Below are 126,992 nucleotides of genomic sequence, written 5' to 3'. Positions count from 1 at the left end.
CTGCAGCTGGTTTTAGTTTGCTATGATCTGTGATGTGCTACGTGAAAACTTGTCACGTATTTCCTCGGAGGGAATTATTATTCACTTAATGTATGCAACATGCAACGTCCGACGAAATTCCTAGCTTTTCGACGAATTCTTGACCGAAACGAAACTTCGACGACATTTCTGCGAATTTTCGAGGCATGTATTGTTTTGAACGGCTCGGCAACATATTCCTTGATGGCGTTATTGCGACTCGAAATTTCGAGCGAAAATTCGTTCTATGCGGCGAATATTCGGGGCGATAATTCGTTGCAATTGTTCATTATTTCAAAAAGATTTGGCTGCATTTGTGGTTCGGTACTGCTCTATGTAAAACTCCCATGGAATTTGAGTCCTCCGCGTGACCTGTGTTGTTTGCAACCATGGCAACACTGAGTGTATCAATTGTGTCGATGCGTTTGGGATCATTTACGTACTCTACTTTTGGTAGTCATCGTGGCCAAAGTTTCCAATTATTCTACAAAAAAACAAAAAAGCCCCTCCACAAGCAAGGCCTCCACCCAGCTGAAATACCGAAAGCGATGAAACGCGACGAGTTACTGGGTTTTACTACGCGCATCAATTGAAAGTTGCGTCTCACCAGTTTCGTGGTAAATTTACCTCGATCGGGAAGACCTCAAAAAGAATTGCGGTGATTTAGCCAACGAGTGATTTCGCCAACGTCACGTTCGCCAACGTCTTTGGTCGCTTCGCCAACGCGATGAGTCGCTTTGCCAACGTCCTACTGGTCGCTTCGCCAACGCCAAATATCTAGTAATAACTTAGTAATAACTTAGTAAAAAGGGTGCTTACTGATGCTTCGGAAGCGAACAGTGTATGTAGAAACTGTGCAAAATAAGCATTGGCAAAAGATGCCAGAATTTACTCAAAAATAGGGCAACGTGACCTAAATAATAGTTGTTTCAGCTGTCACTCACTAATATTCAGTATTTTGTTGCGAAATGTAAAGTATTTCACACTTTTATTAGCGTCTGATTGTGTAGGATCAAATCGAACAAAGAACGCTTAAATGCTAAAATACTGCACGCGCTCTGAAGCTCGCGTTATATATATATATATATATATATATATATATATAATTTGCACAATGGAGAATGTGCTTCCGTTTTCAACGCTTTATTCAAGACCCCTATATATTTATATATATATATATATATATATAAATTGTGAAGAATAAATATTTCCAAACAAACATGGGTATAATGATATCTGGAAAGCAATTAGCGATATGGATGCTGTCTATTTGCGTAGCGATTGAGAATGAATAAACAAGGAACACATTTCTCGATTGACAACGTTTGAAAACACTCAAAACACGTTCTCTGCTCTGTCTGGTTTAAAAGCGGAGTACTGAAGTTAATGTTTAAAACTATTCCAATCATTTGAGAGTTTATTTCCACCAAACACATGTCTCTTGGTCGCAATTGCTGTGTTTAGTTTCAAGTGTTAAGTGTCTCTGTCGTGGTGAAAAAGGTTGGAAATACGTTTGATAACATTTCGTGTTGCTTACATGAATAGTAAACAAACTTGATCACTCGCAGACAGCTACTGTCAGTTCGAAGCGAAATTTCGAACACTAATTATCGAAATGAGACACTTTCCGCCATGAATTTCCGCTTCGTGGCGGAAATTCATCGAAAAAGCCTCCTTTGTTCAGACGAAATGTCGCTTAACAGGCCTTGAACTTTCGATCGAATTTTCGTTCGAACTTTCGACGAAAGATCTTTAGAACAAATAACGAAATTCGCCGAATTCCGCTTGCATTACTTTTGCACAATACTGTAACGTTCACTATCTTGTTATAATTTGCATTTGATAGTGGTGACATGTCGTCGCCGAAACGTCATGTTTTAATATCGCTACTCTTTATTCTAAAATTTCCTAGCTAAAAGAGATATTTCACCGAACGAAAAAAACGATTAAACAGGAAGATTTCGATTATTCTGTTTAAACCATGAAATGCAACGCACTTTCGAGGAACAGCTTTTAATTGTCCAAGAAACGCTTACCTGATCGGCCTTCCATGCATCCTCATTTACTCGCGTCAGGGTGTTACAGATGAAATACCGGTAAAAGCAGAACAAAGGAATCAGGATAAGGCTGAGATAAAGCAAAATGTGCCATAACCATTCCATCTTAATTCTTAAGACAAATTGTTGTTGTGTGCATTCGAGCGAGAAGTGCAATGTCTACTGAGCAACATAATCAGACACAGGCTAGTTCTTAGCCCCTTCCGCTGAGCTCATTTGTTTCGTTTCCATAGTGAAATGCAGATTTAGTGTGTACCATTTTAAATTTCATAATTCGCTGGCTACTTGACTGCCTCTCCGAACAACTAATTAGCTTTTAAATTTGTCATATTTGAATCAATTACAGTCTTTCCTTTGTTTGCCTCTCGTTTTCAATTACGATGCCGTGCTATTTTAAATGTTGTTTTCATACATAATTCGTCGTTATTTCGATGATTACTCTTTTAGAGATCATAATACATAAAACTTGAATTACAAACGCATTCGCTGGTTAAGAATTTACCTGCAATTTTTTTCAATATACAGGTAGTTAGGGGTACATTTACGCAGCTTTTCAGTTTTGCTACAGATACTTCACCCATAGACCGCCAGCCGGTAGATATAGGCATTTCTTAATAAAATGAGATATGAACGTACAGTCATTCACCATTTCTATTAATATCTTCATTTCCCGAGTCAATGACTTAAAATGATAATCACTGTTCCCCAAGGGAATCCTTCCTCACCAACCGAACAAATTTAGTCAAAGATGTTCATGTCTGGAGCATAAACTTACAAATTCGGCTCTTGAGAGGCGGTAACCCATATCGTAATCGCAGCTCCAATTCAAGTACTGGTATGGACGAAAGTGATGTTTCTTAGTGGTTATCCCGTTTTCACGGCGACGTTAAATGTTGGGAAAAGCGATGGGAAACTCGATTACTTCAAAGTGTTGTATTTTTCCGACTGAAGCGTAGGTAGATTTTTTAACTATTACTACCCACGTGACTGCACCTTAAACCAAAGGTACAAACGACATCATTTTTCCGTTATTTTTTGCGTTCCACAAAGGAGATCACAGTCCTAATGCAGAGTTGAGCGTAATTTCATGGGACTTACGGCGGATACCAAGAGATTTTGAATTGTATAATCTCTGACGGATACAAGCAGCGTCGAAAACGAACGAAAGGCCGAGTGCCCTCTGGCGAAAGGGAGAGAGTCTTGGATTTCGATACGAACTCGATAAGTTACAAAGTGCAGCGATAAGTGTTAAATTTTGTCAATATGTTGACTTATAAATAATGAAATTATGGATCTCCTACGGAAGTATACTTGACTCTTGTCGTAAAAAACACCCAGTGAGTGCTTTATTGATGAAGAAAAGTGGATTTGAATTACATAATCTCAATATAATCAATTTTGATAGTATTGGTTATCCTGACCTTGCCAGAAAGTCCACAGTTAAAAGTTTTAGCAAGCAACAATTTGAAAAGTCTATTTTTAAAAGACTGACAGTTCCAATCCCCACAATATTAAGCTAAGCATTATTTCCCTCAGGAGGGAGCTGACCATCAATCATGGATCAAACTGCGGTGCATTTCTTTATATTCCGACAGAAGCTGTGGGAAGATGTTATTATCGGAAATGTGGTATGAAGAAGCCTCGCGGATTTTAAGTCAAAAAACGCGGAAATTTTAGCTAACCAGAAATTAAACCCTTTTATTTCTCATCATTGAATGAAAATCATTACACGAGTAATGGCATCCTACACTGTTACACTCTGTTTTAACCTAATCAACTTTGTTAGTCATTAATGAGATCTTTATTCAATGAGTTAAACTTTAGGGTGAGCTAGAGTAATTGAGCTAGAGAATACTTGCGATCTTAAGAAACAGCGCTGTACCTACTGCGTATCATTTCGACAAAGCTTCTCTATGCAGCATTCAAAAAGGTTAGATAAATTTTCAGTCGATAATGTAAAGGTGAAGGATATACGTCATTCAAACATTCCTGATATTGGTTAGGTTTTTGATTTTGAAGAAATAGGAAAACTTTTATTTTCGTGTAATCTGCTGATCGATATAAATTCCTCTGACAACCACACGACGAGCACTTAGCAGAAACAGGCACTCAGTTCGTCACCTCTATGTGTTGATGTTTTGGTTAAAAAATGTTGCAAAATTCAATGCGTTAAGGAGAATTTCTACGGAGCGCTGGTTCGACAATCAATAGGAATGTATCTTTCCGATTTCCTGCGTTTATTTACGATCCATACAATATTGGAACTTTCTACATTCAATCGTCTCGACGTTCAGCGAAAAGACAGTGACTCTATTTATATGCTTTTACAACGGAAATGCACGCCTACACTACGTAAAACAAAGACTGATATTACTTACTCATGATTTACTCAAAAATCCCAAGCTATTACCTTTGTGCGCGCACGCACTATTTGCGGCACGAATGACACATCACCAAAGTAACAAGATGTTCCAACCCAAACGCACACGCACAATTTCCCTTGACAATTCCTTACCTAACTGTTTCAGACCATTATTGATTTTCTATATCACTCCTGCCGTGCGCAATCTTAACATTCTTGCTACAAGTCTGTCATTATCGTGCTACGCTTAATTAATTATACACCAAAATTTTAAGTAACTCAACTGTCATCAGACCCTTAGCTTAATTTCTAAATCAGGAAAAAAAGTATCACGCGATACGCTTGCAAGATTATCGCGACAAAAAATTAACATTTTTAAAATCAGTAAGTGAGCTCTTTGTTTGTATAGAGTGTCACACAACGGGATGTCATGGATCATGTCTTGGATATTATAACTTGCTTTTATAAAGCCTGTAAACTTTGCTCCATGAAATTTCTGTTAAATCCAGGAATAGAAAATTGAAAAGGAGCCAGTGTAGACTACTATACTTTTTAGTCGGGCGACCAAGTATAGGTTTACCCTCGGGTTTCTCCACAAAGCTCAGTCACGTGCAGTGAGGAATACCGCAGACACGTAATAGGTCTCACTAGTATCTATAAATGCGGAAATCTTCAAAAGCGGGGAATCTTTAAAAGCGAGAATCTTTAAAACGGAAAATCTTTAAAAGCGGGAATCTTTAAAACGGGGAATCTCTAAAAGCGGGAATCTTCAAAATGGGGAATCTTTGAAAGCGGGAATCTTTAAAGACGTAATAATTGTTTTGGCAGATGGCAGTGTCACTCAATCATCATTTCTTTTATCAGCCTGAAAGATAAGTCTGTTATCAGCCTTGTAAGTAATCATGATTGAATACTCTGATCTTGATCGTTTTCCGGTATTATCTTCAGGGTTCAAAATAACAGCCGACTGCCGTTTTAAAAGTTTTCTGGAAACGTAAACAAGTAAAAAGTTTCGAAATTTGAAACGTGCTACAGGGAGTATTTTTGTTCAAGCGTGAAACATGCAATTTTGTGTCCATACCGTCAATTTACCGTGTTTATGTTTCTGCACGTACGTACTATTTTAATCAAGATTTATTTTCCACCAAACCCTGTTTAATGTCGTTTGTATAGCCTTCTCACGCGTTCAAATTAAAGTCGGTGCTTGACAGTACGGATTTTCCATAACTCTAAATGATGAAGCGCGACAGTTTGTTTAGACAAAGTTGAATATTTCACGCTTGAACAAACACCGAAAAATTGACCCGTTTTGACTACGCTTTGTTAGAAAGGGACTTAGGTGCTCATCATAGCTTTTAGAGGTTAAAAAGGGCGGGTTTAGTACCTCTTGGGCTGTTCAGCCTCAAAAGGTCCACAGCAGCAGCCTCTGTGATACCTGTCAGGGTATTGCACCAAAAATATGTGACAGTGTGTTGTTGTAGAATAGGTGCCTCTCAGGGGTGAAAAAATTTTACGCCACGCCCACAAACCAGGACCATGGTACCTCTGTATTTCTTTTAGAACCACTGCGCATCGTGAGTGGTCAGCACTTATAACAGCGCGTTTACCTGTAACCCGACTTACGATCTTAGATTGTCTTTTCCGTAATAATCTTGTGGCCATGTAAATGAACTAAAAAGATGAAATGAACTAGGCACTAGATCAAAACACTTAACTTTTTAATTGAACGAGTGCACAATGAGGTTCTAAAGAGGTTGCTGTTGATGGCCTATAAACATTAAGTATTTGGCCATTATCTAATATTCACGCTTCTTGTCTGTGGTCGGGTGCTCCTTCCTGCATCTTTCTAGAGGTAAACTCCAACATTTTGGGGGAATTTTGAAGCTCTGTAACTCCTTTGGATAGTGCCTATCACCTATAGGACTATCATGCTCTCCATAGATTGTGAGCGCATGTCACCGAAGGCTAATCGCCAATACCAGACTTATCATGAAATGCCTGCGATCCCGTCGTCTAATTTCGACTGAAATACCTCCGGTGACATGTAGACAAGGATCCCCGAGAGTTTTGAAACATCGACATCAATATTTTTTTCTTGAGTTCTCCTCTGATAACTGCAATACGAGCAACAAAAACACGGGTAACTCCTTGTCGAGAAAAATGCTTCAGATGGTGGACTTGTTCTCGAAGGTAAATAATTTTATCAGAATGTACATATCACTTTTTTTAAATCAGGAGGGATATCCGATACAAAATGTTACATTTAGATTTAGGAGAGCCGAATAAGACAGCGCCGACTATTTCTTTACAAACAAAGTTATATGCATACATACAACAGGACAATTTATATCTGAATCAAGCCTTGGGAAGGCTTTTACTCCACAAAAAATTGGTATACATATACTTGAGGTACGTACATTCTAAAACAAAATCTATGTTCAAGTTAAAGCAATGAAAAAAAGATAGCAGCCCGTAAAAGCAAACCCTCGAGCTGGAGCTGACACTTCTGCCTTAGAATAATGAACTTACAAACATGTAAGTCAAACTGCATTTACATGTTATTTTTCTAGAATCGCTCCGAACAAATTAATAAGGCATAGAAAACTTTCGATAGCAATTTTTCACGCAGATTAACTTTCCAAAGGTTTCGTTTTCCCGCTCTGGTGTTTACTTTCAGCATTGTAACAGTACTATTGTGATTCGATTTAAGGAAGCTCCATAGAGTTTTTGACCGCGCAAGATTCGGAAGTATACCCATGCTCAGATACCGATCGATCTTGGCTAAGTTCTATTCGATAACGAAATATTTTGGGATTAAAAAGAAAAGAAATCTTCCGAATAAGATTTATCGCGTTTCTTATGATTGAATTACCGAAAATTTGGCAGAACGTTTAACATATTTATGCCCTTTATGTTGCCAATTAATTAGAAAAATGTCATGAACAAGTTAGAATGGGAAAACGAAAAATGAAAAAAAGCGAAGAATCTGCCCGTTTAACCTCTCCTATTTCAATTTCACAATTATTAACGGGAAAAAGTGTCACTTACTGTGAAAATTGTGGAAAATGTCACCGACGTAATTGGAGCCGAGCGCCTTCATTTATTTTGTTTTAGCTCAAGAACGAAAACCTGTTTATGTTCATGTTGATATCAACTACAGAAAATAACAGTCTGAATCTTGTGATCTTGAAGGCAGAAAGCACATAATAATTATCTATGAAAAGAACGCCAGTGCATATGTCATAATCAAACCAACAACGCTATGGAGCCACTTTAAATTGATGACAGATTTCCATGTAACGTGTAGGGAAGAAACAAAGTCAATAATACAACATATCAATCTGCATGACGATGGCGTGAGTCACGTTTACTCGCGAATTTGAAATTTATCCGAATTAAAATCTCACCATTCAAAACTAAATCCAAATGAAATGAAATGCAGTTTAATTGTTGCTTCCCTGAGTAAAACTACCATGGTTCCATGGTTGTACAAAGAAATTACCTGGTACCATTAAGATGATTGAAACTCATCTTAAACTGTAAAATCATTAATTCACTAGTCATTTCGCTTCTTTCCACAAACACCTGCTTATATCTCCAAGGAAGAACTGTTTACTCTTTCCAAATACTTGGCCAAAGACATACCAAGCTGTTGTGTAATGTTCAGCCATGCCACAGCCTTCTTTTTATTGATTCGGCAACGAGGAACAAAACGTAATCTTAGTTAAGCGGGCGGTCGAGGTAAAAATTAATTTGTAGGCCAAAAATGGTAACAAAATTGTGTTATAACAATATTGTTTTGTGTTAGTGATACGAATGGTCCTAGCCATTGGCACCCTTTGATGTGAAATTAAAAAAAGACAGATGTTCGAAAATGCTAATTAAACTTGTCTGCTTGCTTGTGATATAAGCAAAGTATATGTGCAATTATTGACGGTAGCCTTTATGTATAATTTGGAACATGGTTCTTCCTAATGACCAGTCCATCCACTGCAGATTTCAGTCATTTCTCGCTCACAATTGTCAGCTGTGGGACGTTTTTCTGGGTCTCTATCCCAGCATCTTTCCATAAGTTCTTTCCAGCGGCGTGGAGGCTTTTTCAATTCCATGATATCTTTCGGACGACGCCCATGATCCACCAAGCTAAAGAAATGTTGATTGTTTAACGCTTCAACTTCAGCAAATGCTCGTCGTCCAAACCACATCTCCCAAAGCACTATTCCAAAACTGTAGATGTCTGCTTTGAAATCATATAGTTTAGAATGGAACACCTCAGGTGCCATGTACGAAAAAGATCCCTTAACAGTACCGCTGACTTTACTTGCTTCCTTAGAAACGCCGACATCACCTATTCTCACGGAATCCTCTTCCGACAGCTTAAATAAAAACAAAGACAAATAGAGAATAATACACGGGCGCGCGTAGATATAGAATTTCTCTTCGAGTGTTTAACTCGATAGCTCACGAGTGAGTGCAGCGAACGAGTGAGATGTCGAGTTGGACACGAGAAGAGAAATTGCATATATACAAGCAGCCATGTATTATTTTGTTTACCATATAAACACAATAGCCCTTTACTAACAAGAAAAGCCGACTTCATTAATGAATGAAAATAAACGAATCAACAATCCCCGAATAAAAAACCGTTCAGTGCGTTGGCGCTAACTCGTAAGACGGAAAAATCGTCGAATCATGATTACAAAAACAGAAATAGTCGTAATTTTCAATTACAAAATTCTCATTTGTTGACTTCTTCCTTACCGAAAGAAGAAGTCTTTAAGGTAAACGGCCAAGATCGGCCAGTGGCAAAGCTTCCAGTTGTCAATTTTCATTCTCAGCCGCGAGAAATGCCAACATCAAAGCCACTGAATACGTAACTTTCGGTTTTTCTTTTCGTATATTGGTTTTTTTCCCCTTCTAGGAAAGTTTGAACCTCATTGTCTGTCAGCGATACGGATTTTTTAGAGTTAGCCGTCAAAATCCGAGGAAGTTCCTACAAACTACCTTGTATTGAGAGTCGTGAAGGCTTTGCTGTTCATTTATCAACCTGACCGGGTGGCGCCAAAGCCGAGTGATGTGTCAGCAGCTGATTGGCTATATTAAAACACGTGAAAAAATAGATATTTTTTCACGTGTGCTGTTACGGCTTTTCTTAGGGCCGGAAACCCTTGTATAACACCGCAGTTTATGTGATAAGTATATTTATTATTGGATTGGAAATCACTAAATGTTTTCCCGCATTCGTAATTGAGAGAAGTTTCGGTTCGTAATTTTGTGAAGACGAAAACTCAATGTACGGTAAAATGGCTTGTATCTCGCTTATCAATTGTTTGACAATCACATTTCATAATACTTCAGTCACTACCATTCTCTATTATTTGTTCGGGAAATGAACTTTACGGGTTAAGTGCAGTGTCACCCAAGAAGCGACATTTTCCGCTGTGATTCAGTTGGTTTTGAGATTTTGTGCAGAAATTCTAGAAGTTTGGATGCCCATGATTGAAAAGTAAAACTATAATTTTAAATGACTAATCAATTCCATTGACTTGCAAGGACTGGCAAGATGCGATAAAAATATCAAGATCGCTGTAAGTACCTACCAAGATGTTTTCTAGCTTGAGGTCTCTGTGGATAATGCCTACTTCGTGCATAAAGTGAAGACCAGCGGTGATTTCTTTCGCCCAACGACAAACTCTAAGGTCCGCTGTTTTTCCGGATAGACCCGGAACAGATTCTCGGTGCTTGAAGATGTGATCTTTGAGGCTTTCTGTGCACCTTTCCATCACAAAGATCAACCTTAAACCGTCCTCTTTTTTCAAGAGTGCAGTCCCAAAAAACTTGACAATATGAGGGTGATCTAATTTTCTGTCAAAGGAAAATATCACGCATGAACTATGGTGCCGGGCGAAAATGCTTTGTTGGCCGTGCGAAACAACATACAGTAGAGTATGTACATTGAGAGAGAGTTAACTAGTCGACAGCAGTTTAGCTTGGTCTGCACTCTTATCAACAACAACAAACTGGCCTATCAGATTGCGACATTACTGCCAATTACGGTAAAAAAATGGTATCGACGAAAAGCAGCAAGTCAAGCTCCCAAAAAGTTAATTTATGCTTAAAAAGTTAATTTATAATTTAAAAATTCTGACACGCCTAATGTAAAGAGTAGACCTTTAGAAGTAATCCACCAAACAAGGGTTCTTTTCAAAAGTAAGCATAACAGTTCACTATATGAATGAACGTCAACAGCACTTATCGCAATTCCTTTGATTCAAACTTTCTGTTTCTACAAATACATTGGAAAGTCTCCGAAATCATGGCGCGCTTGCTGCGTAAGATTTCAATCAATTGTCTCAATTATAGGATTAAAAAAGAGCCGAACGGTTGATGCTCAATTTTTCCTCAAGTCCCACTCCAGATACGCGGCATTATAATTTGGGGGAAAATTAGAATATTGAGATGGAAATGGGGGAATTTTTTCTCACCTCAAAAGGGTCATTTCTTCAACTACGAGACTTGCATTTTCGACGTCTAGAGGTTTGCGGCAAACCTTCACAGCTACTTTTTGCTCGAATCCATGTCTTCTCATCTTCCCTTTGTACACAGAGGCAAACATACCACACCCAAGAAAGGCAGATGCATCATCCTTCCACTGCAACTCCTCGTTGCAGTGAGCACAGGCCTCTCTCAGCCCAAATGCAGCTAGGTGTCCTCTTATGGCAGAAGCAGAGTTCCTAATTGGTTCGTACAGTTCTATAATCTTTTGGTGTGATTGCTTGTTGTCACGGAGTTCTTCACATAACTTTTTGTTGGCCTGAATCATCTGTGGAACTTGATTTCCAATTTGTTCCAAACGTTTCAGATGCTTTTTAAGCATTTTATTTACCATAGACTTAGCTGCATCTCCATTTAGAACACACTGAAGAAAGCTCTTTCTCATCCAAACAGAAGAAGTAAAATTCTTCATCATAGGCATAATGGTGTCGAGTCCACCCAAGGATCCGGAGATACTCCTGAATATTCCAAGCCTCTCAGCAAAGAGATCAAAAATGAAGACCACGGAAGCGCTAAACTTACAGTGTGGGTAAATTGGTGTGGCCATTGAGACTTCGCCTTCCGAGATGTCACGTTGAAGATTCAGGATTTGCATTTTTGCTAAATTGTGTTGCTCCAAAAATCGTTGAAGAGGCAAGCTAAAAGCATTTGCAAATACGTGATTTTTATCTTCCCACTGTTGCAAAATTACTTGCAGTTCTTCGTCCAGCTCACTTACGGATGGAGCAGATCCGTAAAATCGATAGATGAATTGTGTTCCCAAATCCTCTGAATTGAGAAATTCGCAGAGCTTTGTTTCGACCTCGTTGGCTTGGGCTGTCATATCTATGCGAATCCTATCAATAAGTTGGGTTTGTTGTCTCTCAAGCACTTCCAGACGATAAAGTATGGTGGTCATGTTCTTGTTGACTTTCTTATGATCTCTAGTGGCGTTCATCGTAACCATCTTTGTTTGACAAATTAGTTGGTAAAATACAAAATCAAGCCATCTGTAAGGAAATAAGGAAATGAAAAGAGAATTATAACTCTGATTGTATTTTTATAACTCGTAGTTTTAGAACGAACTAGGTACATACAAAGCAATAATCAGCAAATCACTAAATAAGCAACGTAATGATCATTTCCCATTGTAAATGACCTGGCTCGTTTTAATCCTTTAAGTTACTTAACATATACGATTTAAAACTCGGACCGCGAAAAGAGTTTGCCCATTAGTGTTGGAGTTTGGATGACCGTGATATAAAAAATTAATTCAAAGTTCTTCTTATGTTACTAATCTAAAGTTTCTGTCTCTTTTTTAATCATTTGACTTTGTTTAACAGTTATAACCACAATAAAACTATAACACCTAATTCCATAATCAAAAGTAGGCATGAACTTACCTCCAGTGAATTCCCAACCTTTGCTCAATGCATTTTAGAACAACAATACGGATCCCATTCATCAGGGTGATGAAGTCGGTTTTAATCTTTCCACGGCTCTGAGCACCGAGAGCATTTTTCACAGATATGTAGGTGATCTGGGATTCAGGAATAAGATCAGGCCACCACTCTTTTAACTTGGTCTTTATGTGTGCCTTAACATCGTCGGCTTCGTCCTCTGGAATCTGGTCCCATTTGTTGCATACGAACAAAGCACATTTGGAGGGAAACTCTTCTTGTCTTTCACGCGATATCTTGCCCAGTTCGCTCAGCAAAGATACAAGCTTTGTATTAATCAAAAAGTTGTCAATTAACACAAAATGGCTACAAAGTACTTAAAAAAATAGTCAACTTTAAAAGTTTAATCATCACTTTGATTCGTCCTTTGTAATACTATTTTTTCTTTTCTAAAATTTTAATTTCACTGCTATCCACATTGCACTAGCTACTTACCCTGTCTTTCTGAACCCCTCCAGCGTTTGCGCTGTTGATGACATAAATAAATCCAAAGGCTTGAGGAAGATACTCTGTCACTACTTCGTCCATGACTTCCGATTCTCCAACACCAGGACTATCAATGATAGTGACACCTTTCTAAAACACAGAAATTAACGCTGAATAATTATCTACAATAGACAATCATCTAGATTGTTCGAATTGTTCTCTTTGGTATAATCTAGGTCTAGAAAACTATCAACTGCTATTGGAGATTGAACCTATTTTTTTATTCACTCAAAATGGTTGACATTTACAGTAGGACTGGATATGGATCCATGGCATTTTCATTTTTGTTGAGTTTATTAGTTTTAATCCTGCAGTGAATGTCAGCCCGTTCATGTATGCCAGTTCATCTCATCTAACGAGGTTGTCAATCAACAACCTCCAAGTTTGGTCTCGATGTTCATGATAGCTGATTGGAGAAACCAAAATCTTGATTACTGATGGGGGTTCAACTTTCCATATCAACCTATGGAATACTTTATACGGGAAAGAACTGTGAGACAACACTAGTGGCTAGCTCAGTTGACGTTCCTAGGCAAAGGAGGGTATTACATACTTTCAAGTATTTCCCTAATGTTTCGATTTACAGAAGACATTTAACGGTTAACTGAATACTTACCTTCAACAATTGATGAGGCCAGAAGATTTCAACCTTTTTGTAAATTGTACCTTTCCCACGGTCTGCACCCTTCACGTGGACAAAAGGTGAGATCTGCTGGAGATAGCTTTTCCCTGAAGATTCTGTTGGATTCTCAAGAAATATGGTCGATGTTAGGCCTGTTTTCGAATCTGTGTCTTTGAGGTGCGCCACAATTTTTCTTTCCTCGCCGTACTTCAATTCACATAGCGTGGAAGTTGTGCTCAGTGAGGAAGATGGAAGAAGCCTCTCTCCCAGAATGAGATTTATCAGGCTGCTTTTTCCAGCACTTGCCTCGCCTAAAACAACAAGACAAAAACAAAAACAAAAATAAACAAAAAACACTTTCATCCAGATGTACTTTCTAAAACTGTTTGTGTGACTGGAAGCATGAGTTACAGTTTTGTTTATTCGAGAGAGTCTCGTGAAAGTGCTTTTTAATATCCTTCAAGGTCAGTTGGCCGGCACCTCCACTCATGCCTATCGATAGTTAATATTAAAGAAAGTACTATAGAAATAGCAGTTGGTAGATCAGAGTTAGAGAATCAGAGTTAATAAGAGTCAGTTAGAGAGAGTGGTCAAAGAAAACTGAGAGAAGAATATTTGCTTTTAGTGGAACTTTTCTCTTTGACCACTCTCGGACTGATTCTAGCTGACTCTAGCAATGTCCTGTCAGAGTCTGTTATATTAAAGAAGAAAGAAACAGGACAAGCTTAATATCCTTGTGCCTTCCGCCAAGCGTGGTATGCTAGTTTCCTTCTGACCAAGATGAAACAATACTATAAACCTCTCTGAAATGGGCCAATCCTCTGTCAGTTGCGGAATTTCATAAGCCTGGAGGCCAGGAAAAAAATCTAATGTGGTTGTTTTGAGTAAATTCTCCATCATCACTTACCTGCAACAAGAATATAGTATTCCTTCTGTTCGAGTTGGCTGATATGTTGCTTCATTTCCTCTAAAATTTCGGTTATATTCACCTGCAGCAAAGGCAATGAGCGATTCTCATTCAGTTGACTCAAAAAATCTTGGGCTTTGCGAAATTCATCCAGCAGCAGGCTTCTTTTGCGTTCGTCTTCGATTTTTGCCTCTGACAGAGTAGAAAGAACCTAGAAGAACACATAAGAATTATTTGTAGGCATCTTTTGACAATGCCTGCCGTATTCCCCCTCCACTCCCACCGGACTGTTCCTGTTCATGTAATAAAGAGCTAGTCAAACTGAAAATACTTATTCTTGGAAATAGGTTAATAAGGCTGATGATCGTTTAAAATAACTTTAATGTTTACGCAAGTTTCATATCGCCAATCAGCTCCTGACATGTCACTCGCCTTTCACGTTACTCTGTCAGGTTGATAAATGAATGGCAAAGCGTTCACCGTTCTCAATCCAAGATCGTTTGGAGAGACTTTTGTCGGATTATGGCTTCTAAAAACACTTAAAAACTCGTATCGCTGACAGACACTGACGATCAAGATTTCCTAGAGGCGGAAGAAAACCAAAATACTAAAAGAAAAACCCAAGTTACGTGCTTGGACCTTGAGCCTTACTGCCGACGCACTTTACGTCGCGGGTTGCAAGTCCTAATTTGTCTCATTCATTTAAAATAATGTCGGCTTTTCTGGGTAGTAAGTAATAAGTGATTGTAGTGAGTAATAAGTGATTGTAGTAAGTAATAACTAATCGTAATCAAACCGATACGTCACTCGTTCGCTGCGCTAACTCGTGAGCTATCGAGTTGAGCACTCGAAGAGAAATCCAATATGTACGCGTGCCCAAGTCTTTCAGAATGTATTATTCTTTATTTATCACATAAAGCGAATCGGCCTGTTGATCCTTAGTCACAAATTAGTCAGACATGCATCACAAATGTAACACATGGAGCTGTCTGCACTTTATAGTCGACTCTCTCAAAAACATGCGGTTTCAGATGCCACCGAAAACTTCACTTTCCTACAGATGGCAGTCCTGCAGTTGGTTTTAGTTTGCTTTGTTAATTATATAACCAGCAGTTAGACGCAATTTGTGATATGGCACGTGAAAATGTGTCACGTATTTCCCTGGAGGGGAATATTGAATCTTAACCGCTCAAGTTTAGTCGTGCAGACTGATAAGATAAAATGTACGCTTTACTTCCGTTGGCCTGACCCGACTTGATGCAAAAGAGATTCGGAGTGGCAATTGCCGCACAGCATGCAACTGAATACCTTTGTGTTATCCGTCACTTCACAAATTCGCTCTTGTCTAAACCCCGCCACGCGTTGAAGTGTATGAAATCTTCTTCGAGTACAGTTCGGGTATTAAACATCAATTTAAACATAGGATCGCTTGGTTAGCTGGTGGCAATAACTTTTCCGGGTCTCCAGAGGCATTTTCAAGTACATCTACGGCGTCAACTTTTCCGGGTCTCCAGAGGCATTTTCAAGTACATCTACGGCGTCAAGAGGGTTAATTTTGGCAAAGGCACCCAGCCCGCATGAAAATTTAAAAGGAATACTACTTGTCCTTTCTTGATATCGTCGAAGCACAATGATCGGCTCTGATTACCAAGGCAATAAAACAACATTACAGTTTACCACGTTAAATGTCACAGGCGCTCTATCTGATCCAGCTTTGAAGTACATTTACATAAGAAATTTATCAAAGGAAATGTTAGTCACGCTCACTGAATACATTTTACAATGGTATGTAGCTCCGTGTTACTAAGAAACATATTATTTTAGTAAGCCCCATTTTATTCAAAGGTTGAACATAAAATATAATATCTTTTTGCCAAAGGTGCATTTCAACTGACAAAAAACGATCTGACAGGAAGATCAACAAGATTTTACTGAGGCGAGGTCTACGTTCGTTACAATTACGATAGCCTTGCACACACACATATCCGCACGATTTCTGCTTTCATTCACAAACTAACCACAACTAAATCAAATGTTTTGTGTTGCCTTCAAAGTTTACCCGTTTAATAATGTCAATGTACACGTGATATAGTGACTGCGATACAATCCATCATTGACAGAGGTGAAACGTATAATGAATCAGTAAAGCATTGTTTGATATATTCACTGCAAAAACTTCTCTGATGCATACGCTTTTCGGTAAGTTTGCCAAAATTATCCTAATAACACATTTCGAATTTTTTATTCTTTACTTTTTCGCCACGGTAGCAAAATTCAGTTCATCTGATTAGTCGTGTGTTTGAGTTACTTATTTAAATCTGGCTTCCTCAGTTTGGCTCGATTTCAATTACTTTGTTTAAATAATGAATAAGTGCACTACAGTTTCAAGGAACGGCCTTCAATTGTCTAAGAGACGCTTACCTGATCGGCCTTCCGTCTGGTATTGTTAATAGATGTCTTCGAAGCAGCTTCTACGCCTGTTTTCGTTTCATCCAACGTTTTTAATCCTTTGCACAAAATACCAGGCGCCTTTTTACCTCGAATCTCATCTTTAGTGCTGTTGTCGATTTTGTCGACAACATTTACTGCCAATGCATCCCCATTTACTCGCGTAAGGGTGTTGCAGATAAAATACCCGTTATACCAAAGGTAGAACAAAGGAATCAGGATAAAGCTGAGATAAAGCAAAACGAACCATAACCATTCCATCTTAATTCTTAAGACAAATTGTTGTTGTGCGCATTCGAGCGAGAAGTGCAAAGTCTACTATGCAACATAATCAGACACAGGCTAATCCTTAGTCCCCTTCCGCTGAGCTCATTTGCTTCGTTTCCATGGTGATTTAGTGTGTACCGTACTAAATTTCATAATTCGCTAGCTACTGGAAACGAAAAAGCTCACTGCAGTATCGTGTGATCAAAGATGACTGCCTTTCCTAACAACTAATCATTAAAATTTGTCATATTTGAATCAATTACAGTCTTTCCTTTGTTTGCCTCTTGTTTTCAATTAAGTTGCCGCGCCATTTTAAATGATGTTTTAATAAAAAATTCGGTGATCCCTCTCTTAACTTGAAACGTTGAGTTATGGCTCTTAAATGCTGATTACAAACGCATTCGCTGGATTAAAAATTTACTTGCAATATGTAGGTAGTGAGGAGTACATTTACGCAGCTTCTAGGTTTTTCTACAGATACTTCACGCATAAATATCCTGTAGATATAGGCATTTATTCGTTAAATAATATATAAATGTACAGTTTTTCCCCATTTCTATTAATATCTTCACTTCTCGAGTCAATGACTTTAAATGGTAATTACTGGTCACCAATGGAATCCTTCCTCACTCCCTGACCAAGAAAATTTAGTGAACGATGTTCACGTCCAGAGCTTAATCTCAGGAATTCGACTCTTGAGACGCGGGAACCCATATCGTAGTTGCAGCTCCAGTTCAAGTACTGGTTTAGACAAAAGCGACGTTTCCGAGTAGTCACTCCGTTTTCAAGGCGACGTTAAAATGTAGGGAAAAGTGATGGGAAACTCGATTACTTCAATGTGTTGTATTTTTTCGACTAATGGTAGGACACCTGAAGCTTAAGTAGATTTTGAACTATTACCACTCACGTGTCTGCACCTTAAACCAAAGGTGCAAACGACATCAATTTTTCCGTCTTCTTTTTGCGTTCGACAAAGGAGATATAATATAGACTTAAATGCGTAATTTCATGGGACTTACGGAGGATACCAAGAGGGTATGAATTGTTTAATCTCTGACGAATACTAGCAGCGTCAAAAACGAATGACATCATCACAAAGCCAAGTGCGGTCTGGCGAAAGGGAGAGAGTGTTTGAATTCGATACGAACTCGATAAGTGACACAGTGCAGTGATAAGTGGTAAATTTTGCCTTTTAATATGTTGACTTATAAAAAATGGAGTTATCTCCTACAGAAGTATGTTCGACTCCCGTTGTTAAACTGCAGTTTGGGGCTTTGATCTTCGACAAAAAACTATAGCTGTGTCATCAAAACGGATGAATGTGAACTCCTACGAAATAATTTTACTCTCATGTCCATATTTTTACTTAGCCCATTAAGTTGCACAGTTTGATTTGTGTTCAGAAAACTAGGTCATCGAGATCACCTTGCTGTGTAACTCGGAAATTGGCCCTGACTCGTCCTCAGAAAACTAACACGCGGAGTCATGTAAGTGGCAGATTTTTTTGGAAGACAACTGCATCAAATTGCCTTCACTTCACCCTGGTCTTGTCAAACATGGTTCAAATTTATTGTTCCACTGATACTATTGCAAGATTTCTATGTACTTCACTAGAAATAGCAGATTGTTTTAGAGTACAAATGTATTAATTTACCTCCATTTCCCTTTTCTCTTTTGTTCCGGTACTCCCGGCCTTCTCACTAAAAATATCTCATCGAACGTGTTTACTATTCTTTGATTGCCATTGGCTTTTAGCCTGTTTATATTTTTCTTTGCCTAGGAACTACATCTGTGTTAAGGTTCGTTAGATTTAGCTCAATCGCTATGCCGAACACTCCTCTGTAAAACTTGTTGGTTGCACATTTTCATACAACAGCCCTTCCAAGTTGACGTAGTCCTAAGAAGAATAGAAAGCGACCATTTAAAACAAATACAAGAAAAATAACTAGATGAGAAGCCACGATATTGTCAAATTATAATGGCTTTGAGAGAGCAGAAAATTGATTTTAATTTAAACGTACAGATCTGACGAGATATCTCACACATCAATGGACCAAGGCTCTTTAATCAAATATTTCAGTCCTGACCTGTTCTTCATCCCTGGTCATGCTGTGTATTCGTGACCGTAGACACTCAAAGTCTGGTCTCTTTAAGGGATCAGTCTTCCAGCATTCCATCATGATTTTGAACCTGTTTGAAAGAAAAATAATAATAATGATGATGATAATAATAATAATAATAATAATAATAATAATAATAAGAGTTTATTGTGAATATACACTTAGCTAACTTAACTTATGACGTCCTTTCGATCTTCCGCATATTTTTCATGTAAAGATTTTCCTTAATGGATTTGTTTCAACGTGTAGTACACATGTGCAATATATAGGCCTACATCTTGTTACAGCGTGGCTTAATAAGACTTAAGCCCCCAAACTATTCACAAACCAGCACAAGGCGGGTATATAATAGATACAGCGAGGCAGGTATATACTTCCATTTACTTTAGGTTCTTTTTGGTTTCTGGCCCCATCAGCCGAGCTTCCTTAAACGTGCTTTCATAGACAGGTACTTAAAAATGAGCACGAAACAGGGAAAGGTAGTCATATAACATGCTAAAACTAGACATAATATCAATGTTGTCTCTCACTACATAACAACATTAGATGGCAAAACTGCCGATAATCTCGAATCAAGGAGTAACATTTCCCTTTTAAACCAGGGTTTGTCACAACTTTTCTATCCGCTGTCCCAGCTTTCAAATGTCAAAGTGTATCGATCGATCGTGTCTCGCTCGGCTCGTTCTTGACTTAAATAATAATCTCTGTATAAGCACTCGGCTATAGTGTATTAGAGAAAAAAGCAAAGGAAATTTGAGCATCATTGCTTTTGTTGCCTAAAAATAGTGACTGTCTACTTTACGATAATAATTACTTACAGTTTTGCACTGACAAATTTTGGGCGCGGCATCCTGTACTCGTTCTTCAACATGGCTGGGATATCTCTCATATACACCCCTGGAAACGGGTCACCACCGATTAAGTGTTTACAGAAAATTTAAAAAGTAATCCTTATTAGAAAAAGAGTACCTAAAACATCATAGTGAATCTTAAGAAGCGTTATTCGACTGACGACATGCACAGGCAATAGTATGTGAAAACCCCATGACAGAAACAAGCGTTGTTTACTGAATACGGAATGTCAGGAAAGAGTTTCCTTTGAGAGCGATTTTGGGATCCCAGGACCTTATCGCTGTATTCCTTTTTTTTTTTTGTTTTTTTTTTTCTGTTATTATCTCTTCTGTTATTTTTTGCCTGATCGCTAACAACTTCACATAACGAGTACGTCCTAAGGAAATACTTGAAAATCACAGAGCCGCTTGCATCTATGCATTTAGCAAGCTCAAATTTTAACTCACCGACAGTGAAGATCTCGTACATGACCACACCAAAGCTCCACCTAAATTTATATAATAATAGAAACGCGAGCCTATTCAAATGTTTTGCTTCATTTGAATGATAAAAACACTTTGTTTGCTGAAGTTAACACTAATCAGTTAAAAACTGATAAAATTATGGCCTTCCAGTTTAAACAAATTGAAAATAAACATTAATCAGATAAAAGTTCGGAAAAATTGAAGATGGCTTAGAACGCAATTTTGTGAAAGAACGGCTCTGGTTTAAATTACCGGCCCATAATGTTTAAGAGCCCCAACTGACAGGAGGCCAATTTAACTGGAGGGGGGGCAACAAAGACGAAATCCAGTGAGAAGCAGGATGGAGAGCTTGAACCTGGGAACAGTGCCTTAGCTTTACCCTTTAACTTTCATGAGTGATCGAGACACAATTTCTCCTTACAATATCGCAATACTAGCAGACAAGTCACGAGAATAAAGAAAATTATCAATAAAGGGATTTTTATTTGATCCAATGCCAGATTCTCCAAAGTAACATCATAAGAATTGAATTACAAAGAGTAAGGGGAATTTCTGATGAGATCTTGGGAGTAAGGGGGTTAACGAAGCTTAGCCAGTCAGTTAAATGACAATATCAAGTCCTTTCGGTTGTCCATTCTTGTCTTGGAAAAGTATATTTCCGGAGCTGAACATCAGAAGCTGATAAAAGCGGTTTGAAAGAGAACTAAGAGAAAATTGCATTGAATATAATTTCGTTGATCTCAATGAATCGTGCCAAAACTAGTCAACCAAAATTATTTGATAACACAAAATGTAAAACAGTAACAAAAAAAGGGGTTGATTCTCTTATCGTTTTACTTCTTAACTGAGATTCCCACAATCCAGACCATCGTCATGTGTTCAAACGCAAAATATGAAAGAATTGGTCCATGCTTAACGTGCGTATATCGAGTTCTGGATGCACGCTGGAAGTTTGGAGCGTACGAGAGAAGCGTAATTCTAACTTCCCGCGTGCAACCGTAACTCGATATACGCAAAGCTGAAGCATGAACCAATTCTTTCATAAAATGGTATGCAAACACAAATCGCACTCGAAATAAAAGAGACCTCACTACAACTGTATTAGGTCCACTAGGTAACTGTCAGCTGTTCTACCCAAAAACTATGGATACATTACCCGGCAAAAACGACCGAGAAATATTTACTCAAATAATTGTAAATTTTCTGCTCAGAAGGCGAAAAACGAACGAAATTCTTACAAGCGCGATATCGCGCAGAAGATTCAGCATGCTTGAATTGTTGTTTACCAGAACTCACGGCCATAAAATTGTATAGGTTTGTGTTGAAAATTTTGAAAATTTTAAAATTGCACGGTTCTAAAAATTAAATATTCTATTGGAAAATACTTTTAAGAAATATCGACACATATAAATATATCAATCGTTCAAAATTCGAAACGAAAAACTTTCAAAACTTTTTGCATTTACGAGACCCGGGTGGAAGATTTTCCTGCTTTAATGGTTGTTTACCTGAATTTAGGATCAGAAAATTGCGTAGCTTTGTGTGGAAAATTCTGAACTCCTTCAAAACAAAATCTTCTTTTAAACAACACTTTTGGGACACATCAAAACTTCAAAATAATATTTACCGTTCTAATGCAGAGTCCCTAACGTCGCAAAGGTTCAGTTTAAGTCACAAAACCCAATTTTATTTTCGGTCATAATTCCCATCGCGTTTAAGAATTAAGTTTCGTCAACTCAGAAACTAATTTCGTCGCTTGAAACATTTTGAGCTTCCTAAGGTCTATCTCAATCGGGATAGAACAGAAAAAAAGTCTTGAAAATTTGGAACTTCGCTGCTAAACTGAACGGGAAGTTTCAGCCGAAGTAAAACCGAACATGTCATCTTATGGATGCATAGCCATTGCGAAATTAAGAGTTTTTACCACGGTGGCTTTTTAGCAATTTGATAGGACTTGCACGCACGCTGCTATGATTTTGATTATTTCAGGGAATTTCACAATATGTTCTCGTGATATTTGGGCGAATGATTATGTACAAAACAAACTCACACGTCACTCCGTGTCGTATATGCACCACTTCCAAATAGAGCCTCGGGAGCCGTCCATTTAATTGGAAGACGGCCCTAAAACCAAAGATCACAATAATATAATCATGAGTGAGTTTAAACACTTTCTCTCCATATTGTATTTCGAAACTGAAAGTTATCGTTTATGTTATATTAAATTGCCCTATCGCAAACGTTCACACTTTGCAGTTGCGTGGTTTTCGAAAAAATGATGAGCAGGTTAATTTCACGTGGGCTGTTTAGTAACTTCTAACAACTGTGCTTTTTTTTTTACAAGTACACTCTTTTAAATAAAACGGCTCAGATACAAGTTATTTCCAAATATGATGTGAAGAATTACCTCGTGGGTTCGAACATATATATCCTCTGCCCAAACATCTCTGGCCATTCCAAAATCTGTGATTTTGCAAACGTCTTCGTCACCAACCAAAACATTTCTCGCGGCTAAGTCGCGATGAATGATCTAGTGACGAAATATAGCTATAAATTGACTTTCGAACTACTTGGGTTAACATAGATATTCATATCTATACTTCTGTCCTGATACTTAAGAAAATCAACATTAGAATAGTAATAATTATAACGTATTTATCAGAAGGGCCTTAATGTCCCAGAGTTAGCAAGATTGGTGAGGGTAATGAAATCTTGGAACACACAAACTTCTCCAACACATCCTGTGAGCAAAGTAGCAGCGAGTTAGTCGCAGATTAAATTTTTGAATTGTTGTAACAATGCTCTCCTGCTTTCGTATAGAAACACAACAGGTGACTTTGTAACCTTTTTCTTCGACAAGTAGTCCATTCCATCACTGATCTGCCAAGCAAACCGAAGTAGTTGCTTGGAAGTGAGGCTGGTGCGGGGCTCTACCGAGGGATCACTGTAGTAGTTATCTCGAACTCCTCGGCTCTTCCTCAGGTACCCAAGCAAGTCACCATACTGTGCATACTCGACAACTACGAGTGGCCGGGCTGAAATACGAGAAATTTCATCTTTAACTATAAGTGGCCTTCAATTAACAATATATTCTGGTTATCAGCTATTTCTCGATTTATTCACTAGACACTTGAGTTAGCTGATCATGTTCATGACTGACTGGATTTCCTTTAGAAGTCTTTAACAAGTGTCGCAAAGTAAACTAATTATGAAGATGATGTTGATTATATAGTCCATTTGTCCAAATAAATTTTCTCCTATGCGTTTACAACACTCTTCAGAGGACTTTGGTTAGACTCAGGAGCTTCTTTATCAGCTGTGCGAGCTGTAAGCAACTTTGCAGACCCCCTTATCTAAGAATATTTGGAAACAAGGCCTTTCCACTATGTAATTTACACACAGTAGTTCAAGGCGTGCTGAGATCATTGCATAATCTCAGCACACCTAGTTACAAACTGTAACTGACGCATATACATGCAAGGACGACGTAACGATGAAGCAAGACTCGTGCACCCCGGCAACACTTCCACAGATGACATTGACAGCAAAGATGCCACTACCTCAAGCTCACCTTCAGTAGTAACACAACCGTAAAGGCGGATGACGTGAGGATGAGGATCTAGGTGTTTAAGGAGTGACATCTCTGACAACAGGTCTGCCTTCTCTTTTTCTGAAGCATCATCTTTGTAAATACCAACAAACCAAAATTCCATTTAAATCAGAATTTAATCAACATTAAAATGACCAATTCTATAAAATCTAACTTCTCTCCAGCGCCACACTGATCATTTCATCAAATGTTTACGACATTGCTCGGATCAAAGCTTGATGGTTTTAAGTGTACATGTATTTCTTGTATTAGAGTCTTTTTTTATTAGTTCCCAAGTGTACAAAAGGTCTTTTTTAGTGGAAAATAAGGTGAAATGTAACCTTGAACGCTCTTCACTGCTACCACGGTCCATCCTGGTTTTCCCGGCAAATCAAACGCTAAGCCTCGTGACACCACGCCAAATGCGCCACGCCCAATAACCTTCTCCACATTCAGCCTTGCTCACGGTATTTCCCATTCAGGGTCACCCGATGAGGATACGTTGCAAGCTCCATTTGGAAAAAACTCGTTGCATGTGACTTGCGATCTCAAGGACACCCTGGTAATAGATAACGTCAGAGCTTAGGCTATACTCAGCCATATTGGTGGGGGAAGGGGGAGAGTGAGGAGTGGCAGAGATGACGGGAAAAATAACTGGAGTTAGACACAAACGGCACTAGAAAAACATTCGACTAAAGAGAATTAGGTCGGTTTGCTTTTTAGTCTATGTTGTTAGTCATTATTTTTAAAAGTATTCATTCTGCGAAAACCTCTTGCCTCCTGTTTGATAGGGAGTGATAATTCATTCAGGAATTAATAAATACATACATTTGGAGCTCATCGGCTTCTTCACCTGAAATGGCAAAATTAATTCACGTTACTCACAGCATCATTAATTAACAGCGTATAAACCTATAAGACAATGTATGTCAAAATCATTTATAAGGTTAGTTTTTAACCAGATATTTACTCACGTGTTCGCTGATTTGTCTGTCCTCTGGATCTCTTAGCCATATATCGTTTGATGAAGAGAGCAAAGATCGCGATCACCGCTAAGCCCGCTGTTATAGACAGGTACTTGGTGAGTGACTCTCTGCCATCTGTTTTCGAGAGAATAGTTCTTCTAAATCACTCATAATCTAATTTAATCGGCAATTAAGGACATTGAAAATACAGGTTCTAACAAAACCCAAGGAAACTTAGAAAACTGAAATATTTCTTTACTCCCTAAAATTTGGAATTTTCTCTCAGTTAGCACAGTCTGCCCTATGAAATGGCCCCAAAGTTGATCCAATGCGTCTTCCCGCCAGAAAAAAACTGGAATTTTTCATCACAAGGCATATCTCCTTGATGTAAAACGATGTTATGTATTGCTATGTCGTGCATAATATAACGACGGAAAATTCCAAATTATAATTTCTGAAGGGCTCAACGATATAATCTAAATAACGTTCAAGCTCGTGCGAAAATGTTCACATATAGGCGGTCAAATTGAGCGCGCAGTATGCAGAATTTAAGCTAAGTAACTGTTTTCAAAAGAATTCCGAATACAAGAGAGTAATATTCATGAACTTTTCTCCTGAGGAACTAACCTGCATTGACATTTTTGGAGGCACTTGTTTCAGGTTCTTCGTGTAACTCTGGGTGTTTTCTGATACCTGTGGGATATTTCACGATTTATCATAGTTTTGACCAGTAAAAGACATGATTATCAACTAGGCTCAGTCATAATAATTACAGTCCACTTTCTAAGCGTTAATTCCGTGCGCATGCATTCTATGTTCCTCGTTATTTGTGGATTCGTGTAACTAACCGAGTTTCTATCCGCATAATGATCTTTGAGGTCTCCTGGGTTGCAAGGCTTTGGTAACTGCTCTAACTCAAAATAGATATCGTGACCAGGCTGTTATTACACTTACCCTTTTCGTGCAACGTGAACGTCACCGAGTCAATCGCTATCTTATTGCTTGCTAAACATATGTAACTTGTAAAGTCCCTATCATTTATGGGAGTGACTATCAAGGAACTTGAGTTTGAGGTATGTGAAAAGCCTTGCGTAATCTCTCCATCGTGCGTGTGCCAAGTGAAAGTCGGGGAAGGATTTGCATCGGCTGTACATTTAAGCCTGGTTGAATTTCCTCTTGTTAGCTCCAAAGCCACTTTTTTATTAGGGTTGATTATTTTCGGTGCATCTGAAAGAAGGAAAACTGTTTGGACAAAAATTTACACAAGGGTAAACACTCCTCGGGCTTAATCGGTTCTTCTATGGCCTAGTGTGAAATTTTTACATCAAATAGTTCCTGGTATGTTTCAAAAGTGCATTAATTTTATGGGAAAATCTATGGATGGATAGCGGGATTCTCTTGTTAGAAAATAGAGGCTTCACTTTAAACTAGCAACCGATGAGTTGGGCACACTTCAAAATACTCACATAGAACATCAACAGCAGTAAAAGACGGGCTGTGATCTCCGAATTGGGACATTGAAACACACATATAGCTTCCAGCTTGTGATTTATTTATACTTTGAATGAAGAGGAATCTGTTTCGTCCTTTCTCGATGAGTCGGTTGTCTTTCAGCCACATGACAGATGTACTTTCCGTCCTCATTCTGGCACGGCAAGTGATGTTCAGTGGTTCTCCTTCCTTAATCTCGAGGGTTATATTTTCAGGTTCTGCATGACAAAGAATGTTTATGACCTCAAGCGTCTGCATCAGACACGGTTGCACCGTTTCTATCATTAGGAACATCTATAACCCCTTCTAAACTTATGTCAGGCTAACTCCTCACAAAAAGGCTCGCTAACTCATTCTGCGCGTCAATCAACTGACTCCATCACTAACATTTACGGTCGTGATTTGAGCATATGGAGTTGTACATTTTCAGGATAGCCTGTCTAATAACAAAAAAAATTATAAGCGTTGAACATCGATCGGTTAACGGTTAACGGTTATCTATGTATTCTAAGGAAGGGGAGAAAAGAGAGGGATTACCTGGTGGTCTCGTTGGTGATGGAGGTGGATCCTGTGAGGGCAGAAATGTTGTTCTTAAGTCTAATTACAAGACTTCACAAAGTGGCTATCCGCCTGTGAAAACTCTAAAAAACATAGCATTGAAGCAAACCTGGGAAAACTCGTATACTTCACAACCATTCACCACTGCCAGTGGTGGAAATTAACCTTGCCGCTTTGCAGCTCGGTAAATATCCATCGCAAGCCACCGACACTGAGGTGAGTATTTGCTTTAGTATGTACTAAAACATTGAGACAGTATGGCACAGAAAAAGTTCTTAATCGATTATTCCTACAACGATTCCTGCTGCAATTCCTGCGCGCGTTGCTTGGAGGTAAACGTTATCAATAATCACGATAGAGGAGATGAAAAGTGGTGGATATTTACCGAGCCACGAAGCAGTGAGGTAAATATTCACTTCTTTTACCGACTCTGAGGTAAATTTATTATTCACTTCCGAAACAGCCAATCAGCTCGATTCACTCGATTAGCAATTTTTCCACGAGCGCGCGCTGGATATGAGACGATAAATAGCCAACAAGGCGCATTGCGTCGAGTTGTCTGTAGCCAATCTCGTATCCAAAAAGCGCGAATGGGAAAATTGTTTTATTAAATTTCATGAAATCCTGAACGTTTGGATGTTTGGAGCATTTATTCTGCTCTACAACAGTTGACACAGCGTTTCCATATATGGTGACTAGGAATATGAGCTGACAACCGGAGTCGAGTGAACCAATCAGAACACTAGAAAAGCAATCTTCGGAGTTGAAATTTTGATAAAAAAGGGCATTCGGAGTATGAGTAGCCAAAAAGGACGTGCCTTCAAAGCTATCCACTCTATTAGTAAATACTAACCTCGATTATGTTTCGATCACAAAATCATATATAATCATATATGTAAATGTATTTGACTGAATTTGCATGATATTTCTCTTTCCGAAGAAGCTAATGACTACATTGAGCTGAGCGTAATGAATGATGGAAACTGCCTAAGCTTACCTGAAAGGAGAAGAGATTTTTGATGAAACAGACATCATTGATAATGTAAAAGAAGTGATTATAGCTCGCGCGTTTTACCTGACAAAGTTCTTCTCTTCCAGTTTATCTAATGCGCAAATGACCATTTCTCGAACTGTGGAGTACTCTTTTAGAAAGTTACAGATTTTTTTGGAAAAGAAATTTTTTCTTACCTGAACGAATAGTGTAAACCCACTTTCTTTTAAATTACGGCAACGATCAATGCAGAACCTGATCCCATAATCGGAAGAATCTTTTAATTGAACGTTCAGAAGTTGGAAAGCCACAAAGCCACGGGCCAAGTCTCCCACCCACTGTAAACGCCTTGTGATTAAGGCCTCTGTATATTTTTTCACTGATTCGCTTCCATTTGATTCTCGAATAACTGTTACCCAGTGGTAACCTGAAATACTTTCGCCTTCTTTTCTCCAGTGAGCAAAGATGACTGTCGGTTGCTTTGATTTCTCCTCCAAAGTGAGGTTAAAATTCCAAGTAAATGTTTGGTTGGATCCAGTGAAGGAAATTGTCGTTTCATTTGGTTCAGTGATTATTTCTAAGCCACTTATTTCATTCCAACCTAAAACACCAATTAATCAAGTTTTTCATGCACTTGGAAGAACCCTTCGCCAAACGAAACAACAAAAACAACAAAAACAAAAGCTGAGGGAAAAAGCAGGGATAAAGAGGGAAATATGAACTCGATGGTAAAAGTTCTGTCAACTTAAAAGCATTAACTCAGAATGATGACATCTGAGTGCTTTGTGGTTCTACCTTTAAATATGCTCCATCCTGATTGATAATCGCAAGAGAGCAGAATATTGGGCCAATATCTGCTTTCTTATCACGGGTGAAAACCAAAATTAGTTTGGCGTGTTAAATGAAGGCAACTATCCAGAATTGTTATCAAAAGGGATCGAAAACTAAAATGATTGGTTATGCGGGTGGGTATATTGAACGAACATTGTTCATGAAACCATTTCTCTTTGTCTTTTCTTGCTTATTTTTTAAAAGGTTACAATGTTCTTGCAATCCCGAGGGTATTTTCTAACAGATTAGAACATTAACTTAACCTTGTTATTTTCAGTTTTAACGGGAACAGTTCCACTAGAATTAGACCCTGGAAACAGAGTGTCCTACGACCGAGAGAAAGGATTGAAAGGAGAGTCCTGTCACTCGGCAGTTCAATTTAAAAGCATAAACATTGTGAATGTTCTCATTACCCTTCAAGTCACCGACCGCAAGCCATCGAAAACGAAACTATTGTATAGGAATAATGCTAAAAATAACGATCAAACTTTCTTGAAAAAAACGAGGACAAATGCGTTTATGAACTTCGGAATACCAAATGTGTGGTCGAAATTTGATTTGTCCCTGTGCGGCTGTCGATTATAAGTTCTTGCCTGTTCATCTCTCCAATGTTCATCTGGCTTGTGTTTTCAAAAAATAATTTTATTTTGATAGAGTAAGTGCTGGCGAGTTCTAAAATCTCTAGTCAAAGAATGGCATTTCATTCAATTTTTTCATAAACGATCTACAGATACTGACAGGAGATCGAAAATGCTTAGTATGAAAAGGACAACAACTCTCATCAACAAAGGGTGCAGAGGACAAATCGCAAAGGAGCTGCGTGTTACGGGCCCCACGGGATGATTGACTGAAGTAAGCAAGTTGGAAAGGCGGTTTTGGCGGTCAAAGAGGCAACGACGGATAACGATATTGCCATAACCCAAAGACGGAAGCTCAAATCTTTCGTCATAACCGAAAACGGAATTTCAAGGGTCGACGTAAAGCCAGGTTTCATCAATTTCCGAATAAAAATATTTGGGGAGTTGCACTTTGTTTGTATCAAACCTTTTCTGTTTCCATAAAATCTGATTACCAGTTTGTTTGTTTGTTTGTTTGTTTTTGTCTTTTTTTTTAAAATTGATCTGCAAATTAGGAAACGTGGCCATTGATTTAACATATAGATGCTGAGCGGCAGACCAATGGTGGTTTTGAATTATTTTTTTTATCTCGCACCCAGTTCAAACTCTTCTTTTTCATCAATTTCTTGCGATCCTCTTTTTTCTTTGCCCGAAAATTCACGAAGCAATGTCATCGAGTCACTCAAGACCGAGCTGAACTCTAATACACATAGTTAACATTCAATTAAGACGATATTTCGTTCTCAACGAGAAAAAATGCAGTTTTAGGGAAATGTTTTGATTTTTTTCACTAGGGAAATTATCCTATATTTTTCTAGCCAATCGCTCGTTGGAAGCCACTAGTTTTATTCCAACCAGTAGAGCAAAATGATGTTCGACATTCGGAACACAACTTAAAAGGAGAGAATTGAGAAATTTGCCTCTGTTAGAGTCCAAAGCAGCGAGGAAGCCGTAGGCAACATCAGCGAGCAAAAATAGATTGAAAAAACAAACAAACAAAAAAAGTAGAAAAAGAACGTTCATGGACACTGGAGTCACTGGAATATTAGGGGCCTTAAGCAGTGAGGACGGCAACGCCAAGGAAGACTTCGATTAAAAAATGAATTTTTGCCTTCAATCAGAATTTCAAAAATGGCTGCATTTGTTCACGGTCTCATATGGCGCCACACCTCAACTTCAGCATAACGTATAAAAGAAACGTTGAGCTCCAGACGGAAATTAAAATAATTTCCGTCGTGGTCTCGTGGCAGGCGACGCAAATTGTGGTGATTTCACGTTGTTGTTTTACAGAGGACGGCTAAGAAATGTACAAAGTTTTAAAACTCACGTGCTGCGCTATGGTTCATACAATTAGATCTTTTGTTTTTCCATGTCCTCGTTGCCGTCGCCGTCGTGGTTTGCTTAAGGTCCCTAATTTGTATGAGGTTGCGGCTATCGGACGCAATTAACTGTTTTGGCCGATTTATGTCCTAAGTTGATGTTTATTTACATAAATTCAATGCGATACCATAGTGGCGTGTGCTATAAAGCATGAAAAACATTATAAACACCATGATAGAGTTTATACTGACTAGCTCTTTAAACTTGAAGTCAAACAATAGTAATTTTAACTTTTGTTGTATACTCACAGCTCATCCAAAGAAAAGTGGTTAGAATAAGGATTACCACCGCCATCTTTAGCTGATAAAGGCTTGGCCCGAATATCCTTCTCAGTTTGTTAGAACAAAGGCTCCAGACGGATAAGTACGCAAGGCAAGGATTGTATGATGGCCTAATCGGGAACTCTCCCTCCCTGAGGTGGTCGCGTAACTCTATTGTTCTAGCCGAGAGCGGATGTTTAAAACTGTGCAATAATTGAAAGCAAAATTTCAAAGTTTGAAAAAATGCCAATTTGGATCAATTTCAAATAAAACATATGCTAATCATGAGTCACAATTGCATTATAGGTTTCGAACGTGGCCGATGCAGAAAATCATGGATTGTCTTAAAAACTTCAGTCACTCCCTTCTTTGCTGCAAAAGCAGCGACTGCAACAATATAGCTCACGGAATTCTATCTTGCTACAAGTTACAAGATGTACTCAGTTAGTTCACAGACAAAATATGGAAACTTCAGCTGAAATTTTTTTCATACCAGCGTGATCTGAGGAGACCCTTCTCTTCGACCTTAATTTGCATATTAAAAATTCGCTACTTTGTACGAAAGAATTCTCAAAATTCAGGCGTTGATGGGGCTGAAAAAGCATATCAGTGCATAGTTTATACACCAATGAGGTCAAGGATTGTCTCAAACCCGCGGTTATAGCTTCTATCCACCAACTTCTTAAAACAACGCAAATCCATGTGTTTGTTCAATTGCGCTCGTGTCAAGGTCAGTTGCATGATTCTGAAAATTGACCAAGATCTCCTTTTGACCGTTCAAACTTCGTTCGTTTCTCTTTTACGTTGAGAATTTTAGGTTTTCATAGAAACTGAATGGGGAATAGATGCCGAGTTGTCCTAGAACGTTGCGTAAACGTGATCGGTCGTAACGCTCGCGCGCTTGTGTGACTTACAAAGTAGACAACGGTGATCAGAAGGCGCTTTCTCGATAATTTACGTTGAAATACAGGTCACGAATTACTTACAGTGTGGAGAAGGTCAAAATTAAAGAATAAAATTTGGCACTCTGGTCATAACAGACATATCGCGTTGCTTAAAAGGACACAAAAACAAGTTGAATAGGTTACAGTGTTTATAGTTACAAAACAACACGCATACACTCTGAAACAATTCTTGCAGTTTCTCCCGATATTTAATACACGGAACCCGATGAACTAGCTCTCCTTTTTGAAAATTTGTTTCCATCATTAATTATGTTATGCTCTTATCGACCACAACGGTTTTGAGCGACAAACTCGTCATTTCCCTGCGATCAAATTCAACTGGACAAACCCGGCTTGATATACTGCGTGACGTGCTGTGCAAATTTTTCCCCTTGCCATATGGCCAGTTTCGCGGGTTCTACAAATTGAAACCAAAATTAGTTGATATAACGAATTAGTATCAAAAGTTATTAAAATAGAATGAAAAATTTTACATTTTAATGAGAATTTACTTGATTCATGGAAAGCAAAGATTGGAGTGGCTTTGGGTATTTCAGCCCCGATTTCTTTCCTGGAATGCCGGTATCACAGCGGATTTGAACCCCCCGCGGATTTTCGACCCCCCGGATATGGACCCCCCTTCGCAGATTTGGACCCCCTACCAAACTTTCCTTTTAAGCATCGTTTGTATCATGTTTGATAACTAATTCTAGTTGCAAGCTTTTTGTCGATCTTCTTTTCAATCACAACACAACATTCCTCAAAAAAGGTAGAGAAAAACAGCCATTTCGTTCCAATTCTGCCGCATTTATTATTGCGAGTCGTACGGTATACGCAAGAATTAGATGCGAACGAACTACTGCATTCGAACTACTGAAGTTGTTACAGTAAATCTTTGCTTCTTCTAATGAGAATCAATATTGATACGAAACGTCATAACAATAGTGGAGACTATTGCGTCCCGTCACAAAAATAACTCAGTCTGATTTTCTATTTAAATAACCTTAAACAGTCAGTCTGAACAAGAACGAAGTAATTACTCCTACTACAAGTCGTTCGTAAAGCCTATGATAAGTAAAAATGTTCTATTCTGAACTATAAGAACACTCAGCTTATTTCAGATGCAAATCAACTTTAATGTCTACGTTTTAACAAAAGTGGAGACTATTACATCGAACTCAATCTTATTCTCTAATTTTAACGATTAGTAACCGTTGAGGGATCCAAAATAACACCTTAACAGTTACGAAGACGTCTAGAGTCTGGCGGTCTACAGACAATGCAGAACCTCTCGCCCTCCGGGGCAGTCTTAAATACCTCGCAGCTCATGTGAAACCATTTCCTCGCACGACTCGCTCTGTGCCATGTCGTCCCAACACTCGGGTATTGAACAATAACAAAAGAAATTAGTGTCACAGGTTTGTCTCTTATTGAATCTAGCGGTGTTCGACTATCACGGAAAAGGTTCAAAAACGACCTTTCTCCAAACATTAAACTAAATGCTTGCCCATTTTCCCTGGGTCAAAAGAAACATCCGATGGGTCATTTCCGGCTGCCAGTTCGTATGCATTGGCAATACGCATGTTTTGAATTAAAAGCATACTTCTCTATTAAAAACGTTAAGGATGATGTTTTCACTCAGTTTTGTTGGGGGGTCCAAATCCGCGCAGGGGGTCCAAATCCGCTAGGACACCGGGACGACGTATCGAGTCATTTGAAGTACTACCACCTATCCAGCGAAATCCTCGATTACAAGTTATTTTTGTTTCGTTCCGGTCATTTTGACCACGATATGGAAAAAAATATAAAAGTTGTTGGTATGTTCTTAACATCCGAACACTTTAAGAAACATTGGAAATGCGGTGAAAGTACTTGTTAAAAGCCACAGCCCAAGGGAAAATATGAGGCAGTGAAAGAAAGCAATACTGACTGGAGATGTTTTCGAAGTTTTCGGAATTAAAGTTGTAGGCGGATCACATGGGTAACATATTTGCAATTTCTCGGGAGTGAATGCAATTAAATTAAAGTTGAAATAAGAAATAAATGATAAATTAAATTTGGAGAACTCGGAAAAAATCCGAGCCCCAGATGGGATTTGAACCCACGACCCTCCGTGATCTAGTCGGATGCTCTAACCACTGAGCTACTGGAGACTCTATGGTGAGCAAGGGTCAATTTATGGGTCTTGACTGGACTCCGACTAGATCACGGAGGGTCGTGGGTTCAAATCCCATCTGGGGCTCGGATTTTTTCCGAGTTCTCCAAATTTAATTTATCATTTATTTCTTATTTCAACTTTAATTTACTCACTTTGGAGGTTGGTTGGTTGCATCTTGATATGCCTTAATGTGACAGCGCGATGCTGTTAGTGAGTTCGTATCTTGTTATGCTTTAATGTGACAGCGCGATGCTGTTAGTGAGTTCGCACTAATTACTTGGCTGTGTAACCGCGTGATGCGGTTCCAGTCAAGACCCATAAATTGACCCTTGCTCACCATAGAGTCTCCAGTAGCTCAGTGGTTAGAGCATCCGACTAGATCACGGAGGGTCGTGGGTTCAAATCCCATCTGGGGCTCGGATTTTTTCCGAGTTCTCCAAATTTAATTTATCGTGAATGCAATTATTTAACTAAAAAATTGATTCGTAAGTGCCTATCTGGGCTATCCGCACCAGCAGACAAAACCAGAATTCACTGTACAAAATGAAAGGACAAATTGTGTCATGACGAATTTTTGTCTCGATTTTTGCATCCGCTTAAAGTTTCAAAATTGTCAAATTTCGTCAGCGCTTGATCTGCTCATGACTCATGACTCAAAACTAACATAGTTTTCCAATGGACTCAAACTCCAGTTTCAGGATTCATCATACGTCGTTTCAAAGTTGTAAAATTCACGAGTTTCGCGACGAAAGAAAGTTAATGTCTACCAGGTAAATTTTAGTGAGTTCAATAACAAGCTGGTGGCAGCTTTTACGACGAATAGCGTTGAAAACTCAGTCTCCTTTCACTGCCTCACATTCCTCTTTTTGCTACAGAATACTTTTATCACACTTCTCAGGTGTTCTGATGTTTAGAACATACCAACAACTGTTAAATTTTCTCCAGATCAGGGCTGAAATACCCAAAGCAACTCCAATCTTTGCTTCCCATGAATAAAATAAACATTTTAAAAAATAAAATTCTCATTAAAATGTAAAATTTTTCAGTCTATTATTAATAACTTTCGATTCTAATTCGATATATTAACTAAATTTTGGTTTCAACTTGAAGAGCCCGCGAAACAGGTTGTAAGACAAAGAGAAAAATTTGCACAATCACGTCACGCAATACATCAAGCTGGGTTTGTCCAGTTGATTTTGATGGTCGCAGGGAAATGTCGAGTTTGTCGCTCAAAAACCGTTGTGGTCTATAAGAGCATAACATCATTAATGACGGGCACAAATTTGCAGAAAGGAGGGCAAGGTCATCGGGTTCTGTGTACTAAATCTCGGGAGAAACTGCAAGAATTGTTTCAGTGTATGCGTGTTGTTTTGTAATTATAAACACTGTAACCTATTTTAACTTGTTTTTGTGTCCTTTTAAGAAACGTGACATGTCTGTTATGACCAGAGTGCCAAATTTTATTCTTCAATTTTGATCTTCTCCACACTGTGCGTAATTCATGACCTGTATTTCAACGTAAATTATCGAGAAGGCGCCTTCTGATCACCGTTGTCTACTTTGTAAGTCACACAAGCGCGAGCGTTACGACCGATCTCGTTTACGCAACGTTCTAGGACAACTCGGCATCTATTCTCCATTTAGTTGCTATGAAAACCTAAAATCCTCAACGTAAAAGATAAACGAACGAAGTTTGAACGGTCAAAAGGAGATCTTGGTCAATTTTCAGAATCATGCAACTGACCTTGACACGAGCGCAATTGAACAAACACATGGATTTGTGTTGTTTTAAGAAGTTGGTAGATGGAAGCTATAACCGCGGGTTTGAGACAATCCTTGACCTCATTGGTGTATAAACTATGCACTGATATGCTTTTTCAGCCCCATTAACGCCTGAATTTTGAGAATTCTTTCGTACAAAGAAGTGAATTTTTAATATGCAAATTAATGTCGAAGAGAAGGATCTCCTCAGATCACGCTGGTATAAAAAATATTTCAGCTGAAGTTTCCATATTTTGTCTGTGAACTAACTGAGTACATCTCGTAACTTGTAGCAACATAGAATTCCGTGAGCTGCATTGTTGCAGTCACTGCGCGCTGGACAAAATCTTTGAAATTTACGCTTTCGATCGCTGTTCACAGGGGTGGTCTGGCCAAAAATCATTTTTGACTTGTGGCGAGTCGAAAAAAGAGAATTACTATTTATTTTTTTACATGAGATCTGTGTGATTCAGATTATGTCGGCTTTACAGCTCGACACATTCATCAACGTATTGTTGAACATAAAAGCTTTGCGATCGATAAACCACTGACTTTTCGACAGCCCGTGGGGATACAAACCTCCCCAAAGAAAGCCAATTCCGCATTCTAAAAAATTGCCAAGGAAAATTTGACTGTCTTATCTTTGAGATGCTTTTCATCAAGCAGCGCAATCCTAGTCTCAACATACAGACTGATTCCATTCGCGCAAAACCCTTTGTTTAAAAGAACATTCCATGACCTAATTTTTTTTTAGTATTTAAGAGCGAATTTTTTTTATCACCGCGTGGGAAGTGGCACATGATCGGAAAAATCACTATCCTCATATTTCGCTCAGAGATACCTTAGGGTAAGTCTATAAAAGTGGTATAATTTTTTTGTTCAGAGCTGTTTTTATTTTCTAGAAAATCACCAAACACTGTATCGAGCCCCAACCGCCATAAAATGACCGAAATGAAGTCGACGAGTAGGGCAACAAAACCTTTATTCCTCAAAAGTGCAAAAGAAAGCAAGTCTTTCTGAATTTTACCTATTTGTATACGAGGTATTGAAAAATGATTTGAATCTAATAACGGGCTTGTTGACATAACTATGAATTATTGGCGAATATTTGAAAATAGCCAAAATTTGATTGATTAAAAATTACATTTTGGAGCAGTTTTTCAATAAAAATGTTTCCTACCTGGTATAACTCGGAATCACTTGAGATGAGCATTTTTACAAAGTGGAAAGAATGTTCTTTCCATGGATATAAAAATTAATTTGGGGCTCTCAATTACTGCGAAGAAGTAGTCCGGTCTATTTCGTGCAAATCGCAATGCCGCCATGTAAACAACCGCAGATAATCCAATTAGGCTTTTTATTATCGAAGCCATAATTCCAACAAAATCTTATCGCTTTGACCTATACTAGATTGTAAACTGGATTTCTTAGGCTCGCCTGGCGAAAAACACCTTTCTAAGATTGGTTCCTTGCCTCAATCTTGTTATAAAGAGACTTGACAACAGCTTCGATAGTACAGCACCACAGGCGGTGTATACCAAATCACAGTGAAAACATCTCACGAAGGTTCCTGCCGGAAACGTCGCATTGCTGGACAGTTATAACCATATTTCAGCTTGGAACACTCACATTTTACATGTCTTCCTTTCACAATAAGAATGGAAGTTTGTTTTTCATAGAACGAGCCAGAGCATCCTGACAGATGAAATGAATCATTGACGTTCGTTTTTTGCGATGGTGTCACGCAATAACATGTCACTCGAAAGGAGGCTCGGTTACCAATACGCTCTTATTTTCTTTCCTTCTTATCCCCTATTTTTTATTTCCGGGAAAAAGTTTTAATTCCAGAATTTAAAATTACCGTTGTTTGCATTTTTTAAGCGCGATACCACTCATGCGTCACCCTAGACTGCTAAATGAATTAGGTATATGTTACTACAGCATAGAGGAAATTTCACTGCATTAATTTTTAACGACGTAAAAAAATGTGTCATCCTATTTTGTAAATTGTGACGGCTTGCAGGGTAGACAGGTGTAGGAATGGAAAAATTACATTGGGAGTAGCTTTCTAAAACACTCAGCGCTAAAAAAATAAATTAGATTAGGCACAGTTTCTAACCATATAATAAGCGTCGCGCCATAAATTTTCCAAAGCAAACTAAAATGGTGTTTTCGTTTTGCCGCCGATTTTTTTAAGAAGTGAGCGTACCAAATGGAAATCAATTGCTCCTTTCAAAGATTAGTTGGGTGATGCTGCTCCCAAGATAAGCGAAGTCGAGTTGCAGGAAAAGCTTCTCTTATAGTCCCTCTGCGTTTGTGTGAGAAAGACATCTCAGCGCACAAACAGGCTGTGGGCGTGAATGATGTTGAATCGGAAGTCGATTTCATTTTAGCACGGGCATCGATATTCACGTTGCCTTCCAATATTTCGGTATCTCGATATCTCCGTTCATCGTAAGCAGCCTTACGTGAGCAAGATCGAAGCCCTTTGTTTTAGCTGTACCTGTCAGCAGTGACGAACTACATGTAGCTTAAATATTGGTTTCATTGACCAGGAAAACACCTAAAGTATATGACACTGTATTCTTTTCCTTTCTTTCTTTCTTTCTTTCTTTCTTTCTTTCTTTCTTTTTTTGCTTTATAAAACCCATTCAGTTAGCTGGTATGGAGGAACTTCCTGATTTCTTGAATCTCCGAGGGTACGCCGCCTCTGTCTTGTCGAGAATTCGGGATCTCAAAGAATGGCCGATTAATTGTTTGATTAAGGGACGGGAAACAACTTTTTCCGAGTTCGAGTTGAGAAAACTGTCAAGTTTCTAGCGATGGCCATTATCATCGTAGCAATCAAGGTACAAAATCGAAAGGTTTAAATTGATGAGCACGCTTTCGTAAGGAAAATTTAAAAAAAAAACAACAACAACAAAAACAAAAAACAGAGATTGTGTAAGTCCAAAGCTTTAAAAAATGTAATTGTAATGACCTACAGTCAGGCGATATCAAATAACACGTAATGTCTCGCGGCCTGATACAAGCGGCCGACTTTGTGACTCGAAGATTTACGTTTTTAGTGAAGTTTAACGTTCAAAGTGCTTAGATAAAGCACGAAATTGTTAGTCTGTTGTTCTGTTTACATAGTCGGTAGAATTTTTCCAGTGTCATTAGAAAATAACGCCTCACCGTGGAACCTGTCTGCCTGCCACTGAAGGTCATGGTAGACCTTATCGATCCACTAGGGACACGTAGGTGATGTATATAATCACGGAGCACTAGACAATTAACTTCCAGTTGTTTTAGTTAACTGGGAAGCTCGTCATTTGAGAGGTTACGCATGACGTTTGTTTTTCCCGCGAACGTCAAAAATTCAATTTCTGTCCTCTGTCTCTAGGCGTGTGTACACGGAATTAAGTAGGTTTGATTTATTTTATTTTATTTTTTGTGCAGGATTTTTTTTAAGAATTCCATAAATAGGTAACAAAATGAAAGGCAAGCTTGCGTTTGCCGTTTGCCGTTAAACGTCATGCTTAAAGTGCCTATTGATAAATAGAATCTTTGCAAGCGCGTAGTCGTGGAAATAGAGTCGATAACAAAGCATGTATAGTCAGTACCAAGGGGTGACTAAATTTACGAAAACGTCAAAAAGTAGTTTTTCAGAATGGCACTGATTCAAAACACTCAAAAGAGATCTACAGCGTTTTTTAAGTGAATTTGTGCAGGTTTTTGTTTAAAACATAACACTGACTAAGAAATAAATATTAGTTGGCCCTGCACTCGGTACAGCGATGTCTGCAGACGAATGCCTGTCTGGGTGTCCTGTGCACGTTTAGCGTGATTGCGTGACAAACATGAGTGATGACACACGACTTCGTTGGTGAACATCGTTGTGCCGTTTGGGGAGCCAAACGTTTCTTAACTGAAACTGTAAGTTATCAAGGCATCTTGGTTTATCGTGCTAAAAAGACTTTTGTATATAATGGAGTTGTATGGAAGCAGGAATAAGTCAAGAGTTGCGATGGTTTGCGATGATTTATGAACAGCTCCGAGTATTGTAAATGGTCAAGCCGGACGTTGTAAACACTTTTCAAGTGAACATGGCGATTTGAAACAAAAATAATGGAAACATCACTCCTTAATCACTGGTTTCAGAAGGTAAGGGTAACATATTGAGTTTCTGATAAAGCACAGCTCATAGCGGTAAGATTTTGAAGAAATTATGGCTTCGATAATAAAAGAATAACTGGATTCGGTTGTTTACACGGCGGCGTTGCGATTTGCACGAAATAGATCGGGCTATTTCTTCGCAGTAATTAAGAGCCCCAAATTAATTTTTATATCCTTGAAAAGAACATCGTTTCCCATTTTCAGAAATGTTCATCTCAAGTGATTCCTAGTTATACCGAGTAGGAAAAATTTTTATTGAAAAACTGCTCCAAAATGAAATTTTTAATCAATCAAATTTTGGCGATTTTCAAATATTCGCCAATAATTCATAGTTATGTCAATAATCCCGTTATTAGATTCAAATCATTTGTTAATACCTCGTATACAAATAGATAATATTCGGAAAGACTTGCTTTCTTTTACGCTTTTGAAGAATAACGTTTTTGTTGCCCTACTCGTCGGCTTCATTTCGGCCACTGTTATGGCGGTTGGGGCTCGATATAGTGTTTGGTGTTTTTCTAGAAAATAAAAACAGTTCTGAACAAAAAAATTATACCACGTTTATAGACTTACCCTAAGGTATCTATGAGCGAAGTATGAAGGTAGGGCTTTTTCTAGGCATGTGCCACATTTTTTTGATTTCACGCGGTCTCCAGAAAAATTCTCTCTTAAACATTTTTTATCTTTCACCCTTTGACTTGATAATGACGTTAGCCAAACGTCGAAACGTCGTCAACATATTTTAAATATGCTTTTTACGAAATTTTTTATCGTTAAATGTTTTCAAAAACCGCTTCTTTTTCGAATCAATAATCAATTAAATAAAAATGAGCCTTCTGGCTAGTGTTTTTAACAGCCACTGTATGTTTTAGTGACTTTCAATTTCTATCATTTGCCCTCAAGAAGGATACATTCGTACAGTTTCCTAATGAAATTACTGAGGGGCGAGACAGAGTAATGTCAACAATGTTTAGATACCAAGCTCGAACGATAAGGAAATCACTGTATTTTGTGCAAGTACATACCTGGAGGGACTTCAAATGATTGCAAGTCGTTTTGATATTAGAAAATGGCTGTAATTCGGATCGAATTCGAAACCAAAAGAGCATTCTCTTCAAGCTGTGTTTACTCATAATTATATACAAGTTTTCTTCTTTCAAAGTTCAACAGCGACGAGTTTACGTCTGGCGAGAATATCGCTTTATGCAAAAGTAGCCTCATTGAAGATTGCCCAGGAATAACCATTTTTACAGGTCACCAGTTACATTTTCAACGTGATAGATAGAACGGATTATTTATGGTTGCAAGTGTTTATTTGATTTATCCTAATATTTGAGACCGCGTTTGGCGAGTTACAACTTTTCTGTGAGTATTAAAGCGTTATTATAAAAACATTCAAGAGGCTTGACTATTGGTAAACGGAATTTTGCAAAGTAAACTAATATTATAGTGTTGTCGATGCTAAAGTTCTTGAAAACACAACTTTCAGGGCAAAAATATCCATGATTATGGTGAGTTAGAGAGCATGAAAGCAGGTTCACGGAAACTTCACTAGGTGAAACGTTCTATTGTGCCACAACTGGTATTTATTTTAAATGGTAAAATGATAGAGTTCACCCTTAATTTGGTTTATTCATGTTCATTACAACAGAACACAATAAACTTTAGGAGATTTTGCCATTCTGTGAAAAGATAGGATCACTGAACTAATAGCGCCGGAGATCTCTCAAATATCGTAGTGATTTTCTCCATTCGAGAAAACTGAGAAATGATTAGAGGTTCAAGAAAATTGATATAAATTCTGAAAGTTGCAGAAACTCTTACCTGACCGGCCATCCAACAAGATATGCTTGGAGAGTGTGTTAATTCAGTCTCAACCCTATCTATCGTCTCATACAGGGACTTGAATACATGCATGTCATGAGATTCCAAGCGCAGCCATTGCTTGAAACATTTTTTCGAGTTCATCGATTTCATCGATGGCTCGCGTTTTCTTTGCCACCATGATGAGAAAATTCCCAATTAAAGAAATTAGAAGGAAGGTTCAGAGAGAGGATAACCACCCAACTGAGAATTATGTCACTATTTTATCACCTTATACTGCCTAAACAGATTGAAATGGCGTCGCTTTTGTTTATTCAAAGCGAACTTCCTGATGAAGTGATGACTGATGAAGTGTTCAGAGTAGTGGCAAGAGGGCAACCTTTCAGGAATTTTTCATCATACAGTACACTGCAGTTCTTCACCATAAATGTTAATCTTTTATTCAGAACTTCAAAGTACCTTGAGGTAGAACAAGTAATCCATCCCCCATTCTAAGATGCTTTCCAAATAAACTGTAGTCCAGCAAAGAAGTATTAAAAATGTCGGCGCACAAACCAGTCCCGAGGTCAAAATTGCAAACAGCCTTCACTTATACATATTACGATCTCATGATCTATTGCAATGAGGTACTTAAGTTTAAACGTAAAAAGACACGTTTCCAGATATGAGCCAAGAAACGTCCAGAACATCGTGAAAAGTTTTAAATGATGACTTTCGGTTAAGTACTAACCACCAAATATAAACCATCGTATCTGCAGACGGCAAACCGTGAAAAAAATTCAGAATGCAAACCTCAGTCGGAGTCTTTTCTATTAGTGTTTTATATCGAAAACTGTTTGCTCCAAGTGGTTTTCAAAGATGCTCACATCTCTGCCTCTGTCGCGGCTTAGCGTGAGGTAAATGAGACTCATATTGCGTTAGGGGTATCGAGAAGGGTTTCATTGATTAACATTAATGATTGACATTAACCCATAGTATTTCCCGACGGAAATAGTGTCTATGAACCCGTAATCTTGAAATAACAGTTTTCGAAGTGAACTTTTTTAAGAACATCACACTTTTCATACAAGGAACTACAACGCAACCAGGATGACAAATCTATCGTTGGAAGGAGATCCTTTTCTACAGTGTATAGTGGTATTCTTTTAAGAAAAGGAAAGCCAGAAGTTGAGTTGGCACTAAAAGTGTACAACAGTCCTTTTAGAAGCAACAACATATCGCATTTTTTCGCTGAGGAATACGCTCTGAGGTAGGCTCTCTGTACTGTACAAAATATCACAACAGAAATATTGAAATAGAGAAGAACATATCTAAATGCATATTATTGAAAATGTAACTGAAAGTTAACAGCGAAAAGAATACGGTGTAAGAGTAAATTTCTTATCAATATGGTCCACAATGGCAAAACAGATTTGAAGTTTATAAAAAAGAAGGTACGTACCTTAAAGTAAGTATGTACCTTGAATCATAAACCTTTCTCCTAATTTTTCTTCCATCATTCAGATACCTCAGTCATCTAAATATCATTCACTTCTTTAGAACGCATCTTCATCCGTCTTCACCGTCTTAGACAAAAGTGATGATTGTCTAATACTTCTGAAAATGCTCGCTCAAAAATCGAATCATTTCCCAACCTAAAAATACTCGGCCTGCGCATTTCAAAGACGAAACGATGAGAACAAAAAAAATAGCTGTAAATGGTATAGTTTTAATCTTCTTCATGGTAAAACCTTATCATGATCATGGCAGAAAATCAATAAACAACAATCATTTTCATTGCCAACACCACTAGGCACGAGATAACCTCTATCATGATGGTCTCGATGGGGTTAACCGTTAACTGTTAGGCGTAAAAATTGACAAGTTTTTTAACCGTTAAGCGTTAAAATTTTTGACTTATCATAATGAAAGTTAACCATAAGCCGTAAAATGGCCTAAATTTTAACCGTAAGTCATAGCAGCCATCGCGCCATTAAGACTCTCTGTCGTGCTTCGAGCACGCACGAAAACTGCTACAATTATCTTTTCCTGATGACTGAGAAGCCTACGAAGTAGCCGTGCGGAAATGCAACATAGAACAATTTTTTATCGCTGTCTTCATTCGAGTATGATGCAATTAATTTTGGCGGTCGCTCAACAGGATACATGTGAATATGGCATCAAAGAAAACAAAAAAACCCAGCGATATGGATGATCTATTTGAAATACCTCAAGGCACGGACGCGCTCGATATTCCTTGTCAAGGACCAAGGACAGTGAAGCAATTGAAAGCTGAAATAAAAGATGCGTTTAGTCATTCATTAAATAGCCAAAACTGGAAAAATTGACTGAGTAAGGAATATTTGAAAATTCAGTGGAAGAATGTTACATTGTCGTGGGTGGTATGCTCAACATGAAGCCACTTAGACAATTGTGGAAACAATTCCTTTCTCGAGCAAATTGAACATTTAGGGATGCGATAGTGCAAGAATGAGAGATAATTGTTTAAATATCGAAAAATGAATGAGAAAGTAAGTTTAAAAACCAGATTCTGAGATTCTAAATTAATGCCATAATTGTTATCTTATAGCAGAGCTGCATAGTAAACAGAAGGATAACGAACTCATCTGGTCATGGACACACGATATGCAATCTGAACAGCCCAAAATTAAAAAAGGCAAATGACACACCTCTCAGAGAAAAGCTTCTTCTCATTAAGGGGCGCAAAAAAACAAATGAACGTGATTATAAATTTTTATCTAATAATAAAGCGATAATAGGCAATGGTTCATCTAGGCGCCTAAAGGAAATATTTACCTAGCCGTGTATGCAAACAATAGTATTTTTGATTTTTCAACTGATGGTCGAAAACAATCGCAGTCGTCGACAAATTACATATATGTTATTTGCCGGTTGAGAGGTACTTATTGCGAAAAACTGTTACCGAGTTCACAGTTTTTCACCAGACGGACCGACCCTCAGCCAGTAAATAACATATCTATTATTTTTTAGTAAAAATGTAAATGGTAGTTAGAACAGAGGTGATGCAAATTAAAGAGAGATGCTTTACTGAAACATTTCCACTTGCGTAATGATAAAGGTGATTTAAAAGGCTTCCAAATAAACTTTGAAACATTATTTTTACAATTATCTGTCACAAACTGATACCTGTCAATTAGAGAGCGCGTAAGGAAAAAAAAGCGCATGTACACTTTTGAAAAAAACAACAAACTAGTTTGGCAAGAACTGTCACGACAATGTTTTCTTTAAAAACAGTCAATGATCTTACGAAAAGTATTATACACTCTCATCGAGGATTAATTCATACACGAAGATTTACCTCTGTTCATTAGGTAAACGGCGAGGAAAGTAATTGTAAGTAAATTCTAATTTTTTATTTTGAAGTTGTGAGAGTTTGCTCGTTTGTTTCTTGCAATGGCATGTGTAAATCTGGTCTTTCCTCCATAAAAACTAAATTCGAGTGATACACTCCAACGAGACACAAGGAGATTTTCGGTTTAACTTTATCTCCTTCAGTTTCTGTTGTGCAGGTTACGGTTTAAATGTCCAAATTGAACGGATTTGGAAAGACTCACCGAGAGCGTAAATTTTTTGTAGAACTGAAATTAAAACTTCGCTCGCCCTTTCACTAGGAACAAATTGTTTGAGAAAATTCAGATATTAAATGAATGAACGTTCCATCGATTAGTTTAACTGTAACCAAATACCTCACGTTTTAACTTCTAGGTACTTATTGTGAACGATTAAAATTAATTGCAGACGGTTTTTAGGCCTCTTATGAAAAATGGCAACGAAAGTAGGGATGTACTTGGCGACTCACGAAAGCGTTACCGTTGCCCGTGGGCAGAGATAGGAAAATACTGACCGGTTAAAGAACCAATCAGATTGCAGGATTCGTTACCGTGCCCTCTGAAAAAAAAAATGAATTTTCTAAGCATCTTTCTTGCCTAAACTTGGATGGTGATTCACTCCTTCCTTAAATTAGCATCTGAGAATATGAAGCTAGGATTTACGAACTGTTTCTCTCAGTAGCAGTTTCTGTGTTAAATCTCTTGGTCAAGACCTCCGATTATTGATCCCGGAACCTAAATTCAAGGTAAAGTATTAAAATACATAGATTAGAAATATATCACCAACAAATATTATTGTAATCGAGACGACGAAAGAATGGATAGTAAAATTTAATCATTTCGTCTTTCCGCTCATCAAAAATATCTCAACCAGAAACAAAACTACTTTTGGTTAGGAAATAGAATTTGCATAAACTAAGCTACAAGCAAACTGATCAATCTTTCTTCTACATTCAAGTGTACCATGGGCAATATATAGTTTTCTCGCAATATTAAGTTTTCTCACATGTCCTAGTCGTCATTGCGACAAATTACAGAACTTCCATTGCCTCTCTATGAAGTTCAATAGCTTCCTTGAGGCAATGCGAAGCTGATGGGCGTTCCGCTGGTTTTTTGTTCCAGCAACTCTCCATCAAATCTTTCCAGCGGCGTGGCGGCTCATTACAGCCTTTCACATGTTTTGGGCGAAGGCCCTCATCCACCATGTTAAAGAGAGCTACATGACTTGGTATGTCACTGAATTCCCTGAAGGCCTGCTGCCCATACCACATCTCCCATAAAATTATCCCCAGGCTGTATATGTCTGCTTTCGTGTCATACAGCTGAGAGTGAAACACTTCCGGTGCCACATAAACAGGTGTTCCCGCCAAAGTTCCTGTGATCTTGTTCACATCCTTGGAAACGCCAACGTCGGTTATCTTCACTTCATTTGTCGCTGACAGCTTTTAAAGTGAAAAGAAAAAAAGATAAATGATGCGCACAAGGATGATCTAGCATTATGTCATGATCATCACAATACAACGGGATTGTTTTGAAGATTCTTTCGAAGGACTAGTCACTGAAAGGCGTGTTAAAGGAATTGTAATTTGCTTTTTATAAGAATCTTAGATAAAAATAGCTCAGTGCTGGTCAAACTAATTCCTCCCTTTTTTTGTTTGCGTTTTGTGCAGTAAAGAGATCTTTAGGCCTGTAAAAGAAAAATAGCTTTTCTATCTCGTATGAGCAATCTTAACATAAAAAGCTTGGTCATTGACAGATTTTCCAAGAGCCAAAGAGTAGCTTTTAGTGCCCAAATGAAAAGTTTAGTCTGATGGTAAGGCGTGCGTTTTATTTCGCCACCAACTATAACGTTTCTCTTAGTTCCATACCAATATATTATCCAGTTTGAGATCTCTGTGAACGACTTTTTGATCATGAATGAAGGACAGGGCAGTGACTATCTGCTTTATCCATTGACAGGCGTCTATTTTGGCATCGATATTCTTAGACTTGGCAGGGGCTCTTTCTGGATTACTGAAAATACGATTCTTTAAATTTTCTTTGCAGTATTCCATGACTAGTATTACTCGGGTTTCGCCATCTTCCTTTAGAAGCGATGTGCCATGAAAAGTGACAACGTTGGGATGCTTTAGTTTTCTGGTGAAGAAAGTATAAGCACAAAAGTTTCAGTCGTCGAAAGAAAATTTGTAAAGATGAACGTCCATGAATTCAAGTTTTTTAAAATTAAAGAAGAAAAGCTGTAGGAAGTCATGTTGTTAATCTACTTTCTTTCATTTCATAGGAAGAGAAAATGAAATCCTGAAAATGTTTCCGCATATCGTCTCTACAGGTGGAAGCCCAAAGAAACATACCCTTAGTCGTCTTATTATCGTACATAGATATCTTTTCCTATTTTCCTCTATCGTTTACTCTACAAAACGTGTTGTGCCAGTATAGCAATGCAAAAGACAACAGCAAGCCAAGTGGCTGATCTTGTTTCTAAACGACTGAACATATTTGCATAATGCTGGCTATTTTGAGACAGAAGGTAATCCTTCGCAAGTTTTCCCGAACAGCGCTCAGTCAGGTTTCCCCAACGGTACGCCGGAATATCATTTCGACTCATGGTTAAAAATATGCATCAGAGTACCGGCTAGAACTTCAACGCTAACCTCTCGATGGGAAGGGCAGCGTGCAAATCATAAGGTTAGCCCATCAAAATCTTATAATGACGCGCCTGAGAATCAATTAAATAATTTATGTAATGATGATCGAGACCAAGAATAGTGGTCGTGCAACAGTTCTGTATGCTTTAAGGAGGCTTTCTCTTGGGCTTTGCTTACTTCGTCAGTCAGGATGTTTATCAATGTATTTAAATAATGAAGCTTTGGGGAAATTTTAATTACTTACTCTAAAAATTCAATTTCATCGACAATGTCGCAAGCATTATCTGCTTTAAGCGATTCGGTGAAAATCTTCACTGCCACAGTTTGTTCGTCTCCGTTCTCAGTTTTCATCATTCCTCTGTAAACAGAGGCAAAAGCACCCCGACCCAGACAGTCAGATTGACCTTTTAGGTCCAAAATCTCGCTGCTGATACCGGCTGCGAGGCCCTCTTCAAGTCGAAAAACGGCCAGACGACCTCTGATCTCTGAAGCTGCATCCAAAATCGGTATATAAGTGTCTCTTACGTCTTTTGTTGATTCTTTTTCCTCCAAAAGTTGTTTACACAAAGAATGGTCAGCCTCAATCAGCTCTGGAATACGGGCTTCAATTTGCTTCAGACACAGAGCGGCATCTTTCAGTTGGTCCTTCACGAAGTTCATGAGCACATCTTCTTTTTTAGTAACTTCATTCAAGTATTCGGTGGATGCTTGTCTCATGAAAGCACACTTGTCTTCGTCATATTTCCTGATCCTTCTTTTTTCCTCCAACTTGCTCATAATCGCCATTACGCCAACCTTAGGGGCACCAACCACCAAGACAATGAGAGAAAGGGGAACCCAGATAGGGCTTGTAACAAAAATGGCAATCTTGTCCTTTATGGTGAGTCCGAAGCCTGTTTCACTATGATCTTGTGGCATGATTTCGTCAGATAATAGAGCTTCCTGTAGAATACGGAGTTCTCCTTCAAGAAAATTGCACCGTTCCTTGAAGTGCCGAACAAGAGACTCACGAGTATCTGTAAACACATGGTTGTCTTCTTCCCAACGTTTTATGATCTCTTGCAGGCGGTTTTCCATCACCTTTGTGATGTTGCTCTCTGTCACCTCCCAAGATGACTCTGTCTTTGGTACCTTATCCGAGGTCCACGAGGTAAATTGCGATCTTATATCATCCGAACAAAGATAATCGGAAAAGTTTTTTACTGCACTCTTGGTTCGACTCTCCAGATGGTTGCGGAGGTCTTTCATGACTTCATTTTGTTTTTCTTCGATGTAACTCAAACGAACGCTAACAGAGTTAATTAATTTTAGGATTTCTTCCTGTTCTCTTGTAGTATTTTTCATATGGACCTTTGCGTGGTAAACTATTTGAGAAAGAAGTCCATATAGCCATCTAATGAAACAAACACAATACCAAGGATCAACAGAGTATTGTCGAGGCGATACAAATGTAGACAACAACTGTTTTACTGACCCCTTGAAAGCTTCTATTAATGAGCAAAAACCTTTGCTTCGGCATTGATTCAGACCATGTAATGCTACTTACCTATTTTGAAATGTTTCGTGCAACTACTTACCCCGTTCGCCAATTTTCTACTACACTCCAAAAAGAAACACTGATTGTGTTTCTTTTCACTTCGCATTAACCGATGCAACATATGACTATAGGAGAATACTAACAGTTAGGTGCTTACCTCCAATAAAATTCCAGCCTGGCTTTGACGCTTCTTAAAACCATAGATCTCATACAATTCATCAGAGAAACAAATCTTTTGGTTACGATCCCGTAGTTTTGGGCTATGCTGGCATTCTTCGTTGACATTTGAACAACCTGTTTCTCTGGGACAATATCAGGATAGAAATTCTTTAACTTTTCGATGACATGGTTCTCCACTTTCTTTTCTTCTTTTTTTTTTCTTTTACTTGATCCCACTTGTGACACACGAACAAAGCACAGGTGGATGTAAACTCTTCTTCCTTACGTTTTTCTTTGACGCCCTCCAGCAACTTTCCTAACTGTAATTTACCATATAAGGTTACTTTGTCTTGTAATCCTTTCATTTTGAATCATTATGATTTCGAATCAGTAGTCACTTTGATTTTTCATAAATCTATCATTTGTCATAATAAAATACAAATGTATCTTTCATGTGACTGCTATCAAATGACTGATGAAATGTGGAAAGAAAGTCAAATTTAACTCGTTTTGATGTTACAGCAGAGATTAATCAATCAGAATTGAGAACCTTTTTATCTTCGTTAAAGAGATCCTGTAAGTTTTGTTGTAGTTTTTTTAACTTGCTTTGAGTTATGATCATGACTTGCGTCGGAATGTTCCACGCTGAGCACGGTGTGTTTCCGATACACCTATAACAGATGCTGATGAAATGCTATTGCAAATTGTATTTCCTAATTAGACTTACTCTATCTTTCTGAACTCCTCCAGCGTTTGTGCAGTTGATGACATAAATAAATGCAAAGGCCTCGGGCAGATACTCTCTAACTATTTCATCCATGATTTCAGACTCGCCAACACCGGGACTGTCAATGATAACAACTCCATTCTGAAAACGAACCAGTGATATTCTAAGGCTATTTTCTCCTACATAGTTGAAAGTGCCTAATTGTAATAACAATTACATAAACTCGATTTTAAAAACGTTGACACCTAAAAAGGCTTAGGAATGAACGATAAGACCCAACGGCTTGACTGGTATACATGTGGATGATAACTACAATTAGTTGCACATAGTGAATGAGAAAAGCCATCCACGCCTTCCTGGAAGAAAAGAATTATCAGGAAGAAAGGTTTTCCATAAATAATGAGAAAGAAAAGCACTGATTATGTAACTGTGCGAGCATTTCCAATAAAGCCTTTAGGTCTCATCATTCATAGATCGTACTTTTAAGTTGCTGACGTTTTTGCAATCGATTGTATAATCATACTCGCAAAGCAATTGAAATTTATCGCGAGAAGGGTGTTCTGAAGATCCTTTGGATTTATATTTCTGCTTTTCACTTCACGATTTAAAAAGTTCATAAGTAAATATTACATCCAAACCGAGATACAAACAAAACTAGACAATGGTACCTTCAAAAGTTTGTGAGGCCAGAAGAGTTCTACCTTCTTGTAAACTGAGCCTATTTCCCGACCACTCTGGACAAATGGAAAGATCTGGTCATGGTAACTTTTTCCAGAAGCTTTAGGCTCAACCAAGTTAAAAGTTTTCGTGGGCAATAACGTTTCCGGGTCTTTGTCTTTATAGTGGGCAACAATTCTACGTTCTTCTCCGTATTTCAACTCGCATATGGTGGACGTGGTGCTTAGAATAGAATAGGGAAGAAGCTCTTCCCCAAGAATGAGATTAATCAAACTGCTTTTTCCAGATCCAGTTTCACCTTTAAATGAAACGCATCGATGGTCATGGTTATTCAAACAGCACTGGTCTACTAGCAATTTGGAGTTGTAACAACCCTGTGTAATTAGGCTCTCTTTCTCTGTGTTGTTGCTGAGGTATGAAGTATAATATGATGGCTGCTCTTCATCTCTGAGTGTGAAATATTTTCATGAAAGGAGTGGGTGCAATTGGTATTTTAGGAGAGGTTAACATTTTTTCCTATGGAAATGGGTGCGTAAACTGTTTTTAATTCATAACAAATCTCTCTGCTCTTTTCTCAACCCCAAACAACACATACTTTTTTACAAGACCTCAAAGAAATAATACAATTAAATGTACCTGCCACTAGAAGGCAATAATCTTCTTGTTTCATTTTTATTTGATGGTTTTTCATTTTTTCCTTTACATCACCCATTTTTTTCTGCAGCAGAGTTTTAATTTTGTCATCTAGATCATCATAACACGTTTCAACTTCGTGGTAAAAGCTCAGCAGGAATTCTTTAACCTTGGCATCTTGCTCTTTTATTTTTGATAAAACAGAGAAGGCCTACGGATAAAAGAGAAGTTCGCATGTAAATGTACAAGAAATGGCTGTTTTGTATAGTGAAATTGTAACTGTTTAGTAGAGATTCTGGTATCGTGACTGAGAATGATACTTGAAAGGTTCCAGCAGTCATTATTGTATTTCATAGAAGAACTGTACGCAGCAAGCATCATCGGATCAATCAATCCATTGTCCAAGCTTGTTTTATTACAACAGAAACACCCGCAGGGATAATCAAAGCATTGGAAAGTTGAATTCGGATGAAAGAGGACTATTCATACACTAACGTCCCTCTGATAAAGTAACTTTTATTTTATGAATAAGACGATGGTTCAAATTGCAATGGGACGGTTGCACTCTAGTCTGAATAATAATGGAGCTAAAAAACGAAAGTTACTTTTTTCATTTCTTCAGTTCTTAAGTAGCAATAACTTAAAGGAGCATTTTCTTCGAAAATTTTCCTAAGATCTTCTCCACATAACAAAGAAAATCATTAGGTTGGAGTTCGAAACGATTCCGTTTGTTTATCGTCAACGATATGAGTTTGCAATTTTAAATTTTTACCAGGTGCAAGCTTTTTATAGCTCTCACTTTTGACTCTGTGGAAGGCTCAGTAAAACCGCTGATTCAAATGGAAGAAGTGAGAGAATTTAAATGAAAGGAAAATACTGCATCGCGAGTGAAATTAATTGACGGCGATTGAGATTCTGCCCATGGCTCAGCATGTCGTGTTTTAATTTGCTCAGTCTTCATCAGTCATAATTCAGCGAAACCGAATTTTTTTAGGAATTTATCATGAACATCACAAGAAGGGAAAAATTTCTCGAGTTGAATCTGTGCAAAGAACCGTTATGCTGAAGAAACATACAAAATAAAAAAAACACTCACGAACTAGCAAGTTTCGCGTTATCGTCGTTTACTTCGAAGTAGTCAGTGTACCGTAACAAATTAAAGTTTTTGCTTCAATTTGCATACGAAAAGTTTTTCTAAGTTTTCAGTACGAAGTCGTGGTGCCATCTTATTTATCAATGCAGTCGTTGCCGCTCGCCTGTAGTTCATTTTCTTGCAGTAGATATATATTAATTAATCAGCGACTAAATCACAGAATAGCTGGTACATTTATTGTTCTCTCTCTATGATAATTTCATAAAGGCAATAAAATATTTTCCGGGTTTTATAAGGGAATAGAGTAATTTGGAATGTTAGAAGAACACTCGAAAAGCATCTTAACTGAATTGCCAAACGGCCTTTGATTTACAAGCTTTATTCGTGTCCTCCCAATGTCCTGCTTGGATCACATCGTTATGAATTCCAATTCAAAATGTTTCGTCGCTCTAATAAGGCTTCCTTCGTGAGTCCCTTTTCGCATGTTTCTTTTCGTGCTCCGACTAGCATTGGAAACCCTTAAAAAGCTCCCAAACCACTTTAAATTTTGAGGTTAATTGTGACAGTTAGCGACAAAAACTTTTGCACTCCATACCTCACAAACACGTGAAAGTTTGTGAAGAATTGTATGAGGAGTTAATGATGGTAATCTCATGCGTAATGAATTGTTTAAATGGAGTTTAAAATTTAGAAATACAGGCCTAAAAACGGGAGCGAGTAAAACCCAGAGTTAAATTCATATCTGTTTATTGACGACACAAAGAAAAGTTCGACAACGCTGTTACCGTTTGGCATCCTCTAAAAAATTTGAGATGAGAAACAGCGTTCTAGAAAGTTATAGAGACTTTTTTTCGATATACAAAACGCTTACCTGACCAGCAGTCCAACTGGGGATGTTAGCAAGCTGTTCTAATTCAGACTTTACTCGACTTTTCATCTCGTCTAACGTCTTTAATCCTCCCGATGAAATTTCAAGGGCTGTCATCACTTCAAGCATTTCTTTAAAATCATCAATATCATCAATGGTTTTTGCTTTGCTTGTAGCCATATTGGATGAACCCCGAAGGTAACTAAAATGGAAGCAGGCACGCAAAGGAAATGACCTCTAAATAGCCTATCCACTACAGCATCGAGTCAGCCCATTGCGACAGATCTTTACCGTTTCGCTCTGGTGTACACAAGGCGTGACTGAAGTATTCAGAGGAATCTTGCAAAGGAGGGGGGGGGGACCCTATATGATGAAATGCGTAAGATTCCATTGCTCAATCAGTGAGGTAATGATGACTTCATTTTTTGTCTTTAGGGCCCGTGCCTTCCATTTTTTGGACTGATTGGACGTTGCTCTCAGACTAGTGCATAGCAATAGGTTAAAAATGGTATTCAATTAAAGCAGTAAAGATTAATTCATGAATACATGTATTGTTTGGTCAATACGGACTATTGTCTACAGTTAGGTAGAAGGTACATGTTAAAGCATAAAGTACTGTCGTCATACCACGTCCTGGGCGTGAAGCAAGAAGCAGGGTCTAAAACGCAATCTGAAAGGGTATTCAGTTTTCGACTGGCAATTCAGTACCGACGTTATCAGGCATTCAATAATACTTTCCGGTAGAATAAACACCAAATGTCTGATTATTTAAAACAAAGTGTAGCCGTTGGTAGACATAACCGCGTCCTAAACAATTCTAAATTTAGCTGAACTCTTTATTTGAACATTTACTATTGTTAAGAGAGTCAAGAGGGTTGAAAGCTAACAGAAGAAGGACGTTTAACTAACCAAGTCAACCTTCTTATAGACAAATCCCGAGACCCACTGATTGCGTAAAACCATGGTTTGGATTAGACCTTGTGTAAATAAATGGCCAGAAACGTTTTCTGCACAAAAAAATCGCCTTCACTTTTTGCTCCCATGAGACGTAACATAGAGAGAGGAGCCGAGTTTTGCGAATACTTATGATAGATCTGTAAATATTAAAGTCATATTCTTATGAAGTAACATGTTGTAGACATAGATATTTCATAACAGACATACTTTTCCGATATGCAAGGGCAATTTTGAATTAATTTTACTCTAGTCCATAATGTTACCCCTTCAGTGGTCACATGAAAAAAGCGTGACGGAGAACAAAGATCAATTTTTTCAACCATTCTTCTATGCTGTAAGCCATTTGAATGGATCGGTACCTCGTTTTGCTAGCTATAAGGTGAGCTTTATTGGTTGGGTATTAATCCCACTTGCTGAAGTTAATTTGGAGATCCAAGGGGAGGTCCATTGGGGTTCCAACTCGAAAATGAGACGCAATTGTTTTCCGATTCCAGCCTCTGGAAAAGTAACAATGTTTTGATAACTTTTCAGTGAAATGGGTCAAATTACTAGCAAATTCAGTGTGATTAAAATGTAAACAAACGTGACTTATGAGAGTCTCCTCAGAGGCTACTGTACCCCTTAGGCCTCACTCCAAGGTAACTTTCACGAGCCCCCCTTACCCCACTCCCCTGGATTGCAGCGCCTAGTGCTGAAGTACACAAAAACAACACAAGAAACTGTCTGTGGTGTGGGGAATAAGTAAGGAATCCATAGTGTCACTCCTCTCTATCAGATTTTGATTTTCCCTGTTGTCTCGCGTACGCAACGAAGTTACACCCATCACTCACGAATTTTCTTTTGCACCAGTGAGGTTTATGGAGTTTTGAGGCGAAAGCGAGGTAAGTTCAAATGTTAAAATGGCAAACGCTAATTTGATTGTTGGTAGAAGTATTCATGAAGGTAATCGTAAATGTTCTTGTTCCTTATGAAACATACAAGCTTGAAAACCTTAAGTTGAAAGTTTGCATACCCAAAGTATCTCGACACCTCAGGAGATGAACAGTTGAAATGTAGCGAATTAGAAAAATTCCAAAAAACCATTGCATGAACCTGAGCAACTTATTGAGACACCTTCTTTAACTGGTATAGTATGTGATATAGTTTTATATCAACATAATTCACCTTTCTGTAGCAAGACAGCATTTTTTATATATAGTTTATCTCCTTGACATTCAATTAATATAAAGTTTCGTTATGTTTAATTACTTGCTGTATTCTCTTCATGTTAAGGATAACACTTCAACGGTAGGACTATGAAAATTGATAACCATCGATTGGTACTATTCTAACTGCATCACTTCAGCACTACAAGGTGCTATGGTTTCCAAAGTTTTGCAAGAAAATTTGAGAATATGCTACTGGACCATGACTCAAAACACCCTACTAAGAATATTGCAAGTGAAGTGACAAACATACATATTAAGTCATCTATTCTTACCATTTCTGTATGAACAACAGCTTATGACACAAAATTAATCATTTATCAAATGTACAAACTGGACGAGAAATTAAAAAAAATAATTTTCTCAAGAAATAATTAACCATTATTTTTGGCTTAAGGCCTATTACTGAACTGTTAACCTTGTTAGTTTGCAATCTTATTATTGTTAAGTGTTATATATTACTTTTCAAAAAGGTTAAAGGGTTGTCTATGCATGTGTGTATGTTGTATCAGGTGGTGGTGGGGTAGCCATATTATCTGCTCATTTTTAGGCTATTAGACTATCTACTACAGCGAAAGAGGGAGGGGTGAAGGAAACCATTGAGTATCTATGGGATTGAAAGAAACCAACATTTTGAAAGTGAAAGATCCATACCCTTCTCCAAAAATTAAATACATCTTTTAAAAATAATATGTTTCTGAAATAGTTACACTTTATGTTTGTACTTTTCTATATTTTTTGCTACTTCATTATTTTTACAAAGCATTATATTATGACTAAACCTCCCTAGCTTCCTTTCCTTAATTAATATGCCATACTTTACAGGCTCAAAGTACATCGAGTTAACCTCGCGGCACTTCACTTTCTATGAGAAACTGCTCGTTTAAAACTTTATTAAATTTCACACATGGGAATTTTTTTTTATAAGATCACGCAGTGAGGACTTGCCATTCGTCTTCTTAAAACTCCTCTTGCCACTGGATCTGTTCCGTCTGTTCTGTTGCTCGCACTTTGTACGCGAAGCCTTTTACCTTAGCTATGTGGTTAACAGTTCCAATTCTGGTGGAGTTCAGGCGAACAGGGTGAGCTCTCATTGCTTTCTCAATTTTTTGCCTAAACGTAGACCATGAATTAATAATTAAGACAGTAGTGTATTTCCAAACAACTGGACTATCGTTGGAGAAAATACTGTGGCTTGAGCTGTATTTTTCCCACAAGATCATACAGCATTATTTTATTGCTTCGGATAGCATGGCATTACGGTTATCCGTCTCTCTTTTCATTAAACCTAAATTTTTAGCTCAAATGTTTCTTTATTGAGTCTCAGCTCCTTTCTTGCTGCTGCTTCTCTTGAGGTATGATAAAACACCCGGAATCTGTTTTCTAGGGAATATACTTGCTGGGACCGACTTGCGGCCGAATGAACGAACTGATATTGATTAGTTCCACTTCGAGACAACACAAAATGGTGGAAATGTCTGTAATTTGAAAGTCGTATATAATCACGAGTTCAGTTGACCTGGATTAAAGCGTTGTGTTCTTCAACTTCGTGTCAAAAAAGCTCTCGGCAAATTGTCCCCGACACATCCAGCTATTCTAGGTGGAACAGTCGCAAAGTATGTCGTAATTTCTCTTGCGTTAACATGCATTTTTGATTTGGGTAGCTCAGCGAAAGCATTTTACATTTTGATTTTCTTTTCATTATCCTAAAACAGCTTCTTTTTATTTTATCCAGCGAAGCCAGTAGTCTACAGAAGTATAAAAAAATGGACGAAAAGTTATTTATCCAGTGTACATCATTTGTCTTGAACAAGTGGGATCAAATTCCTGCAAACAATGCCGAACAAGTGAAGCAAAAGTAAACTTAACTTACTGAAAGGTTTTGTGAAGCAGATCTCTATCGCTCCTCCGGTAGAGCTCAGTATGCACATATGTATAGCGTCTCACAGAGGTATTTGATTAGCTTTCACGTGGATCAAGTAATCTTGTTTGCAGAGCAGTCTTCAGCCGATTTACCCCAGGTGAGCAAAAACTTTGTTCAAAATAACCAAAATTTTTCATAGTTTTAGCTGACAGTGTTTCATACACTGGCAAAGAATACTCTTTCAACTTATCATTATGAGCTCCATTGAGACTTTATGATGATAAAATCATTCCTTAATTAAAGCTTACCTGTTGTTAAAGTGGGAGACACAATGACCTAGAACGTGACATGTTTAGGTCAGTATCTTAACCTACTTGAGTATGAAAAGCAAAGCTTATTAATTAGGGGGGAAAATAATCGAAAATTGATATATTTAAGAATTGTTTCAATTAAAAAATGTATTATAATCCTTACACTTCATTAGCTAAACTTGAGCAATTTTGACCTCATTCACAATCCAAATAAAGGATAACTGAGCGATCTCGTTAGATTCAGTTTGCAAGGAATTGATTGCGAAATGATTCGTTAGTTACTACTTTTGCTCAGTTTCGTCGTCATTCATGTCTGATGAAACAGTTTTATGATGTAAATTATTCTTGTAAATATTCATTAGGTGGCTTGAAGACCTCCTGTCACGAACGCTTGGTCAAAGCTGTAGTTGGTTGAAAACAACGACCATGTCACGCAAGGAAATAAAGAAGAAGATGAAACGAGGGATGGATAGAATGGTTGAACTAGAGGGCTTTTACGAGCTAGGTGAATGCCAAATTCAAGTAATCAAAGGTATTATTAAAGATCTTCTTACTTATTTCAAATCAGACGACATCGCTTAGAAATTTTATACGTGGTACGGGTATGAGATCCCTGAGGCTAAACCAACATGGGAAGAACTAAAGTAAAGTATTAGGGTGGATTTCCGAACGAGCCCGGAAAGTTGTGCGGGAATGGGAAGACAAGGAACATCATTTTGCCAAAGCTACGTTGCCCTGATTCAACTTTGCGCTAAGAAGTATGACATCATTGGAGAAAATATCAGGAAGGTAGAATGAGAAGCTCTTTCTGGAAATCCAGAGGAGGGCGGTTCCAAGGGTGAATCAATTGAGCAACCAGCCTCGCGAAAGGGCCAGGAAATGCTTCAGTGTGGGTTCGTCATGGCTTGAACTCAGTGGTACTTGGCACTCCTTTTATGGTTGCTCTAACTCAGATATTCAAAAATAAATTCCAGTACAAAAAGAAGTTAAAAGATTTATTTTCTTAGAGCTCCGTAAATGCTCCCTCAAAACATACATCACTTCCCATGCTGAAAGTGCTCCTGCATACTCTGAAGATCAAACGGCGCACAAGCAAGTGTTGCTCTGAGCTCAACAGATCCTAGATGTCCACCAACAGAGATATGTCCACCGTGAGCTAAAACTGGACAATTTATCGGCAAGTTATACGCTCTTCGGTGATTTGGGTTTAGAATAAATACTCTCAAAGATTCCCTGTTGTTATTGCAAAGATATTAACTAAACATGTCGATTTCTTTGTCACTCACAGTTTTGTTTTGTTAAGTTGACAGCTGATAACAAAGTGAAACTATTTGATGTCCGTGTAATCAAGCAGGAAAGGAAATATGGGGTGCGTTGTGCGGTTCTGAGGTCTTGGCTGGTGAAATTTACGATAAAATGACTGATACGTACAGCTTTTAGCGTGTTGTGAATCCACAATCAGTTCTTATCCATCAAGACCTTTTCAAACAAGGCACTCGAAAACCCACGCGGGCATAATTTTTGTTGGCCTCAAGGAGGGATTTTCCTCGTACTTTTGATCCAAAAGTAAAATGTGAAAAATGTAAGCGTTTCGCATCTTTATAAAATTTCTTTGATTTTTCTTAGCTCCTTTTGTGTTACTTCAATTGTTTTCCTCAGTCAGTGAGGTGCAAAATCAGCGAAAACATCAGTGACCAAGAGTGTTCGGTCAAAACAAATCTTTGTTATCTATTTCGCTTCCTCTCGTTTTCCTCTTCTTCATCTTTTTCCTCTTCCTTTCCTCTTTTGTAATATGAACGTAGTATACTGGAAAATTATTGACTGGTGATATTAATACTACAACAATTGCTAATTGCTGCCCATTCATTTTTCACCCACGAATCTGTTAACGGTAACGCCTGCCATCATGAAAAGTCACGCATCACCTTCAAAGTGTTGCGTCATAAACGTTTTTGACACCTGAAACCGATGGGTCGAAACAAGGTTTATCACGCGCACGTAAGCTAAATTATTAATCGATGAATTCGGCTTTTATTTCACTGTACTGCGGCAAGAAAAAAACTGAGGAGCACTTAATATAGCCAGAGCTTTTACCAGTGTTGGCAATCGCTACAGAGCTCGCTAGTATTCAAGTGGAAAAAGCTACAAGGTAAATCAAAACGATTTGAGATGTTGTTTTCAGTGTTATGACATGACCGTGTTCAAATGTCAATTTGTTGGTGTTGCGACACTTTGTTGCTTTAAATATAGGCTACTACTGATTCCAACAGTGCTATAGAATACTTAAGTTTATTGCGTAAATTTGTATTGCTTGGATACCACACCACAACTATTTTAGTTACATTTCGATTCGTTTGCCTGCTGGGGACAATTTCGTGATCAGGAATGAAGACGAAATTTGCAAATGCATTTACAGTTGCAGCCAGTTGCAACCGTTTCAAAACTTAAGGAACCTTGCTAGATTTCAATTCTGCCACACTGAATTACTCTACAGTAGCAGAGAATAAAACTTAGATGCATGTATTCGTCAATACAACTGGAGAATTTCCGGTGAACGTGGATGAATACAACAGATCATTACAGGCAGTGATGTTTTGAGTCACTGCACCCAATGTATGATGATTGATGTCGTTAAAAATTTAACCTAGCGTGAAGAAAAAAGTCCAGATGGAAATTTGAAGTTTCTGGGTAATATAGTACAATGTTACCTATGTTTAGAAAATTTTGTTTATTTCGAGGGAGATGCAATTTAGATTTCCTCCAGCTGGATAAAAATTATCATATTTTTTCATTGTTGAGTGATATCCCAGGTGACAGCGAATCCTCTAAGGTAGACGCATCAAAAACATCTAGAACAAAACATTGCTTCTAAAATGAACCTGAAAAAATATTGGAATTAAGATAAAATCACAGAATCAATTTTCACTATGGCTTGTTATTTTTCATATGAACGGCGCGGTTGAGTGGACAAATTTTGCCTCGTGTGCCCCACAAGAAATTTCAGTTCTATTAGGAAGATTAAAACGAAATATTTTCATGTTTCATCGAAGAGTTTATGCTAACCATTCTTCTTATGTGACAAAATCGAGACTCACTCAAAAGGGTAAGGCTTACAATTGTGACGTGAGGCTTAACATCGGAAATCGACTCAACCCGATTGATCGACGGGCACGAAGGGTTTCATCGACCGAGTCGGTAACTATGCAAATGTTAACTTTGCCGTATGATACACAAATGTAAATTTTTTTAAGGATTTTTTTCCTGCTCCTAAATTTCGCATTTCATCTCCGTTGAAGAAACTGAGATAACGTGAGGGGATCAAAGAAAATCGGTGTATGAAACTTTCTCTTGCTTTCCAATACCTTCTTCTAAGCTTTTCCGCCAGAAAAAGTGCTGTGAAACCGCAGCTAGTCAATCAAGTTGAATTTTCCATTTAATTTAACTCTGAAGAGTCTTGACGAATTTCGATTACCCATTGGCGCCTTTTAACATTTAAATTGAGAATCGTCACTAAACATTGTCAGCAAGTCACGAACACTCAGGATTCTAGAGAATGCAGTCAGCTGTGTTGATATCTACTCCATGGAAACTAATCAAAATAAAAGTAAGACAGCAGTCTAGTTTAAAAATGCTTGATCAAATTCCTCTTGTTAGTGAGATTCCGTTACTTTCTCTTAAGTCCAGTTCAGGGTAATGGTGTCCCAACTTCCTTCCTTCCAATAAACTATTGTGGGAAACTGAGTTATCTATAAGACAGGCGCTTTGCGTTGGTGTAATGTTTGTTTCAACTTAGTTTCGTCTTTATTAAGTTCCTAGACAAACGATTTACATTCGGATACAGCACCCTGCTGGTCTCTTCAGAAGATCATGTTTTTGTTCACCATAGGTCGCCCACGTCTTCCCATTTCCATTTCTATTCTATACCTGGAATTCCTTGGTGAATCGAACATCTTTCGAGTGAATCATATGCGCAAGGCAGTATTGTTTGGACTAGCCACGGAAGCAAGGCAAGCCCTTTTAACTATTAAGAGGTGTCTGCTCTGACCTCAGAGAGAGCTGGAGTGGAAGATTTGGCAAGATTTACGGTGCCCATCATTAATATTCAAATGTTTCCCAACAGAAGGCTTATAAATTGTGGGAACCAAGAACTTGTTGACTTTGCAAAAGTTTGCTGTGTCTGCTTTGTCTCTAGATTCTTAATTTTGGGGCATAAGTTTTGAAAGTGAAATTTCAATAAGGTTTGAAAGGACCATGATTAATTAATGAAAAATAATTGGATTAACCAGACACTTGAACAAATATTGTCAAGTCACAAAAGCAAAATTATTTAAGGCTAGGGTAACATCACGAATGTCCATATTTCACTAGCGATCCGTTTATGAAGTAACTATGAACGGTATAAGATATTTTACGCAATCTGTCTTGGTCTCCCTTCCCAGCTTTTCTTGCGATTAATTTATCATGCAGATTGCAGAAAAAGTGCGCCCTGTCAAGCAAATCGAAGTCTATTTCGTATCAGCTGGTTAAACTCATGTGAGAAGTGACGCTAATTGACAAATTCCGAACACCATTACCAAATCACCGTGGACAGTAATTATGTAGCAGATTCAGCAAAAGCAATGCATTAGTCCCTGGTACAAACGCAAATTCAAATTACACAAGTTGGTCAGCTGCATTATTTACTACTCCTTTTTCATCTTTGACTGTCTCAGAGCTTGAAGTACGGAAAATAATCGTTGTAACTTAAAGGTAAAGGATAACTATGTCCGAGTCGGACGCATGCTTTTATTAATGAAGTCGTTAACTTAAACGTTATCTTTTGTTTCAGTAAATTTTTTTAATTTTTTGGGCTAGTGTTTATCTAAAACTGTTGACAGAAGTCCTAGGTGGGAAAAAAAAATAAACTAAATAAAAATCTGCATCGAAATTGCGCCCTTTTATTCCTTGTGTGGCATTTCCAAGAGCTCATTGTCTTGTGCTGAACTGTTTACTGTTTACTGTTTACTGAGCTGAACTACAATCGAACCAACGTACCCGCCTTTCCTCTTCATTGGGCTTAAATTGTACTTTTTATTTAACGAATAGCGCGCGACAGCTGTCGAAGGCAACCTAGTATTCAAAAGCTTTCTTTTAGACTTTGGATTCATTTAATGACAAACTTTAACACTAGGTTTTAAGAGTAATAGTAGATTTGACATTTATCAAACAATTGTTACTTTTCTCCGTTTATCACAGCTTACAGTTTCAATTTGAATGAAGCCAGTTCAGAGTCTATTTTTAGTTCAATTTGACTGCATTGGGAGGGTTTAAATCTCCTCAAGAGCTGGTTGATTGGCATTTTCTTTAGATACTGGAAATAAAAATACTGCTACCTTTGTTAGGCCTGCGACATGTAGTTATGTCATAACCTTGAGCAATAATTAGCAACTTAGTTTGTCTGATCAGAACACTATGGCGATAAACAAAAGAGCGAAGAACGGGTGAGGAAGAGTCCTTTCTAAAATGTTTCGATAGTAAGAACTTCTTAGGTGTTCGTACATTCTCGGTATTGCGTGTGACGTGTCTATAGTCGGCAATTTTTATTTGCCAATTGCCTCAGGGGCTAATTAGCGAAAGGTGTTTACAACAGAAGAGACACAATTCATTGGAGTCTCCAGAATATTGCTGCAATCGGAAAGTAGTTACATGCTCAGAAGACCATTTAAGTTGTTGAACGTTTGAACATTTCGCGTGCTTCTTTCCCTTCGTGCCGACTCTAATCTGAGGACCAGGTGGCAACAGTCTATATTAACAGATAGTTTTTGGTATCAAGGGCAGGTGACATCTTTGAAAGTGCCTCCATGGTTTGTTGAAGTCCTAAATGTAATAACTGTCCTAAATGTAATAAAGTCCTAAATGTAATAACATTTGGTCCTAAATGTAATAAAGTCCTAAATGTAATAATGTTCGGTCCTAAATGTAATAAGCCTCCTATGCAATCGTTTAACTGCGCTAACATTGAGATGTTAAAGTGACAGCTGTTGCACCAAAGAATCCTCTGACCAATATCTATGGAATATTGCGGGCTCGCTGATATTAATCAGCGGCTTTTTATTTGTTAAAGACGTAGGTCGAGAAGCATTGGCTATAAAACCTTATTCTAGTACTGATGTGCTTTTGGCATCAAATTGACGGACGCAGAAGCAACGAGAACGTTGACTAATAGCTCTCTCTATATCATTGGCTCAGACTCTTAAGTGTAACAGATTTTGACGAAATACTTCTGTCCTCAGTGCTGAAGTTAACACTTGATGAACCAAATTACAAGGAAAAAGAAGTCCACCGACTTATACGTTAGACAAATTCTGGGCTCAGAAGGGCATTTTTTGTACCGTCTTCCCTTGCCAGATTTGTACGGGTTTGCATAAAATATATTCATATGCGTTATTGACCGAAAGTGAGGTCAAAATGGCTATATATTGGCCGAGTTTTTTTTTTTTTTTTTTTGCGTTTTTATGGACTGAGACGAAGTCATGGTCCATAAAAAAGTAGAAAAAGAACGAGGCTAATATCCAGTAATCTTGACCATACAAGAGAGTTTATATTCTCTTGGCTTAATCATTAAAGGATTCATTGTATAGCAAAAGATTTCGCTTTGATAAGAATCAAGAATGGCTTGTTTATTTCGAGAGCCGATAGTAAAAGCCAACTGTGTTTGCAGCGCAATAAACCCAAGAGGGTCGTTTATTTTTTCTATGTATATATGAAAACATTGTCCAAAAGTTACGAACTTTGTAAGTTTTGATAAGAATACATGAAAGTCATATATTTGTACTGCGGAAAATACATTTTAAGCAAATGAAGATCATCGCAGTATATACTCAACTTAAGCAGTTGAGAAATAAGGCCTGAAAAAAAAAAAAAATTCAGGCCTGAACGGGAATCGAACCCATGACCTCTGCGATACCGGTGCAGCGCTCTAACCAACTGAGCTATCAAGCCAACCGGGAGCTGGTCAATTGTGAGTTCTTTATATACCCGTAGATGGAGAAGGTGTGATAAGAATACATGAAAGTCATATATTTGTACTGCGGAAAATACATTTTGTATTGTATTATATTGTATTATAAAATGTATTTTCCGCAGTACAAATATATGACTTTCATGTATTCTTATCACACCTTCTCCATCTACGGGTATATAACGAACTCACAATTGATCAGCTCCCAGTTGGCTTGATAGCTCAGTTGGTTAGAGCGCTGCACCAGTATCGCAGAGGTCATGGGTTCGATTCCCGTTCAGGCCTGAATTTTTTTTTTTTTTCAGGCCTTATTTCTCAACTGCTTAAGTTGAGTATATACTGCGATGATCTTCATTTGCTTAAAATTTGTAAGTTTTCTTGCGCGTTTTTAAGAGCCATAATTCGGCTGAAGTTCATTGAACATTTCACTACAAGATTCTGTATTAGAGACTTAGAAACTTCAGGCAAAAGTGTTAAATTCGACTTACCGAACTATTTTAGTTTGTAAACTATCTTAGAATGCGAACTTTGATGGTTTTTGAACTTTGATGGTTTGACACTTTTGACAGCTTTAGTCTTGTACAGCCAATCAGATTGTTTGAACCATTCCAACAAGGATTCTTATTGGCTTATTGTAGCGTGATTTATGAGAGTATAGAGCATGCTGACGACATTGTTGTTCGCTTTGGAAATAAAGTTTGTTTTGAAAATTGAAAGTAATGCTTGGGTAATTTAACGGATTCTTTATTATAAAACAAATAGAGAAGCGTTGACTGTGCTCTGTTCTGTTATAAAGCACTTGGGAAGCGGCTAGAGCACTCAAGAAGTGGGAAGAAACACTCGACTACGTCTCGTGTTTCTCCCTACACTTCTTGAGTGCTCTAGCCGCTTCCCAAGTGCTTTATAACAGAACAGAGCACAGTCAAGGCTTCTCTATTTGTTAAATAAGGACCATACTTCGACTGCTGATATTTCTTATGTCTAGCAAGTGAAAAGACGCTGATTGATATCAGCGGGCCTATAATGTGACATGTATACTGGTCAGCGGTTTTTTTGGAGCAACAGCTGTCACTAACATATCAATGTGGATGTCCGCCATAACAACAATGCACTGCAGGAGTTAAACGATAGCCTTTAAGCCGAACAGTTCGAGACTTGTATGGATAAAAATTTCGCCACAGTGGTTTTTTTTTTTTTGTCTCCGTTAAGGCACGTTAAGTTCCCTACAATATCCTAAGGAAGACTTTGCAGCAAAGAAAGTCACTAGACGGCATAAGCCAACTTTGAAACAAAGATGGCTCACGGTGGAAGCGCTCGTTTTCCTCCGCTTTGGCCCGGATTCGATTCCCTAAACCGTTTGTTTGGTGGCGATAACGAAAATCTCCTAAATGCGACTAAACTGAAAAACACAAGCGATAACGAAAATCTCCCAGATGCGACAAAATGCGACTAAAACTGCGACTAGAACTGCGACAACACACACGCGAGAAATCGTACGCGTAACTTGCTTACGACTGATTAACGTTAAATGTCTCAGCGCGCGCGCGCTAATTGCACGACATGCCAGTCCGGTACTTTCTTCTTTCTTCTGCGAGTGTGTTGAATTTGTTGGTTGTTCTCTACATTGTTTCGAGGGTTTCCCTACCTTCACAAAAACCATCACTTCAAATTTCGATTCAACCTGGAAAACAGAGTACAAAAACCCATCCCGTGCAAATTCCAAAGTAAAACTTTGATCTTTTTCATTTCATTCACTATGTAAATTTTCCTTTGATGTATACGCTCACCCTTGAGTATTCTTTCCCCTCTCGCCCTTGTCACTTTGATTCCTGTGCATCGAAACCTTTTTAGCTACAGCTGTTCAGACCATGATTAATTCAAAATGGCTGCCGCATCAGTGAAAAGATTTCATACCACAATTCTACATGTTATATTCGAAAGCCCGTAGAGAGTAACTTGAGATTTTCATTCATATTAACAAGCTAAAGGATAAGAAATGAAATTATTTTTCTATTTGTCAAGTTGTGAGTTTTCTACTGATATCATCGATGTTATGGCTTTTGCAGGTCCCTTAGTAGAACTTGTGAGTCGTAGCGGTGAAATCTTCTATTATATTTCTATTTTGGAAGATAGTATTGGCAAATTAACATAAATTGTCTTTTTTTAATTTTAGCTCTGTCTGAAAACAGGATTTTTTTAAGATCAAAAGCTTTCACTGCAAAGAATCCGAGGAAAAGAACAGCAAAATATGCCCCGAAAGAGAAGTGTTTCCTTTAATTAGTGCGAGAAGTATTTCAGTTTGACGCCAGCGCTGTTCAGGTCAATCATCTTCCAAATAACGTGGAAAACGCTGGCATTTAAAATTCTTCGGGCGCGAAAATGAGAATGTCTGAATTCATTGCAATGTCAGAAAGGTAGGAGATTTGAGCCCGTACTAATCTTTTACCAAAACTATTTTTATAAATGTATCACGAGTCAAGCTTTAATACCAGTGAATTGTGGCATTTCAATGTTGTTCTAAATATTATCTACTTAAGATATACTGTGAATATTACTTTGACTCAAAGTCTCCACGAAATGTGTTTGTGGGAAAGAGGTAAAACATCGTTCTTGATATTACAAGTGCATCGCTAAAGCTCTTGCTACTATGGTGGTTTGTCATGAACTTAGATAGTAAGTTCGAATTACTCATTGAAGTTAAAATTACCCTCAGTTAAAATTGTATTAAGGTCATTTCGCACGAGCTAGTTGTGATCTTCGTAGTCATGTCAGGTAGTTAAATTTGCTTCTTTTCGGGTACCTCGACCGAATATTTTGTTGCTAAAATTGATCCGGAATGCAAAGTGGAACAGCGGTTGCACAGCAATATCAGCTTGTGTTTCGAAAGACTTAAAGTAACCTGTTAGTGACTCTGATCAAGTTAAAAATTTACTTGAATTTAGCGGCTTCTGTTTCCTTCGAGTGAGCAGGCTTATTCAACAATTTTACTGATCGTAAGTTTGCTGAAAAATGTGTTGTTATTATGATTTTTTTTTTTCAGAGGGCACGGTAACGAATCCTGCAATCTGATTGGTTCTTTACCTGGTGGGTATTTTCCTACGGGCAACGGTAACGCTTTCGTGAGTCGCCGAGTACATCCCTTCATTCGTTGCTATTTTTCATAAATACATCTCGTTTTACCGGCTGGGCAATATTTTTCATCAATATTGTGTCATCATTGACACATCTCACGAGCTAGTAATGGGTAATTTACTTGTACACAGTACAAGTTGCCTGTGTATTTAAAAGTATGTGAGTTTAGCTCACTTGTATTTTCTATCCTTTTTATTTGCCTTCTTAGAATGTACAGAATGCGATGTCCATCGACCAATTGGCTTTTCCTTGTTTTTGCGTTGCTTCTATCCATTGGTAAGACACTTCTACGGCACCTTCTTTAAATGCACCTCGTATTTTATTGAAAAAGCAACGATACTTTATGCCCTGCATTCAACGCCTTTACTTTGCTTTCAGTGTAGAGTGTGCTTTTTGTTAAAATGGTTGATTTACTTGATTTTGTCTACTCATCTTTCTTACTTAGACGCTATCCTAGCAAGGAAATCTGAACAAGTAAGTCATATTTTTCCTCGGAAAAATGTTTCAATGGTAGTTCAATTTCAATGTTCATACCTTGGTTGGAAAAGAAGATTTCCAAACTACTTGTCCAAATTTGCGAGGGGTTCGTATTTTTCGATGATTACTTGATGTTGCTTATGTTTTGTATGTAAGATATGATGCTTTATTACACTCATTTTGAAATCACTGGTGGTCCCTGTAATCTGATTGGCTCTAATTGATGCGATTTATTCACAAATTGCACCATTTTTTCCTTTAAATCGCATCTTTTTCCCAGCCAATGAGCAGGCTACACTAAAAACAAAACAGCCAATCAGATTTGAAGGCTTGTTCAAAGTAACCGATCAAATTGCAGAAAAATGAAAGACAAAGAGTATCATGTGGCAAATTTTGCAACTTTTGTGGACAGTTTACCAACTCTTACTTTTTCCACCCCAGAAAATAGATGAATTTAATTTCAGACCGGCTCAGCACTGCATCAATAAAATATTTTAACTGACAAAGTCCTGTGTTTGGGCGATTTTAAAATGGATGTAATAAAGTGGTAATTGAATTTCGTGTCGTGCAATTTTGGTCTGAAATCATGCTTGTGATTTCAAATCGAACTCGCGCTGCGCGCTCATTCGATTTTGAAATCACGCGCATGATTTCAGCCCAAATTGCACTCCTCTCAGTTCAATTACCATTATTTACGGAAATTGATTTCATTTTGGTTGTGCGATGAAGATATGATAATGATGAGTGACTGAGACTGTCACAAATATAGTGCAACTCAATTCCATTGAAATTAAAAAAATTTTGCAAGACATCAATTTATTCGAGTTGCACAAAGGGGGTGCATCTTATGATTGGTTTGAAGCGTTTGAGTATTTATCTTCCTTGATTCTTTCCTTAGAATCTCCACCATCACATGACCAAGAGAGAAATAGAGCATTACTTTGGTGTCAAGGATCATACAAAAAGTAAGACAAAAAAGTTCCTTTTCGTATTTTTGATAATTTTAAGCTGTTTTTGCGATATTTTGAGCAGTGATAAGAAGGTTAGTGCAGTCGTTAGCCCATTTAAGGTGTTGCTCATAGACATCGTAACTGACAGCGCCCCCGACGGTGGAGAGAGAAATAAAGCTCCTTCCCCAAAAACGCAATTACCTAATGCCAGCCGAGTTTTGAACACGGACATTTCGACCTGGAGTTTAACGTACTACCTGTTAAGGAAACGCTTGTTCCACATTTCAACTGACACTTGGTAAGCCCCGAAAGGCCTAGACCTCTAAGAACGTAAGTTTTTGCCATCTTTTCACAGTACCCGAATACGATATCAGCTCACCACATCATACAGACGTTAATGGAAGGACTATGTCTCCCTTTCTCATCAGGGGAGATGTGGGTCATTCAGATATTTTACATTACGACCTGCATGCATTTGGTTCCAAATTACGGTTGCGATTGAGGCGAAATCGTAATCTCATGGCACCGAACTTAGTTATTGAGAGACATCACGGAAAGGGTATGGTAACGACTCAATCTGCGCCTAAAAACAAATACTACTTGGGACAAGTTTTGTCCGATCCAGATTCCTTGGTGGCCTTGCGAGGTGACACAAGCTTGGTAAGGGTTTGTTACGCTTGATGGTATCTTGACTTTTTCTCTAAACGTTTTTGCCAAGCGCTAGAAAAAGGATGATGGTAAGTTTAACTTCTTTGAAGTTTTTTAACATGGTGCTCTCGCTCAGACACGCCTGTGTTTACTACCGTGTTAATGATGTGCATGAAAAATGACGCGCTTCTAACTGGCGGAAAATTAGTGCATTCTCATGTAACTCGAGAGCAAATTACAAATAGCACGCGCGCAATTTTAAAATTTCGTCTGTCTTGCCTTTCTCGTATGTTTTTTTTTTTCATGTAAATTATTAACAACAAAAACATGATTTCTCCTGCAATTTGGTGTAATAAACACTTGTAATTTTTTTAAAGACTACAAATTGTACTCACCCTATGGGCTCGTGCAATTTTGCTCTCTTTGAAAAATTTACTCGTGCTTATTAACACCGAATTGCACTTAAAATCATCTCATTACGCATACAAATTTCTTGCTGGTACTTACATTATGTTAATTTTTTATCATTAGATGGGTATGATCAGGACTTCTCGAGAAACACTATTTATACAGCCGCTCTCGACACACTTGGCCAGGAGAGTGAGGAGAAATGCATACTCTACACCGCACTTGATTTACAGAATTCCAACACAAGAAGCGGTTTCCTGTGAAATGCAGTCAACAGGTTCGTTCGTTTTGTAAAACGAGCAAATACTGGAATTAGTGATGCCACAGTAATGGAGCAGGAGTCATTGGTTGGTTCCCGCTTTATGGTTCTCTTGTTTTTGGCCTTCCTCCACGATGATAAGCACTGCCAATTTTAACTCGACTTGGGCACAAGACGCGAGGATCAATCTATGATAAATTCAGTTTACTTTTTAATTTTTTTCTCTTGGCACTTCCACTGGCAATTCTTTATGTGATTTTGACGACATTAAACCCGCTTTCGGTAAACGATTGTTATCTGTATATCGCATTGTGTTTAGATGTACTTATCTGGCTTTTTCCCTCAGACCACTAGATTTTTCATCAGTACTGAGACCTTTTCTTTATTTCTTTACTTCTATTTTTCTTATTTTTCAGGAAAAGATCGTATCAAGAGATCTACACTTTATAGGAAGACTCGTGAAGTAAACAAAAATGGCTATAAATTTCTTGAAGGAGCGTTAATTGTTCCTAAAAGCTACGAACAGAAGTATGGAACAGATAAATTTGCCACAGTACTCCTCGCTATTGCCAACATGGTATGTTTGCTTGGGCATGTTTACGACGAAACAATATTGATTTTGTCTTAATCAACGAGCTCTAAAATGGCTGGAAGCCAGACAAACATTCGCCGTATCAGCAGCTTTTGGAAAATGCCCGAAGGTTCATTTTTTCATCAGTTATCCTCTTTGATATGCAGAGATTCACTTCAGTAAGAGTTTCGCTTCAACGAGAGAGTGGTTATTAACTCGTCTTACACCTTTTAAAAGGAAATTCCATCTTTATCAGAATTACATTTTTTCATCTGATAGGTTGCTGGTATGTATCAAGATCCCAGTATAGGAAAAATCAAGGTCTATTACGTGGTTACCAAAATTGTTGTTATGGAGTCAACAGTAAAGCTGGTAAGAAATACCATTAAGAACCAAGTTTGCTAAAGATACTGTAGTTTAGATTGGTCTGGTGAAAACGAACAAGAAGCCATTGATAATAAAAAAGGTGATAAAAGTGAAAGGTCGGAGCAAATGCACGTGATTGGAGCCAAGAGTGCGTGTGTAAACGTTGGAGACCAAGGCATATTGTTTCTTGTTTGAAAAGCTTCGGACGTGAGCCGGGAAGAGGGATTCTGGCAAAAGTGTTAGCGAAAGAGAAAAAAAACAAAAATAAAAGTCTTGCACTTTTGAACTCTTGTTTCTGAGAAGTCCTATCGTGCTACATCGAGTCAGGATTTTTGAAAGATAGGGAAAACCAATTGAAACAAGTTGAATTGCGGCTAAAAACTTTGTTTTCTTTTGCTGTATAGGCTAATTTCTCTAAGATCGACAGCAATAGCAAAAAGCTGACTCAGATGTTGAAATGGGCGGGACCTTCAACACTGAAAAGTTTTAACGACCCGGATCACTATGACGTGTTCAGTTATGTGTCAAAGTACGTATTAACTTTAGATTCTCGGATGAATATCAACATAATTTTCATTCGACGTCATGTTTGTCGCGCACAGCATTGGGTGGATAACCGAGCAAATAATACTTGGTCAGAAATCAAACAAAGTGAGCCGAACAAACATACTCTTCCAGCTTGATTTTGAACGAAAATATTGATGTTACATCCGGAACTGTAACTCTCAAGATCTGAAAAATGGTCCCTTTTCTAGTTGCTCTACTTTTTCACGTAAGTAAACAAAAGATGAAAAGCACCCTCGAGCTGATGGATTCGTCCAATCCCATCGCCTCACTTTTTCCTGAATGATGTATAGAGAGGACGTTGCATGGGAAAAACCTTGATAGTGGTATTTTAAGTCTCTATTGGGGTGTCAGATTCATCGGAAAAGGAGCAAACAGCATCGTATCCCCTTAAAGGTGAAAAAGACTTATGCTTGTTTTACGAGGCGTTACGTAGACCTTTCAAAGAGGCGCGGGGGAAAGTTTGCTTAGAGAGAGACAGATACCAGCCTACGTTGTAAGAAATCCTCTATAATTAACTCCTTTTGGCACAGAGGATCAGACAGACAAACAGAGTACAGGCAGACAGACAGACTGTTTAAACAGTTTTCTTTTCGTCACCAAAATGACTCTATCACGGAGCGTCTAATTCAGGTAGAAAATTATATTGTTTCGTGCAACTAAGCAACTGTCTCCCTAGACTTGTGATGAAATTTTTTTAATTGACCATCTTACCACTTTCTTCCCTTTTTGCAGTGAAATAAAAAGCGGAGGTAAGATGCTCTTTGCTAACTTGTGTAATCGGCTGAAAGATGCCAAGCTAGATGAAAGGCGTCGTTTTAGAAATTTTCATATGTTTTTGGGTGATAAAAGTTCCAAGGAAGATAAGAAGAATAAAGGGTCATTGAATATATCCATGTATATAAATTTTTAGGTCTCGCCATTGCTAACCAGATCTGTTCCAAGGCAGGCGCTGGGAATGGTAACGTCAACGCTGATGTTGGTCTTCAAACTGCACTTCACGTCGCACACGAGATAGGTCACAAGTAAGTGACGACGTTGCGTTGTTTGCATTTTTGCATTATGTCCGATGTCAGTATTTGTCTTCGTCTTGTACGCTCTCTTATATCAGATTCCTTTGTCGCACATTGGCTCGGGAAAACGAACCACCTGGATCTAATTTTATCTTTACATTAGAATCTTTTAACAATAACACGACGAGATTTGTCGGAAGTTTCGTGTGTCGTGACTTGAAAGTTAAGGTAGCACAATTAGCAGATGTATCGACAGTTTTGTTGCTACATGTTTGCTTGTTTGTTTTTTTCGGTTTTTGTTCTCAATAATTAATCGTCATTGCTAGCTCTTGTATGTAATAAGGTACGAATGAGGTAAGAAATGCTTGTATGAGAATTAAAGGCTTACCTTTCTCTGTTGTCGCAGCCTTTACCTTGATCATGATGGCGATGTAGGGTGTCCGCAGCATCAATACATTATGGACGCTGTTTTACCGAGTGGTATCTATGCAGCAACCTGGTCGAATTGTTCCCGGAGGGTCCTTCAGGAATTCTTGGGGTGAGTGCCCTCTTGTGGAAAATCGGTTAGCGTTTTGTAAACTTATGAAACAACTGAATATTCCCAATCGTATCTTGATTAAAATTATCTACATACTCCAGTAAATGCTACTCGCAATTTATTTTCCAATATAATCTGGAAAATGATTACCACTTATGACTTTTGTGCCTTTTTACACGTACCATAGTAATATTTTTTAGATTGATTTTAAATAGCATTTTACGTTATTATACCATATAATTATACCTTTTGTAATGTCAACGTTCTAATGAACTTACAGGACCCCTATTAATACTTGTTTCATTTCACTAACGAGGTTATCCGATTTAAGATCATTTACGATAAGCTAGGAAACATTATGTGGTAGGTGGGCTTTGTTTACTTTTACAGATCCAAATAGTGAGAAGTGTGGCATCCGTGAACTGCCTGCTAACATCTGCAAGGGTAATATCTTACCACTTTGTTCTTACTGTTTGACAGAGGCAGCAAGTCTTGGTGTTTAGATAACACACCCCACGGCGATCTTCCAACCCTTAAACCTGAGTATCACGGCAAACTTCCCGGGGAAATCTTCGATGGGGACGCTCAGTGTGTCATGCAGTACGGCGCTGATTACATATTGTCACCTCATCAAAAGGTGAGCTATGACTGAGAAAGGAAGTACCACAATGAATAGGTTCGGCGCGCAGCAAGCCATGGTTTACTTCACGCAGCTTTATCTTTGAACCAATGGGGAGCAAGTTGTTCTTGGATTTGAGATTGTTATTTATTGTTCTGCTACATTAAAAATCTTGGATGACGGATTTGGAAAATCAGTCATTCGTTTCACACAAATCAGCCAATTTTCTACTATAGTGAAATTTGTTAAGCACCTAAGAAGAGATGGAAACTTTGAGAATACTGGTCCTCGGGGCCAACGCGTCTCAAGTTAAGTAGAGCCCTTGCGTAATATGCAGTAAAGATGTCAGGCCACGAGACCTTTTCCTAAACAGATTAACATTTCCCTCGATTTAAACTCATCGCCCCTTGTTTCAAAAAATAATTTCTACTTTAAAATTTTTTTTTAAGGGAATATGCGATAAGTTATATTGCTTTAATCCTAAAAGTGGAACGCAATTGAGTCGACTTGCACCGATAGCTGATGGGGCACCCTGTGCAGAACGCAAGGTAAGAACAAGGGTAGTTATCCTGCGATAATCTTATGAGCGTCCGGAAGCGTTTATTATGGCCATTTTCTTCTGCCACGAGCGAAACTTCCATGAATACCGCCACGAAAACACACCATGCCTTGCCAACAAGCTCTCTGCGCCTTAGCGTCTCTCCAGCTTCTGTCGCCGGCTGCTTCATTGTTCATAGCGACAAGGCTGGGAATGCCTGCTTCCTGGCTAAATCTACCTCAAAGATTTTACGAGCAAAGATGAAAGAAACAAAATTTTGCCGTTTTTAATTTCATTCTATGGAAACTGAATTATTCGTGAAACAGTTGATTGATCATTACGATCAATAAATCAATTGATAGCTTGACTCTTGACTTTCTGTCTTTCCCACACTTACATTTAATTGAAATAAACACTATCTTATAAACTTTTTCCGCATGAATGTCTCTCGAAACCGGTAAAAGTGAAAGAACTTCAGAAATTCTCGACCAGATTTCCCCAAGCTGGGGAAAATGAAGCTGCCATGTTTTTGCTTCAAGAACACTGTAGCCACAAACTAACTGTGGGATTCATTTAGAAATTTATTGAAAATGTTATTTACATGAGAAAGAAAACCACTTGCAAAGTGAATGTGCATTCAAGATTCTTTTTTATTTTGGCTTTCATTTAATAGTTATTACCAAGTTTAAACGCTTCAGCACTTCTGTTAATTTTAGGAAGGACTCCGTGAGAGTTTTGATTTAAGCAGAGGCAATGAAACAAATTTTGTTAAAGGGAAATTGGGTGCCGCGAGTATACAAAATAGCTGAACGGCATTTGAACAAGAGTACACTTGCAATTTTGCTGTTTATGTCGTAAGTTAGGTCCTCAAACTTGAAATAAATTTTACCATCTATAACCCTAAAACTGACCTTTATTGCGATGAAAAAGCTCCAGAAAATATTTAAAATGTTTCTTAGGCCTGCAAACTACAGAAACTTTCTGTCCAGCTTATTAGTTTACAGTGATGAAGGAGAGGTAGAGGAATTCTGGCTACAAAATTCACGTTTTTTCCCTTCCAAATTGAGGTATTCTTCAAAAGCACTTTTATAGTTAGTGCCCTCTAACTAGTTTGATCTTACACATCGCTATTTTACGTAAGTTTTCTCTACAATTTCTGCTCGGGTTCTCGGTGCCATTGCGTTTATTCAGCGGGAAATTAATTTGTCTTTGCTCTTCTGACCAATGTTTCATTCAGTTTCCTGCGCTTTGATTGGTTTCTCACGAATTTTTTAATGGTTTTCATGAGAATCAGCGACTTTATCACAAATTAAGAGCTAAGAATAAGTTTATCTATATCTCTGACAAACTCCGCTCTGAATTATGTCATAGAGGCGACAAACAACACCCTCTGGGTTACTGGGGCTCCTACAATCTGAATTGCTCTCAGCAGTACAATTCAATCTCAGATCGTACTCTTTTCATTTTTTTGTGACTGGTTGAATAGGAAATTTTTAATGACAAAAATTTCAGCAATTAAATTGCAACATTTTAAAATTAGATATTGTTATAAAACCGGAAATTGGACCACGTGTTCGGCCATTTTAATGCGTATTTATTCGATTTTTAAATCGAGCGTACAGTTCCAGACCAGATTAAACTTCTTGCACCTCAGTTACCGCAGAAAAAACAAACCCTCTAAATCTGTAATAATTATGTCACTTTACCGGTTTTAAAAAATATTTTCTGTTACAATTGCAGTGGTGCATAAGCGGGAAATGTGTAGACAATGGCAAACCAAGGATTGATGGAGGTTGGAGCGCGTGGTCTCGTTACGACTCACCATGTTCACGGCCATGTAACGGCGGAGTCACGTTCAGAACTCGAACTTGTACAAACCCTGTGTAAGTTTGAATAATAACAAATCTAAAACTGTATTTCCTGAAGCATTTAGACCTTAGGATTATAAAAGGCGTGTTCGTAATGATTTTTTTCTATCGTTATTGTTGTTTGTTTCTTTTGGTTGAGTGTGTGTGCGTGTGTGTGTGTGTGTGTGTGTGTGTGTGTGTGTGTGTGTGTGTGTGTGTGTGTGTGTGTGTGTGTGTGTGTGTGTGTCAGTCTAGTTTTTTGTAGCTTCAAGTTGTTGTCGTTGTCGTTCGTTTTTTGCATTTTTTATTTCAACCAGCGATTTTTAAGTTCCTTGTATTTGCTTTAATCTTCTTCGTCATTATCCATCCAACAAGCGCAAGTGGAATAATTGTATCATTAAAAACGCCCCAAAATATAGATAAATCTTCCTAATTTGCTTTATTGTTTCCTCCGAGATACTTTTTTAGCTCCGTTTTAATTTTGAGCATGGCGTATTGGCTCATAACCCATGACAGCTAAGCCAATGAAAACTCTTGAATTGCATTATCCAATGTGTTTTAAATAAAATATCACCCGCAATCAGACATCTTCAACTGACTTTTTCTTACCTACTAGACCATCTAATGGCGGGGAATCCTGCGTGGGAGAAACCAAGGAATGGAAAATTTGTAACTCGCAGGTTAGTCCGGAAAATCGCCCACAAATAAAAGAGGTTTAATTTGGAAGAGCGACTCTGCCTAAGTGATTGTAACGGTGACACCTTCGGATTGAGCACACGTAATTATTTATTGGAGAAGTATCCTCAACTTGAGTTTAATTTTTATGTTTTCTATTAAAAGGAATATATAAGATCATGACTCTGACAGCGTTTTGTAATTCCAAAGAGTTAACATACCCTTTCGAAAATTGTATTCAAATGTTACTAAACTTTGAGCACGGATGCCGGCATTTTGAATTTTGTGTATCACTATTGCCGGTTACTGTTGTCCCAGGGCAAGTCTCAAACCTCTCTTGATATCTGTTTAAACAGTTGGAAGTCACGCAAATAAGCATTCTTGACTCAAATTATAAGTAATGATTTTTATTTCTTCGATACCAGCGTGGCGTAGGAGGTCCTAAAAGAAATAAAAAATTTGTTCCTCGAGCATTCATCCATCCAAAAATCTCCGTGTGCTTATCTAAGTCAACAATGTACTCGGCGCGTTTTTTACTTCTTTAATAAAGCACGCGGCAATAAGCCAATCAGAATCCTTGTTAGAATGGTTCAAATGATCTCATTGGTTGAACAAGACTAAAGCTGTCAAAAATGTTAAACTATCTGCAGTAGTTTACAAACTGAAATAGTTCGGCAAGTCGAATTCAACACTTTGCCTGAAGCCTTTTAGTCTCTAATACAGAATCTGAAAGTGAAATGGTCGGTGAAATCTGGCCGAATTGAAGCTCGGAAAAACACGCACGTTTTTTAACATAAAAATCAGAAAATAAGATCTGTTTAAGGCGAATGTTTAATGAATGAACGACAACCGATTTGACAGGAAGATGAAGACTGCTCGGGATGACAGCGCCGTAAAACTCGGCCGCTGTGATTGATGTGACTCTCTTACTCAACGCATCGGAAAAGATGTCAGAGCAAGCGCCTATTTGTTCACTCTAGGGGTAACCAATGTAAACTCTGAGGCTTGCTTCACTGCGATGAGCGGAGATTGCGATGATGAGCTAGATTAATATGAATTTTAACAGTTATGCCAGTTTGGCTATACTTTTCAACATTCCTGTTTTGGTCCGTTTTGTTTATGACCACGTAACTATATATACCAAACGAGTGTTAGCTGTGATTGATTTTACTTACCATACGAACTGTCCATTTCGTTGAACTGTCCTTTGAGGATTTTCGTCTCTGCTCACGTTATAATAACGTCTGTACGGCGCTTGACAGGTTTATAAACCTTTGTTTGGTTCTTCTGTTGCTATTTGCGGACTCGCTTGTTCTGAAATTACGCTTTCAATTGACGAAAAAAACCTAGAGAGTAGTCTGAGAAATGGCCAGACATAGTACAATTTGGCAGATGGCGTGACAGCTTTAGTTCTCTTGCCCTATGTTCTATTTAACAAGTAGATTCCAAGTTGCCATGCGTCTGTTCAGTAATAGGTCACAGATGACGTCAAAATGTGGTAAGAACAAAAAAGTGGCACATTGGTCATGTGTGAGGCGCAGCCGAGTGTGTCACTGATGTTCTTATCACATTTTGGACGTCCTCTGTGATCTATTACTGAATAGACACACGGCAACTTGGAATCTATTTGTTTTATATAATAAAGAATTAAAAAAGTTTTAATGATGAAGCGGTTAGAGCACGAAAGAATTGTAGTTACTTTTGCTATATTTTTTATCATTCCTGTTTTGTTCTGTTTTGTTTTTGAACTCGAACTTTATATACTATCCGAGTGTTAGCTGTGTTTGATTTTTATTACCATTGGTAAGCTTGCAATCTAAATAAGCGTGAAAACTTTCAAAACTCGGACTGTCCATTTCGTTTCCTCTTTGAGGATTTTCGTCTCTGCTGACGTTGTAATAACGTCAATTACGACGCCTGGAATGTTTATAAACCTTTGTTTGGTTGTTCTTTGCTACATGCCGGCTCGCTTGTTAGGAAATTTCACTTTATGTTAACGAAAAAAAGCTATAGAAAAGTCCCGGAAAAGGTCGGACATAGTCCAATTTGGCAGATGACGTGACAGCTTCAGCTCAGCTCTATGCCCCAGACTCTCAGAGAGCACGCTCTTCCAACGAACGATAGCGCGCGTTATATACGAACTTTATTATAATGGTCTTTCGGGAATAATGTTTCATGGACTGCTTTTGGTTTGCTTTTCGAGACTTGAATGTTTATAGTGGATAATAGAAAGACGCTGCATGAGATGCCCAGATCAGGGAAAATTATAATAAAGGATCTTTTGCTTTTAGATTATCGGGTGGTTCTCGAAAAATTTAAAGGGATTGACTACAGGATCATTATTTGATCCACTTTATCATTTTTCTTACAGGCCTGTCAAGAAGGAGCAAAAACGTTTAGAGAGGAGCAGTGTTTAAGAAAGCAATCTGGCTCAGTTCCCTACTTTGTTTCAAGTTGTATGTGTGTGACTTTGACTGTATTTCATTTATATATTATGTGCAATTCAAGGCCATATGTTTACGAAGCTTCACGTAAAGTTCGCTGACCAAAAATAATTACCTGTAATTTTCACCTAGAACTACAATTAGGAAGCTGGCAGCGTGTTTTCAATTATCGAATTTAAGATTTCCCTCGCTAATTCGAAGAAAAACTTGCCTAATGAGTTAAAAATCACCAAACAAAATGTAATGGTAAGACAACTAAATACGATAAGTTAACTAAGATACAACACTATTTTCGTTTTTAGGGAAGTTACATTTTTATTCATTTATCTTATTTATTTTCTCAGCCCTTTGTGAATTATATTGTCGTGTCGGAAGCCTTGTGAGAGGCAAAGGTACCGTAGAAGACGGAACGCGTTGCAAAGCAGACAAAAACACTTATGATGTGTGTATCCAAGGAAAATGCCGAGTAAGTGACTTGAGATGATATTGCAAAAAATTACCTATATCTATTTCTTCTAGTTTGAAGATATCTGTTCACAAATTTATCTCAGCGATTTATGGATAGTTGGTGTGGCTACTATGGCTTTAAAAAAAGTGTTCTGATACCAACCTTACTTAGTCTTCAGAATTGTCAGAGAATGTTACAATTTTGCAACCCGCAAAACTGTTTTATCTTAAAGGATTACTAAGAATGGAGAATATTTTAAAAACCCTTTTAACTCCCATGGGTGACCAAGACAGAATTTCTCTTTACAATATCAATACAATATCAAGCAGACGAGTGATGAGAATAAAAACAATTTTAGCGAGAAGTAATTAGTTGATCCAGTACCAAATCTCCAAACCAAAATCACAAGAACTATATGGCAGACAGAATTACTATTAAGATCTTGGGAGCTAAAGGATTAAGTTGAATTGCGAATAAAGTTCTGAAAAAAAACCTAACAAACAAACAAACAAACAAATGAACTTCAGCTCCAATAAATTATTTTCAAAGCAAACCATATTTCCCAGTCGATAGTTTTCCTCTCTTCTCGTTACCCTTTTTTTTTTATCGAAAACCTTTTGACATTTTGAGGAGAAAATCTTTGTGAGTCACTCCAGGAACTGAATAATCTAAGATATGTTGAAAATTTGAAATGTTTTTCACTCCGTCATGAAAATGCATTTAAGGATGTCGGGTAATTTTGGTTTTGAAATGTCACTTGAATAAATAGCCGGTTGGTTGTGATCACGTTCTGGACTCCAACGCAATGGTGGATCGCTGTGGCAAATGTGGCGGCAATGGGGACCAATGCTTCGTTATTTCTGGAAGTTACACGGCCTCTCACACTGTAAAAGGTACAGTTCATAGCCCAGTAGGAGAGTTCTTGTTGATTACGTCAAAGTTATGCAAATAGAGGGACACTAAAGAGGAGTTAGGCGCCTTACTTTGCTGTGAAAATAGAGATATAACTAATATTAGGTATGTGGCTTTGACGCCCGATTCACTCGCACGGACTCCGCAGCAAACACCTTGTTAAAATTTTTAGGTGTGTTTTATTGGTGGAGTGGCTACCTGGTTTTATAGGTGGCCTTTTTTCAATTTTTTAGATAAAATATTATCGATAAGTCGGTTATTTGATTTTGTTAGTTTGATAAGTGTTAGATGTCTACTTCGGTAATCTATGATTTCATTCGATTTCGTTTGATTCTCTGTTTCCTCGCTCTTTGTTTTATTATTCTCTTATGTCTCAGAGCTTTAACATTTAGAAGGCAAAGTTAAGATTTTTATCGCCTCTTTACTATTTGCCGAAAGTACACAAAAGTGCATAAGAAACTTGTAAAATTAGGAATGACTAGCGAATAACACCTTTTTTCATTTTGTTTCTTTAATTCTAGGTCTTGAAAATGCAGATGTCGTTCAAAGACTTCTCATTGGTGCTTACGACGTTTCTTTCAAAATGAGGCAGTCATCACGTAATTACCTCGGTAAGAAATCGAGGGACTTTAAGTGAAACCAACGGTATAACTTAAAGAGGAAGTAAGCTTCAGGAACCATATCGGTTGTTGTTGTCATTAACAAAAAAAATGCACTTCAAATTACGCAGTCAGTGTGAGAAATTCATGCCTGTATACTTTGTTATGGCCGATGGAGCCTACTTATCCTCTAAATTTGACCTGATGTGTGCTGCGCGTTAGAACCCATATCAATTGGATGATGTTAAAATAATTACGACCACTCAGGACAAAGGAAGGCATTATCAGGGGTCAGTGGAATCGAAAGGTGAAATCAATCGAACTGCCTGAAGCACGAGAAAATCAGTGTAGGAAAGTCACGAGTAACTTAAACTATAAAGTATCGAGTTTTCTGACCAATCACAGAGCAGAGTAAGCAAAACAGAAGAAAACACCCTCTCCCTGAATTTTTAACGATTTATCATATCAGCTGAGGTGCTGCGAAGTAACAATTTGTAACTAATCATCAGACTGTGAATATTGATGGTGAAAGCGCTTGATTACATTTCAGGGGTTCAAGCAGACAATGGAACATATTTAGTTGGCAACGTAAGTAAAAACTTGCAGGAAGTTTCTGTTGCTAACACAGTTATCCAGTATACCCGCAAGAAGTCAAAGTACAAAGTGATACTCACGATTCCAGGTCCTACAGATCAGATTCTTAAAGTAGTGGTAAGAAATTTTTCTATTAAGTATTGTTCATAGTAAACTTATATGTGACTTTATTTGTGCGTTTGCCGTAAAAGTTTATTAAATAGAGAATAATACATGGGCACGTGTGGATATGGAAATTCTCTTCGAGTGTTTACCTCAAAAGCTTCACGAGTAAGCGCTGCGAACGAGTGAGATGTCGAGTTGAACACAAGAAGAGGAATTTCATATCCACGCGCGCCCATGTATTATTTTTTTTATCATATAAACACAAAAGTCCTTTGACGCAAGAAAAGTCAACTTCATTAGTGAATGAAAATATAAAGGATCGACAATCACCGAAAAAAAATCGTAAAGTCCGTCGGTGCTAATGCTCAGAAAGAAAAACTGCGTCGAAACACCACAAAAACAAACAATGGCCGTAATTTTCATTACACAAAACATCTCGGCTATTGACTCGGTCCGGTAGAAGAAGCCTTTCAGGTAAACGGCCAAAATCGGCCTGTGGCAAATCTTCCAGTTCTTGATTTTCGTTCTCAGCTGCGAGAAACCACTGAATACGTAACTTTCAGTTTTCTTCCCCCTCTAGGAACGATTGAACGTCATTGTCAGTAAACGATACGGATATTTAAGTGTTTTAGGAGCCATAATCCGAAAAAATTCCCACAAAAGACCTTGGATTGTAAATGGTGAAGGCTTTGCCGTTCATTTATCAACCTTTAAAGTGGCTAGCAATTTCAAACACACGTGAAAAATTACGATATTTTTCACATGTGCTGTTACGGCTTTTCTCAAGGCTGGAAATCCTTGTATAATACCGCAGTTTATATGATAAATCGAGAATAATAAATGACACGCGTAGATATGGAGTTTCTCTTCGAGTGTTCAACTCGGTAGCTCACGAGTAAGCGCAGCCAAAATCGGCTTGTGGCAAATACGCTTGTTTTTACACATATCATTTCTACACCATCTTTTGGCACTTTATGTAAATTACGCCGCCTTTTATAAATTATGTTTTACGTCCCTCAAAGCAATGTGTTTTATATTTGCGTGGATGTGCACCCTTTTCCTACGAGAGTTTCGTTTCTCGTATATTCCCTCACTATGCCTCGTGGTATCATCACGTTTTACTTTTGCCTAATAATTTGTTAGGGGGAGGGGGGGCAGAGGTTATTTGTGGGGCATTCCGGCAGGTTACTTTGTTACCTTATGATTTCAAACTGTCCTTCGTTCCTTTATTTTCAGTATGTTTATGTCCAAGGTGGAAATCCAGGAATAGACTTTGACTTTAAAAGGGTCGTGCAACCTTCCGACACACCGCCTGAGAATAAATTTGAATGGGTGACATACACGTGGTCCGCCTGTTCCACAACGTGTGGCCAAGGTACAAACTCTTGAACTAGACGCGAGAGATTGAGAACTGCACGCATGTGCGTTTCTGCTCTCTTGCGCACGTGTTTCTGTTGTTCTTACTAAGTCCAGGCAAACTAACTGTTTGACTTTTCATAATCAAGATATACATTGAAATAGCTGATAGTGCTCACTGTTTTTACGAGAAACTGAACGTTTAGCTGTAATTTTTTAAGCTGTGAACTTAAGTGTGCTTACTTGAGCTCGGCAACATAGCGATGATAGCGATACCCTCAACATAGAAGGTTTCACCGTGAATCCAGAAAATCTTACGACATACATTTGAAAGAACCTTTTTTCTAAATTCAGGTAGTGCCAGGGAATCTGGTCACCTCCCTTCACAGGTTAAATTCGACTTAAGTTTAAATTTTCTTTTCTTTTAACATTGAGCTGGTGTGTTCTACGAAGTGAATTGAACAGGAACTATCAACATGTTGGAGAGGGTCAAGATACTTTACCCTCTCCAAGCAAATACTTGCCTTTTCGATCATCTACCCTCTCATATCCCACCCTTGCTGGTGGAGTAACTTGACGGTACTGGTTTGCGTTTTCACTTGCAGGTGTTCGTACACGCTCAGCGAGATGTATTCGGTCAGATGACAAAACACCCGCCAGCGACGAAGCCTGTGGAGAGAAAATTACAAGTGAATCATGCCAGGTCAAGGACTGTCCCTCGGAGTAAGAGCAATACATTTCTTTGACGGTCGATTACTGAGTTAAATACAGAGCTAATGGTTTACTTCTCACTAACGTGAGTTTGGGTTGAGTCATTTTGGCTAACGCCTTCAGAGGCGTTCTTCAATGGATTAGAGAGGGTGCTGCTGCACGGCATCTATACATTTTCTGGGTAGAAGGTATTTTGGGAGTCTGCTCAGTGTTAAATCGATCAGAGATAGAAATTTTGAGTACGTAGAAGGTATTTTGGGAGTCTTCTCAGTATTAAATTGAACAGAATCGATTAGACATAGAAATTTTTAGTACGTAGATCTTACCGTTGCTGTGAATAGTCCATTGCGATAGATTAACCTGCAGTCGTTCGGCTTTTGACGTAGAAAGAGAAGCCTGAGCGCCACGGTCTTGTGTCTATATTAACTATATAAGTAACAGAAGAATTTTTGCTTTCAGATGGCACACCACTGATTGGTCAACATGCTCCAGATCATGTGGCAATGGGTTGCAGACACGCGATGTCATCTGCCGTAAGAAGATCAACCCTACAGAGTATGGACCAAGTACAAACTGTCCTGCTGATCAAAAACCCAGCATTTCTGAGAATGTTCGATATTGTAACAGCATCGATTGCTTGGCTGATTGGGACACTCAAGAGGGGCTACTGGTAAGTGCCTCCAATTTTTAGAGGATCTTTCAATCGATCATTTTCAATTTATGTATCAGGAAGTATGAGATATTATGACGTCAAGTTAAAAGTCATCCTGAAAATGAACGTTTATTTCTCTTAAGAATCACGAGAGTAGCTCTATGTGTTGAACTTCTTCTAACGTCGCCAGAACTCCCTTTCAGCATAATATGTCAATGAAGCGTTAAGTAGAAAAGTGAACGATTTTCTATGGGGTTCCCAACCTCATTTCTCTTCTTATTTTGCTTAAATTGTTTGAAAAATGTAAAAAGTTTTAATGCAAGGACGTGCAGAGGTATTGCTTTTTAGATATTTGTATTCCGCTGCGTTCTCGTTTCACTGTTAGGGTTTTCTGAAAGTCTTGTAAAGACTCATTACGTTCTTGCTTCGGTATTGTCAGCTAGCAGGCAGTTGCTGCAAAATTGTGAATGAGGAGCAGTTTTTAACACTCGTTCATACATTTTATGGGAAGTTTATTACCTGACAACGATTCTAGTCAATCCAGACTGATCGCATATGACTTAAGCGTACAACAGAGGGGGCTTTTCGTAATAGCCAGATGTCTTTGGCAGGTGTTAGTTTGAGGTCTCAGTGTCCGCCGGGCCGGGGCTGAGTTTGCCTCTCTTCTTTCTTCCCCTTTCATCGATTCACAGTTATTCTTATATTTTTCTCTGTTGGTCTGCCTTGTGCCCTCAGTGTAGGGTGAAGGCAATCCCAGAATCACTTGCTCCAGCCTCAGCCAGCCGGCTAAACCAGTTGTTTTGTTCTTCGCTTTGGTTAAATTTTCGTTAAGCTTCAATTTTCCACTTTAGCCGAATGGTTTCTCCCCTCGCTACAACACTCACTTTTACCAGAAGGCCTGTATCTTTCCTCTTCCTTTACAGAGAGACAAATGCGGGAAGCCAATTGATCCAGCGACGCTCTCTTGTTACCGATTGGATCAGTTTGGCCAAAAAGCCATGGTTCCGAATCTTTTATGTAGGTACAGAGCTAAGCCGACACGTCTCCCATGTACAACTACATCATATCGTTCACAATCATATCGACATCAATATGCAATATTTACCAGCCTATTGGTTCCTGTGCTTCAGATGTTGCTGGAGTATTATAATTTGGGATAAGTTGCATTTACTGACGTCTGTCCTGGAAGGAACTTTGATTTTAAATTGTTAGAGGTCCCTTTTGTTACATGTCAAATGGCTCTCTCTCCTTGGGAGTGGGAAAGGATGCTCTGTTACATATATAAATGATTTCAAGTGTGACAGTACAATCAAATCAGCTTCTTCTTAGAGTTCAATCATTGCGAATGTCCTTAAATATATTTTAACAAATTTGAATAGAAACTTTACCTTGGGTGTCTACTAGCATCTCAGCTAAAATGAGATGCACAGAATAAAAAATAAAATAATCCGTCAGCAGTACCTTTTACTGGCATAAATCATGATATTTTGTAAAGAAATCTAACATGAAACTCTTACCTTGTTTATTTATCACATTATTAGCTGTTTCGATGATCAAGTTATGCTCTACCACATTTTAGCCAGATTTAATTGGCAGTTTGTAAATCTTGCCCACATTATTATATTAGTCGCATGACAAGCGTGAAACATAAATTCAAAGACGAATCAACCTCCGAATTACCAAGAGATGGGTTTTTTTTCCCTCTTTTCATATCTGTAAAAACCTTCCAAGAACTACTGTATTCAGAAAAGTAAAACGTTCAGATCCATAAATGATTCCTTTACCGGCAAAAGTCAAAGAATGGTTACAAAAGTCAATTCGATTGACAAGGCACATACTGATTTAGCTAATTGATCTGTTGTATGAGCGTCTCATCTTACATGCTAACAAGGAGATTTGCTGTTCATTTAAATCGGGTATAGTTATCAAGAAGACCGACGTTGCATATTTCAGGTCGTTCCCTTACGTAGTTATAAAAAAGACATTTCAAGTTACTTGCGGAGATCCAGAAACTGAAGCTGATCTTATTTTGTCGCGAGCCGGCATCTTAGACACGCCAAAAGATATCGATGATTTTACAATTTGCCCCATTCATAGATCAAATCTAGGTACCGGTGTTGGGTGGATTCGTGGTTCCATTAGTAGATGTAGAGTGCATAAAGAAGTGTGCGGCCATAGTAAAGGTAGGGTTAAGTCGATTCCAAATGCCTATTGGGGAACTGGCAAGCGTGTACCACAGATAGCAAGCAAGACATCTGGAAAATTCATATAACCCGGCTACTTACCACCTTGTGCAAAATTACACGTCCCGTCAGACTTAGGCTTCGATTGGGAATTGGTCAATAGGCTACCAAAAATCCAGACAGAGGCGGAATTTTCTATACCAATGTCTGAGCACCTTGTAAGCTTCCCGCTGTCTGGCGGGACGCGTAATTAAGCACGCAGTGGTAAAGGGCCCTTCCGCAGTAGCTACAAGACGCTGACAAAACTTTTTTCTCTTCACTGAAAATCACATCAAAATTTGTCCTTGCTAAATTTCAAGTGTGCTGAACGTATCAGCACCCCCCGGGGAACCCCTATACATAAGAGGGCGAGGATGCGCGCCGGGAATTTTGTAAATGACCCCTATAAATTTATAAAAGGTACCTGAGTCTTATCCGTGTGGGAGTGGCAACAACTGATATCTACCCTTAAAAAGTACCAATTTAAACACAAAAAAATTGAAAAATCCCAAAAATAAGAACTTCTTTATCGATGTGCTCCAGAAGCTCAAGTCAGGTCATTGAAATCGTCCTAGTAATGCTTATTTCAGGTATTTCATTGAGCGAAAAACGCCTTTGGTACTTCATCCGAGGTCCACGAGGTAAATCGCGATTTTATGGCATCCGAGCAACGATAATTGGATAGATTCTTTACTGCATCCTTGGTTCGACCCTCCAGATGAGTGCGGAGATCTTCCATGACTTCATTTTTTTTTTCTTCGATGCAACTCAAACGAGTGCGAAGAGTGGTAATCAATTTTAAGATTTCTTCCTGATCTCTCGTAGCATTTTTCACATGGGCCTTTGCGTGGTAAACTATTTGAGAAAGAAGTTCATATAGCCACCTAATGAAACAAACACAATACCAAGGATCAACAGAGTATTGTTGAGGCGATACAAATGTAGACAAAAACAGTTTTACTGACCCCTTGAAAGCTTTTATCTGTGGGAAAAAACCTTTGTTTAGACATTAGTTGAGACCATGTATTGCTAGTTACCTATTTTTTAAATGTTTCATACAACTCCTTACCCTGTTCTCCAATTTTCCTCTACACTGCAAAAAGAAACACTTGTTGTGTTGTTCCCTTTCACCTCGCATTAACCGACGCATATGAGCATATGAGCATATGAGCATATGAGCATATGAGCATATGAGCATATGACCACATGAGCATACTAACAGTTAGGTGCTTACCTCCAATAAAATTCCAGCCTGGCTTTGACGCTTCTTAAAACCATAGATCTCATACAATTCATCAGAGAAAAAAATCTTTTGGTTATGATCCCGTTGTTTTGGGCGATCCTGGCATTCTTCGTTGACATTTGAACGATCTGTTTCTCCGGGACAATATGAGGATAAAACTTCTTTAACTTTTCGATGACATGATTCTCCACTTTTTTATCTTCTTTTGTTTCTTTCACTTGGTCCCACTTGTTACACACCAACAAGGCACAGGTGGATGTAAACTCTTCTTCCTTGCGTTTTTCTTTGACGCCCTCCAGCAACTTTCCCAACTGTAATTTACCATTTAAGGTTACGTTGTATTCTATTCAGGTAATCCTTTTATTTTGAATCACTATGATTTCGTATGTGTAGTCACTTTGATTTTTCATAAATCTATCATTCGTGATAATCAAATACAAATGCATCTTTCATGCGACTGCTGTCTAATGACTGATGAAATTTGGAAAAAAGTCAAATTTAACTTGTTTTGATCCTACATTTTGCCCATTTTCTTCTTCAGCAGAGTTTGAATATTGTCATCTAGATCATCATAACACGTTTCAACCTCGCGGTAGAAGCTTAGCAGGAATTCCTTAACCTTGGCATCTTCGTCTTTAATTTTTGTTAAAACAGAAAAGGCCTAAGGACAAAAGAGCACGTTCGCATGTAAATATACAAGAAATGGCTGTTTTGTATAGTGAAATTGTCACCGTTTAGAAGAGATTCTGGTATCATGACTGGGAATGATACCTAAAGGGTTCCAGGAGTAATGATTGTAATTCATAAAGGAACTGTACACGGCACGCATCATCGGATCAATCAATCCATTGTTCAAGTTTGTTTTATTACTCCAAAAACACCCGCAAAGATAATGAAAGCATTGGAAAGTAGAATTTATACAAGAAAATGTAGTCTAGCTATTAGCGAGCGCAAGAAAGAGGACTATTCATATACTAACGTCCCTCTGATAAAGTAATTTTTATTTTCTAAGCGAGACGATGGTTTGAATTGCAATCGAAAGGTTGCGCTATAGTCTGAATAATAATGAAGGAGCTAAAAGAAAGTCAAAATTTCTGTTTTTTTTTTGCTTCAGTTATTAAGTAGTAATAACTTAAAATATTATTTCATTCGAAAGTTTCCTTAAGATCTTATCCGCGTAGAGAAGAAAATCATTACGTTAGAGTTCGAAACGATTCCGTTTGTTTACTGTCTGCGATATGAGTTTGCAATTTTAATTTTTACCAGCTTTTTATAGCTCTCACTTTTTACTGTATGGATGGGTCAGTAAAACCACTGATATAAATGGAAGAAATGGGAGAATTCAAATGAAAGGAAAGTACTGCATCGAGAGTAAAATTAATTGACGGCGATTGAGATTCTGCCCATAGCTCAGCATGTCGTTTTTAATTTGCTCCTCTTAATCAGTCATAATACAGCGAAACCAGATTTTTTAAAGAATTTATTATGGACTTCATAAGAAGGGGAAATTTTAAATGAGTTGAATTTGCGCAAAGAACCGTTATACTGAAGAAGCTTTCAAAAAAACACTCACGAACCGGCAATTTTCGCGTTTTCGTCGTCCACTTTGAAGTAGTCAGTGTACCGTAACAGAATCAAGTTTTTGCTTCAATTTGCATGCGAAAAGCTTTCTTATGTTTTCGTTATGGTTTCGCTCTGGTTGTGGTGCTACCTTATTTACTAATTCAGTCGTTGTCGCTGTTGTTCCTTTTCTTGCGGTAACTATATGTTAATTTACTGATACTGGTTTCTAGTTTTCCTTAACGGGTCTAATAAAAAATCAGCAACTAGATCACAGAATAGGTGATACGATTATTTTTCTCTTCATATGATAATTTCATATATGTAATAACACGTTTCCCTTTTTTATGTGAGAAAAAAGTAACTTGGGATGTTTAAAGAACACTCGAAAAGCATATCAACTGACTTGCCCGACGGCCAATGATTTACAGGCTTTTTTCGTGTTCTACCAATGTTCTTCTTGGATTACATCGTTATGAATTCCAATTTAAAATGTTCTGGTTAAGAATATATGAAAGTCATATATTTGAACTGCGGATAAAGACATGAATGAAAGTGATCCTCGCAGTGATATGCACTACTTAGGCAGTAGTGAAAATAAGGCCTGAAAAAGGGTCATGGGTTCAAATCCCGTACAGGCCTGAATTTTTTTCAGGCCTTATTTTCACTACTGCCTAAGTAGTGCATATCACTGCGAGGATCACTTTCATTCATTTCATTAAAATGTTCTGTCGCTTCGATAAGGCCTCCTTCCTAAGTCCCTTTTCACATGTTTCTTTTCGTGGCCCGACTAGCACTGCAAACCCTTGAAAAGCTATCCAAACTACTTTTGATTCTGCACTCCGTACCTCACAACCACGTGGACGGTTGTAGTAATTTCATATGATTAGTTAATGATGGTACAGTATTGTGCAAAAATAATGCAAACACCTTTCGACGAAATTCCCGGCTTTTCGACGAATTCTTGACCGAAACGAAACTTCCACGACAATTTCCACGCGAATTTTCGAGGGATGTATTGTTTTGAACGGCTCGAACTTTCGGCGACATATTCCTTGATGGCGTTAATGCGACTCGAAATTTCGAGCGGAAATTCGTTCTATGCGGCGAATATTCGGGGCGGAAATTCGTTGCTATTGTTCATTCTTTCAAGAAGATTTGATTGCATTTTTGGTTCGGTACTGCTCTCTGTAAAACTCCCATGGAATTTCCCGCTACGATTGAGTCTCCGCGCGACCTATGTTGTTTGCAACCATGACAACACTCAGTGTATCAATTGTGTCGATGCGATTGGGATCATTTACGTACTCTACTTTTGTTAGTCATCGTGGCCAAAGTTTCAAATTATTCTACAAAAAAATTAAGATCCTCCACAAGCAAGGCCTCCACCCAGCTGAAATACTGAAATACTTTTTACAATAAACAAAATGCTTACCTCACCAGCAGTCCAACGGGAAATGCTAAGAAGCTGTCCAAATTCAGACTTTGCTCGACTTTTCATCTCGTCTAGCTTCTGTAAATCTGGGTATGAAATTTCAAGGGCTTCCATCACATCAAACATTTCCTTCATATTATCAATTTCATCAATGGTTTTTGCTTTGCCTGTTGCCATATTGAATGATCCCAATGGTAACTAAAATGGAAGCAGGCACGTAAAGCAAATTACTAGATTGATCCTCCACCCCGACATCGAGTCAGTTCACTGCGATAAATCTTTACCGAGTCACTCTTGTGAACACAAGGCGTGACTGAATTATTCAGAGGAAACTTGCAAAGGAAGGGGGGGAGGAATATTATCTGTTAGTCCATGAAGACTTAATTTTTTTTTCTTTAGGGCCCGGAACTTCTATTTTTCAGGCTGATTGCACGTTGCTCTGAAACTAGTGCATAGCAGAGGGTTAAGTTTAAATTTGAGTTCATGAGAGAAAATAGTATTCTATAAAAGCAGTAAAGATTATTCATGATTACTATTATTGTTTGGTCTATACAAACTTTTGTCTACGGATTAGGTAGAAGGTACATACTAGGGCATAAAATAATGTCATCGTATTACGTCCTGGGCGTGAAACGAGAATCAGGGTCTAAAACGTAGTCTGAATGGATATTCAGTTTTGGACTGGCAATTCAGTGAGGACGTTATCAGGCATTCAATAATATTTTCCGGTAGAATAAACACCAAACGTCTGATTATTTAAAACGAAGTGTAGCCGTCGGTAAACAAAACCGCGTCCTAAACAATTCTAAATTTAGCTGAACTCTTTATCTGATCATTTACTATTGTTAAGAGCGTCAAGAGGGTTGAAAGCTAACAGTAGAGGGACGTTTATCTAACCAAGTCAACCCTCTTACATACACATCCTGAGACCCACTCATGAAACCATGCGTGAAACCATGGTTTGGATTAGACCTTGTGTAAATAACTGACCCGAAACGTTTTCTGTCCAAAAAATCGCCTTCACTTTTTGTTCCTCTGAGACGTAACATGGAGAGAAGAGTCGAGTTTTGCAAATACTTATGATAGATCTGTAAATATTAAAGTCATATCCTTATGAAGTAGCATTTTGTAGACAGCGATATTTCATAACAGACATACTTTTCCGACATGCAAGGGCAATTTGAATTAATTGTTCTCCAGACCATAATGTGACCCATTCAGTAGTCACATGAAAAACGCGTGACGGAGAACAAAGATCAATTTTTTCAATTATTATTCTATGCTGCAAGCCATTTGGATTGATCGTCGTACTCTGAAGGGTAGGAGATTTGTACATCCACGAACGGCAAATTGATAACTCGTCTTCCTAGTTATTAGATGAGCTTTATCGGTTTGGTATCAATCCCACTTGTATGAAGTAAACTTGCGGGAGGCCCATTGAGGTTCCAACTCGAAAATGAGACGCTATTGTTTTCCGATTCCAGCCTTTGGAAAAGTGACAATGATTTGATAACCTTTTAGTGAAATGGGTCAAATTACTAGCAAATCCAATGTAATTAAAATGCAAACAAACGTGACTGATGAGAGTCTTCTAAGAGGCTACTGTACCCCTTGGCCCTAACTCCAAGGTAACTTTCACGAGCCCCCCTCCCCCCACCCCCTGGATTCCAGCGCCCAGTGCTGAAGTACACACAAACAACACAAGAAACTGTCTGTAGTGTGGGGAAGAAGTGAGGAACCCACAGTGTCACTTCTCTCTTTCAGATTTTAATTTTCCCTGTTGTCTCGCGTACGCAACGAAGCTATACCCATCACTCACAAAATTATACCCCACACTCACGAATTTTCTTTTGTACCGGGGGGGTTTATGGCGTTTTGAGGCGAAAGCGAGGCAAGTTCAAATGTTAAAATGGCAAATGATAATTTGATTGTTGGTAGAAGTATTCATCAGGGTAATCGTAAATGTTCTTGTTCCTAATGAAACATACAAGCTTGAAAACCTTAAGTTGAAAGTTTACATTCCCAAAGGCATCTCGACACCTCAGGAGATGAACAGTTGAAATGTAGCGAATTGGAAAAATTCCAAAAAGCCATTGCATGAACCTGAGCAACTTATTGAGACACCTTTAACTGGTATAGTATGTGATATGGTTTTATGTCAACATAATTCACCTTCCTGCAGCAAGACAGCATTTTTTATATGTAGTTTATCTCCTTGACATTCAATTAATAAAGTTTCGTTATGTTTAATTACTTGCTGTATTTTCTTCCTGTTAAGGATAACACTTCAACGGTAGGACTATGAAAACTAATAACCATCGATTGGTACTATTATAACTGCATCACTTCAGTACTACAATTGCAAGGTGCTATGGTTTCCAAGGTTTTGCAAGAAAATTTGAGAATATGCTACTGGACCATGACTCAAAACACCCTACTAAGAATATTGCAAGTGAAGTGACAAACATACATATTAAGTCATCTCTTCTTACCTTTTCTGTATGAACAACAGCATATGACACAAAATTAATCATTCATCAAATGTACAAACTGGATGAGAAATAAAAAAAAAAATAATTTTCTCAAGAAATAATAAACCATTATTTTTGGCTCAAGGCCTATTATTGAACTTTTAAACCTGTTAGTTTGCAATCTTATTATTGGTAAGTGTTACATATTACTTTTCAAAAAGGTTAAAGGGTTGTCTATGCATGTGTGTATGTTGTATCAGGTGGTGGTGGGGTAGCCATATTATCTACTAAGTTTTAGGCTATTAGGCTTTCTACTAAAGCGAAAGAGGGAGGGGTGAAGGAAACCATTGAGTATCTATGGGAGTAAAAGAAACCAAAATTTTGAAAGTGAAAGATCCATACCCTTCTCCAAAAATTAAATACATCTGTTAAAATAATGTGTTACTGAAATATTTACACTTTATGTTTGTACTTTTGTATATTTTTTGCTATTCCATTATTTTTACAAAGCATTATATTCTGACTAAACCTCCCTTGCTTCCTTTCCTTAATTAATATGCCATACTTTACAGGCTCAAAGTGCATCGAGTTAACCTCGCGGCACTTCACTTTCTATGAGAAACTGCTCGTTTAAAACTTTATTAAATTTCACACATGGGAATTTTTTTTATAAGATCACGCAGTGAGGACTTGCCATTCGTCTTCTTAAAACTCCTCTTGCCACTGGATCTGTCTTCCGTCTGTTCTGTTGCTCGCACTTTGTACGCGAAGCCTTTTACCTTAGCTATGTGGTTAACAGTTCTAATTCTGGTGGAGTTCAGGCGAACAGGGTGAGCTCTCATTGCTTTCTCAATTTTTTGCCTAAACGTAGACCATGAATTAATAATTAAGACAGTAGTGTATTTCCAAACAACTGGACTATCATTGGAGAAAATACTGTGGCTTGAGCTGTATTTTTCCCACAAGATCATATAGTATTATTTCATTGCTTTGGATAGCATGGCATTACGGTTATCCGTCTCTCTTTTTATTAAACCTAAATTTTTAGTTTAAATGTTTCTTTATTGAGTCTCGGTTCCTTTCTTGCTGCTGCTTCTCTTGAGGTATGATAAAACACCCGGAATCTGTTTTCTAGGGAATATACTTGTTGGGACCGACTCGCGGCCGAATGAACGAACTGATATTGATTAGTTCCACTTCGAGACAACACAAAATGGTGGAAATGTCCGTAATTTGAAAGTCGTTCATAATCACGAGTTCAGTTGACCTGGATTAAAGCGTTGTGTTCTACAGCTTCGTGTCAAAAAAGCTCTCGGCGAATTGTCCCCGACACGTCCAGCTATTCTAGGTGGAACAGTCGCAAAGTATGTCGTAATTTCTCTTGCGTTAATACGCATTTTTGCTTTGGGTAGCTCAGCGAACGTATTTTACATTTTGATTTTCTTTTCATTATCCTAAAACAGCTTCTTTTTATTTCATCCAGCGAAGCCAATAGTCTACAGAAGTATAAAAAAATGAACGAAAAGTTATTTACCCAGTGTACATCATTTGTCTTGAACAAGTGGGATCAAATTCCTGCAAACAATGCCGAACAAGTGAAGCAAAAGTAAATTTAACTTACTGAAAGGTTTTGAGACCTCAATCTTGTGAAGCAGATCTCTATCGCTCCTCCAGTAGAGCTCAATGTGCACATATGTATAGCGTCTCACAGAGGTATTTGATTAGCTTTCACGTGGATCAAGTAATCTTGTTTGCAGAGCAGTCTTCAGCCGATTTACTCCAGGTGAGCAAAAACTTTGTTCAAAATAACCAAAATTTTTCATAGTTTTAGCTGACAGTGTTCCATACACTGGCAAAGAATACTCTTTCAACTTATCATTATGAGCTCCATTGAGACTTTATGATGATAAAATAATTCCTTAGAGCTTACCTGTTGTTAAAGTGGAAGACACGATGACCTAAAACGTGACATGTTTAGGTCAGTATCTTAACCTACTTGAGTATGAAAAGCAAAGCTTATTAATTAGGGGGGAAATAATCGAAAATTGATATATTTAATAATTGTTTAAATTAAAAATGTATTATAATCCTTACACTTCATTAGCTAAACTTGAGCAATTTTGAATTCATTTACAATCCAAAGAAAGAATAACTGAGCGATCTCGTTAGATTCAGTTTGCAAGGAATTGATTGCGAAATGATTCTTCAGTTACTACTTTTGCTTAGTTTCGTCGTCATTCATGTCTGATGAAACAGTTTTACGGTGTAAATTATTCTTGTAAATATTCATTTTCAATATTCAAGCTGTAGTTGGTTGAAAACAACAACCATGTCACGCAAGGAAATAAAGAAGAAGATGAAACGAGGGATGGATAGAATGGCTGAACTAGAGGGCTTTCTCGATCGCCTACTCGGCGAGCTAGGTGAATGCCAAATTCAAATAATCAAAGGTATTATTAAAGATCTTCTTACTTATTTCAAATCAGACGACATCGCTTAGAAATTTTATACGTGGTACGGGTATGAGATCCCTGAGGCTAAACCAACATGGGAAGAACTAAAGTAAAGTATTAGGGTGGATTTCCGAACGGGCCCGGAAAGCCGTGCAGGAATAGGAAGACAAGGAACATCATTTTGCCAAAGCTACGTTGCCCTGATTCAACTTTGCGCTAAGAAGTATGACATCATGGGAGAAAATATCAGGAAGGTAGAATGAGAAGCTCTTTCTGGAAATCCAGAGGAGGGCGGTTCCAAGGGTGAATCAATTGAGCAACCAACCTCGCAAAAGAAAGGGCCAGGAAATGCTTCAGTGTGGGTTCGTCATGGCTTGACCTCAGTGGTACTTGGCACTCCTTTTATGGTTGCTCTAACTCAGATATTCAAAAATAAATTCCAGTACAAAAAGAAGTTAAAAGATTTATTTTCTTAGAGCTCCGTAAATGCTCCCTCAAAACATACATCACTTCCCATGCTGAAAGTGCTCCTGCATACTCTGAAGATCAAACGGCGCACAAGCAAGTGTTGCTCTAAGCTCAGCAGATCCCAGATGCCTTGAGTTATGTTCATCAACAGGGATATGTCCATCGTGAGCTAAAACTGGACAATTTATCGGCAAGTTATAAGCTCTTCAGTGATTTGGGTTTAGAATAAATACTCTCAAAGATTCCCTGTCGTTATTGCAAAGATATTAACTAAACATGTTGATTTCTTTGTCACTCACAGTTTTGTTTTGTTAAGTTGACAGCTGATAACAAAGTGAAACTATTTGATGTCCGTGTAATCAAGCAGGAAAGGAAATATGGAGTGCGTTGTGCGGTTCTGAGGTCTTGGCTGGTGAAATTTACGATAAAATGGCAGATACGTACAGCTTTTAGCGTGTTGTGAATCCACAATCAGCTCTTATCCATCAAGACCTTTTCAAACAAGGCACTCGAAAACCCACGCAGGCATAATTTTTGTTGGCCTTAAGGAGGGATTTTCCTCGTACTTTCGATCCAAAAGTAAAATGTGAAAAATGTAAGCGTTTCGCATCTTTCTAAAATTTCTTTGATTTTTCTTAGCTCCTTTTGTATTACTTCAACTGTTTTCCTCAATCAGTGAGGTGCAAAATCAGCGAAAACCTCAGCGACCAAGAGTGTTCGGTCAAAACAAATCTTTGTTATCTATTTCGCTTCCTCTCGTTTTCCTCTTCTTCTTCTTCTTTTTCCTCTTCCTTTCCATTTAGTAATATGAACGTAGTATACTGGAAAATTATTGACTGGTGCTAATTGCTGCCCATTCATTTTCACCCACGCATCTGTTAACGGTAACGCCTGCCATCATGCAAAGTCACGCATCACCTTCAAAGTGTTGCGTCATAAACGTTCGTGACATCTGAAACCGATGGGTCGTAACAAGGTTTGTCACGCGCACGTAAGCTAAATTGTTAATCGATGAAGTCGGCTTTTATTTCACTTTCCTCTTTTGTAATATGAACGTAGTATAGTGGAAAATTATTGACTGGTGTTATTAATACTACAACAATTGCTAATTGCTGCCCATTCATTTTTCACCCACTCATCTGTTAACGGTAATGCCTGCCATCATGAAAAGTCACGCATCACCTTCAAAGTGTTGCGTCACAAACGTTCGTGACCTGAAACCGATGTGTCGAAACAAGTTTTGTCACGCTCACGTAAGCTAAATTGTTAATCGATGAAGTCGGCTTTTATTTCACTGTACTGCGGCAAGAAAAAAACTGAGAAACACTTACTGTAGCCAGAGTTTTTACCAGTGTTGGCAATCGCTACAGAGCTCGCTAGTATTCAAGTGGAAAAAGCTACAAGGTAAATCAAAACGATTTGTGATATTGTTTTCAGTGTTATGACATGACCGTGTTCAAATGTCAATGTGTTGGTGTTGCGATTCTTTGTTGCTTTAAATATAGGCTACTACTGATTCCAACAGTACTATAGAACACTTAAGTTTATTGCGTAAATTTGTATTGCTTGGATACCACACCACGACTATTTTAGTTACATTTCAATTCGTTTGCCTGCTGGGGACAACTTCGTATTCAGGAATGAAGACGAAATTTGCAAATGCATTTACAGTTGCAGCCAGTTGCAACCGTTTCAAAACTTACGAAACCTTGCTAGATTTCAATTCTGCCACATTGACTTACTCTACAGTAGCAGAGAATAAAACTTAGATGCATGTATTGGTCAATGCAACTGGAGTATTTCCGGTGAACTTGGATGAATACTACAGATCATTACAGGCAGTGATGTTTTGAGTCACTGCACCCAATGTATGATGATTGATGTCGATAAAAATTTAACCTACCGTGAAGAAAAAAGCCCAGATGGAAATTTGAAGTCTCTGGGTAATATAGTACAATGTTACCTATGTTTAGAAAATGTAGTTTAATTCGAGGGAGATGCAATTTTGATTTTCTCCAGCTGGATTAAAACGAAACATTTTCATGTTTCATCTTAGAGTTTATGCTAACCATTCTTCTCATGTGACAAAATCGAGACTCACTCAAAAAGGTAAGGCTTACGATTGTGACGTGAGGTTTAATATAGGAAATCGACTCAATCCGATTGATTGACGGGCACGAAGGGTTTCATCTTTTGTTATTCTTTATAAACCACAAAATTCCTTCATGTAAAGGGAAAACTAGCCTTTATTAAATAAAGAATAAATTAAATAAATTTGCAATGCTTTTGAGCCTGATCTGTTTTGAAAACTTTATTTCTTGTATGTTTTTATCTCAAACAACAACGTTGTTAATTATAATTTAATTCTTCTCTGTCGTTCGACACGGTTCAAGCTCATTGCACCGTCTAATAAACGTTCGATCCTTTCCAACAGGAACAGTACAGATAATTCTCACAAAGATTTTAGAATTTACACGAGCTTCTTCTGTTTGTTTTCCATTTGACTACGCTATTATGGGGCTTAAGATATGAAGCTGGTGTTTGCATAAGGTGTGCTCCGCAAAATAACCTGTAATTAAACTGAGTCGGTAAGTATGCAAATGTTAACTTTGCTGTAGGATACGCAAATGTAAATTTTTCAAGGATTTTTTTCCTGCTCCTAAATTTTCGCATTTCATCTCTGTTGAAGAAAATGAGAAAACACAAGGGGATCAAAGAAAATCGGTATATGAAACTTTCTCGTGGTTTCCAATACTTTCTTCTAAGCTCTTCCGCCAGCAAAAGTGCTCTGAAACCGCAGCCAGTCAATCAAGTTGAATTTTCCATTTAATTTAACTCTTAAGAGTCTTCTTTAAGAAAATTGACGAATTTCGATTACCCATTGGCGCCTTTTAACAGTTAAATTGAGAATCGTCACGAAACATTCTCAGCAACTCACGAACACTGTGGTATCAGGATTCTGGAGAATGCAGTCAGCTGTATTGATATCTACTCCATGGAAACTAATCAAAATAAAAGTAAGACAGAAGTCTGTTTTAAAAATGAGTGGCCAAATTCCTCTTGTTAGTGAGATTCCGTTACTTGCCCTTAAGTCCAATTCAGGGTATTGGTGTCCCAACTTCCTTCCTTCCAACAAACCATTGAGGGGAAACTGAGTTATCTATAAGACAGGCGCTTTGCCTTGGTGTAATGTTTGTTTCAACTTAGTTTCGTCTTTGTTAAGTTCTTAGACAAACAATTTACATTCGAATACAGCACTCTGCCGGTCTCTTTAGAAGATCATGTTTTTGTTCACAATGGGTTGTCCTCAAGGTCTTCCTATTTCTACTTTATTCTATACCTGGAATTCCTTCGCGAATTCAAATATCTTTCGAGTAAATAATATGCTCAAGACGGTATTGTTCGGACAAGCCACGAAAGCAAGGCAAGCTCTTTTAACTAGCTTTGCAATTAACAGGTGTTACTCTGTTGTCATTCTTCGTAATCACCTAAAACCCGACGGATTTAAAAGTTATATTATTGATGAAAGATTAACTATATGGAATTCTGGATGCGTTACATCACGATCCTTGATAAAAATTCAAAATTATTGTCTGCTTTGACCTCAAAGAGAATTGAAGCGGAAGATTTAGCAAGATTTACGGTGCCCATCATTAGTATTCAAATGTTTCCCAACAGGAGGCTTATAAATTATGGGAACCAAGAACATGTTGACTTTGCAAAAACTTGCTGTGTCTGCTTTGTCTCTAGATTATTAATTCTGAGGCTTCAGTTTTGAAAGTGGTATTTCAACAAGGTTTGAAAGGACCATGATTAATTAAGGAAAAATAATTGGACTAACCAGACACTTGTGCAAATATTGACTTGGTCAAATTACAAAAGCAAAATTATTTAAGGCTAGGGTAACATCACCACTGTCCATATTTCAATAGCAATCCGTTTATGAAGTAACTAGGAACGGAATAAGGGATTTTACGCAATCTGTCTTGCTCTCCCTTCCTAGCTTTTCTTGCTATTAATTTATCATGCAGATTGCAGACAAAAAGCGCCCTGTCAGTCAAATTGAAGTCCATTTCGTATCAGCTGGTTAAACTCTTGTGAGAAGTGACGCTAATTAACAAATTTCGAACATCCATCACCGCAAGACGTAAGAATTCTTGAGCATTTGTATTTGCCAAATCGCCGTTGACAGTAATTATGTAGCAGACTCAGCAAAAGCAATGCATTAGTCCCTGGTGCAAACACAAATTCAAATTACACAAGTTGGTCAGCTGCATTATTTACTACCCCTTTTTCATCTTTAGCCGTCTCAGAACTTGAAGTACGGAAAAAAATCGTTGTAACTTAAAGGTAAAGGATAATTATGTCCGAGTCGGACGCATGCTTTTAGTAAAGTCGTTAATCATTACTTAAACGTTGTCTTTTGTTTCAGTAAAATGTTTTCCCTTTTTGGGCTAGTGTTTATCTAAAAAACTGTTGACAGAAGCCCTAAGTGGGAAAAAAATTAAGTAAATAAAAATCTGCATCAAAAATGCTCCCTGCTTACTTATGTAGACGGACGTGTTTACCACCGGCTACTCTTTTATTCCTTGTGTAGCATTTTCCAAGAGCTTATGTCTTGTGCTATTTACTGAGCTGAACTGCAATTCAACCAACGTGCCCGCCTGTCCTTTTCATTGCGCTTAAATTATACTTTTTATTTGGCGAATAGCGCGTGACAGCTGTCGAAGGCAAGCTGGTATGCAAAGCCTTCTTTTAGACTTTGGCTGGATTTAATGACAAACTTTAACACTAGCTTTTAAGAGTAATCGTAGATTCAGTGACATTTATCAAGCATTTGTTACTTTCCTCCGTTTCAATTTGAATGAAGCCAGTTCAGAGTCTCTTTTTAGTTCAATTTGACTACATTGGGAGGTTTTAAATCTCTCCAGGAGCTGGTTGAATGGTATTTTATTTTGATGTTGGAAATAAAAAAAAATGCCTTTTTTATGCCTGCGACAAGTAGTTATGTCATAGCCTTGAGGAATAATTAACAACTTAGTTTGTCTGAGCAAAACACTATGGCGATAAACAAAAGAGCGAAGAATGGAAGGAAAGAGTCCTTTCTAATTTCTTTCGATGGTAAGAACTTCTTCGGTGTTCCACCATTCTCGGTATTGCGTGAGACGTGCTTATAGTCAGCAATTTTTATTTTCCAATCGCCTCAGGGGCTAATTAGTTAAAGGTGTATACAACAGACGAGACACAATTCAGTAGAGTCTCCAGAATATTGCTGCAACCGGAAAGTAGTTACATGCTCAGAAGACCATTCAAGTTGTTGAACGTTTGAACATTTCGTGTGCTTCTTTCTCTTCGTGCCGACTCTAATCTGAGGACTATATTTACAGATCATTCGTGGTATCAGGGCCAGGTAATATCTTTGAAAGTGCCTTCATGATTGACAATTATAGTTCTTGAAAATGGAAGGATGCTGGAATCTTGGCATACCCTTGTGATTCCCAACGCGGTGTCAATTCTTGCGCAACTCCTTGTCTGAAATTCATAACTTACCTACATGTTGTACACACTTTATCCTTCACTTTAAGGATCTTATTGACTTTTTATATCCTATATGCCGAACAGCTCAAGACTTGTATCAATGAAAATTTGGCCACAGCGGTTTTTTTTTTTTTTTTTGGTTGTTTGTTTTTTTGTCTCCGTTAAGGCACGTCCGCGTAAAATTCCCTGCAATATCTTAAGGAAGACTTTGCAGCAAAGAAAGTCACTAGACGGCATAAGCCAACTTTGAAACAAAGATGGCTCACGGTGGAAGCGCTCGTTTTCCTCCGCTTTGGCCTGGATTCGATTCCCTAAACCGTTGATGCATTGATGCGAGTGTACTGAATTTGTTGGTTGTTCTCTGCATTGTTTCGAGGGTTTCCCTACCTCCTTAAAAACCATCACTTCAAATTTCGATTCAACCTGGAAAAGAAAATACTAAAACCCATCCCGTGCAAATTCCAAAGTAAAACTTTGGTTTGTTCATTTCATGTAATATGTAAATTTTCCTTTGACGCATACGCTCGCCCCTGGGTACTGTTCTCCTTCTTGCCCTTGTCACTTCGATTTTTGTGCATCGAAACCTTTTTGGCTACTGATGTTTCAGACCATGATTTATTCAAAATGGCTACCGCGTCAGTGAAAAGATTTCATACCACAATTATGCATGTTATATTTGAAAGTCCGCAGAGATATTTTTATAAATCTTTAACCACGTAACTTGAGATTTTCATTCATATTAACAAGCTAAAGGATAAGAAATGACATTATTTTCCTATTTGCCAAGTTGTGATTTTGACTGATGGATTCGCTTCAAGTGTTTTCTACTGATATCATCTATATTATCGCTTTTGCATGTCCGTTAGTAGAACTTGTGAGTTGTAGCGGTTAAATCTTCGATTATATTTCTATTTTGGAAGATAGTATTGGCAAATTAACATAAGTTGTCTTTTATTAATTTTAATTCTGTCTGAAAACAGGATTTTTTGAATTGATAAACTCTAGTTAAGATCAGAAGCTTTCACTGCAAAGAATCCGAAGAAAAGAACAGCAAAATATGCCCCGAAAGAGAAGTGTTTCCTTTAGTCCGAAAAGTATTTCAGTTTGACGCTAGCGCTGTTCAGGCCAATCATATTCCAAATAACGTGGAAAACGCTGGCATTTAAATTTCTTCGTGCGCGAAAATGAGAATGTCTGATTCCATTGCCATGTCAGAAAGGTAGGAGATTTGAGCCCATACTAATCTTTCACCAAAACTATTTTTATAAATGTATCACGAGTCAAGCCTCAATACCAGTGAATAGTGGTATTTCAATGTTGTTCTAAATATTTTCTACTTAAGATGTACTGTCAATATTACTTCAGTAGACTCAAAGTCTCCACGAAATGTAGTTGTGGGAAATAGGTAAAACATCGTTCTTGATAATACAAGTGCATCGCTAAAGCTCTTGCTACTATGGTGGTTTGTCATGAACATAGATAGTAAGTTCGAATTACTCGTTGAAGTTAAAATTACCTTCAGTTAAAGTTGTATCAAGGTCATTTCGCACGAGCTAGTTGTGATCTCCTTAGTCATGTCAGGTAGTTAAATTTGCTTCTTTTCGGGTACCTCGACCGAATATTTTGTTGCTAAAATTGATCCAGAGTGCAACAGCAGTTGCACAGCAATACCAGCTTATGTTTCGAAAGACCTCAAGTAACCTGTAACCAAGTAACTCTAACCAAGTTAAAAATTTACTTGAATTTAGCGGCTTCTATTTCCTTCGAGTGAGCAGGCTTATTCAACAATTTGACTGATCATAAGTTTGCTGAACAATGTGTTGTTATTATAATATATTCTTATTAATCAGATCAGGGAGATTAACGGTTGAATAGCAGCGCCCAATTTTCACTCAGCTCTGTCTTACCCCAACTGTCATATCTGTTGTTGTTCATTTTGTATTTGTTTAATTATCATCTTGTATCATCATTTTGTGGCATGTTCTTGTGGCAGGTCCTTTGCTATGAATTCTCAAAAAAGTTAAACAGTGAGCAAAAGGTTTTCACTCGAGTTCCTTGTTGCAATCCTGAACGAAATACGACAAAAATTAGCATAACGTTGCTTATTGTGACTAAGAAATGAGATTCAGTCTTTTTACTAATGAATATTTTTTCTAATGAACCCTCAAAAATGTGGTGAACTGCAAGCGATATTTCGACAATATTGCGTGAGTTACATTTTAAGGTCAGGATTAAAGCCAACCTTAGACAAACCGCGCTGCTGACCGTCAAGTTTTGATAGACATCTTGACCTGAAATTTCTTCAGACACGGACAACAATACGAAGCGAAATTATCTCACAGAGAACATAACTCGGCCTCCTTTTGAATTCTCACCGCGCCAGGATACGTCAGGATATCGTCTTGTTTCAAGCCACCGTTATACTTTTTGAACCAAAACATTCACGTTTAATAGTGCCCCCTGGAAAAACGTTATGTGGCAAAAGATAAACAGATGCAGTGAACTCAACTCAAGGATAACGGAGAAAGTTCGACTGCCTCAGACGAGCGTTCCATATCATCGTCATGATTGTTATGGTTACGGTAACCTTAAATTTAATTACCGCTGTCAGAGAATAGAACTTTAACATCTTAATTTAAATTCAAATTTTTGAATTTAATCCAGCTTTCGACGTGCTGAAGGGTATTTAGACGAACGTTCTTGAGCTCAACATGTTAGGTGATGTGTTATCTTATCGAGTTCTAGTCTGCACAAATATGGCGCAATGAGGCTTGAACATGAAACATAATACGAAGGATACAAAAAATATATATTTGATGGTTGATACGCGCAAATTAAGTAAAGGAAAATGAAATTATTAAAATGCTGGCCTTAAAATTATTGTGGTAAATTAGGTTCCTTTGATAGTGGGTCTGCATTTTCATCGGTGTCCACATTTGTCTGAATACTGGTGTGGCAAGATGCCAAAGTTTTTCTTTGTTAGGCAGGTTAAGCGCCCAGGATGTAGAAAGACTGAGGGCCTTGCTGGCTGAAAATACTAACGGAATTGTACAGTTTTTACCATTTTCAGTACCTTCAGATATGCATTCACAGTTAAAAAAGTTAGCATTTATTTTCCTGTAGACTTGTCTTTTTGCGTAGTCATTGGTGCATAACAATAGTGCTTCACAACAAATGGCAGCGCATAATTTATTTCTCTCAGATCATTATTTTCTATCTTCGTAGGAATAATGAACAATGCAAAGTGCAGCCTAATTCGAAAAACTTGAACTTCATACTCATCTATCCTCTTAAAACTCGGAGTTGGTCAATGTTCATTAATGCAAGCTAAACGATCTGATAATTTTGGTAGAAATGAGTTATTCATGAATAGCAATGCAGTGGGAGGAAGTGGCCTGTAATATTTGGCAACTCAAAAGTCTCCCAAACTTCGCCCTTTGTATTTTTTTCGCAGTTTTCTTTACAATGAACCTTCCAAAGGTACTATTTCAAATTAAATAAAGCAAATGTATCCGGACTAAATGCGACGAAACAAGTAATTCGCACTTCATTGAACACGTAACCAAAAGAAGCAAATTTAATTATGGCTTTCATTGTTCTAGTATGTTGTAGGAATTTGCAAGTCTCAGCTTGATCAGTTTTCTGGTATTTCATCATCATTTTTTAATTCAGAGAGAAAAGCACGAAATTAAAAAAAAAAACCTAGAAAATGCGTGGTGAAATGGATTTAAAATACACTCGACTATTTTAAGTTTTGCTCATGATAGCTTCGGTGACGCAATGCGACAGTTGACAAGATTAACAAATCCAATCAAAGTGGTCAGCATTTTAGCATTTCCCTGCCTTAGAAGTTTATTGCACAGTCACCTATTTCTGATGTTTGACATTTCCGTTCGGCCATCATTGACACATCTTACGAGCTAGTAATGGATAATTTATTTGTACACTGCACAAGTTGCCTGTGTATGTAAAAGTATGTGAGTTTAGCTCACTTGTATTTGCTATCCTTTCTATTTGCCTTCTTAGAATGTACAGAATGCGCTGTCCATCGTCCAATTGGCTTTTCCTGGTTTTTGTGATGCTTCTATCCATTGGTAAGGCACTTCTACAGCACTTTCTTTAAATTTAACCCGTATTTTATTGAAAAAGCAACGATACTTTATGCCCTGCATTCAACGCCTTTACTTTGCTTTCAGTGTAGAGTAAGAAAAACCTTTCTAAGCTCACGATAGGGCACACTGTAGAATCAAAATAAAATCAAGAGGATAAATCAACAAGTTTTAGTTTCTGTAATACCCTGGGTGTAGGAACATTTTTGTAACAAAACTCGTTATCTCCGAAATCAGCAGGCCTTTGACTGTCACTCTTACCAAATGGAAGCTACCCGAAGAATTTACCAGACAAAGACGTTTGGGAAGATTTCAAACAAAGTCGTGGCATACGTTTGCAAAACAATTCGCAGTTTCAAATAAAAATAAGAGAGTAATTCAAGGGTTTACGCTCTGGATAAGACATTTTGACTAAGGATTAATATAGGTTATTTATAAACTCATTAATCGGTATAGCTTCTTTTTAGAATGGTTGATTTACTTGATTTTGTTTACCAATCTTTCTTACTTAGACGCTGTCCTAGCAAGGAAATCTGAACAAGTAAGTCATATTTTTCCTCGGAAAAATGTTTCAATGGCAGTTGAATTTCAATGCTCATACCTTGGTTGGAAAAAAATTTCCAAACTACTCGTTCAAATTTGCGAGGGGTTCGTATTTTTCAATGATTACTTGATGTTGCTTATGTTTTGTATGTAAGATGCGTTACGGAAATCGATTTCACTTTGGTTGTGCGATGAAGATATGATAGTGATAATTTATTGAGACTGTCACAAATATAGTGCAACTCACTTCAATCGAAATAAAAATTTTTGCGAGACATCAATTTATTCGAGTTGTACAAAGGGGGTGCATCTCATGATCGGCTTGAAGCGTTTGTGTATTTATCTTCCTTGATTCTTTCCTTAGAATGTCCACCTTCACATGACCAAGAGAGAAATAGAGCATTACTTTGGTGTCAAGGATCATACAAAAAGTAAGACAAAAAAGTTCCTTTTTGCATGTTTGATAATTTTGAGCTATTTTTGCGATATTTTGAGCAGTGAAAAGAAGGTTAGTGCAGTCGTAAGCCCATTTAAGGTGTTGCTCATGGAGATCGTAACTGACAGCGCCCCCGAAGGTGGAGAGAGAAATAAAGCTTCTTTCCTAAAAACGTAATTAACTAAAGCCAGCCGAGTTTTGAACACGGACATTTCGACCTGGAGCCCAACGTACTACCTGTTAAGGCAACGCGTCTTCCACATTCCAACTGACACTGGGTAAGCCCCGAAAGGCCTAGACCTCTAAGAACGTAAGTTTTTACCATCTTTTCACAGTTCCCGAATACGATATTAGCTCGCCACATCATACAGACGTTAATGGAAGGACTACGTCTCCCTTTCGCATCAGGAGAGATGTGGGTCATTCAGATATTTTACATTACGACGTGCATGCATTTGGTTCCAAATTACGGCTTAGATTGAAGCGAAATGGTAATCTCATGGCACCGAACTTAGTTATTGAGAGACATCACGGAGAGGGTATGGTAACGACTCAATCTGCACCCAAAAACAAATACTACTTGGGACAAGTTTTGTCCGATCCAGATTCCTTGGTGGCCTTGCGAGGTGACAGAAGCTTGGTAAGAGTTTTGTTACGTTTGATGGTATCTTGAGTTTTTCTCTAAACGTTTTTGCCAAGCGATAGAGAAAGAAACATGGTAAGTTTGACTTATGTAAAGTTTCTGAAAATGGTGCTCTCGCTCAGACACGCCTGTGTTTGCTACCGTGTTAATGATGTGCATGAAAAATGATGCGCTTCTAATTGGCTGAAAATTGGTGTATTCTCTTGTAACTCGAGTGCAAATAACAAATAACACGCGCACACTTTCAAAATTTCGTCTGTCTTGCCTTTCTAATATGTTTTTTTTTCCATGTAAATTATTGATAAAAAAAACATGATTTCTCCTGCAATTTGGTGTAAACAGCACTTGTAAATTTTTCAAAGACTATAAATTGTACTCACCCTATGGGCTTGTGCAATTTTGCTCTCTTTGAAAAATTTACTCGTGCTTATTAACACCGAATTACACTCAAAATCATCTCATTACGCATACAAATTTCTTGCTGGTACTTACATTATGTTAATTTTTTATCATTAGATGGGTATGATCAGGACTTCTCGAGAAACACTATTTATACAGCCACTCTCGCCACACTTGGCCAGGAGAGTAAGGAGAAATGCGTACTCTACGCCACACTTGATTTACAGAATTCCAACACAAGAAGCGGTTTCCTGTGAAATGCAGTCAACAGGTTCGTTCGTTTTGTAAAACGAGCAAATATTGGAATTAGTGATGCCACAGTAATGGCGCACGAGTAATTTGTTTTAGCTCCATTCGCGATATCCCATGTTGGTTGGTTCCCGCCCTAATGGTTCTTTTGTTTTCGGCCTTCCTCCACGATGATAAGCACTGCCAAGTTTAACTCGACTTGGGCACAAGACGCGAGGATCAATCTATGATAAATTCAGTTTACTTTTCAATATTTTTTCTCTCTGGCATTTCCACTGGCAATTCTTTATGTGATTTTGAAAGCACTAAACCTGCTTTCGGTAAAGTGCATTTGCAATGCTCCCCCTAGGTGTTTGTTGTCTTTCAGCAGCCATTCACTAGTAAGATGGCAAGGAGGTAGCTATGTATCAGGTTTTATCTCCAGAAAATCAGGGCATTTGGGGTTGTGAGGGCATAACCCATACTGGTCGATTATCTTGATTTGTGCCTATGGTCATTGTGTCCGTACTGACCACGAGAGGGAGATCTGTGTAACTCTCGTGATACTTAGCCAGGATTGTTGTCTGTATATCGCATTGTGTTTAGATGTACTTATTTGGCCTTTTCCCACAGACCACTAGATTCTTCATCAGTACTGAGACCTTTTCTTTACTTCTATTTTTCTTATTTTTCAGGAAAAGATCGTATCAAGAGATCTACACTTAATAGGAAGACTCGTGAAGTAAAAACAAATGGCTATAAGTTTCTTGAAGGAGCGTTAATTGTTCCTAAAAGCTACGAAGAGAAGTATGGAACAGATGAATTTGCCACAGTACTCCTCGCTATTGCCAACATGGTATGTGTGCTTGGGCATATTTACGACGAAACAATATTGATTTTGTCTTAATCAACGAGTTCTAAAATGGCTGGAAGCCAGACAAATATTCGCCGTATCAGCAGCTTTAGGAAAATGCCCGAAGGTTCTTTTTTTACATCAGGGAACAATTTTTTTTTCATTCTAAAGGTGTCCTCTTTGATATGCAGAGGTTCACTTCAGTAGGAGTTTCGCTTCAACGAAAGGGTGGTTATTTACTATCCTGAAAATTTGCGATGGAAGATAAATTTTAACTTATCTTACACCTTTTAAAAGGAAATTCCATCTTTATCAGAATTACATTTTTTCATTTGATAGGTTGCTGGTATGTATCAAGATCCCAGTATAGGAAAAATCAAGGTCTATTACGTGGTTACCAAGATTGTTGTTATGGAGTCAACAGTAAAGCTGGTAAGAAATACCAGAAAAGAAAAAGAACCAAGTTTGCTAAAGATACTGTAGTTTAGATTGGTCTGGTGAAAACAAACCAGAAGCCATTGATATTGAAAAAGATGATAAAAGTGAAAGGTCGGAGCAAATGCACGTGATTGGAGCCAAGAGTGCGTGTGTAAACGTTGGAGACCAAGGCATATTGTTTCTTGTTTAAAAAGCTTCGGACGTGAGCCGGGAAAAGTGGTTCTGGCAAACGTGTCAGCGAAAGAGAAAGAAAGAAAAATAAAAGTCTTGCACTTTTGAACTCTTGTTTCTGAGAAGTCCTATCGTGCCGCATCGAGTCTTTTTTTTTAAGAAAGGGAAAACCAATTGAAACAAGTTTAATTGCAGCTAAAAACTTTGTTTTCTTTTGCTATGTAGGCTAATTTCACTAAGATCGACAGCAATAGCAAGAAGCTGACACAGATGTTGAAATGGGCGGGACCTTCAACACTAAGAAGTAATAACGACCCGGATCACTATGACGTGTTCAGTTACGTGTCAAAGTACGTATTATCTTTAGATCCCCGGATGAATATCAAAATAATTTTCATTCGATGTCATGTTTGTCGCGCACAGCATTGGGTGGATAACCGAGAAAATAATACTTGGTCCGAAATCAAAGTGAGCTCACATAATGTTTCTTCTTATTACTGCTGAAATTATGACGTGAGCTTTTCCAGTTTGGGCTCTGTTTTGTTTGCAAAGGTTGCTACACGAACAAACATGCTCTTCCAGCTTGATTTCGAACGAAAATATATGATGTTACATCCGGGACTGTAACCCCTAAGATCTGAATAATGGTCCCCTTTCTAGTTGCTATACTTTTTCACCTAAGTAAACAAAAGATGAAAAGCACCCTCGAGCCGATGTATTTGTCCAATCCCATCGCCCCATTTTTTCCTGAATGATGTAAAGAGAGGAAGTTGCATTTGAAAAACCTTGATAGTGGTATTTTAAGTCTCTCGTGGGGTGTCAGACTCATCGGGAAAGGAGCAAACAGCATCGTATCCCCTTAAGGGTGAAAAATACTTTTGGTTGTTTTACGAGGCATTACGTAAACGTTTCAAAAAGGCACGGGGGAAAGTTTGCTTAGAGAGAGACAGATACCAGCCTACAATGTTAGAAAAACTCTACAATTAACTCGTTTTTGCACAGAAGATCAGACAGATAAACAGAGTACAACAGTTTAAACAGTTTTTTTTCGTCACCAAAAGGACTCTATCATGGAGCGTCTAATTCCGGTAGAGAATTATATTGTTTTATGTAACTAAGCAATTGTCTCCCTAGACTTGTGATGAAATTTTGTGAATTGACCATCTTACCGCTTTCTTCCCTTTTTGCAGTGAAATAAAAAGCGGAGGTAAGATGCTCTTTGCTGACTTGTGTAATCAGCTGAAAGATGCCAAGCTAGATGAAAGGCGTCGTTTTAGAAATTTTCAAATGTTTTTGGGTCATAAAGGTTCCAAGGAAGGTAAGAAGAATAAAGGGTCATTGAATATATCCTTCTATGTATATTTTTAGGTCTCGCCATTGCTAACCAGATCTGCTCCAAGGCAGGCGCAGGGAACGGTAACATCAACGCTGATGTTGGTCTTCAAACTGCACTTCACGTCGCACACGAGATAGGTCACAAGTAAGTGACGACGTTGCGTTGTTTGCATTACGCGCGATGTCAGTATTTGTCTTCGTCTTGTACGCTCTCCTATATCAGATTTGTTTGTTGCAAATTGGCCCGGGAAAAATAACCACCCGGATCAAATTTTAGATTGGAATATTTTAATAATATCGCGACGAGGTTTGTCGGAGGTTTCGTCTGTCGTAACTTGAAGTTAAGGTAGCACAATTAGCTGATGTATGGACAGTTTTGTCGTTGCATGTTTGTTTGAATGAGGTAAGAAATGCTTGTACCTTACCATCACATGAGAATTAAAGGCTTACCTTTCTCTGTTGTCGCAGCCTTTACCTTGATCATGATGGCGATGTAGGGTGTCCGCAGCATCAATACATTATGGAAGCTGTTTTACCGAGTGGTATCTATGCAGCAACCTGGTCAAATTGTTCGCGGAGGGTCCTTCAGGAATTCTTAGGGTGAGTGCCTTCTTGTGGAAAATCAGTTAGCGTTTCATAAACTTATGAAACAACTGAATATTCTCAATCGTATCTTGATTAAAATGATCTACATACTTTAGTAAATGCTGCTCAAAATTTATTTTCCAATATAATCTGTAAAACGATTACCAATTATGACTTTTATGCCTTTTTACACGTACCATAGAAATACTTTTTAGATTGATTTTAAATAGCATTTTACGTTATTACACTATATAATTATACCTTTTGTGATGTTAACACTCTAACGATAAGCTAGGAAACATTATGCGGTAGATGGGCTTTGTGTACTTTTACAGATCCAAATAATGAAAGTGTGGCATCTGTGAACTGCCCGCTAACATCTGCTAGGGTGATATCTTACCACTTTGTTCTTACTGTATTAACAGAGGCAGCAAGTCTTGGTGTTTAGATAACACACCCCTCGGCGATCTTCCAACCCTTAAACCTGAGTATCACGGCAAACTTCCCGGGGAAATCTTCGATGGAGACGCTCAGTGTGTCATGCAGTACGGCGCTGATTACGTATTGTCACCTCATCAAAAGGTGAGCTATGACTGAGAAAGGAAGTACCACAATGAATAGGTTCGGCGCGCAGCAAGCTATGGTTTATCTTATGCAGCTTTATCTTTGAACCAATGGGGAGCAAGTTGTTCTTGGATTTGAAATCGTTATGGCCACACTTAAAATATTGGATGGCGGATTTGGGAAATCAGTCATTCGTTTCACACAAGTCAGCCAAAGTATTTTCCACCATAGTGAGATTAGTTAAGCACCCAAGAAGAGATGGAAACTTTGAGATTACTGGTCCGCGGGGCCTACGCGTCTTAAGTTAAGGAGAGCCCTTGCGAAACATGCAATGAAGATGTCAGGCCATCAGACCTTTTCCCAAACAGATTAACATTTCACTCGATTTAAACTCATCGCCCTTTCTTTCAAAATAATTTCTACTTTAAATTTTTTTTTTTCAGGGAGTATGCGATAAGTTATATTGCTTTAATCCCAAAGGTGGAGTGCAATTGAGTCGACTAGCACCGATAGCTGATGGGGCACCCTGTGCAGAACGCAAGGTAAGAGCAAGGATGGTTATCCTGCGATAATCTTATGAGCGCCCGTAGGCGTTTATTATGGCTATTTTCTTCTGCTACGAGCGAAACTTCCATGAATACCGTCACGAAAACACGTACTTGTTATTAACATGTTTAAACGCTTTAGCACTTCCTGTTAACTTTAGAAAGGACTCCGTGAGAGTTTTGATTTAAGCAGAGGCAGTGAAACAAATTGCCGCGAGTATACAAAATAGCTGAACGGCATGAGTATACTTGCAATTATGCTGTTCATGTCGTGAGTTAGGTCCTCAAACTTGAAATAAATTTTACCACCTAAAACCCTAAAACTGACCTTTATTGCGATGAAAAAGCTCCGAAAAAAATTTTAAATGTTTCCTAGGCATGGAAACTTCAGAAACTTTCTGTCCAGCTTATAAGTTTACAGTGGTGAAGGAGTGGTAGAGGAATTCTGGTTACAGACTTCACGTTTTTCCCGTCCAAATTGAAGTATTCTTCAAAAGCACTTTTATAGTTAGTGCCTTCTAACTAGTTTGATCTTGCACATCGCTATTTTACGTAAGTTTTCTCTACAATTTCTTCTCGGGTTTTCAGTGCCATTACGTTCATACAGCGGGAAATTAATTTGTCTTTGCTCTTCTGACCAGCGTTTCATTCGGCTTCCAGCGCTTTCATTGATTTCTCGCGATTTTTTTTCATGGTTTTCATGAGAATCAGCGACTTTATCGCAAATTAAGAGCTAAGAATAAGTTTATCTTTATCTCTGACAAACTTCGCTCAGAATTATGTCATGGAGGCGACAAACAACACTTTCTATTGTTTCCCTGGCGTCACAAGCCACGCGGTATGTTGGAAGAACACGAGAAAAGTTTGTTACTGGAGGTTCCTGCAATCTGATTGACTCTCAGCAGTACGATCTAATCTCAAATCGTGCCCTTTTCATTTTTTGTTGAATAAGACATTTTGAAGGACAAAAATTTGAGCAATTCAATTGTAACATTTCAAAATTAGATGTTGTTATAGAAGCGGAAATTGGACTACATGTTCGGCCATTTTCATGCGCGTTTATTCGATTTTGAAATCGAGCGTACAATTCCAGACCAGATTAAACTTCTTGCAGCTCAGTTGCCGTAAAAAAAAACAAACCCTCTAAATCTCTAATGATTATTTCACTTTACCGGTCTTACTAAAGATTTTCTGTTACAATTGCAGTGGTGCATAAGCGGGAAATGTGTAGACAATGGCAAACCAAGAATTAATGGAGGTTGGAGCGCGTGGTCTCGTTACCACTCACCATGTACACGGCCATGTAACGGCGGAGTCACGTTCAGAACTCGAACTTGTACAAATCCTGAGTAAGTTTGAATAATAACAAATCTAAAACCGTATTTCCTGCAGCATTTGGGCCTTAGGATTATATAAGGCGTGTTCGTAATGATTTTTTTTCTACCGTTATTTTTGTTTGTTTCTTTTGGTTGAGTGTGTGTGTGTGTCTGTCAGTATAGGTTTTTGTAGCTTTAAGTTGTTGTCGTTGTCGTTCGTTTTTTGCATTTTTTGTTACAACTAGCGATTTTTAAGTTTCTTATATTTGCTTTAATCTTCTTCGTCATTAGCCATCCTTGTTCCTTCCTGGTGTATGATTTGTTTCTTTTTTATTTGTCTATCGCACTGAACTAATCTTTTGTGGTCTTCTTCAACTTTAAGGTAGCTACACACAGTGCAAAAACAGACAATTAAAATTCTATGACGTAGCGTCTTCGGCGGGTCTCTTCTGTGTACTCTTCGCTATACATTTCCTTTGGTATTGACCAGAGGAATTTTTTGACAATCAAAGCTTCTTAGCCACCATTTCCTTTATTCTCGTGATCTCCATAATAATTTAGCAGTATAACTATAAGAAGAAATTAATGGCTCATATCCAACAAGCGCAAGTGGAATAATTGTTTTAATTAAAACCCCCCAAAATATAGAAAATATAGATAAATCTTCGGAATTTACTTTATTGTTTCCTCTGAGATAATTGCTTAGCTCCGATTTAATTTTGAGCATGGCTTATTGGCTCATAACCCATGAGCGCTAAGCAGTTATCTAGTATATTTTCAATAAAATATCACCCGCAATCAGACATCTTCAACCGACTTTTTCTTACCTACCAGACCATCTAATGGTGGGGAATCCTGCGTTGGAGAAAGCAAGGAGTGGAAAATTTGTAACTCGCAGGTTAGTCCGGAAAATCGCCCACAAAAATACAATTTAATTTGGAATAAGAGCGTCTCTGCTTAAGTGTTGTAACAGTGATACCTTCGGATTATTCACTGGAGAAGTATCCTCAACTTGAATTTAATATTTATGTTTTGCTATTAAAAGGAATATATAAGATCATGACATTGATTGCGTTTTGCGATTCCAAAGAATTGGAACACAAAAATTGTATTCAAATATTAAAAAACTTTGAGCACGGATGCCGACATTTTGAATTTTGTTTATCACTCATGCAGGTTACCGTTGTCGTGGGCAAGTCTCAAACCTCTTTTGATATCTGTTTAAACAGTTTCAATTCACACAAATAAGCATTCTTGACTCAAGTTAGAAGTAATAATTTTTATTTCTTCGATACCAGCGTAACGTAGCAGGTCCTTTTGAACTGCGCGTTTTTTTTTTTTTTTTACGTTGGCTGCCGGGTTACTGAGTTGTTTTCAAAATGGTGGCATCCCTAGACAAAATTTTAGCACGTTTGCAGACAATTTTCGAATGAACGGTTAAGCGAATCTTAATATCTCAAACCGCGTAAGGAGTATATGTTCAAACTTTATATTAGCTGAGATAAATTTTTGATTGGGTCAGAACCATGTTTCTTCTTTAATCAAGCGAGAGAGAAGTATACTAGGCGAAGGAGTCTCCCAGACTGATACAGATGCAATCCCGATCATGTCGTTTTAAGACTCCACGTTGTTTAACAAAAAGATAAGCCTTGAATGCGCTCTGTTCTTTTGTAAAGCTCGCAGGAATCGGCTAAAGCACGAAAGAAGTGTGGGGAGAAACAAGAGACGTAGTTTCTCACTTCTTTGTTTTAAAAGAAAGAATCCGCTTACTTCCCCACGCATTACTCTATACTCTCTTATAAAATGTTCAGAGAAATGCGCCTGCCGTGATTGGTCAGAACGAGTTCATTATATTTCAATTAAGCACGCGCCTTAAGTCACACGAGTGCACTGTTGAGATATAATGCACGCAGTCTACGTCATTGGTACAAGCACGCGCAATTCACGATACATTTTATATAAGAAATAAAAAAACTTGTTCCTCCAGCATTGTTGAGTTATATAAGCACTTGAGAATTTTTAAGAACACTCGAGAAGTGCGAGAAGCACGAGCCGAAGGTGAGTGCTTCTCTGCACTTCTCTCGAGTTCTTAAAAATTCCCGTGTGCTTATATAACTCAACGATGCACTCGGCGCGTTTTTTATTTCTCTAATAAAGCACGTGACAATAAGCCAACCAGAATCCTTGTTAGAAGGGTTCAAATGATCTGATTGGTTGAACAAAACTAAAGCTGTCAAAAATTTTAAACTATCAAAGTTCACTATCTGCAGTAGTTTACAAACTGAAATAGTTCGGCACGTCGAATTCAAAACTGCCTGAAGCCTTTAAGTCTCTAAAACAGAATCTGAGAGTGAAATGTTCGGTGAAGTCTGGCCGAACTGAAGCTCGGAAAAAACACGCACGTTTTTTTAGCATGACAATTAGAAAATAAAATTTTTTTAAGAGGGGTGTTTTATGAATGAACGAAGACCGAATTTACAGGAATATGAAGACTGCTCGGGATGACAGCGCCTTAAAACTCGGCTGCTGTGATTGACGTGACCCTCTAACTCAACGCATCGGAAAAGATATAAGAGCAAGCTCTTATTTGTTCACTCTAGGGGCAGCCGATGCAAATTCTGAGACTTGCTTCACCGCGATGACCGGAGATTGCGATGATGAGCTAGCCCCATGGACTCAGCATGATCGCAGTCGCTCTGACACCGGCATGATTAATATGAATTTTAACAGTTATGCCAGTTTAGTTATACTTTTCATTATTCCTGTTTTGCTCTATTTTGTTTTTGACCACGAAACTATGTATACTACACGAGTGTTAACTTGTTTGATTTTTCTTACCGTACGTAAGATTGAAGAAAGCCTTGAAAACTCGGACTGTCCATTTCATTTTTTGGGGGGATTTTCGTCTCTGCTCACGTTACAATAACATCAATTACGGCGCTTGACAGGTTTATAAACCTTTGTTTGGTTCTTCTGTTACTATTTGCGGACTCGCTTGTTCCGAAATTACACTTTCAATTAACGAAAAAAACTTAGAGAGAAGTCCAGGAAATGGTCAGACATAGTATAATTTGGCAGATGGCGTGACAGCTTTAGCTCTCTCGCTCTATGTTCTATTTAACAAATAGATTCCAAGTTGCCGTGTGTCTGTTCAGTAATAGATCACAGAGGACGTCAAAATGTGGTAAGAACATCAGTGACATCAGCCACTTTTTTGTTCTTACCACATTTTGACGTCATCTGTGACCTATTACTGAACAGACGCACGGCAACTTGGAATCTATTTGTTTTATATAATAAAGAATTTTAAAAAAAGTTTTAATAGTGGCGTCATCTATACGTCTGTCCTCCAATAGATCATAAGTGAGAACCAATCAAAACGCGTGCATAACTGAGCTTATTATATAAACTCTGATAGAGCACGCTGATTTAACCAATAGCAGCGCGCATGATATCCGAACTTTATTATAGCGGTCTTTCGGAAATAATGTTTCATGGACTGCTTCTGGTTGGCAACCAAGGCTTGAATGCTTATAGTGGATAACAGAAAGACGCTGTATGAGATGTCCAGATGAGAGAAAACTATGATAAAGGATCTTTTGCTTTTAAATCATCGGGTGGTTCTCGAAAAATTTAATAGGATTGACTACGGGATCAGTAATTGATCCACTTTATCATTTTTCTTACAGGCCTGTCAAGAAGGAGCAAAAACATTTAGAGAGGAGCAGTGTTTAAGAAAGCAATCTGGCTCAGTTCCCTACTTTGTTTCAAGTTGTATGTGTGTGACTTTGACTGTATTTCACTTATATATTATGTGCAATTCAAGACCATATGTTTACGAAGCTTCAAGTAAAGTTCACTTACCATAAATTGTTACCTGTAATTTTCACCGAGAACTACGATTAGGAAGCTGGCAGCATGTTTTCAATTATCGCATCGAAGGTTTCCCTTGCTTATTCGAAGAATAACTTGCCTAATGAGTTAAAAATCATCAAACAAAATGTAATGGTAAGACAACTAAATACGATAATTTAACTAAGATACAACACTATTTTCGTTTTCAGGGAAGTTACATTTTTATTCATTTTTCATCTTCGTAATTCATTTATCTTATTTATTTTCTCAGCCCTTTGTGAATTATATTGTCGTGTCGGAAGCCTTGTGAGAGGCAAAGGTACCGTAGAAGACGGAACGCGTTGCAAGGCAGACAAAAACACTTATGATGTGTGTATTCAAGGAAAATGCCGAGTAAGTGACTTAAAATAATATTGCAAAAAAATTACCTGTATCTATTTTTTCTGGTTTGAAGATATCTGTTCACCAATTTCATCTGAGCGATTTATAGAAAGTTTGCGTAGCTACTATGGCTTACGAAAAAGTATTCTGATACCAACCTTACTTCGTCTTCAGAATTCTCAGAGAATATTACAATTTGCAACCCGCAAAACTGTTTTATCTTTATGGATTGCTAAGAATGGAGAACATTTTAAAAATCCTTAAACTCCCATGAGTGACCGAGACAGAATTTCTCCTTACAATATCAATACAATATCAAGCAGACAAGTGATGAGAATAAAAACAATTTTAACGAAGGGTAATTAGTGGATCCAGTACCAAATTCTCCAAATTAAAATCACAAGAACTATATGGCAGACAGTAAGGAGAATTAGTATTACGATCTTGGGAACTAAAGGGTTAAGTAGAATTGTGAATAAAGTTCTAAAAAAAAGCTAACAAACAAACAAACAAACTTCAGCTCCAAGGAATTATTTTCAAATCAAACCATATTTCCCAGTCGATAGTTTTCCTCTCTTCTCGTTACCCTTTCTTTTTATCGAAAACCTTTTGGCATTTTGATGAGAAAAACTTTGTGAGTCACTCCTGGAAGTGAATAATCTAAGATATGTTGAAAATTTGTAATATTTTTCACTCCGTCATGAATATGCATTTAAGGATGTCGGGTAATTATGGTTTTGAAATGTCACTTGACTAAATAGCCGGTTGGCTGTGATCACGTTCTGGACTCCAACGCAATGGTAGATCGCTGTGGCAAATGTGGCGGCGATGGGGACCAATGCTTCGTTATTTCTGGAAGTTATACGGCCTCTCACACTGTAAAAGGTACATTTCATAGCCCAGTAGGACAGTTCTTGTCGATTACGTCATAGTTATGCAAATAAAGGGACACTAAAGAGGAGTTAGGCGCCTTACTTTGCTGTGAAAGAGATGTGACTAATATTAGGTATGTGGCTTTGACGCCCGATTCACTTGCACGGATTCCGCTGCAAGCATCTCGTTCAAATTTTTAGGTGTGTTTTATAGGTGGAGTGGTTACCTGGTTTTATTGGTGGCCTTTTTCAATTTTGTAAGATAAAATATTATGCATAAGACGGTTATTTGACTGTACTAGTTTGATAAGTGTTGTATGTCTGCTTCGGTAATCTATGATTTCACTCGAGTTTGTTTTATTCTCTTTTTCCTTGCTCTTTGTTTTATTATTATTCTCTTATGTCTCAGAGCTTTAATATTTACGAGGCAAAGTTAAGATTTTTATCGCCTCTTTACCATTTGCCGAGAGTACACAACAGTGCATAAGAAACCTCAGTAAAATTACGAATGATTAGCGAGTAACACCTTTTTTCATTTTGTTTATTTCTAGGTCTTGAAAATGCAGATGTCGTTCAAAGACTTCTCATTGGTGCTTACGACGTTTCTTTCAAAATGAGGCAGTCATCACGTAATTACCTCGGTAAGAAATCGAGGGACTTAAAGTGAAACCAACGGTATAACTTAAGGAGGAAGTACGCTTCAGGAACCATATTTGTTGCTGTCATTAACAAAAAAAATGTACTTGAAATTACGCAGTCAGTGTGAGAATTTCATGCCTGTATACTTTGTAATGGCCGATGGAGCCTACTCGGCTTATCCTCTAAGTTTTACCTGATGTGTGCTGAGCGTTAGAACCCATATCAATTGGGTGTTGTTAAAGTAATTACGACCAATCAGGACAAAGGTAGACATCATCAGGGGCTGTTGGAATCGAAAGGTGAATCAATCGAACTGCCTGAAACACGAGAAAATCAGTGTAAACAAGTCACGATTGGTATCGGAATTGCATATGTTTCGCTAAGATAGTGTTACGAGTTTTCTGACCAATCACAAAGCAGAGCAAGCAAAACAGAAGAACACACCCTCTCCCTGAATTTTAACGATTTATCATATCAGGTGTTGCGAAGTAACAATTTGTAACTAATCATCAGGCTGTGAATACTGGTGGTGAAAGCGCTCGATTGCATTTCAGGGGTTCAAGCGGACAATGGAACATATTTAGTGGGCAACGTAAGTAAAAACGTCCAGGAAGTTTCTGTTGCTAACACAGTTATCCAGTATACCCGCAAGAAGTCAAAGTACAAAGTGATACTCACGATTCCAGGTCCTACAGATCAGATTCTTAAAGTAGTGGTAAGCATTTTTCTATTAGGTATTGTTGATAGTAAACTTATTAGTGACTTTATTTGTGCGTTTCCCATAAAAGTTTATTAAATAGAGAATAATACATGGGCACGTGTGGATATGGAAATTCTCTTCGAGTGTTTATCTCAGTAGCTCACGAGTGTGCGCTGTGAGAGAATGAGATGTCGAGTTGAACACAAGAAGAGAAATTTCGTATCCACGCGCGCCCATGTATTATTTTGTTTATCATATAAACACAAAAGTCCTTTGAGGCAAGAAAAGTCAACTTTATTAATGAATGAAAATAAAAAGGATCGACAATCACCGAGTAAAAATCGTAAAGTCCGTCGGCGCTAATGCTCAAAAAGAAAAACTGCATTGAAACACCACAAAAACAAACAATGGCCGTAATTTTCATTACACAAAATATCTCGGCTATTGACTCGGTCCTTACCGATAGAAGAATTCTTTCAGGTAAACGGTCAAAATCGGCTTGTGGCAAATCTTCCAGTTCTTGATTTTCGTTTTCAGCCGCGAGAAACCACTAAATACGTAACTTTCAGTTTTTCTTTCGGTATTTTGGTTTTCTTCCCCCTCTAGGAAAGATTGAACATCACTGTTCGTAAAAGATACGGATTTTTAAGTGTTTAGGAGCCATAATCCGAAAAAATTCCGACAAAAGACCTTGGATTGTGAATGGTGAAGGCTTTTCCGTTCATTTATCAACCTGACCAAGTGGCGCGAAAGGCGAGTGACGTGTCAGCAGCTGATTGGCGATATCAAACACACGTGAAAAATTACGACATTTTTCACGTGTGCTGTTACGGCTTTTCTCAGGCTGGTAATCCCTGTATAATACCGCAGTTTATATGATAAATAGAGAATAATAAATGGCGCGCGTAGATATGGAATTTTTCTTCGAGTGTTCAACTTGGTAGCTCACGAGTAAGTGCAGCCAAAATCGGTTTGTGGCATATGCAGGCTTGTCTTTACACATATCATTTCTACGCCATTATTTCCCACTTTAAATCATGTTTCACGTCCCTGAAAGCAATGTGGTTTTTTTTTGCATGGATGTGCACCCTTTTCCTACGAGCGTTTCGTGTCTCGTATATTCCCTCAGCATTTGGCAATTTTTTTGCCTCGTGTTATCTTCGCGTTTTAATTTTTGCCGTCTTATTTGTTGGTATTTTTTTACCAAATTCGTTTTCGTCTTCCTTATGAATTTCCCTCTTCTTCACATGCGTATTAAAGATAAGTTAAATTGAACGCCGAATAAACGTAATTGATTAAAGCGGGCCCATGCCTCTTCAATAGTATATTTGTCCTGTGTAAATCAAAGTGGCTGTGCATATTTTAATACTTGTAACAGATAGTATGGGGGGGGGGGGGAGGGGGAGAGTGGTTATTTGTCGGACATTCCGACAGGTTACTTTGTCAACTTATGATTTCAAACTGTCCTTCGTTCCTTTATTTTCAGTATGTTTATGTCCAAGGTGGAAATCCAGGAGTAGACTTTGACTTTAAAAGGGTCGTTCAACCTTCCGACACACCGCCTGAGAATAAATTTGAATGGGTGACATCCACGTGGTCCGCCTGTTCCACAACGTGTGGCCAAGGTACAAACTCTTGAACTAGACGCATGCGCGTTTCTTCTCTCTTACGCACATGTTTCTGTTGGTCTTACTAAGGCCGGGCAAACCGTTTGATTTTTCATAATCAAGGTATACATTGAAATAGCCGAAAGTACTTACTGCTATTACGAGTAACTGAACGTTTAGCTGTAATTTTTTTAAGATGTGAATTTAAGTGTGCTTATTTGAGCTCGGCAACATAGAAGGCGATATTGATAATTTAGCTGATGGCGATACCCTCAACATAGAAGGTATTACCATGAATCCAGAAAATCTTACGACGTACATTTGAAAGAGCCTTTTTTCTAAATTCAGGTAGTGCCAGAGAATCTGGTCACCCCCCATCACCGGGTAAATTCGACTTTAAGTTTAAATTTTCTTTTTTTTTTTAACACTGGGCTGGTGTGTTCTAAGAAGTGAATTGAACAGGAACTATCAACATGTTGGAGAGGGTCAATGTAAAATATGGTGAAACCCACAGGCAGATACTTACCTTTTCGATTATCTACCTTCTCATATCCCACCCTTGCTGGTGGAGTCATGACGGTATTGGTTTGCGTTTTCACTCGCAGGTGTTCGTACACGCTCAGCGAGATGTATTCGGTCAGATGACAAAACACCCGCCAGCGATGAAGCCTGTGGAGCAAAAATTACAAGTGAATCATGCCAGGTCAAGGACTGTCCATCGGAGTAAGAGCAATGCATTTCTTTGACAATCGATTACTGAGTTAAATACATAGCTTATGGTCTACTTCTCACTAACGTGAGTTTGGGTTGAGTCTAACTTTTGGCTAACGCTTTCAGAGGCGTTCTTCAATGGATGATAGAGGGTGCTGTTGCACGGCATCTATACATTTTCTGAGTAGAAGGTATTTTGGGAGTCTGCTCAGTATTACATCGATCAGAATCGATCAGAGATATAAATTTTGAATACGTAGATCGTTCCGTTGCCGTGAATAATCCATTGCGATAGATTAACCTGCAGTCGTTCGGCTTTTGACGTAGAAAGAGAAGTCTGAGCGCCGCGGTCTTGTGTTTTTATTGACAATATAAGTAACTCGAGAATTTTGCTTTCAGATGGCACACCACTGATTGGTCAACATGTTCCAGATCATGTGGCAATGGGTTGCAGACACGCGATGTCATCTGCCGTAAGAAGATCAACCCTACAGATTATGGACCAAGCACAAACTGTCCCGCTGACCAAAAACCCAGCATTTCTGAGAAGGTTCAATATTGTAACAGCATCGATTGCCTGGCTGATTGGGACACTCAAGAGGGGCTACTGGTAAGTACCCCCTATTTTTAGAGGGTCTTTCAATCGATGATTTTCAATTTTGTGCATCAGGAAGTGAGTTATTATGACGGTGACGTCAAGTTAAAAGGCATCCTGAAAATGAACGTTTATTTCTCCTAAGAGCAACAAGAGTAGCTCTATGTGTTGAACTTCTCTAACGTCACCAGAACTCCCTCTCAGCATAATATGTCAATGGAACGTCAAGTACAAACGTGAACGATTTTCCTTAGGGGTTCCTAACCTCAGACTCGGAAAAATTTTGCGATTTTCTCTTCTTATTTTGCTCAAATTGTTTGAAAGTGTACAAAGTTTTAATGCAAGGACGTGGAGAGCTATTGCTTTTTAGATATTTGTATTCCGCTGCGTTCTCGTTTCACTTTTAGGGTGTTCTGAAAGTCTTGTAAAGACCCATTACTGTCTTGCTTCAATACTGTCAGCTAGCAGTCAGTTGCTGCAAAATTATGAATGAGGAGCAGTTTGTAACATTCCTTCATACATTTTGTGAGAAGTTTATTTCCTGACAACAATTCTAGTCAATCCAAATTGATCGCATATGACTTAAGCGTACAACAGTGGGGGCTTTTCGTAATAGTTAGATGACTTTGGAAGGTGTTAGTTTGAGGTCTCAGTGTCCGCTGGACCAGGGTTGAGTTTGCCTCTTCTTTCTTCCCCTTTCATCGATTCACGGTTACTCTCATGTTTTTTTCTGTTGGTCTGCCTTGTTTCCTTAGTGTAGGGTGAAGGCAATCCCAGAATCACTTGCTCCAGCCTCAACCTCAACAAGGTTAAATTTTCGTTAAGCTTCCATTTTTCACTTTGGCCGAATGGTTTCTCCCCTCGCTATAACACTCACTCTTACCAAACGGCCTCTATCTTTCCTCTAACTTTACAGAAAGACAAATGCGGGGAGCCAATTGATCCAGCGACGCTCTCTTGTTACCGATTGGATCACTTTGGCCAAAAAGCCATGGTTCCGAATCTTTTATGTAGGTACAGAGCCAAGCCGACACGTCTCCCATGTACAACTACATCAAGCCCCACGGAACAAGGCAAGGAACATACCGCAGCCCCCACAGACCCCACAGCCTCCGTCGACAAAAACGGTTCACAATCATATCGACATCAAAATGCAATATTTACCAGCGTATTGGTTCCTGTGCTTCAGATTTTGCTGGAGTATTATAATTTGGGATAAGTGACATTTAGTGACGTCTGTCCTTGTAGGAACTTTGATTTTACATTGTTAGAGGTCCCTTTTGTTACATGCCAAATGGCTCTCTCTTCTCGGGAGTGGGAAAGGATGCTCTGGTACATATGAAATGATTTAAAGTGCGACAATACGACCAAATCAGCTTCTTCTTAGTGTTCAATCAATGCGAATGTCCTCAAATATATTTTAACAAATTTGCATGGAAACTTTACCTTGGGTGTCTACTAGCATCTCAGCTAAAATGAACAGTCTACAACAAAATTATTTCCTGAAATGATCTTTAAAATAAAGGTTTTGCCGGGATAATAAAGCTACTAGGTCTCAACGAGAGTTAAACTAAGTTTCAGTATAACAACTTTTAGTAAAAAAAACCGTTTTAGTATAATAACTTTTATCTAGTTTTTAAAGCAGGACGACTGATGTCAAGGGACAACCCTCTCTGATTCGGATTGAGGAAAAATAATGGCTTATTATTTAGGGTGTGTATGACTGACTTTCACTATTTGATAGTTGATGCAAACTGCGATAGGACGATTATTTCAAAATGAAGTATGCTGAAATATAATTAGCCTAGAGGTCATTTTAAAAACCATGTTTATTATAAAATACAATGACCACACAAGTTTTTATTTGATCGCAATAATATTCTTTAATTATAAAAAAATGTAATTTAGATTATTTTGTATAAGCAATGTTAGAATAGATAGGATGCGAATTGAAATAAAGACAGTCGTTGGCTAGAAATCATGTTTATGTCCTTGATTTCCATCATAATGATCTGAGCCAGGCCTAACTTATGCTGAGTTCAATAATGAGCAGAGACGTCACCGAGAAAGTCGCAATGGAAGTACAACCTTTCTACACTTTTCCAAGACACTCAGTCGTTGTTTAAACTCTGAGTTTTGAGAAGAAAGTACCGGAATGGCGTGTGGTGCAATTAGCGCGCGCGCGCTAAGACATTTAAGAGCTAATGTCAGCATGCATCAGACAAACAGCGGCAAGTCGCTCAAATTCGTTTTCTCTCCTATTTTCATATTTTGTAGCCCAATACGTCCTAATAATTCTGGTGTGGTTTTTTTGCGAAAATATATGTTAGTTTCCGAGAAATGAGTTTTTTCGTTCGACCGCTCAAATATGAAAATTTTCACCCTGAATATTACCCAAGTTGTGTGACCTCATGTAACGAATTTACTTGATCCCGGTATTTCTATCGGCATAATCCTTTGTTTTATCATCTACACTTAATCCCCTGTCAATATTGAAGCT

At 38.1% G+C, this 126,992-nt stretch overlaps 4 protein-coding genes, 3 non-coding genes and 1 pseudogene across 13 annotated transcripts; 4 read left to right on the top strand and 4 right to left on the bottom strand.

The window, feature by feature from the left end:
- Window positions 1-7,773: 7,773 nt before the first annotated feature.
- On the bottom strand, window positions 7,774-17,222 carry LOC113679429 (uncharacterized). The gene is made up of 8 exons (XM_089209893.1): window positions 16,868-17,222; window positions 14,447-14,657; window positions 13,534-13,850; window positions 12,867-13,007; window positions 12,375-12,697; window positions 10,923-11,981; window positions 10,038-10,302; window positions 7,774-8,813 (listed from the first exon to the last, which is right to left on the bottom strand). The coding sequence occupies exons 1-8, from the start codon at window positions 17,153-17,155 to the stop codon at window positions 8,409-8,411; spliced, it is 3,009 nt and encodes a 1,002-aa protein (XP_089066019.1). The 5' UTR covers window positions 17,156-17,222; the 3' UTR covers window positions 7,774-8,408.
- A 1,484-nt stretch (window positions 17,223-18,706) lies between these two features.
- LOC113679430 (fibroblast growth factor receptor 3) lies at window positions 18,707-31,503 on the bottom strand. The gene is given in 16 exon segments (XM_089209925.1): window positions 18,707-19,058; window positions 19,249-19,351; window positions 20,100-20,199; window positions 20,583-20,620; window positions 22,648-22,721; window positions 23,005-23,127; window positions 23,442-23,632; window positions 24,169-24,279; window positions 24,528-24,745; window positions 25,157-25,286; window positions 25,779-25,844; window positions 26,106-26,378; window positions 26,618-26,860; window positions 27,180-27,210; window positions 28,389-28,792; window positions 31,268-31,503. Coding segments are annotated over 16 exon segments (2,226 nt in total). The 5' UTR covers window positions 31,314-31,503; the 3' UTR covers window positions 18,707-18,983.
- A 2,800-nt stretch (window positions 31,504-34,303) lies between these two features.
- Trnas-aga (transfer RNA serine (anticodon AGA)) lies at window positions 34,304-34,377 on the bottom strand. Its single transcript has one exon. It is a non-coding gene; the product is annotated as a tRNA-Ser (tRNA).
- Window positions 34,378-34,724: 347 nt separating this feature from the next.
- Window positions 34,725-34,798, top strand: Trnas-aga (transfer RNA serine (anticodon AGA)). Its single transcript has one exon. It is a non-coding gene; the product is annotated as a tRNA-Ser (tRNA).
- Window positions 34,799-46,365: 11,567 nt separating this feature from the next.
- On the bottom strand, window positions 46,366-54,178 carry LOC113674009 (uncharacterized; annotated as a pseudogene). Its single transcript, XR_016187796.1, has 8 exons — window positions 53,818-54,178; window positions 51,857-52,064; window positions 51,211-51,518; window positions 50,543-50,683; window positions 49,814-50,135; window positions 48,364-49,512; window positions 47,343-47,610; window positions 46,366-46,916 (listed from the first exon to the last, which is right to left on the bottom strand). The product of XR_016187796.1 is annotated as an uncharacterized LOC113674009 (transcript).
- A 5,927-nt stretch (window positions 54,179-60,105) lies between these two features.
- On the top strand, window positions 60,106-87,035 carry LOC113674014 (A disintegrin and metalloproteinase with thrombospondin motifs 16). 2 transcript variants are annotated; one of them, XM_089209890.1, is made up of 25 exons: window positions 60,106-60,300; window positions 68,492-68,559; window positions 68,729-68,757; window positions 69,659-69,725; window positions 70,066-70,370; window positions 70,890-71,043; window positions 71,442-71,602; window positions 71,876-71,968; window positions 72,367-72,491; window positions 73,262-73,278; window positions 73,440-73,551; window positions 73,946-74,077; window positions 74,558-74,714; window positions 75,146-75,244; window positions 76,975-77,117; window positions 77,698-77,761; window positions 80,128-80,212; window positions 80,545-80,666; window positions 81,418-81,541; window positions 82,082-82,171; window positions 82,710-82,870; window positions 84,095-84,233; window positions 84,820-84,937; window positions 85,385-85,595; window positions 86,501-87,035. In XM_089209890.1, the coding sequence occupies exons 2-25, from the start codon at window positions 68,493-68,495 to the stop codon at window positions 86,735-86,737; spliced, it is 3,012 nt and encodes a 1,003-aa protein (XP_089066016.1). In that variant the 5' UTR covers window positions 60,106-60,300; window position 68,492; the 3' UTR covers window positions 86,738-87,035. The 2 variants fall into 2 exon arrangements, with proteins under 2 accessions (XP_089066016.1, XP_089066017.1); XM_089209891.1 differs by having other exon boundaries at window positions 60,122-60,300; window positions 70,139-70,370.
- On the top strand, window positions 65,363-65,436 carry Trnat-agu (transfer RNA threonine (anticodon AGU)). Its single transcript has one exon. It is a non-coding gene; the product is annotated as a tRNA-Thr (tRNA).
- An 11,603-nt stretch (window positions 87,036-98,638) lies between the features above and the next one.
- LOC149044232 (A disintegrin and metalloproteinase with thrombospondin motifs 12-like) lies at window positions 98,639-126,470 on the top strand. Of its 5 annotated transcripts, none has more exons than XM_089209881.1 (25): window positions 98,639-98,833; window positions 106,994-107,061; window positions 107,589-107,617; window positions 107,984-108,050; window positions 108,391-108,695; window positions 109,215-109,368; window positions 110,021-110,181; window positions 110,518-110,610; window positions 111,013-111,137; window positions 111,978-111,994; window positions 112,156-112,267; window positions 112,591-112,722; window positions 113,133-113,289; window positions 113,715-113,813; window positions 115,023-115,165; window positions 115,967-116,030; window positions 118,822-118,906; window positions 119,259-119,380; window positions 120,130-120,253; window positions 120,792-120,881; window positions 121,434-121,594; window positions 123,066-123,204; window positions 123,792-123,909; window positions 124,297-124,507; window positions 125,409-126,470. In XM_089209881.1, exons 2-25 carry the CDS (start codon window positions 106,995-106,997, stop codon window positions 125,709-125,711), a joined length of 3,078 nt encoding a protein of 1,025 aa, XP_089066007.1. In that variant the 5' UTR covers window positions 98,639-98,833; window position 106,994; the 3' UTR covers window positions 125,712-126,470. The 5 variants fall into 5 exon arrangements, with proteins under 5 accessions (XP_089066007.1, XP_089066011.1, XP_089066010.1 ...); XM_089209885.1 differs by lacking the exon at window positions 125,409-126,470 and adding an exon at window positions 125,248-125,331; XM_089209882.1 differs by lacking the exon at window positions 98,639-98,833 and adding an exon at window positions 102,474-102,839.
- The last annotated feature ends 522 nt before the right edge of the window (window positions 126,471-126,992 follow it).

The sequence above is a fragment of the Pocillopora damicornis genome, chromosome 6 (genome assembly GCF_964200805.1).
Source record: "Pocillopora damicornis chromosome 6, jaPocDami1.2, whole genome shotgun sequence".
NCBI lineage: Eukaryota > Metazoa > Cnidaria > Anthozoa > Scleractinia > Pocilloporidae > Pocillopora > Pocillopora damicornis.
This window is presented reverse-complemented; position numbering and strand designations above follow the sequence as displayed.

What these genes read in the sequence shown, in the direction of transcription:
- LOC113679429 (XM_089209893.1), bottom strand. Translation starts at nt 17,155, where the DNA reads ATGGAATGGTTATGGTTCGTTTTGCTTTATCTCAGCTTTATCCTGATT. An exon ending in GAGGGGTTCAGAAAGACAGG is followed by an intron (nt 12,698 to 12,866) that starts GTAAGTAGCTAG and finishes ATTAATACAAAG; the next exon opens with CTTGTATCTTTGCTGAGCGA. An exon ending in GAAGAAATGACCCTTTTGAG is followed by an intron (nt 10,303 to 10,922) that starts GTGAGAAAAAAT and finishes TTCCTTTGACAG; the next exon opens with AAAATTAGATCACCCTCATA.
- LOC113674014 (XM_089209890.1), top strand. Translation starts at nt 68,493, where the DNA reads ATGTACAGAATGCGATGTCCATCGACCAATTGGCTTTTCCTTGTTTTT. An exon ending in TGCGAGGTGACACAAGCTTG is followed by an intron (nt 70,371 to 70,889) that starts GTAAGGGTTTGT and finishes TTTTATCATTAG; the next exon opens with ATGGGTATGATCAGGACTTC. An exon ending in CTGTGAAATGCAGTCAACAG is followed by an intron (nt 71,044 to 71,441) that starts GTTCGTTCGTTT and finishes CTTATTTTTCAG; the next exon opens with GAAAAGATCGTATCAAGAGA.
- LOC149044232 (XM_089209881.1), top strand. Translation starts at nt 106,995, where the DNA reads ATGTACAGAATGCGCTGTCCATCGTCCAATTGGCTTTTCCTGGTTTTT. An exon ending in TAGCAAGGAAATCTGAACAA is followed by an intron (nt 107,618 to 107,983) that starts GTAAGTCATATT and finishes TTCTTTCCTTAG; the next exon opens with AATGTCCACCTTCACATGAC. An exon ending in GTCAAGGACTGTCCATCGGA is followed by an intron (nt 123,910 to 124,296) that starts GTAAGAGCAATG and finishes TTTTGCTTTCAG; the next exon opens with ATGGCACACCACTGATTGGT.